Below are 103,383 nucleotides of genomic sequence, written 5' to 3' on the forward strand. Positions count from 1 at the left end.
TCATTTCTAAAAGGAAATGTTATGAGAATTAATTGTTTATTGGTTATCTAGTCCAGTATATTACTTTATTACAAAAAATGTATACAGATTTTCGCTTATTCTGGAATATGACAGTAATAGTATTAATTTTAATCCATGAAATTCATCAGAAGTGTATCATAATTGCATTTTATAAATGCATCTGTTGGAGGTATCAAAATGATACTGGTATATATTTCTATAGCGTGCAACAGACGCATGTAAGCAGTACTGCCAGTGATTCTATCCACGGTACATAGCAATAACCTAACTCACTGGTGGCTGACGATGTCAAACCGCGAGCCGTTTCGTTACGAAGACAGGTAATGGTTTCGTTGTGAGTATTTGTTTACATCTAGCGTGGCATGCCTATGCGGTTCACAAATTTTAATATATTTTGCTTTTTTTCGGTGTGGATCTTTGGATCGTTATTACAGAGAAATGGTGAGTTAATGTGTATGTTATGTTTGTGTATGCGTATATGCGACATTTTGTTTTTTCTTAAATATTTTTGTGTTTATTAGTGTTCAATTACTATGTGTTACATAAAAATCCTTGTTTATTTGCAAAACGGTATAAAAGTAAGATAAAATAATCAAAGAAAGAGTCACTTGTCGAGATATCAGTGAATATTTGTTCCTGCTACAATAAGATGTCTCTGTTATTACGTAAACATTATTAAAATCGGCAATATACATCATTTTTTGTGTCTGTGTTTCGCACAGAGTGTGTCTAGGTTTTCATACGAAGTACAACAAAATAGAATGTGTTTCGTTACAAAGTCGATTTTTTTTTTCAGAATCTTATGTGCAGCTATTGTGACTCTACATTTGAGAACATAAAAGACACAGTGTGTCATTGTGTTGAGGATCTCCCGGCAGAAAAGGTGTCCTACATGTGGAAGTCGATTGATGGGAGGAGTAATCTCCAAAGGACATACAATGTATTGGGGTCTAATGTTACCGGCAAAGAAATCAGTTTTGATCCCCAATCTGGGAAAATGATAGTACCTACCAAATCTTTAGCCAGCGACAGCCCAGTTCGAAAACTACACAAAATCAACACACCATCAAAATCAGTTCATCGTCAATTATATTCACAATTAGAAGTCGACCAAGAACATGTCGAAAACTTATCTTCAACTGAGGCAACTGATTCAGTTGCTGATTTATCGGAACTGTTGGACACCACAGTGTTATATTCGGATTCAGAGCCCGACATTGAGGAGTATGAACTAATGGAAAATGCAAATGACATCCCTGATGACGTAATGGCGGACACACAAACTGTACAAATGGTAGTTCAGCAACTTAAAACGTTATTGCCGTCTGTTACCACTCATTTAGCTGATTGTGGTCGTTTACATGAATGGATGAATTTCTTTCATTTGATTGACTCTGGAGATTTGAGTGTAAAGCACATTGCGGCCCAGTTGTTTCTAGATGTCATAAAGTTTTCAAGCCTAGAAGATGTGCGGCTAATGAGATACACTCCTGAAGTGAGACAGTTTTGGACAGTCGGACAGGCGCTGTTTAAATCTAAGTTTCTGCGATTCATGGGAGGATACAAGGTGTTTTCAGGAGCAATTGAGCATGGAGACAGTGACAATAAATCAATGACAAAGTCTGATATTAACATGATAAATTTTGTTTGTCCAAACAAGGATGTATTAAAGGAAGAGAGAAAGAATTACGCGCTGGACTGCAGCACCCCAGGGATTATACATTCAAATATACAGGCTGTATAAAACCTAGACATATTCTGTTGATGTCTTCAATAGAAAACACATACACCTTCAGTTGAAAACCCATACCTAATGCAGTGACTTCGAGAGAAAACTCATACTCATTTCTTATAAACACGACCGAGTATTAAAGGCATTTTTTTTGTAGGAATAGAGGCATAAAATCAAATGAAAAACATGTACAGTCGAAAAATATGTTGAACTCGTTTTCAAAAGCTGAAAGTTTAAGCACAATAATTACATTTAATAACGGATGCTTGTGCTTATCATGAATTTGCTGTATAAAACCACACATTCAAAAAGAAACTGTCTGATTTTATTCAACACACGATCAAACAACTGCAAATTAGTCATATGTTTGCTTTGCTAACAATTGATAAAGATTTACAGCTAACGTTTCACACAAATACTCTTACCTTTATATGCACAGTTATGAATTCCAGTAACACAGGGGTGTGTGAGGCGTGTATGTAAACAAATACTCACAACGAAACCATTACCTGTCTTCGTAACGAAACGGCTCGCGGTTTGACATCGTCAGCCACCAGTGTAACTGCAATCGTGTGAACGAGGATCTCACATTTTTCGCTGAACTTACATGATATGGACCTTTAAAAATAAGATGTGAGTAGGCTACTTAGTGACCAGCCATCTCGGACAGAGCTTACAGCTTGCAGTGATCGAGGACGTTGCAAGCAATTAAACGGATGCAGTGTTAATATCAACCGGTGGGCATAGTTTTTATCTCCCTTTAGTTTTTACACAAAGAAATAAGATAGAACGGATTGTAACTCACGCCAGGATATTAACGCTCAAAACATCAGCGTTTTAAATTGACATTCACACTGCATATTGATAGAATGAACATAAGATTAAGTTTTTTTCACCAACTGGAAATCATCGCAAATATTGTGCAGATGCTGTACCTCAATCATTTCTTGTTATAAAGAAATCGGCAACAGTAAAATTCTGTTATCAAAGAAGCCTAAAATGTAGCAATATATACAAAGATCTTTTCTTTGCTTTTTGTTTGTACAATCTTGCGTTGTATGTCTTTCGTGTGCACCCTTCCAATTTTCGTTAAAATAGGGTGTGTATAGTTGATAGGTTTTGAAAACAGATACCTTTCACTACTGTGTCAATTTACGGTGTTTTGCTGTTTATGGCTATGGTATTTGAAGATATATTTTCACTACTGCGTCAATTTACGGTGCTTTGCTGTTTATGGCTATGGTATTTGAAGATATATTTTCACTACTGCGTCAATTTACGGTGCTTTGCTGCTTATGGCTATGGTATTTGAAGATATATTTTCACTAATGTGTCAATTTACGGTGCTTTGCTGCTTATGGCTATGGTATTTGAAGATATATTTTCACTACTGTGTCAATTTACGGTGCTTTGCTGTTTATGGCTATGGTATCTGAAGATATATTTTCACTACTGTGTCAATTTACGGTGCTTTGCTGTTTATGGCTATGGTATCTGAAGATATATTTTCACTACTGTGTCAATTTACGGTGCTTTGCTGTTTATGGCTATGGTATCTGAAGATATATTTTCACTACTGTGTCAATTTACAGTGTTTTCTGTGTGTGCTTATGTTATTTGAAGATCTCTTTCCTTTCCTGTGTCAATTTACGGTGCTTTGCTATTCATGGCTATGGTATTTGAAGATATATTTTCACTACTGTGTCAATTTAGTGTTTTCTGTGTGTGAAGATCTCTTTCCTTTCCTGTGTCAAATTTCGGTGCTTTGCCGTATGCCGCTCTAGTTGCGTTTGCTTTGCGCATTAATTTTCAAAGTTTCTACTCTTGCCTTTTGTATTGCACTAGTTACTATAAATCGTGAAGTTGTACGAAGAATTTCTTTATACACTTGAAGAAGGAACTGGAGGCAAATAAAAGTCTTACACGATTATATAAAATAAATGATTTGACATGAAACAGTTACCTGTGCGGTATGTATAAAGCGAGCAATGAACTACAAAACATCTGTCTATAAAACCACGGTTGACATTTATCAGTTTTCTCATTTTTTATTATTTTGTAGTCGATATTTTAATGTACATTGCAATCATACGAAGTTCATAAAAAGAAGATAACCATCGGCCGACGTTAACCAAATATTGAGAGAAACTGTTGTAGATTTATATTGTTTGTATATTTATTCGTAGCTATTAAAACATGTGTGTAATAAAAAGATATGAGCCTCTGCTCTGTTCATATATAAACACAAAGTGAATGTTGTGAAAGCTTAAAAAACATTCTTTTTTCTCGAAAACGTACATAAATCCTTTTTATATTTTAATAAATATTAGCACATCATTAACAAGAAATATCTTTAAAAATGATGGTCGGCGAATTGTAATAAGGAAAGAAGTTTATGAATTTTTCATCTAACATTCATCTTTCATCTAACATTTTTCAAATTGCAAAACTAAACACCGCACTTTAACAATTTACATGGTTCTCTTTTAATTTTTCGCAAAGGTTTCGTAGGGTTGCAATTTTGTTTCGTTTATCCTTAGACGAATAATTACAGCAGTAGTTTGATGAAGATTCATGAAGCGGTTCATGAGAAGAGGTCATTAAACGTGTTTATATTTTTAGCTAAATTTGTCTCTATCCCCATTTGTAACAAAATAGCAGGAGACCTTACGATATTGTTACACATCGAGTTTGATAAAAATCCATTACATTTTAGTGGTTAATGCGAAGAAAGGTATATCTACTTTTAGCTGTAGTGGTTCCTAATATGGCCCAAGTTCCTATATAAATAAATTTGGAAGAGGACCTTATAATGATGCTCCAGACCAAGTATGACAAAGATCCACCAAGCTGTTCATGAGACGCTGTATAAAGGCATTTCTAGTTTTAGCTCTAGCAGCCCCTAAAAGAGGTCCAATGTCCCAGCTGAACAAAGTTGTCTGCGGGCCTAATAAAGATGCTACAAATCAAGTTTGATTAGAATACATGAGAAAAAATCAATTAAAGGATTTTTTTTATTTATTATTTTTATTTATTTCTAAAATAGGCCAACTGATCCCGCTTTAACAAATGCATATTCGCTATTCATTAATCTTTGGACAATGACGTCACACCTATAAAAAAGTGAAGGTCAAGCAAAACATACAACTGTAATTATTTCAATATTTTTGTTTCATAAGCATAGTTTGACCGTAGTCATATCACATAGATAAACTGTATGCAGTGTACCTTCATTTCAGTGTAATGAGATTCAGTCATTATATAGCATATATATAATAAAACAGATTTCAACTGAGTTCAATATTTGCATACCATACTTAAGAAAAATATTCATATATAATAAATCAGTTAAAAATTTTATAACAAATATATCAAAGCAAACAAGTACTCATTTTAATATGCAATCTGAATAAGTCACAAAAGCAAGAAACCTTTTCATATACAGACGACAACTGTAACAAGGGAAATCTTTTAAAAAGCACTTCTCTACATAAAAGACTCTTATCACACCCTTATTCATGCGATACGCAGACAGTATTCAGCTCTTTCTTTAATTTGATATATGTTGGTATTTGAACAGGTTTTTATCATATTTATTAAACTTACTTATCATTTTGAGATATATCAATATTCTTGCTAAATATACTGAGCCAAAGTTAGCTTTAAAACTGTGAACAGCGTCGTTTAGGATAAACGCTTTGTCTACATTTCACTCAGCGTAGCACAATCAACAGAGTGAAAGAAATTGACACTCTCGTCCAATCAGGCAGAGTGTTGCATAAATCTTCCATTTTGATAAATTATCTATAATGCGTCATCAAGTAGTTTGATTTGCAAACTGAAGTCACGTGGCATAAGTAACGAAAACGAATTTAGACGGCGTTCGCCGAAAAATATCCTCTTTGAAGCCAGCATTACGATCCGTTAAGAGCCAGTGAATAATTCTAGCTGATTAGATTTATATCGAGAGACATTACCACCAATGCCGTCAGATGTGTGACAGACGTCTTACGTAGTTTTGCGCCAGCTTAGACCAAGACAAACTCATGGTTGTTGAACGGCAAAACGATATTACTTCAGTACATCTCTTGAACATACTATTTCTTAAAATAAAAACTCAATATGTTATTATTTGTTTTGTTGAAGTTTATGCTTCCAAAATATGCTTCTTGCGAATCTTCGCAGGCACAACCGCCTGAATCTCCTCTCTGCAGTATTTGCAGTGTTAATGAATGCCAGTTTGCTCTGGTGCCCAACATGTCCGTGAACAGTTGTGCAATGGTGTTGCAGGGAAAACATCCTGTGCATGTAGCTGCAATGACAGTAACCCCAAACTGTGTATCCTGCCTCTCTGCACTGCAAGGCAGATCTTCAAATTGTTTTCTCTCGTGCTCTAGCCGAGGAACTAACTGTCTAGCCTCATCATCACATAATATGAAATTTAGTTTAATGTTTTGCGGAATATAACGTGTAACTTCTTTTTCACTTCATCATTTGTTTGAATATAAAGTTAATTAAGTGACTAAACATCTAAGTGCATCTGACAGTAAAGTATTTAAATTGTAATATTTCAGAAAGTGATGGAAGATGAACTGTACATTACTCATTCGTATTATCGGGCCAACAAATACATCAACTTGCAATGCTTTTGGACTGTATAAACGTTTAATTCATTTTGTTTAAAAGTGACATCTATCAGGATTAATTCAAATAATGAAATTAAAAGATGTAGAAATTTTGTATGTATAAAAACATCGAAGCTTACTGCAATGATTCATAAGAAAATAAGCTTTACTTTTCAATGCAACAAGGACGGTTACTGTAGAAATTTTGTACTTTAGTTCGTCGAGTACTGGAGTATACTTCATACTGAAGGTAGAACCAATTGCAGGTAACTATAGTTTTCTTAATGGGCCTCCGTGGCCGAGTGGTTAAGGTCGCTGACTTTAAATCACTGGCCCCTCATCGATGTAGGTTCGAGCCTCACTCTGGGCGTTGAATTCTTCATGTGAGGAAGCCATCCAGCTGGCTAACGGAAGGTCGGTGGTTCTACCCAGGTGCCCGCTCGTTATGAAATAATGCACGGAGGGGCACCTGGGGTCTTCCTCTACCACTAAAGCTGGAAAGTCGCAATATGTCCTATCATGTGTCGGTGCGACGTTAAATCCATAAAAAAGTTTTTTTAGGTTTTAAGTCACATAGGCGCAAGTTAGGTCATATGCTAACTTTGCTTTTTATTGCATTTAAAGTAAATGGTAATTTTTATAACATGCTGAATTTGTAACAAAACATATTCATTGTTTGAGATATGTGCTCAGTGTGTTTTAAAATACAAAAAAATATTGGCTGATATTTGGCGGGGGCGGAGAGGGGAGGGGGCTTGACCTCCAAGTGTCTGTGGCAGCACTAGGATGTGTGCGGTTCACAGCAAATGCCATGGCACGTTCATATGTCCGCTTTATACCTTTAAACTGAATATAAATACGTAAGTACATTAATGTATATTAGTATCGGTGATTGTTTTCAATGTTATCATCAATAAACACAACTAACAGTACGGAGGTTCAAACACAAGGACAAGTTTATCAAAATACGATATATCATGAGTATTTAGTCATGTTCTGATTTTTGCTTTCGTTACATGATGTCAAAACGGCGGCCGTATGGACGAATTATCTTTGATCACCCCTGGACTTATTGGACTCAACTGCCACATTATCAAAGTTTATTAGTACATGTATGTACTAGAGTTACATTATTGCCCACGCATTATAACGTATCTTTAAACTGAAGCTTTATTAGCTCTATTTTCTTCTTTTCAGAGCAAGAAAGAAATAATACAACCCCTTCGAGTTGAAATTCTTCAAAACAACTGCGGCATGGTTATGTGTATCTGCTTGATTAATGGATCTTTTATGAAAACGTTCATATTTATTTTAGATTTGTAACGTAACTTTTATGAAAATTATTAAAGTGTTACTGGTTATTTAAAGAAAAATGTTTTTAGAAGAACAGAACGCAACCAGGCAAACTAATAGCTGACACGGTCTGATTGACATAATGTCGTATATGTGATGGAATTATCATGAAGATCAATGGCATGAGACCGTCCGTCCTCAAGGGTCACAGTGGCTGTGTTGCTAAACTGTTTTGTTATGAACATTGTTCAGTAAGTTCTAGTTAAATTCTATTTTCAATAATGATTTTAGTCGTATACAAGTATTTGCCAAAAACATTGAATACTTGATTAGCATTGTAGAAGTATTGTAGAATCCATTGTTTTTTTTACTAATTCTCTATATGGCTGCAGCTGTGTAAAGTCATAAGCAACATTAAAAGTATCGTTTTTCTATTCTCTGACATCTGCTTTATCTGTTTTAACATAAAAGCCGCAGGTAACTTTAATGTTGTTTAGGTTCACTATCTTTTATCGCTTTATACATAAAATAATATCCATCATTTTACTTTATTTTATTTCTTAAAAAAATAATTGTTCAAAACAACATACCAGTTTAAAACATATTCTTTCATTCTTTGTATTTACATATAACCAGATTCACCTATATCTATAGCAACGAACGCACAAGTTGTTATAGTTTCAGTGAAATCAGAATTTGTTCACAACATTGTTGTTTATAACAAATTCTTCATAAACTGGTTAATGTAAATCGTCAATAAAGGAATATGCTTCATGGGGGTTGTTGATTTTGATTATCTACAATTTATACAATACATGTTAAAACATTGTATTAATAAGAGTTTAAATGTACATAGTTTGAGTAAGTCATGAAAAGCAGTCCTTTAATAAGATTCTCCTTCAACGGAAACGTCTTCAGGTAGGTAGTACTCCACCTCGTTTGTGTTTTCTTCTGTTTCTTCTGAATCATTCACGGTTTCTTGTTCCGTATCAACTGGAATTTCATTACTGTAAATAGATATAACAAAATAATATGTCAAACTTTTAACATTGCGTTACATAGTCCTGTCATTTGGTTAATTAACCTTTAGCCTGCTGGCGGCAATTAATTCTACCTTTGTGAGCAGTGCAGACAAAGATCAGCAGGTCGATAAACGTTAAAGATTTCGTTCGATAAGAAAACAACAAATGAAAAGATGGAAGTATATAATAAAAGTAGCTAGAGCTAGGACTTCGCATTTGTTGCATTCTTTGCGCGCCACGTGTGACCCGACCTGGCAAAATCATTTCGAGCCAAATACAGCATCCCAGATAAAGCTACTATTATAATAGACCTAAGTTGTATTACACTTAAAAAGCAACAGTATAGAATCAGAGTTTAAAAGAAATGTGAAGATGTACATTATTATAGTGATCATCAAACAATTACAAAAAGAGAAATTTGGTGTAAGCCAAATCGTGTAATATTTTAATTCATGTAATTTTCTAGGGGAAAGGTACACATTTAAAACAACGTTAAACTGCGATGGAACGATGAGTTTTATATATTCTGACATTCATACCGTATAGAATTACTAATATTTGCACAATTATTAACATTTTATACATTTAAACTATTTGTTGCGGTTGTTATTTAATTTGATACGAGTATAATCATATTACACATTCTTATACCTTTCTACAATTGGTTTTTCAATTGCTGGATTGGATTCATTGGATTCATTCTGTTGAAGAAGTTGTTTGATGTCGAATTCTATGTCATCGATGGGAGCATCAGGACTGTATCTATACAGAGGCATGCCATTCTTGTTGATCAGAAACACTTCGAAGTTCCAGCGCACGTCACTCACGCGCTTTGGCTCGTAGTAGAGCATTGAAGAGTCTTCAAATGTGTCACTGGTCGGGCCACACATCGACTGAATAATTGAAAATAGCTGTTCTATTTGTTGCGTATGCAAATGAATTAGAAAGAGCTTCTATAAAATATTCTTAAAATATGTCTATTTTTAGACTGAATTGCTTAATACTTTAAAGTACTGATGATTTCGTAAACCTTCGGTATTTCGTATTTAGACAATGCCAGTACATTCACGTGAAAAAAAATTAGAAAGGAAACAAATGGACAAGGCAAAAAAAAAACACCAACAAATGGATAAATGGATAAGGTACGGAAACTAATGGATAAGGCAAAGAAACAAATGGATAAATGAATAAAGTATACGGAAACAAATGGAGTGAGTGAGTGAGTTGGGTTTAACGGCGAATCGACACAAAATGGTCGTATATCGCCGGGAAACAAATGGATAAGGCAAAGAAACAAATTGATAAATGGATAAGTACGGAACCTAATGGATAAGGCAAAGAAAGAAATGGATAAATGAATAAAGTACGGAATCAAATGGATAAGGCAAAGAAACAAATGGATAAATGAATAAAGTATACGGAAACAAATGGAGTGAGTGAGAGGGAGTTGGGTTTAACGGCGAATCGACACAAAATGGTCGTATATCGCCGGGAAACGAATGGATAAGGCAAAGAAACAGATGGAATAAAAATGGATAAGTACGGAATCAATGGCAATAAGGATAAAGAAAAGAAAGGAAATAATGAATAATAAGTACGGAATCAAATGGATAAGGTAAAGAACAAAATAGATAAGGTACACAAACAAAAGGATAGGGAATAGAAACAAATGGATAATGTATAGAAAGATATAGATAAGTAAAAAAAGCACCAAAAAAAAAATAAAAATGAAAGAGTATAGAAACAAATGGATAAGGTACAGACTTACCTTAAGATATGTATACAATGGAAGTTCGTTTTTTCCATTGACATCTATTTTCTTAAACATTTGAAAGTTGGGAACAAATCCCCCTCCTGGTCTCACATACTTGATACCATTAAGGATCTCAGTGTAGTTACCACCAGGTTCTTGCTGAAATTGATTGAATTTATCATAATAAGTTATCACGTTTTTTTCCAAACTCCGCTCCCATGTCTAAGTTACTTGACTCTGGCCATGCAAGGTCAAAGTAACCGCTAAATTCTGACTGAAATAGTATGATTACTTTGATATAGCTTACAGCAAACCTGAAAATACAATTATTCGATTCTAAGAAACACTTACCTTGCCGAAATTATTACAAGGGAATCCAAGCACATTAAAGTCAGCGCTCGAGAATTCCATGCTTAGTGCGTTCAAGCCCAAGTATTTTTGGGTGAGCCCTCAGTATGTCGCCAAATTTACAACGACCAGCACGCTGTCTTTGTATCGAGAGAAAGATATTGTTTCATTTTCGTAAATGTTGTCAGCTTGAAAATTGTATACAGTATTGTTACTAGATTTGTTTGTGTTACACGTAACCCTTAATCCACAAACACATGTAAAGAACCAGAAAAGGTTCGCAAACAAATAGTGTCCTTTCATTCTTGTATAAATTCTGCAAATGACAAATCATGCCACGTTACACTGCACTTAATCAGCGGAAAAGCTAACTTGATATTTACATTGAATAATTGTGTTCAATCCACGTAATTAATGTAATGCGGCAGCTGTTTCCGTGTGTAATTACAGATTATTAGAGTACTAATAGTATTACCACTTTGATATGATCTTGTATCTGACAGCAATTAGGATAAACTATATTCAAGTGTGCGTGCGCTGTTAACAAGAAATTGTTCAGATTACTGTTTGACGGGTTCCCCCATTGTTATATAATTATTACACGACTGTCGCGCTGAAATGACCATACGACCAATAGCAACAACTATCAAATGATACATATATTATATATAAATTTTGGTGATAAACTTATATCTACCATATCATGTATAGGCATGAACTAGACTTTCGACATATTTTCCGACTGAATTAAATTATTCTAATACTTCAAACAAGCTTAATGTCTAAACAAGAACTGTCGGAAGACAGCAACGGTCGAATATTTGACAGCCCTGTCAACTGAAAAAATGTAAGTAAAAAGGGGGCATAATTTTGTAAAAATACAAAACAGAGTTATGGATCCTGTATATTGCATGTCAAATCATCACAATGCACAAGTGTGTAAAGTTTCAATCCATTAAGTTTCCATAAGTGGGTACTGAGATACCAGCTTACATACTTAACAAAAAATTGAGTCGAAAAAAGGGCATAATTTTGTAAATATGCAAAGTAGAGTAATGAAACCTGTGGAGCGGCGAACAAGTGTGCGAAGTTTCAATCCATTCCCATGAGTTGGTATTGAGATACCAGCTTACATACAAAAACTTAACAAAAATTGCTAACTCGAGAAATGGGCATAATTTTAAAAGTATTATGCATGAGTTATGGAACCTGTATGTTAGTCCAGTTTTTCACAGTAAATAAGTATGTGAAGTTTCAATACATTCCCACAAGTGGTTACTGAGACAGCAGCTTACATATCTCACTGAACAGAGTGTGTTTTTGGTGATTGTTTTATAAAAGCAATTGTCGGTTGCTGTGCATTTTAATGTGTTAAATTAACGATAATGCCGCATAAGTATTTGAAGTTGATGCTTTAGAAATAAAGAAATCTGACTAATGAAATAATAGTTTTTTTCTTCAATCTACGTAGTGATCTCCCTTACCTATAGCACCGTGTCCAACGTACTAGTATACGTCGCATTTACGGCGGATACGCTACATACACGGTATATTGTACGTTCCATTACCGGCATTTCCTGTTGATTTTGTCAACATCCTGTATGGTGAGGTTAGAAAAACTACTTATTTTCATTGCAGTTCAACGAGTTTAAAGAAGCGGTATATTCAGTACGAGCTGCAGATCATTAATTCACTCTCCCCATGGTAATGTGGTTTTGGCCAGTAATTCTCTAGTTTCTTCAAACATTCGAGTAAACTGACGTGTGAAGTCGGTTTCAAACTCGGACGCTCACTTTCAGGTTCATTTTCTGTCTCTCAAAATCATTCTGTTGACTGTTCACCTGTTTAACGCGAGAATAGTACAAGATTTAGCTTACCAAAAGGTTCCTTCTAGCGCACATTAAATATTCTTTTTAAGGGATCTTTAATAAAATAATTATGAACTATGTTTTTTGCTAGTTTACGTGCATTCTTATCTATTTATTTTAATAATACTTAAAGTTATTTCACACAAACATTTATTTAACTTAAAATAATAAACAAACACCTTCAGATGAGCGATACCAAAATATTATTAGCGGACAATAAATACCATCACTCTGTCAAAATTTGGGGAACCATTGTCGACACCTGTCCTAGTGGCACAGATCAGAATTTGGTCGTATGTTTGCCTAATTGTAATTAGCAATACAATGGAAAAAAAGTTCTGCCATATGCCAGTAATTGCATTGCATGGATACTTACAGCTCCAGAACGACTAAACCAGGAGAAAAAAGGCTTTTATATAAGTCGGCACCAACAAACTGATGGATTTGAAAAAAGTGCGTACAAAAAGTTCACAATTTGACAATTACAAAACAATTAATCAAAAGGTAACAAATTACCAAGTTCGAAATATTTATAGCTAAGTAAAGTGAATAAATGCATTATACAGTTCTAGATAAAAACAAGGGAAGTAATTGAAATGTTGTTATCCGGTGACGTTAGATCTACGTATCGTGCAATAGCATTCACAGACAAGTAAAAAATCTCAAATAACTTAATTAGTACAGTATGGATGGTTATACTTAAAATGTTAAAATATTAAAGTTGGTATGAAATAAAATCGTAAAAAGAACTCGAATGAAACCGAGAAGAATAATAGTAGACGATATTTTTAGGCCGGAGTCTATATTTAGATGATGAATATTGATTTAGTTAATCTCGATTCTACAATATGACATGTAAGATTTAGGAGTTAGATAGTTTAAACTAAATTATTGTTTTTGTAGGTCTGTTTATTACGTAGTTGTATTTCACTAAAGATTGACTTAAAGATGCGTAAAACACATTGGCAAATAGGCTATTTGTAATGAATATGCATGAGTACAAAATGGCGGCGCCTACTGGAATTCGGATGCCTTTGATGATATCCTTGTATCCATTACCTGCTCAGTCAAGTGTGACATGTTCACCATAAGTGTTCCTTCTAATGAGAAGGAACAATAACAAGTTACAAATAAACATATATATCATGGCGTAAATTCATGTTTTAGGGGAACTTTATGCCAAAATTAGCGATTTACGCCCCATAAAACGGCGCGTCAACAGAAGTACGCCACATAAAAAGGCCGTTATCTTATGCCATTCAGTTAGTACTTAGTGTATTTTTCATTTGAGAGCCGGTTTAATAAAGTATTTTTGACTTTGTGATACATGTTTTGTATAGATCACTCATATATGATAAACAATGGCATAAGATTTTCATGTTAAGTGTTAGGTCACAGCAAATTGATTACTTGGTCAATGGATTTCCCGCTCCATTTTTTTCCAAAATAAAAGAATTTTTTTTTTTTAAATCAGCTTCCGCTCGCTTCGGTTTTTGCAGACTGATTTCAAAATTTCAAAGCGGGCCTTTTATTTCACTGTTTAGGTGCTTTTTTTCTATGTGAAGCGACATGAACTAATAAGCCGATATGACAGTTAGATTGTGTAAATAACTCTGGGAAAAGTCATATTTAGAACAGTGTCATCTAATAATCATTGATGATAAGAATAAAAGTTTTGCTGCGAACAGTCAACAGAATGATTTTGAGAGACAGAAAATGAACCTGAAAGTGAGCGTCCGAGTTTGAAACCGACTTCACACGTCAGTTTACTCGAATGTTTGAAGAAACTAGAGAATTACTGGCCAAAACCACATTACCATGGGGAGCGTGAATGATCTGCAGCTCGTACTGAATATACGGCTTCTTTAAACTCGTTGAACTTCAATGAAAATAAGAAGTTTTTCTAACCTCACCATACAGGATGTTAACAAAATCAACAGGAAATGTGACGTAAACGTTGGACACGGTGTATAGGTTAAAGAGAAGCAACTTCTGCGTGCAGTTCGACTTTTCTTAAAAAGGCTGTCTCAGTTAAATGAAGAAAAGTCATATATGGAAAGTTATTATTTCTTACTGGTAACAGGAAGATATTGTTATATTGGGTTAAAAGCTATAATTTCCTCCACCCTTTTTACACATACATATCTATTTCAGCTGGATTTTTACTTTAAAAAATGCGCATAATTCCACTAAATCGGAACGTCGACGCCAACAAATAGGTGAGACAAATAACTCTATCTAGTCTTCGAATAGTCGAGCTTAAAACGGCACCATCTTCAACTACAAAGAACGACAGTCGACCAAGAGAACAAATGAAAGTAAATAAATAAAATACTACTCACCAAGTTGAAGTTATTGCATGGGAATCCGAGCACGTGAAAAGGCATGCTCAAGAATTCCGTAGTAAGTGCGTTCATACCCACGTAATGTGGGCGATTCAGACCTCAGTACGTCGCTAGGTTGATAATAGCAAGTATGCTGCCTTTATACCGAGATAATGATATTGTCTCATTCTCATATATGTTCACAGCGCTATAATCATACACAGATTTTGTTGCAGGCGCGACATTGTCGCACGTGACCCTCGTGGCGCTGGCAAAAGCCAGACAACCCAAGAGGGAGGCAGCAAGAAGCTGCCCTTTAGGTATCACCATCACTACTGAACTGTAAATCCCCTATGATAACATGTGACTGTCTGTACGTCGTTTTATAAGTTTGAGGATTCACTATCGCGATAACGCGTGATAATATCCTCACTATCGCCGGGCAGGTTTCATCTTGATTTAGTGTTCTATTTTTTTGTTAAAGCTTGTCTGAAGCTTCCTTAACAAAACTAGTGACGTTCTGCATAAAGGCATAAACTAGTGATGTGCGGCAGAAAGTAGTAATGCGCGGCATAAGCTAGTGATGTGCGGCATAAACTAGCGATGTAAGGGCAGAAAGTAGTGATGTGCGGTATAAACTAGCGATGATCCGATGAGGGGTAGAAAGTAGTGATGTGCGGCATAAACTATTGATCTGCGGCATAAACTAGCGATGTGCGGGCAGAAAGTAGTGATGTGCGGCATAAACTAGCGATGTGCGGCAGAAAGTAGTGATGTGCGGCATAAACCAGCGATGTGCGGCAAAACGTAGTGATGTGCGGCATAAACTATTGATCTGCGGCATAAACTAGCGACACGCCATGTACCCGGATAATCTTAACTCTGTTCAGCGACCCTAACTCAGTGCCAACATGGCGGATGTAAAGCCGATACAACTTTGTTTTCTGTGTAATTACGATGTATAAAGGAATGTTTCTGTTGTTATATCTATCTCCATTGATCAAGTGTATATTTATTTCAAAATGCATCATGTTAAATATATCAACCATTGTGTTTTCAGGTGGGAAAACGACGAACAAGGCAATTTTTTCAATGAAAACTTTTACAAAAAATCTTTAAAAATACTTCTATGCTTTGGATGTCCCAGTATTTTGTTGTTGAAAGCAAAGATATATGCATTATAGGCCCGTTACACAATGGTGTTAAAACCCACTACATGTCGACTACAAGACATTTACTACAAATGATACGACAGCGACGAAAAATAAAGTAATAACTTATAAATATAAACCGAATGAAGTTATTCATGGGAATGGCATAAAAACAAATTACCGTAGTAATTTGTCGTATGGCGGATAACCTAACGTCTAGTATTGCAATAGGGATAAGAAATGAGTTGTTCATTCTCAATTGTTGCGCTTATTGTAAACATTACTTTGTTAGGCGGAATTTATCCTCGTGGACGTGGAAAAAGAAAAGGAGGAGAAGAATCTTCATTAATTAATATATGAACTGTAATCCTATGACAAACAGTGACTTCTGTACGTCGTTTCATAAGTTTTAATTTATGCAATAACGCATGATAAATCTGACTAATCGCGGCGTTTCATATAATATTCAGTTTCTATTAATTGTTAAATTGTTAATTCTTAAAAAATATATTCTAAAACCATACTAGTGTTGGGCAAGTTGTATGCCCAAAGCTAGTGATTCGCTAACTAGCATGTATCGAAGTAGTATGTCTTCTGCTGACCCGATGTGTGTGTGTGTCGCTAACTCTCCCCTCTGTCTCGCATAAACTACATGTCGCAACAAGTCGCAAAACACGATGTGTCAGAAGATATGTGGATAAATGCGTTTCCAAAACTTGTATATCGTACAGTGTAAGAGCTTTTTATAGAGGTGCTAATGGAATATTTTTGAAATTGTTTAAATGGGATTAGATTTATGATTAATTATTAAATATGATATTTTTCAGACGGTAAATAGGGAAAAAAGTGTGTGTGCGGTGTGATGTGGTGGGGTGGGGGAGTAATGCATGGACTGACGGGACAGGGGTGTGGGTATCCTTACATTTTTCACTTGTCCACGGAACTTAAAAATCCACTTGTCCATAGTCAAATTTCACTTGCTCTGATTTGTAATATCAAACCTTCATGAAAGCGCAAATAGACTGTAGATCGACTTCTTTATTTAGGACAATGAAAAGAAAAGCATATCACAGTAACTGTGGTAAAAAATAAGCTGTTGAAATATTTGCCTTTAAATGTTTATAAAAGTCTGAAATCACGTTAGCAGTGTTCGGGATCTTTTGAGGTCATGCCCGAAACACTGCCTACGCAATGGTGCAAAGCCAGATGAATTCAGAGAAAGACACTTAAAACGTTCCGACTTGTCTTAGTCATACTTGCGATCTCTGTGTGCTTTTGATTTTAATTTGGCTGACTACTGGCTCCAATATTTCCTTTGACAGTGACTTATTGTCTCAGCAGTTGGAATTCTACTTACAAACTTGTCATAATACTTTTTAAGTTTTTACGTTTCTGATGTCTTTAAATGTCCTTTTAGTTCTCTGTGTGTAACCCTTGTTTTCCTTTTTTAGTTTTAGTTACAGAATGCTATATGTTGATGATGAAAATATTTTTCTTCAGCTACTTTAAGTAGTTCTTACGTTCCCTTTAGCATGTATGATTTCTTCTTTTATGTTTTTTTTTAAATGCATGTTGTAAAATGTGACTCTTCTTATTTTTGTGTAGTGTCAGCTAATCTTTTTTTTATGTTGCTTTAAATGTGCTAAATCTGTATGTGGTAAATTACTTTTTCCTTTTATTTGCTAGTACCTCTGTGCTATTTTGTTTTAATGCGCTGTAACATGTATATGATAATTTGTGATTTGTTTCTTATCTACTTAGAGTCAGATGCTTTATTTGCTTTATTGTGCTTTAACATATTTGCATTTTATTACAGCTGATTTACTTATGTCGAGCTTATTTACATGTGTTTGCCGGAAAATAGCTTTAAGCTAGTGTTATATGTTTATACTTATCCGACGTTAAATAAATCTTCTTGTGTCTAAATCTTCTCTGATATTTTATCATAGTCACCGAGTTACAGTGTGCGCGAGACATAGTCAAAGAACCCATTATCTTTATCACCTCCATACACTTAAAGCAACACACAAACTAAATGATATTTTATGTTTTCTCATTTTATACCTGAAAAAAGTATGCTTGTCCGCGGACACACAGAATGAAAAATGCACTTGTCCGCCTGCAAAAAAAAATCACGAGTCGGATAAGTTGGACATAGGAATCCCACATCCCTGCAGGGGTGGGTAGATTAAAGAACTTCGAGCATCAACAGTCCATAAAAAAGCACAGACGAACAGCCGTTTTTGTTTGGTTAGGTGTTTATCCATTCTAAGTTCGTATTTATCCAGCACTGTTTCCTATACCAGTTAGGAATTATCCGCAAATTTAAACCCACCTCATAATCAATATAATTTTTAAGCTATGAAATCAATTTCAAACTATGATACTGTTAAACATTGTCAAAGAGATATTTATGGAACTAATACATTTAATAAGTAAGGTCTTACTGCAATATCTGGTACTTTAAAACAGTTAGAAACATAAAACATGTTCATTTTGAAGACTTTTTGGAGTACATTTAATGAATTCCAACCACATAATGTGACATTTCGATTGAAATATTTAGTACACAAAACATGTTATCAATACAGGATATTATGACTATCAAAAGTTTTAAGCTAACATTGCATACTCACATAAAACATGAAAAAAAAGACAAGGACATTAACTACATACATCGTCTTTCTGTCAGCCATGTTGGCACTGAGTTACGGTCGCTGAACAGAGTTAGGATTATCCGGGTACATGGCGTGAGCGATGTGCGGGCAGAAAGTAGTGATGTGCGGCATAAACTATTGATCTGCGGCATAAACTAGCGATGTGCGGGCAGAAAGTAGTGATGTGCGGCATAAACTATTCATGAGCGATATAAACGTCACCGCCAGATTGAATGACCGCTTCCGCTGTACACACAATGAATGAACCTAAGTTAAATTTAACGTATCCGATCCACAAATAAGCAAAATTTCTATTAAAATATATAAAATTTTGATACCTGGTAAGCTCATATAATTTTGGTATCATTAGAAGGTGTATTGTCTACTGAAAAAGAAAATATAAATTAGATATCAAAATATGTTATAGAATTTTTATTTTTATTACTTTACATTCTTCAATGATACTTCAACAGAAATCCAGTTATTACAGTGTAAAATTTATCATTTTGCAGTCAAAAGGCATGACTTTAATGATTCTTGCATATTATTTATGGTCATCGTATTTACTAATTGTTGTGCAGCAGAAAACGATACAAAAAATATGGGGTTACCAGGCATCGAAATTTTATTTGTGGATCGGATACCTTCATAACATAAACTTACCTTAATAAGATTCGTTAATTTGCTTAGTTTAGTTCACATGGTAATTAAAGTATTCTAATACGTGGTAATATGCATGTATACTAGAGGTAATTTAAATCTGCAAAAAGTATACAGTTACATGAAAACATTAAAGCAAATCACACAATTTCTCTTCAGTCATGAGATTGTATGGTTAAGTTGAACTTTTGCTTTATTTCACACAAACCATATTTATCTGAAAGGATAACAAGTAGAAAGCAATTGCAATTAAAACAGGAAATTATGATGATATTAATAAGCCTATATTGTTCTATTCCCGCATTAATGTTAGTGAATCGATTATATCAGTCATGTGACATAGCCGGGGTGGTTTTGTCTGTTAGTAAGGGTTTTCTGCGACGTCAGCCTAGCGGTCACACAACAAGACCGTACAATCATCCGAGTCTTACTAAAGTTGTGACTGATTGAGCGAATTGTATTGCATTGTCGTTCGACTGTTCGAAAATCATATCAGTGTAAGACAACACAATTGAAGACCTACCTAAAACCAGCTACGACTAGTTTTTTTTCCACATTATCGCAGACCTACCTACGACTGAATTTATACATGTGTCAAACTAATACTACCCAGACATTGTGGCAGGACTTTTCTACGATTCCTTGCATTTTCCAGATATGACCGGTAGTAATATGTTATGTTGTCTTACTTCTCAGTGTGTCTGGAAGAAAAGTATTCATGACCTCGGAGTTTTGTTTATTAATGTGCGAGTGGTTACCGGTTCGTATAAAAAGTAACTGGTATCTATTTTTCAAAATTCAGCTTTCTACCTCTTTTGCAATATGGTGAAATTTTTTATATTTAAAACTGTATTTGGCCTTGCGGCGTTAACGATTTTGTCGGATTGTTATTATCCGAAGTGTGGTCTAGTTGATATGTGTAGACATTTCCGCTTGAGTCAATCAGAGCGTAGTTCTTTTTCGGCTCGTTTCCGTATCCGGTGGCAGCCACAATATCTGTTGGAATGTCACTCCATGGGTTCATGTCAAATCCGTTCATATCGGGCACTTGTTCTGTTTTATTAAAATATCTGGTCCCGTGCTGTATAATAATTAGAACAAATTTACTGGTCCCGTGCTATATGATAATTAAAACATTTTATTTGTCCCGTGCTATATGATAATTAGAACATGTTTAAAAATGATTATCTACACAACTATAGAGTGCAATATGGTGACATTATCTTATTCAGATTACAACAAATCATATCAGATAACATAGTCATAAATCGATGCATTTGAACATATTAACCGTTATATATAACCCTAACCCGCCTTCTATTATTTTGCAAATACCTTGAAAAATACTGAAATTACGTTTTTTTCTTCTTCAAATTTAGGGTTTTAAGTACGCTCAGAACTAACTGAAATTGAGTTTTTTTTTCAAAGTTAGGGTTTAAGGTACGCTCAGAACTATATGTTGTTTCTCACAAGCATTTTTTCCAAAATGAAAAAGTGGTCATCATATTAATTTACTCGTTTTAAGGTCATACCATTTTCGAAAACGCGATAAAACAAAATATCATAAAACGTCTGGAATTTACAAACTAGTGAAAAATATTTTGAAGAAAAGAAAATGACAAGTCGTTGTCGTGCCTAATCGACAAAGGGTATTTATTAGTTGGGTGGTATTTAACAATTTCCAGTAAAAAACTCTGTATCCTTTTTACTGATATTAACACGCTTTCTAAAAACAAAAACAACTTCTGCACACAAGAAGAGCACAGCAGAATCAGTTTTTGTGATACTCAGTGCATGAACCTTGTCACATGTGCACGTAAAGCTCTCGTTGTAACGGATGTAACTACGGCCCGTGAAACTCGTGTTCAGCTCAATTTTGTAAGAATATCGCATCTCTGTTAAAGTGTTGGCACTGTTAAATAATTAATGAATTGACCATGATGTATAATTCTGAGAAACTTAAGTTGTCTTTATGTAATAAACTGCTTTCGTGTACGATATGTGACGGTGACCTGATTGAAAACGTTGACATGTTGATGTCACACGTATGTCCTATATCGCAATCTGTCAGGCACGAGTTTGTAAATAAAAGCTTTGGATTTACATGAATTACAACACGAGTTCCACGTGTACAGGTGACAAATGTCATCCTTAGAGTATCACAAAAAAGCTTACAATTTAGATCGGATTTAATGAATAATAATAAATGTATCTCAAAATATCTGCATACAAGTTGCAACAATGAAATATATGCCATGATTGGATGTTGTATTTTTCTTTTTCTTGAGTCCATCCCTGTATTTTTATGACTTGTGGCAGTAAAATGAATAAATCTGTGTATCTGCGTTGTTAGATATTTTTGAACTTTTGATATATATCCTTAGTACAAGAGGGGCAAGATGGCCCTAGATCGCTCACCTGAATAACACACCATAACAGTGTAAACATGTTTTACCTAGTGATTTTATGGAGACAAATATTCTGACCAATTTTCATTAAGACTGGACCAAAAACGTGGCCTCTTGAGTGTAAACAAGCATTTTCTTTGATTTGACCTAGTTTTTACCCCACATGACCCAGATTCGAACTTGTCTAAGACTTCAAAATAACAAACATTCTGACAAAGCTTTTTGAAGATAGAATAAAAAATGTGCCCCCCCCCCCAGGGTGTAAACAAGCTTATTCTTTGATTTGGCCTGGTGACCTAGTTTTTTACCCACATGACCCAGATAAAAATTTATTAGACATTTCATGCAGACAAACATTCTGACCAAGTTTCATGCACATCAACTGAACAAGAGTGTTAACAAGCTTTTCCTTTGATTTGACCGGGTGACCTAGTTTCTAATCCCATATGACCCAGTTTCAAATTTGGCCTATGAATCATCAAGATAAACATTCTGACCAAGTTTCATGAAGATAGGAACATAAATGTGGCCTCAATAGTTTTAACAAGCTTTTCTTTTGATTTGACCGGGTGACCTAGTTTTTGACCCCACATAATCCAGTTTTTAACTTGGCCTAGAAATCACTAAGATAGTCATTCTGACCAAGTTTCAAGAAGATTGGGTCATAAATGTGGCCTCTAAGTTGTTAACAGCTTTTCTTTTGATTTGACCTGATGACCTAGTTTTTGACCCGACATGACCTAGTTTCAATCCAAGCCTAGAGATCATCAAGATAAACATTTTCTGTAAGTTTGTATCAAATCAAAGCATAAATGAAACCTCTAGATGGCTGAAAGGACCAAATAGAAAATTTTGCCCCTTTCAGGGGCAGTTACTCTAGAACCCATGAGGAATCTAGCCGGTTTTCGAAAGGACTCGAGATCTTGTTGTGACTTAACTTGTGTGTAAGTGTAGTTAAAATCAAATATAAAATGTCACTTCTATCGTGTTCACAAGGTAAAAATTAACACATTTTTGGCTCTTTCAGGGGTCAATCAGGGGCCGTAACTCCATAACCTATGATTGGATCTGACAGATTCATCATGGAATCCAAGATTTATTGCTGTTAAAAGATATTTTGCTAGTTTGTATCAAATCAAACCATAAATGAAGTCTCTATATGGCTGCAAAAGCCAAAATAGCAAATTTTGGCCCTTTAAGGGGCCATAACTCAGGAACCCATAATGGGATCTGGCCAGTGTTCGAAAGAACTGAGATATTATGCCAATACAAGTTGTGTGCAAGTTTGATTAAAGTTGATTGCAATAATTATGTGGTCTCTATTGTGTTCACAAGCCAAAAATAGCAAATAGCATAACTCTAGAACCCATGATGGGATCTGGCCAGTTTTCGAAAGGAACCGAGATATTATGCCAATACAAGTTGTTTGCAAGCTTGATTAAAGTTGATTGCAAAATGTGGTTTCTATCGTGTTCACAAGCCAAAAATAGCATTTTGGCCCTCAACGGGGCCATAACTCTGGAACCCATGATGGGATCTGGCAAGTCCGAGATATTATGCCAATACAAGTTCTGTGCAAGTTTGATTAAAGTTGATTGCAAAATGTGGTCTCTTTCGTGTTCACAAGAAATTGTGGACGGACGGACGGACGACGGACGAAGCTCATCCTGTCACTACATGACATGTGAGTTAATAAAAAAGTACATCCAATAATTTTTATGGTTTTGACAAATTAGCTGATATTGGATAAGCTGTTTAATTCAATGTGTTAACTTAATTTAGTCGTTGCTCATGAACTTCACTGCCAGTATAATGTCTCATAAAGCTGTACATAACTGACGCCGGAGAGTTTGAATCTGCATACCAAGTATCAGTAATATCTGTCAAGAGTCGTTGAAATTTAATGCATTTATTTTAACTTCTGTATCAGTTTGTGCTTTTTCTACCAGTTAAATCTGTTGCCGTTACGTGAAACTTTAGTTAGTCAAACAATGAAAGCTAAATACTAGTACCTCGAGAGTGGTTCAAATAATAATAATAATAATAATAATAATAATAACTTTATTTTCTGAAGGTGACATACTAAGTGTACAAATACAGATATTTTACAACTTATTTCCAGTATAGTACAAAATTCCTAATCGGTCAGTTTATATTTGTATTACTGATATACATTCACACATGCACACAATCATACAGTCAATTTATAATTTAACATTTATACAAAAATACACATATCAGAATTACTTAAATTTTCTCGACAAACACGTCTCAAATTAAAGAAGTCTTAAATAAACGTAATGTAACAATAACTATGTTTTAAAAGAATTACCATGCGTCACAAAGATTATACATGACAATTAAGATACATACAAAAAAAAAAAAATGTTTGTCCCATAAGATAATAAATAGTTCCAGATTTGAATAATAAGATAGTATGAATATTATTATTATTGGAAACGAATACAGTAACATCAATTCAACAAAATTCTTGTAATTACAAGTAATTAATTGCTAAAAACTATTGTAACAAGAGAAAATTCTTTAAATTATGCTTGAAAGCAGTTATATTATTTTTATGAAGTTTAATGTAAGAAGGAAGTGAATTCCATATGTGTGCAGCTTTGTAGCTAAATGTTTGTTTCAGGTAGTTTGTTTTAGGTTTAACAATAGAAAGATCCATGTTTTCGATTGAGCACAGACTGAACAAAATGTAGTAAATCTGAAATGTATATAGGACAATCTCCTGTTTTACTTTTGTACACTAATAATGAAATATGGTATTTGCACCGGTTCTCAAAAGACAGAAGTTTTGAATTTTTAATACTTTATCAAAATTGCTACACTTTGATTTTGTGATTATTTTTATAGCGCGTCTCTGCAAAGATGTAATTTTATCAGTGTCCGATTTGTGACAAAGTCCCCAGACATTGCAACAATACTCCATGGTTGACATAATATATGCATTGTAATACAATAGTTTCATCTCATCTGTTAAGAAAAATGCAATTCTTCTAAGTAGAGCAATTTTTGAGTTTAGTTTATTGGCCACGGTACTAACGTGGGATTGCCAAGACAGAGTTTCATAAGCTTGAAGCTTTCATCACAATCGAGCTAAAACAAATTAGTATAAACTAAATACTAGTACCTGGCTAGATTTTAAGAAGAACGAATCTCCACCAAGATAAAAGTGTCTCTCAGCTGAGGAACCGAGCCTGTGGGCTGCCCAAATAAAGTCAATATTATTCAGTTCTGCCGTTCCAAGATGGTTTAAGTAGGACTGAGAACCCAGGACGCTGTTGAGCTGGCCTGATTCTACCTGCCATTTATACACAGTGCCGTCTGAAAACGAACAAACAGGCAAACAGAATAAGATATGGAAGACATCGAAAATATGCCAGGACCAAATCATACCGTTCTAATATTGCATCCGTAACAGGCTTCTTTACGAATTTCTTCTTTATAAATGTATATGAGTTTTTAATTAAAAAAAGTGATGTTGCTTTGTGCTGACAGATATTCTGAAAGTTTCATATGTATCAAGCCATAACGGAATCAGCGTCTGAAAGGATCCGGATTTTTAACGGAGGAAATTAATTAGTACGAACTTGATGTGTTTTCAGATCCTTTGCACCAATTTGACTGTAAACTTGATACATGCGATTTACACTCAACAAAATTCCTAATCGGTCAGTTTATATTTGTATTACTATTTTGTTGATAATGCATGTATTTACACGAAATTCCACATGCTGACATTTGAATATGTAGATCTACTGCAGCTAATTATCCATTTATTTTTGGCGGCTCATGGCCAAAGTAACCGTGTTAGGCCATTTGCCTAATATTGAATATTTTGCACGTGCAGGGCATGTGCATCATCATGCACGTATTTGTTTACATTTTTGGCACTACTGAAGGAAGTCCAACTAAAACAATACATATCATGGTGAAATTGAAACAAGAGCAACGCGATCGAGCTGTCGGAATGTTGCTAGCTGGAACACATATACGACATGTGTGTAATTATTCTTGCAATTTCATAAAAAATTTGATGTAATTTGCTTGTAGCTGTTACTTTGATGGTAATTTCAATTTGTAACCTTATTTCTACCATCCGCAATCTTTTGGCGAAATTTAACCAAAGGACAATTCCTTGAAGTGACCGATTTTGAATTTTGTTGTATAATTTTGACAGCCCGGGCGCGTTGCTCTTGTGTCAATTTCACCATGTTATATGTGTTTTTCAAGTATGATTTTTGTCAGTAATGTCAAAAGTGTTCATTAACACGTGCATATTGTTGCACATGTCCTGCACGTGCAAAATATGCTAAATTGGTCAAAACGCCTAATGCGGTTACTTTGGCGTTGAGTCGGTCAAGAATAAATTAATAATTAGCTGCAGTTGTTTTTAAATGTCGGTATGTGAAATTTCGTGTAAATACATGCATTTTTAACAAAATAGTAATACAATAAAAACTGACCGATTAGGAATTTTGTTGAGTGTATATACATGCCACTGATACGGTGTTCCGTTTGGACAATCGTGACTTTTTATTTATTACTAAACCGCGATGCACGATGGTACGATGACGAAAACGCGATGGCGTGATGGCACGATGGTGAAAACGCGATGACACGATGATGAAATCGCGATGGTGCGATGGTACGATGGTGAAATGTCGATGTAATATCCCGTTTTCATCATCGTACCGTCGCGTTTTCACCATCGTATCATCGCGTTTTCATCATCGTACCATCGCGTTTTCACCATCGTATCATCGCGTTTTCATCATCGTACCATCGCGTTTTCACTATCGTGTCATCGCGTTTTCACCATCGTACCATCGCATTTTCACCATCGTACCATCGCCTTCCGGTGGTCATGCGCAGTGGTACAGTATATGTGTCAGTAAAATACAGGCTTGATACAATCTCATTTTCACATTGCACTATGTACCTTCTACATCCTAACAAGAATAACAAGAATAAGCTGAGTATAAATAATACCATGTGACTATTACACACAGCTTTTTATTTACTTTCATGCATACATAAGATACAAAGGACGTGGCCTTGAAGATTTTACAGTTTTAATGAACTGAGCACTGAACATTCAGTAAAACATTTTGCAAAACAGTAGAATCTAAATGGTAAATTTCGTCTCACAAAATACACCGAGATACATTCATCTATTGTTGACAAAAATAACAAGTGTACGGGACTACGCATTTCTAACCGGAAGGCGATGGTACGATGGTGAAAACGCGATGGTACGATGGTGAAAATGCGATGGAACGGTGGTGAAACCACGATGGTACGATGATGATAACGCGATGGAACGATGGTGAAAACGCGATGGTATGATGGTGAAAACGCGATGGTACGATGGTGAAACCAAGATGGTACGATGATGATAACGCGATGGCACGATGGTACGATGATGAAAACGCGATGGCACGATGGTGAAAACGTGATGGTACGATGATGAAAACGCGATATTACATCGACATTTCACCATCGTACCATCGCACCTTCGCGTTTTCATCATCGTGCCATCGCGTTTTCACCATCGTACCATCGTTGTTTCACCATCGTGCCATTGCGCCATCGCGTTTTCGTCATCGTACCATCGTGCATCGCGGTTTAGTGTTATATGAAAAGTCACGATTGTCCAAACGGAACACCGTACACTGATGTACGATAATAACTGTTTTAAAGTACGAAGCGACATTTTTGCGACCGCACTACATTGGCTAGTTTTTTTTCCCGGAAAGTTAGATTAATAAGAAGACATCATTTGGGAAAGTGGCTTCAATTACTATACACTTGATTGGTAACAATCCAAAACAAAATCTGCAATAGCATTTTTAAAAAAAAATCAAAAACAAAAGAAATACAAACACGGTTATATTACCTGCATACAACTCTACATTTGACGTTTGGTAGATGAGAATGCCACTGACCATGTCAATGGCTGGCATTGACGGGTAGTCCTTGAATATTGACGTAAATGCTTTCGGTCCATCACAGGGTGCAGACGTCAAATCGTCTATTTCATCATACACATAGACTCGCCAGGTGTCAGTACAAGAAAGTCTTGGCTTGTAGAACCTGCAGGGCACATATCCTTCGGGCCATACACTATATCTATTACCTATAATGAGAAAGAAGTAAAGAGTGTGGAAAACACAAATAATAGGGCAAGTAAAATGTCAATTGCCATAAAACAGTTATTTTAACCATATGTACATGTATATGACTGTTTCCAGACATGATCATCCCTAAATAGCTAAATGTGAGAAAGTTTTGAGGGTATGGTGGAGAGCAAAGTTGTATTTTCAATTTTCACAGACCTCTCAAACATTTCCGACGGTCTCTCTTTTCGGTCTTTGTCCATGGCAAACCGACGTTCCAGTAAAGTCACTTTATCCTACCTTCATGCGTTCAGTAAAGGGAAAAATCTATAAATTTTGCCTTATTGGATCATTTACGAATTATTTTTTTTTTCAAAACGACGCCATCTTGTTTTAGGAACAACTTCTTTGCACATATTTATGCAACGAGTTTTATAAACGAGCTTTTCTTTGGCATTTGATACCGCCACGAAATGCAGATGTTTTATAACGGAAGCTGACTCAACCATAGTTTCGTGCAAGATTTTATACTTCTGCACTTAAATCAAGGAATATTGCATCAGGAAAGGAATTTAACTGAACAAGATTGTCGATGAAACGGTTATCTTTTTTCTGTCAAGTGGCGTTATGGCCTGTATAAATAACATTTGTTTGGTAAGAATGGGTATCCGACTTGCAACTGAACTTTGGGTAAAACTTCACTTGGCAGCAAATTAAAATCATTTAATCATGTTCAGCGGTACACAGAAGTCGGGTACAAAACATAAGGCTAGTGTTAGTTTCTCCCATTTCACTTCATATGTTAGGGATTTTAACCTTTAACCTGCTGGGGGCAAGTAATTCTACCTTTGCGACCAGTGCAACCAAGATCAACCTGCACATCCGTGTCTGATCATGGTCTGCACTGCTATTCAGTCAGTAAATTTTCAGTGAACACCCTTTCGAATAATAAATGGTAATGGTTAAAGTGTTATTTCAATTCAAAAAGGCTGATACATTAGTGACGTTTAATTTTAAACAATTGTTTAAGGCATACACAGACCTAGCTGGCTGGGTATTTTGGTTGAAAAATGATGTAGAATAAAAAGAACATTAGGTCACTGTCTTAAATTCAAATTTAATATTTTCGCCTACAAAGAAATTAAAGTCTCGGATAAAAGCCTAGTCTTTTCTATTTTCTTCGACTTAACTAACAAATTTAATTTATACGACAATATAAACAATATATTCTCTATCTCTTATGCTAACCACAGATCATAACCCATATGCCCTCCTATCAAACAGACGCGTGCTAGAAATCATATTTATATTTAATGCCTCTATGCTTACGTTGGCACGTAAAAGTATAAAACATGTATTAGTAATAAGTGCTACGTGCGGATATATTACTGAATACGTGTGCAGATTTTTTCATACTAATACGTGCGCACGTAGAAACCAGTACGTGCGCACGGACTACTAATGTATGCGTTAGCTATCAAGACTGGCAGAAAATATTGTAACAAAGTAAGGCAATGCTTTATACGCCAGCCTAAGTACGACACGCAATGCTTTTATACGCCCAGCCTAAATACGACAAGCAATGCCTTAAACGCCAGCCTAAATACGACACGCAATGCTTTATACGCCAGCCTAAATACGACACACAATGCTTTATACGCCAGCCTACTGCAAGTAATTGTCAAATGGTTATCATACCGGTGTTCCACTAGCGGTTGTACTTGATGCAGTCGTGGTGGTTGTCGCACTCGTTGCTACAGTTGTTGTAGATGCAGCTGTTGTAGTTGCAGGCATTCCAAACAGATCCGCCCTTTGAACGTAGCACATGCTACTGGCCACAAGTTCAAGGTCACTTGAAACTGAAGTATTTTGTTGGTGGCAAATTTGTTTGGCCGAAGAAAGTTCAAAACAGTTGACGAAGAATGACTTACACAACACATTCGCTGAGCACATTGAGGCACAGTCTACCTGTAAAGTAACGAACGAATGGACATTTGTAAACTGCTAAAGTAAATTGGGAGAGAAAATACCTAGGTCTCCAGCGGGCTCGAACCTCATGCCTAATGATCCGTAGGCGGACGCTCCAACCACGTCGTTAAAGGGTTAAACCACCAGCAAGGCTGTTAGAAGTTGCCTATAAGTGTTCTATCACTACACAAGGAAGATGTCTTTGACATCTGAGCTTCTATCACAACACTGCAGAGTTATCTTTGACCTCTGGCCTCTATCACTAAACTACGTAGTCTTTGACCTTTGACCTTCTAAAGATGTATTTGACCTCTGACTTTATATCAGTACACTAGGAAGCTGTCTTTGACCTCTGACCTCTATCACTTCACTACGAATATGTCTTTGACCTCTCAAGTATTTTGGGATTTAATGAGTAAATCCTGTAATCAAGTAATATTGCACTGACCGTCATGCAAGCGTCTCCTTTACCTCGGGTTTTTACGGAATCCTGTTGGGCCATTTATAATGTCGCCGTCACGTTTGTGGGTCGACACACGACAACGCGAAGTGACATAGCGACATTACGAAGTGACACCCGACAATCGCAAACGACGGCGACAATCCCAAACGACAATGTCGCGATATTCACTTTGAAAATGTCGCCATTCAAATCGATATATCGCGATGTCACTTCGCGTTGTCGAGCGTCGTATCGCATTGTCGCTAAAGTCACTTCGTAATGTCGCGATGTCACTTCGCGTTGTCGTGTGTCGACCCTGTAAACGCGACGGCGACATTATCAAACGCCATGCGATAATCACAAACGACGCTCGACAACGCGAAGTGACATTTTCCAAATGTCGTATCGTATGTCGCGTGTCGCGGGTTCTGGTGAGGGTCGACGCGCGACAATTCCAAACGATACACGACACGCGAAGTGACACTCGACAATACGAAGCGACATTTTCATAATGTTGTATCGCATGTCGCCCGTCTACCGGTGAAAGGGTAAGATAAAAAGCTGTATTTCCGTACTTTTCCGTACGTAAAATGTCCATGTTTTTCATTAACTTCAAATAATTGTAGAATGTTCCAAACAAGATATTTTAATGAAATAACATTTATAAATTAAATTCAAACATTGTCTAAACGGATATGTAACTTGTATAATTTTACCGCCGACGGTTTCGTGAAAATATGCATACTTCAGAGCAGTCAAGACAGTCCTGAAAACCCAAGCACTACCTTCACTGAAACCAGCTCTGAAGTATGCATATTTTCACGAAACCGTCGGCGGAAAAATTATACAAGTTACATCGCGTTTTCATCATCGTGCCATCGCGTTTTCACCATCGTACCATCGTTGTTTCACCATCGTGCCATTGCGCCATCGCGTTTTCGTCATCGTACCATCGTGCATCGCGGTTTAGTGTTATATGAAAAGTCACGATTGTCCAAACGGAACACCGTACACTGATGTACGATAATAACTGTTTAAAGTACGAAGCGACATTTTTGCGACCGTCACTACATTGGCTAGTTGTTATTCCGGAAAGTTAGATTAATAAGAAGACATTCATTTGGGAAAGTGGCTTCAATTACTATACACTTTGATTGGTAACAATCCTAAACAAAATCTGCAATAGCATTTTTAAAAAAAAATCAAAAACAAAAGAAATACAAACACGGTTATATTACCTGCATACAACTCTACATTTGACGTTTGGTAGATGAGAATGCCACTGACCATGTCAATGGCTGGCATTGACGGGTAGTCCTTGAATATTGACGTAAATGCTTTCGGTCCATCACAGGGTGCAGACGTCAAATCGTCTATTTCATCATACACATAGACTCCGCCAGGTGTCAGTACAAGAAAGTCTTGGCTTGTAGAACCTGCAGGGCACATATCCTTCGGGCCATACACTATATCTATTACCTATAATGAGAAAGAAGTAAAGAGTGTGGAAAACACAAATAATATGGCAAGTAAAAATGTCAATTGCCATAAAACAGTTATTTTACCCTATGTACATGTATATGACTGTTTCCAGACATGATCATCCCTAAATAGCTAAATGTGAGAAGTTTTGAGGGTATGGTGGAGAGCAAAGTTGTATTTTCAATTTTCACAGACCTCTCAAACATTTCCGACGGTCTCTCTTTTCGGTCTTTGTCATGGCAAACCGACGTTCCAGTAAAGTCACTTTATCCTACCTTCATGCGTTCAGTAAAGGGAAAAATCTATAAATTTTGCCTTATTGGATCATTTACGAATTATTTTTTTTTTCAAAACGACGCCATCTTGTTTTAGGAACAACTTCTTCGCACATATTTATGCAACGAGTTTTATAAACGAGCTTTTCTTTGGCATTTGATACCGCCACGAAATGCAGATGTTTTATAACGGAAGCTGACTCAACCATAGTTTCGTGCAAGATTTTATACTTCTGCACTTAAATCAAGGAATATTGCATCAGGAAAGGAATTTAACTGAACAAGATTGTCGATGAAACGGTTATCTTTTTTTCTGTCAAGTGGCGTTATGGCCTGTATAAATAACATTTGTTTGGTAAGAATGGGTATCCGACTTGCAACTGAACTTTGGGTAAAACTTCACTTGGCAGCAAATTAAAATCATTTAATCATGTTCAGCGGTACACAGAAGTCGGGTACAAAACATAAGGCTAGTGTTAGTTTCTCCCATTTCACTTCATATGTTAGGGATTTTAACCTTTAACCTGCTGGGGGCAAGTAATTCTACCTTTGCGACCAGTGCAGACCAAGATCAACCTGCACATCCGTGTCTGATCATGGTCTGCACTGCTATTCAGTCAGTAAATTTTCAGTGAACACCCTTTCGAATAATAAATGGTAATGGTTAAAGTGTTATTTCAATTCAAAAAGGCTGATACATTAGTGACGTTTAAATTTTAAACAATTGTTTAAGGCATACACAGACCTAGCTGGCTGGGTATTTTGGTTGAAAAATGATGTAGAATAAAAAGAACATTAGGTCACTGTCTTAAATTCAAATTTAATATTTTCGCCTACAAAGAAATTAAAGTCTCGGATAAAAGCCTAGTCTTTTCTATTTTCTTCGACTTAACTAACAAATTTAATTTATACGACAATATAAACAATATATTCTCTATCTCTTATGACTAGACCACAGATCATAACCCATATGCCCTCCTATCAAACAGACGCTGTGCTAGAAATCATATTTATATTTAATGCCTCTATGCTTACGTTGGCACGTAAAAGTATAAAACATGTATTAGTAATAAGTGCTACGTGCGGATATATTACTGAATACGTGTGCAGATTTTTTCATACTAATACGTGCGCACGTAGAAACCAGTACGTGCGCACGGACTACTAATGTATGCGTTAGCTATCAAGACTGGCAGAAATATTGTAACAAAGTAAGGCAATGCTTTATACGCCAGCCTAAGTACGACACGCAATGCTTTATACGCCAGCCTAAATACGACAAGCAATGCCTTAAACGCCAGCCTAAATACGACACGCAATGCTTTATACGCCAGCCTAAATACGACACACAATGCTTTATACGCCAGCCTACTGCAAGTAATTGTCAAATGGTTATCATACCGGTGTTCCACTAGCGGTTGTACTTGATGCAGTCGTGGTGGTTGTCGCACTCGTTGCTACAGTTGTTGTAGATGCAGCTGTTGTAGTTGCAGGCATTCCAAACAGATCCGCCCTTTGAACGTAGCACATGTCACTGGCCACAAGTTCAAGGTCACTTGAAACTGAAGTATTTTGTTGGTGGCAAATTTGTTTGGCCGAAGAAAGTTCAAAACAGTTGACGAAGAATGACTTACACAACACATTCGCTGAGCACATTGAGGCACAGTCTACCTGTAAAGTAACGAACGAATGGACATTTGTAAACTGCTAAAGTAAATTGGGAGAGAAAATACCTAGGTCTCCAGCGGGCTCGAACCTCATGCCTAATGATCCGTAGGCGGACGCTCCAACCACGTCGTTAAAGGGTTAAGCCACCAGCAAGGCTGTTAGAAGTTGCCTATAAGTGTTCTATCACTACACAAGGAAGATGTCTTTGACATCTGAGCTTCTATCACAACACTGCAGAGTTATCTTTGACCTCTGGCCTCTATCACTAAACTACGTAGTCTTTGACCTTTGACCTTCTAAAGATGTATTTGACCTCTGACTTTATATCAGTACACTAGGAAGCTGTCTTTGACCTCTGACCTCTATCACTTCACTACGAATATGTCTTTGACCTCTCAAGTATTTTGGGATTTAATGAGTAAATCCTGTAATCAAGTAATATTGCACTGACCGTCATGCAAGCGTCTCCTTTTACCTCGGCTTTTTACGGAATCCTGTTGGGGCCATTTATAATGTCGCCGTCACGTTTGTGGGGTCGACACACGACAACGCGAAGTGACATAGCGACATTACGAAGTGACACCCGACAATCGCAAACGACGGCGACAATCCCAAACGACAATGTCGCGATATTCACTTTGAAATGTCGCCATTCAAATCGATATATCGCGATGTCACTTCGCGTTGTCGAGCGTCGTATCGCATTGTCGCTATGTCACTTCGTAATGTCGCGATGTCACTTCGCGTTGTCGTGTGTCGACCCTGTAAACGCGACGGCGACATTATCAAACGCCATGCGATAATCACAAACGACGCTCGACAACGCGAAGTGACATTTTCCAAATGTCGTATCGTATGTCGCGTGTCGCGGGTTCTGGTGAGGGTCGACGCGCGACAATTCCAAACGATACACGACACGCGAAGTGACACTCGACAATACGAAGCGACATTTTCATAATGTTGTATCGCATGTCGCCCGTCTACCGGTGAAAGGGTAAGATAAAAAGCTGTATTTCCGTACTTTTCCGTACGTAAAATGTCCATGTTTTTCATTAACTTCAAATAATTGTAGAATGTTCCAAACAAGATATTTTAATGAAATAACATTTATAAATTAAATTCAAACATTGTCTAAACGGATATGTAACTTGTATAATTTTACCGCCGACGGTTTCGTGAAAATATGCATACTTCAGAGCAGTCAAGACAGTCCTGAAAACCCAAGCACTACCTTCACTGAACCCAGCTCTGAAGTATGCATATTTTCACGAAACCGTCGGCGGTAAAATTATACAAGTTACATATCCGTTTAGACAATGTTTGAATTTAATTTATAAATGTTATTTCATTAAAATATCTTGTTTGGAACATTCTACAATTATTTGAAGTTAATGAAAAACATGGACATTTTACGTACGGAAAAGTACGGAAATACAGCTTTTTATCTTACCCTTTCACCGGTAGACGGGCGACATGCGATACGACATTATGAAAATGTCGCTTCGTATTGTCAAGTGTTACTTCGCGTGTCGTGTATCGTTTGGAATTGTCGCGCGTCGTCTCTCACCAGAACCCGCGACATGCGACATACGATACGACATTTGGAAAATGTCGCTTCGCGTTGTCGAGCGTCGTTTGTAATTATCGCATGTCGTTTGATAATGTCGCCGTCGCGTTTGCAGGGTCGACACACGACAACGCGAAGTGACATCGCGACATAACGAAGTGACATAGCGACAATGCGATACGACGCTCGACAATGCGAAGTGACATTGCGATATATCGAGCTTTTGAAAGGCGACATTTTAAAGTGGATATCGCGACATTGTCGTTTGGGATTGTCGCCGTCGTTTGCGATTGTCGGGTGTCACTTCGCAATGTCGCTATGTCACTTCGCGTTGTCGTGTGTCGACCCCACAAACGCGACGGCGACATTATAAATGGCCCCAACAGGATTCCGTAGCTTTTAGTACTTCGACCTGGTGTACACATAAACACAGGAGTATGTAGCTTATATTTAACAAATGGAAAATCTATTCTAAAAAGTAACTGTGCGGTAAACTTACCATGTGTACGACTAGACTAGGCGGTAAACTTACAACTCTGACGACTCGAAACTTACCAAACTGGCACTCGATTAGGCGGTGACTCGACTAGGTGGTAAAGATACAATGCTCACGACTCGACTAGGCGGTGAACTTACAACGCTGACGAGCCGATTCTAAAGGTGGTAAACTTACCAAACTGACGACTTCTGCAGACTCGATCACAGCAGGTGCCACAGGTGATTTATTCTGGAAGATTTGGAAATGTGACGTCATTGTTACACTCCCTGCTCCTCCCGTCCACGAGGTAAAAGTGATCAACGTCAACCAGACGTAATTTGTCGCAATAGAAGTAGAAAACAATGTTTTCAGCATTTTATTTAGATCTCTTCTGTCCTAATCACAGATTAATTAAAATTAGTATGATACAAGTAACATGGACTTGTCCTATAACAATTTAAACAGCCTATGAAATATGAAAATCACTTCCTATCGACTGTCTCCATGTGAATATGAAAGCACAATATACTGGCCTGTGTCCCAGACATTACTTTGCGGACGAACAAATATTGCAAATGAGTTTGTTGTCCCACAAGATTTCCGGTATAAGAAGCGTTATAGTCCAAGTACTATTTATTTTCTAAGCGAAACCTCCGTAATAAATGTACCATTGTACGCATGTCACGACTTTTATTTGATTTCCCAGCAATAGCACTTTGTCAATATTGGTGACAAATAAATGATACAGTAGAGATACAATTAGTGTTCAACGCCACTGAGAGCAAACAGGAAATAAACAACCAGGCACATCGTGAGAGCAAATAGGAAATAAATAAGCAGGTACATCGGTAAACAATGCGTCTTTCGATCTCATCAATAGACTTTAATTCTTTGTACAGATATAAAATACCACAGTATCTGAGTTCTAATCACTTTTGCATGTTTCAACTGGCGTTTTTAGCACAGAATTAGATATTTTCAAAGCATCTTTTAATTGTTCTATCATTGATAGCACTAATGGAATGGAACTACCGGGTGTACGTTAATTGAAAAAAAAGTAATAACGATCACGGCCTTTATCCCGAGCAGTTGGTGATATATAAAACATCTCGATATTAAAACGCCTGACGTTTGCGGTCTGTACTCTACGGGACATTCATATGCTTCATTGTGTCTGAAAGGACGGATTGGCTGTAATTAAACACTGACTGACACCTGATGTTTTTTCACTATTAATTCTAACACGACTCGATTAATTTCACACTCAAAGAACACATCCTATCATCCAATGTTCTCTATGCAGAGTGAATATGTTTCCCTAAGAGTTTCTAAATCACTACCGGTGAGTAGTGGTACACTTTTTCATTTCCTCTTCCAATTATGATGCTTCCATACTGGTCTACGGGGCCAGCAGATTCTTTTCAGTTTTTTTTAGAATATTGCATTAATCATTGAAACACTTCATATTCAAACAGCTACTTTAAAAGACAGAGCCCGTCTATAGAATTATTCGGGTCCGTTTCTCAAATGGTCCGGAAATCTAACGCAACGCGGTTCCGCATTTGTCGCTATGCATTTGGACTTTTTGTGAGAAATAAAGCTCAACAAGTAAGAAAGAGAATGAAATCCACTCCACTGTTGCGTAGCAACCCACTGGGAAACTGCGTTGCGTTTGGTCTTCAGAGACAACCCCGAATAATACGCAAACCTTGTCTTAAGAGGTAGCCATTTGTGTGATTTGAATATGAAGTGTTTAAATAATTACTTGATCCCGATAAGCACTGGTATACGATGTGATATTCTCAAAAACTATCCTTCCCCTGTTGGACGGTACACAGTGTTTGAGGAAAAGGCACAAACCTCAGATAAATGAACACATGTGCTAAGAAGTGGGCTCATTTGCGCTCCATCATGTTGAATGATCGTGTAACAATTTCCGCATTGTGTTTAGATTAGACAATACCTTTACTTACACGTGCAAAAAAAAAACGATATGAAAACTTGTCTATATGCTTACAATTTATTCCCTTAATATTTTGTAATCCGATCATGCATTGCACAGTTTTTGGTCTGGCAAAAACACGCATATCAATGCATAGCATAGGCTGACGAACACACACACACACAGATCACAAAGCAACACATTATGACTATATGTCCCCTTTTAATTTTTTAATGTCTGGGACATAAAACTGACACCAAGCAGAATCTGACCACTGAGATGCAGAGCAGAATACATCAGTAACAACTCAACCTACTTGCAGAAATACAAAAGGCCGAATTGGACCTAAGTTGCTCACCTGAAGACGACCTTGATATTTCTACCTAGTTTCTGATCAAGTTTGGTTAACATCCTTTTAGCAGTTCTTTAAAAGTTTCACGGCCAAGGCTGCTACAGTTCAAGTTTGGCGAAGGTCCGAGAAATGGTTCAAAACAAGTTTTTTTTTTTTTATAGATTTTCAATTTTTAGCTCTTGAGGCCCCTGAACTGGACCAAATGAAACCGAAACAGGATGTTCACGAAAGGACGATATTGGCCAACGATTCATGAAGCAATTCGTGACAAGAAGTTGTTTCAAGGTTTTTTTCCGATTTTTAGCTCTCAAGGGTCCCAAAAATCTACCAAGCATAACCATTTCAATAAGTTAGACAGAGGTATATGCCAGGATACTACAGACTAAGTTTAGAGTTTTTTTAGAAGAGACAAGACCTGTCTCCATAGGATGACATATGCCCCCAATGGCACTTTGAATGAGTAGTTATGGCCGATGTTAGAGTTTAGGACCTTTGACCTACGGAGCTGGGTCTTGCGCGTGACACGTCGTCTTACTGTGTCACACATTCATGCATAGTTATTTTAAAATCTATGCATGAATGACAAAGATATGGACCAGACACGCCCATCAATGCACTATCATGAAAAATGACCTTTAACGTCTAAGTGTGATCTTGACCTTTGAGCTACGGTCCTGGGTCTTGCGCGCGACACGTCGTCTTACTGTGGTACACATTCATGCCAAGTTATTTGAAAATCCATCCATCGTTGACAAAGATATGGACCGGACACGCCCATCAATGCAATATCCTTTAATGTCCAAGTGTGACCTTGACCTTTGAGCTACGGACCTGGGTCTTGCGCGCGACACGTCGTCTTACTGTGGTACATATTCATGCCAAGTTATTTGAAAATCCATCCATCAATGACAAAGATATGGACCGGACACGCCCATTAATGCACTATCCTTTAATGTCCAAGTGTGACCTTGACCTTTGAGCTACGGACCTGGGTCTTGCGCGCGACACGTCGTCTTACTGTGGTACACATTCATGCCAAGTTATTTGAAAATCCATCCATCGATGACAAAGATATGGACCGGACACGAAAATTGCGGACAGACTGACAGACCGACAGACTGACAGACGGTTCAAAAACTATATGCCTCCCTTCGGGGGCATCAAAATGTTTAAGTAACGAGAGCTGTCCGTAAGCCAGCCAGTGCTCGACTATTCGAATCGTTGTCACAGAAGCAGGAATATTAATCTAATGTTGAAATATCAATAGTTTCAACCAAAATTTTAACCAAAAGTTTCCTAAGTCCAAAAAGTGGCATAATTTGCCCAAAATACAAGTCAGAGTTATGAGACTTGTTGCAATCAACTAGTTTTATAACCCCGAAGACACATGTGAAGTTTCAATTTAATATCTGCATTTGTTTTGCAGACGCAAAACTTTAACCAGAATTTTCTAAGTCCAAAAGAGGCATAATTTGCCCAAAACACATGTCAGAGTTATTGGACTTGACCAAGTGAGGTTGGTAATTGATCTAGAAAAAGAAATAATAAATTTCAAATCTATATGCCTTTAAGTAATAGCTATATGTATTTGCATGCAAAACTTTAACCATGTCAGAATTATGGGACTTGATGCTATCACCTAGTTTCATAACCCCGAAGACACATGTGAAGTTTCAATTCAGTATCAATTTTGGAGATAGCAACTTGCATGTAAAACATCAATAAGAATTTTCTAAGTCCAGAAGGGGGCATAATTTGCCCAAAATACATGTTAGAGTTATGGGACTTGACCCAGTGAGGCTGGTAATTGACCTAGAAAAAGAAAAAATACTTTTCAAAGCTATATGCTTTTAAATGATAGCCATATGTACTTGCACGCAAAACTTTAACCAAGGTGTGATGCCAGGGTGAGTAGAATAACTAGACTGTTATTCAAATAGTTGAGCTAAAAATGTTGAAACTGAATGCAGGCCATTGAATGTCAGACAATCCACCTATAACAATGATCAGGTGAACTAACAAGAGCTGTCGGAGGACAGCAACGCTCGACTATTCAACAGCCTTGTCAATTGAATGAATACGAGTCAAAAAGGGGCATAATTTTGTAAAAATGGGAAAAAGGGTTATGGAACCTGCACAGTGCTTATTAGCTCATGACAGTGAACAAGTGTGTGAAGTTTGAATCCATTCCCATTAGTGGGTACTGAGATACCAGCTTACATACAATGGGTACTGAGATACCAGCTTACATACAAAAACTTAACCAAAAACTGTTAAGTCAGAAAGGGGGCATAATTTTGAAAAAATTCAAAGTAGAGTATGGGAACTGCTTACTGCATGTCAGATGATGGCAGTGCAACCTGTGCAATGCAATGTAAGTCAGTTTATCACAGTGAATAAGTGTGTGAAGTTTCAATCCTACCCACAAGTAGTTACTGAGATACCAGCTTACATACAAAAACTTAACCAAATCGGGACGCAGACGCCGACACACGGGCAAGTCCAATAGCTTTACTATTCTTTGAATAGTCCAGCTAAAAACTGTCCAGATAAAACAATAACACAGCGGTATGTTTATCAATTTAATAACATATAGAAAGTATACAGCATGACATGTTATATGATAACAGATGAGATTTATGAGTATTTGCATGATTAAAAAATTTAGTAACTAGGGTCAGAGGTGTAGACATTTCAGATCCTGTGATTTTTAATTGCTCTCATAGCTCACAATCAACCTATGGAACTAAACAGAATGTAGAAATTCAATATTGTTCTTTATTCAAATTTGGAACTAGATCTATGCAAAGTTTAAACAAGATTCACTGAAAGAGAAATATTGTTATTAGGTATTTTTTTGTGTCACTTTAGTTTGCCTTTTGATAAAAAAGAGGACCATGATGGTCCTGAATCGCTCACCTCTTCCCATATGACCCAGTTTTGAGTATGACATCGTTTTTTTCTATCATTTGACATAGTGACCTAGTTTTTGAGCTCATGTGACCCAGTTTTGAACTTGACCTAGATATCATCAAGATAAAAATTCTGACCAATTTTAATGAAGATCTCATGAAAAATATGGCCTCTAGAGAGGTCACAAGGTTTTTCTATTTTTATACCTACTGGCCTAGTTTTTGACCGCACGTGACCCAGTTTTGAAACTGACCTAGATATCATCAAGGTGAACATTCAGACCAATTTTCATGAAGATCCATTGAAAAATATGGCCTCTAGAGAGGTCAAAAGATTTTTCTAATTTTAGACATACTGACCTAGTTTTTGACCGCAGTTGACCAAGTTTCAAACTTGACCTAGATATCACCAAGATGAACATTCAGACTGACTTTCATACAGATCCCATGAAAAGTATGGCCTCTAGAGAGGTCACAAGGTTTTTTTTATTATTTGACCTACTGACCTAGTTTTTGAAGGCATGTGACCCAGTTTCAAACTTGATCTAGATATCATCAAGGTGAACATTCTGACCAATTTTCATGAAGATCCATTCAAGGGTATGGCCTCTAGAGAGGTCACAAGGTTTTTCTATTTTAAGACCTACTGACCTAGTTTTTGACCGCAGTTGACCCAGTTTCAAACTTGACCTATACATCATCAAGATGAACATTCAGACCAACTTTCATACAGATCCCATGAAAAATATGGCCTCTAGAGAGGTCAAAATGTTTTTTTCATTATTTGACCTTCTGACCTAATTTTTGAAGGCACGTGACCCACTTTCGAACTTGACCTAGATATCATCAAGATGAACATTCTGACCAATTTTTATGAAGATCCATTCACAAGTATCGCCTCTAGAGGTCACAAGGTTTTTTCTATTTTTGGACCTACTGACCTAGTTTTTGACCGCACATGACCCAGTTTTGAACCTGACCTAGATATCATTAAGATGTACATTCAGACCAACTTTCATACAGATCCCATGAAAAATATGGCCTTTAGAGAGGTCACAAGGTTTTTCTGTTATTTGACCTACTGACCTAGTTTTTGAAGGCACGTGACCCACTTTCGAAACTGACCTAGATATCATCAAGGTGAACATTCTGACCAATTTTCATGAAGATCTTGTGAAATATATTGGCTCTAGAGAGGTCACAAGGTTTTTCTATTTTTAGACCTACTGACCTAGCTTTTGATCGCACGTGACCCAATTTCGAACTTGATCTAGATATCATCAAGGTGAACATTCTGACCAATTTTCATAAAGACCCTATGAAAAATGTGACCTCTAGAGTGGTCACAAACTAAAGTTTACGCACGCACGGACGATGGACGCTGCGCAATCACAAAAGCTCACCTTGTCACAGGTGAGCTAAAACAAGAGCACCGCCTTGCGGGTGCTGACGCTCATCTGATTTTTTTTGTGTAATAGAAATATTGTCCTACCCATGATTTTCTAAGTCTAAAAAGGGCCATCATTCTTGCAAAAAGCAGGATAGAGTTATGTTTCTTGATGTTCAGTGTCCACTTATGATGGTGAAAAACTGTTGCAAGTTTTAAACCAATAGCTTTGATAGTTTATGAGAAAAGTTGACTTAAACATAATACTCAACCAAGAAAATGATTTTCTAAGTCCAAAAGGGGCAATAATTATTGCAAAAAGCCGGATGGAGTTATGTTGCTTGCTGTACAGGGTTAGCTTATGATGGTCAACAAGTGTTGCAAGTTTCAAAGCAATAGCTTTGATAGTTTAAGAGAAAAAGTTGACCTAAACATAAAACTTAACCAAGAAATCTGATATTTTCTAAGTCCAAAAGGGGCCATAAATCTTGCAAAAAGCAGGATGGAGTTATGTTTCTTGCTGTACAGGGTCAACTTATGATGGTGAACAAGTGTTGCAAGTTTTAAAGCAATAGCTTTGATAGTTTAGGATAAAAGCTGACCTAAACATAAAACTTAACCAAGAAAACTGATTTTCTAAGTCCAAAAGGGGCAATAAATCTTGCAAAAAGCAAGATGGAGTTATGTTTCTTGATGTACAGGGTCTGCTTATGATGGTGAACAAGAATTCCAAGTTTCAAAGCAATAGCTTTGATAGTTTAGGAGAAAAGTTGACCTAAACATAAAACTTAACCAAGAAATCTGATATTTTCTAAGTACAAAAGGGGCCATAAATCTTGCAAAAAGCAAGTTGGAGTTATGTTTCTTGATGTACAGGGTCTGCTTATGATGGTGAACAAGTATTCCAAGTTTCAAAGCAATAGCTTTGATAGTTTAGGAGAAAAGTTGACCTAAACATAAAACTTAACCAAGAAATCTGATATTTTCTAAGTACAAAAGGGGCCATAAATCTTGCAAAAAGCAAGATGGAGTTACGTTTCTTGCTATACAGGGTCAGCTTATGATGGTGAACAAGTATTCCAAGTTTCAAAGCAATAGCTTTGATAGTTTAGGAGAAAAGCTGACCTAAACATAAAACTTAACCAGGCAACGCCGACGCAGACGCCGACGCCGACGCCGACAACCGCTCAAGTGATGACAATAACTCATCATTTTTTTTCAAAAAATCAGATGAGCTAAAAACAACAACACAGATATTAGCATTGTACAGAAGTTGTCACTCCTGATGGTTTATTCTTCTGGAGATGATAATTCTTAATATTCACAAGTGTTTTAAATTCACTCTGTATTAGTGGAAATAAAAAGAAATGTACAAGCAGCTTATTCTGACCATTGGAATAGTACTGATATTGCTGAAAGGATGATGGAAATACTACTGTGATATTATTGCAATAACTGGTGGAATAAAGAGATGTTCCACCTGTATACTGATAATCAAATTTTACACTTGCTCAAGAAATACTTTTAAGAAACTACTGGAAATAAAGTCCTTCTTAACAATAGGTGAATCAATGAATCAATTTATGAAAATATTTTAAAAAAGACCTCACACAGTAGAATGCCTGGAAAAATTTACGAACCCATTTTATTTAAAAAATGCCATGCATTAACATGGGCTATTGAAGAGGAGAGAATTTCCAGTAATAGTAATTGTATTGATATATCACAACACCCCTAGTATACATGTACAACCCAATCCACAGGTATCCATGGCCTGTATTCATCAATGTGTAATATCTGAAATTTAGACATTTAGACATTGCAACTACAAATAATCAATTTTTGTTCTAGATTTTACATTGCACCAAACAGGTCTAAAATGTTTGGTTTCAAATCTCATTAGTTGCTCGTATACCATACTACAAGCATAAGGACTTCCAATTCTTTTCATACACAAGTTGTCCCAAAAACACAGGGGACCCAAATATTTTAACATGAGTAGAACTTCATTATAAACCAATCATGCTACTGGAATGTTTCTAAGACACATGTAGCTGTCGTACATTCATGCAAAACTTCACTGCAATTGAAGCTTACCTGACTGTGACAAAGTAAAAACAAAATTTAGCATTTAACTAAAAGTCTATGTCTAAATTCCACATTTAAAATGTTGATGAACACTGGCCCATGTACTCCTCTGAGCCTTATTGAGTAATGTCAACCTTTACCTCACATACATTCAATGTAGATATAGTTCTTATATAAAAATATACAATGTCATTATTCATTGTGTGGCAGCTAATTATGGTCAAATGTGTAGGTAAATACTGTAAACAAGTAAATGAAGTACTGTATGTAATATCAAGTCCCCTACTGGAAGGTGACTATAATTATCTCAACTGCAATATAACAGATTGATCTGATACCTGTAATTGACTCATATACACCTGTATACAATATTGTGCTATATATACAATACTGTTACAATGCTCAATGTTTGGATTAAAATTTGCATACATAAAAATCTACAGTCGTTAATTGTCTTTAATATCTATTAATACGAAAAAATATTTCAGTAACATTTCATTTTTAAATTGGTGTTTAAGTAAGAAAAACCAGAGGGCCAAGATGGCCCTAGGTCACTCACCTGAGAAACGAACCATAACAGTGTAAACATTTTTGACTTAGTGATTTCATGGAAACAAATATTTTGACCAATTTTCATTAAGATTGGACCAAAAATGTGGTCTATTAAGTGTAAACAATTATTTTTTTCAATTTGACTTAGTGACCTAGTTTTTTTTTAGCCAAGATGACCTACATCTGAACTTGACCTTGATTTGATCAAGGCAATCATTCTGACCGAATTTCATGAACCTCAACTGAAAAATACAGCCTCTATCACATACAAAATGTTTTTCTTTGATTTGTCCTAGCGACCTAGTTTTTGAAATCAGATGACCCATTTGACCTTAATTTCATCAAGGCTATCATTCTGACCGAATTCTTGAAGATCAATTGAAAAATACAGTCTCTACCGCATACATGAGGTTTTTCTTTGATTTGTCCTAGCAACCTAGTTTTTGACACCAGATGACCCATATTCAAACTTGACCTTAATTTCATCAAGGTAATCATTCTGATCTGACTAGAATTCATGAAGATCAATTGAAAAATACAGCCTCTATTGCATACACAAGGTTTTTCTTTGATTTGACCTAGTGACCTAGTTTTTGACCCCAGATGACCCATTTTCGAACTTGGCCTAGATATTATCAAGGTAATCATTCTGACAAAATTTCATGAAGATCAGTTGAAAAATACAGCCTCTATCGCATACACAAGCTAAATGTTGACAGACGATAGACAGACAGACGACGGACATCAGGTGAGCTAAAAATATAATGAAATACTTCATCATATTAAAGGAAAGTTACTCTGCAGAAAACACACCAACATTTTTAAATTAGGTCCATATAAGACAGGTGCTTGTTACAAGTGTTTAATATTTATACATGGTTATTTAAATATCCATACAAGGACAAAAAAGTTACAGATGGGGCATGAAAAGGGACCTAAAATATTTTACAATCAATGTTGACTTTTGACCTCCATGTCCTTCACCTTTGAGCTAGGGATCCCAATGTTGTGCATGACACATTGTTTCATTATAAAAAACATCTGTGCCAAGTAAATTAAAATCTCTTAATGCAATACAGTGGTATGGACCAGACAGGAAAAAAACAACACTAATATTTGACCTCCAAGTGTGACCTTGACCTTTGTCTGAGGAAACCAATTGTGCCTACAACATGCCATCTCATTATGGGGAACATTTGTACCTAAGTTATGTGTGTATGTGTGTTCAGGTTTAGCTTCTTTTTTCAGTTTTCAATATATACGACAGTGTTTACTTGTAACAGGGAGCATAATGCCCAACACAATGCTGCCTCTTTGGAATATCATGCTGTAGACATGTGACATGATACCCAGCCGCATTATACTGACACCAGGCTGACCGTTTGTATTTGTAGTACTATCCTCTTAATGCCGAGGGTCTAGTGATGAAGCTACTAGTACCATTTTTCGCGTCTACGAAACCAAACAAACTTTCACACTCAAAGCATCCTAAGCTACCGAGGCATTAGAAGTAATATTATAATTCCTTCACAGATGACAGAGTTAGGGACCAGATAGTTAAAAAGAAAACCCTATTGACATTTGCTTCAGAGTGTGACTTTTGATCTTCGAGCTAGAGGACTACTCTGGATTTGCCCAAGACATGTGATCTGGTTAAGGAGAATATTGTGCCAAGTAATATTAAAATCCCTTTATGGGTGATAGAGTAATGGACTGGACAGGTAAAAAACCTTACTCATATTTGAATCTGACATATGACCTTGACCTTTAAGCTTTGCCATGAGACATCGTCTTGTACCAAGTACATTTTGTAATATCAAAATGCCTTGATGGACGAGTTAAATACCGGACACTAAAATGTGGATGGACAGACAAATGGAAAAGCACAATCCTAGTCCCTGAAACTGGTTTTCAACCAGTAGAGAAATGGTTAAGTGATTACATATACTGAACAATAAAGTTTTAATTAACAATATAAATTTTAAACAATGCATTACGACATTATTTTTTCTTAATTATCAACCTTATCATTATCTTGTTATAACAAGAGGGCCATGATGGCACTATATCGCTCATCTGAGTTTAACTGCTTGCTTGAACAAATTTCTTTGCTAAAGCTTCAAAAAAAAAAAAAAAAAAAAAAAAAAACTAGGTGAAAAGGTCATGGTAAAGATTCTTTAAGATAAGTACTAAAATCTGTTAAATTTTTTTACAGGTGGTCCAAATCTCTTTCCTGTAGCTTCAAAAACAAGAAAGTAGGTCAGTAGGTCAGGGTTAATAATATTTAAGATGAGTATTGAAATCCGTATCAAAAGTTTTACATGTGGTCCAAATTTCTATGCTCTGTCTTTAAAAACAAGAAAGTAGGTCAGTAGGTCAGGATAAAGACTATTTAAGATGAGTATTGAGATCTGTATCAAACATTATACATGTGGTCCAAATCATTTTGCTGTGGCTTCAAAAACAAGAAAGTAGCTCAGTAGGTCACAATAAGAACATTAAAGATGAGTATTTAAATCTTTATCATAAGTCATTGATGTGGTCCAAATTTCTATGCCATTAAGATCGGTGTGCAAAACTGTATGTCATCCAAATTTCAAGGCTGTATCTTAAAAAACAAAAACGTAGGTCATTAGGTCAAGGTCACAGCCAAGTGACCCCTAGTTACTTGGGGTCATCAGGTAATTATAATTAAACAGACTAGGAAATATGATCAGATAATTTTTTAATTATATTTTCCTATATAATTCATAAAGTGACCCCCGGGGTGGGGCCTCTTTTCATCCCAAGGGCATAATTTGAACAATTTTGTTAGAGAACCACTAAGCAATGCTACATACCAAATATCAAAGGCTTAAGCCTTGAACTTTCAGACAAGAAGATTTTTAAAAATTTTCCTATGTAAGTCTATGTAAAACTTGATACCCCGGAGCAGGGCCTTTTTCACCCCAGGGGCATAATATGAACAATTATGGTAGATGACCACTAGGCAATGCAACATACCAAATATCAAAAGCCTTAACCTTGCACTTTCAGGCAAGAAGATTTTTAAAGTTTTTTTCTATATATGTCTATGTAAAACTTGGGACCCCCTGGGTGGGGCCTCTTTTCACCTCAGGAGCATAATTTTAAATAATGTTGGTAAAGGACCACTTGGCAATGCTACATACCAAATATCAAAAGTATAAGCCTTGCAGTTTCAGACAAAAAGATTTTTAAAGTTTTTCCTATACAAGTCTATGTAAAACTTAGTACCCCCGGGGCAGGGCCTCTTTTCACCCTAGGGACATAATCTGAACAATCTTAGTAGAGGACCATAAGACAATGCTACATAACAAATATCAAAGGCCTAGGTCTTGTGGTTTCAGACAAGAAGTTTTTAAAGTTTTTTCCTATATAAGTCTATATAAACCATGTGACCCCCGGGGCGGGGCCATATTTCACCCTAGGGGAATAATTTGAACAATCTTGGAAGAGAACTACTATACCATGCTACATACCAAATATCAAAGCCCTAGGCCCTGTGGTTTTGGACAAGAAGAGTTTTTAAGTTTTCCTTTTGGTTGCCGTGGCAACCAGAATTCTGCTTGGAATTTAATTCTTTGAACAATTTTGAAAGGGGACCACCCAAGGATCATTCTTGTGTAGTTTGGTGTAATTCTGCCCAGTGGTTTTCAAGAAGAAGATTTTTTTAGGAATTGTTGACGGACACACAAAGGACAACGCACGACATACTACGCACGACGGACATTGAGCGGTCACAAAAGCTCACCATGAGCCTTTGGCTCAGGTGAGCTAAAATTAACTATCAGATACAAGTATATAAATTTTGTAAATGTTTTTAACCCGTGCAAAGTAAATTCAGATCTTCCACAACTAACTTTTTTTACAGAAAACTATAATATCTTATTACACAACTGTTTTCTCCGCTGTCTTTATTTTTGCACTAATCTGCCCCGAGGCTGCCCCCCTCTCATGTTCTCATTTGGGATACTTCTGCTGGTTTTCACTAATCTGCCCCGAGGCTGCCCCCATCTCATGTTCTCATTTGGGATACTTCTGCTGGTTTTCACTAATCTGCCCCGAGGCTGCCCCCCTCTCATGTTCTCATTTGGGATACTTCTGCTGGTTTTCACTAATCTGCCCCGAGGCTGCCCCCCTCTCATGTTCTCATTTGGGATACTTCTGCTGGTTTTCACTAATCTGCCCCGAGGCTGCCCCCCTCTCATGTTCTCATTTGGGATACTTCTGCTGGTTTTCCTATTCTAAAGTCTGCACAGCTAAGAAGAACATTAACAAGTCCTCTGACTTGGAAAATGAAACTGGCTTCAATACATGCTTTGAATAACAGGTGTTAACCCTTACTATGCTAAATTTCTATAATGAACTTGTTCACGTTTCAATTTGGACAATACTATTAAGTGTTTAAAGGGGTGTTTACCAAAAAGATACTGGCTGAATAGCGAACAGTGCAGATCATGATCAGACTGCACAGATGTGCAGGCTGGTCATAATCTATACTGGTCACAAAGGCAGAACCAATCGTGTCCAGCATGGTAAGGGTTAAAATGACAGTTTTACCAGATTTACAAAACTATCACAGTCAGGAGAATCAACCTATAACACATGTAGATTTAGACTTTATTTACCTCACTTTTCATGCTTGTCTGGCAAATATATTACGCATTGTTAAATTCAAATTAAGATTTCCTTTTCGTAAGATGGAGATAAATCATATTTATAATTGTTTCAAAAACTAGCAAAGTTATACATATATTACATTATCTATATAACAATTAAAACATAATTATGGATAAGGCAGCAGCATGATTAAAAATTTAAACAAGAGGACCATGATGGTCCTGAATCGCTCACCTATCCCCACATGACCCAGTGTTGAACTGAGTATGACGTCGTTATTTCTATTATTTGACAAAGTGACCCAATTTTTGAGCACATGTGACCTAGATATCATCAAGATAAAAAATTCTGACCAATTTTCATGAAGATCCATTGAAAAATATTACCTCTAGAGAGGTCACAAGGTTTTTCTATTATTTGACCTTATGACCTAGTTTTTGAAGGCACATGACCCACTTTTGAAACTGACCTAGATATCATCAAGGTGAACATTCTCACCAACTTTCATGAAGATCTCATGAAAAATATGGCCTCTAGAGAGGTCACAAGGTTTTTCTATTTTTCGACCTAATGACCTAGTTTTTGACCGCACGTGACCCAGTTTCGAACCTGACCTAGATATCATCAAGGTGAACATTCTGACCAATTTTCATGAAGATACATTGAGAAATATGGCCTCTAGAGAGGTCACAAGGTTTTTCTGTTTGTAGACCTACTGACCTAGTTTTTGACCCCATGTGACCCAGTTTCAAACTTGACCTAGATATCATCAAGGTGAACATTCTGACCAATTTTCATGAAGATCTCATGAAAAATATGGCCTCTAGAGAGGTCACAAGGTTTTTCTATTTTTAGACCTACTGACTTAGTTTTTGACCGCATGTAACCCAGTTTCGAACTTGACCTAGATATCATCAAGATGAACATTCTGACCAACTTTCATAAAGATCCCATGAAAAATGTGACCTCTAAAGTGGTCACAAGCAAAAGTTTACGCACGGACGGACATACAACGGATGCCACGCGATCACAAAAGCTCACCTTGTCACTTTGTGACAGGTGAGCTAAAAAACCAAAACAACAACAGATCCTTATATCCACATAAAATCATACACTGGCCACAATTCAGGCTTTCTGACCACGGTACAGGTTGAAATATTGAATATCAGCATTTATATACAACTGAGAACTAGCAAAATCAACATTCAAAGTTAGAAAAAGAAGTGAAAACTAGAGTTAAACATTTACATTACCAGTAATGTAGAATTTGACTCAAAACTTCAGAACATACTTAGAAAATTTGTCAAATACATAAGATAAGGTTGTGTGTCTGATTTGAACAAGAAGGTCAAAGTGGCCCTCAGTCGCTCACCTGAAACTGACAATTTGACCTTGAATATATGTAAGACACACTGAATTATGAATTAACAACCGTGTTTAGTATAAATAGTTTTTCTATTTGCAGCCCCTTAAATCATTCAAGCAGAACCATTTGAGAAGCTACAAACCAAGTTTGGTAATGATCCATCAAGCAGTCCAAGAGGAGATTGTTTGAAGTTTTTTTTTTCTATTTTTACTTCTGGTTGTCCCAAATATCAGTTAAACAGAACCACTTGAACCAAACTGAAAGAGGACCTTACAAGCATGTTACAGACCAAGTTTGGTAAAAATTCTTCAAGCAGTTCATGAAAAGAAGTTTAGTTTTTTTTTAATTTTTAGTTCTAGTTGCCCCTAAAATCATTCAAGTGGAACTATTGTACAAATTCAGAGGACCTAACAAGAATGCTACAGACCAAGACTGGTGATGATTCATCAAGCTGTTCATAAGAAAAAGTTGTTTAAAAGTTTTCCTATTTTTATAGCTCTGGCTGCCCCTAAAATAGGTCAAGCAGAACAATTTGAACAGTATTGCGAGATGACCTCACAAGGAAACTACAGACCAAGTTTGGTGATGATCCATCAAGCAGTTGCTCTTAAGAGGTTATTAGGTTTTTCTATTTCTAGCTCTTGTGGCCCCTAAAATCAGTCAAGCAGAACCATTTGAACAAGAGAGGACCTTACAAGGATTCTACACACAAAGTTTTGTGATGAGAAGCTGTACAAGGCTAAAACTTAACCCCAGACAACAGGAGACTGACACAAGCTTATCACAATAGCCCACCTTTGGGTCAAATGAGCTAACAATATCAACCTCACACAGGTTTTCATAATGGAAAATTATACTTTAAATAACATTTTTGTGAACAGACATTTTTCTACGATGTAGATTTTCATGAAACTTCTCACAGGCATTTTTGAAATATATGCTAAAATAAATCCACACATTTCAAACTGACTGTAAGGCATAATTTAGAATTATTTAACATGTCAAACATTTTAACCCTTACCTTGCTAAAATTCTATAATGAACTTGTCCATCTTTCAATTTGGACAGTACCATTAACTGTTAAAAGGGGTGCTTACCAAAAAGATACTGACTGAATGGCAAACAGTCAAGATCATGATCTCCACTGGTCGCAAAGGCAGAATCAGTCATTTTTAGCATGATAAGGGTTAATATTATATTTCATCTTTAGAAAGGTAGTAATGTTGCTGTATAATAAATCTAAAATTTAGCAGATAAATGACAATGCATATTTATTTCCAATTTAACAAACATGCAGAACTACCTTAATAAATGTAGAATGCTACTTTTGCGGATCATTTCAATCCAAAATATGTTAAATGTTTTATTCTTTTCAAAACATCATTTTTTTAACTTCACACTGCCTATACTTCACACTGCCTATACCTCACACTGCTTATACTTCACACTGCCTATACCTCACACTGCCTATACTTCACACTGCCTATACCTCACACTGCCTATACCTCACACTGCCTATACTTCACACTGCCTATACCTCACACTGCCTATACTTCACACTGCCTATACCTCACACTGCCTATACTTCACACTGACAATGCAAAACATACTGTAACAAAGGCTGCTTTTCCAAATAAAATTAACAAATTTTGGGAGGACACTTTAACCTTGTAGAGAGTAAGTCCCTTTAAGCCATTTTGATTAAATTACAAGTTTATATACAGTCAACCTTGATTTCACTATGCGGTTACGAATATAATTGGTAAAGTCAATTGTGGTATAATTGATACACAGACACTAATTAAACAAGAATGGTGTTCTAAATACTGGTCATTATCTCCTGAAGAAAACAATACTAACAAAGTATTCACATACAAACTTTTGGGAAAAAGTAACAGTGATCTGAAAAGAAAATTCGATTTTTTACTTCAGTGATAATGCAAAATATATTTTGCTTAACAGCCACAATGCAAAAGAAATTTGTTGATTTCACAGCTACTTTATCTCATTTTGCTTGAATCACAAATTTATATACGACTACTCTTGTGGTAAAATTGTGTCACAACGTAACTGATGTACTGAATTAAAATTGAACTATTACAACATTTATATAAATTTGTCATGATTTCCTGAATAAAATAAAATGAAGATTATTAACACAATAAATTCCTGAATAAAAAGTGATAGCCAAAATATATTGTGATATTATACCGAGATATTTAAATGAGACTTAGAACAGAAAAAAGACAACCCTGGCTTATGAACATGTTTGATTTAGACACTGGAAGGTCTTCTCTAAAATGACATCAAATGTTCAAGCATGAATTTACTCAGCAAGATCCAATGGTGTTTCATCTTCTCTATAATAACTCAGTTACCATAGCAACATCTTTAATTTCATCAAGTGTGTAGAAATATCACATCAGTCTGTATAATCGGCTGTCAATGATTAATAATTTTAATTGCTACATTAGTACAATTTTTTCTATGAATGACTAATTGGTTGTGAAATAAGTTTGGTATGCAACAACGAAAATAGGTTTAATCTGGCTGAAATGATTGGGAAAAAAACCCCAACAACATTATGGAGAAAGAAAATATCTTGCACTTGTGATCTCCAGAACATTTTCACTAGCCGCAAATATTGCATCTGGTTTTCTATTTTGATTTTACATTTAATAAATACTTTCTATATATATCCACTGTCACAAACCAAAATATGGTATAACGAAATTTATAAATACACTGGGACCCTGTTATAAAGCTGTCGTCTGGGTCCAAGGTTCCAGACCCGCGGATCTAGCGGGGTTAAATTTATAACGCGGGTTGGCCGTATAATAGAGATATTAAATTTTAAATTTAGAAATCTTCATTGTCTTCTACTGTACTAAAATAAATTTATGCTTCAACATTTACTTAAAACAATGACTTAACAGCAAAAATAGCTCAAATTAGATTCTTCATTTTCTTTCAAATGTTCAAAGGTATTTACTTATGCTAATTTCTTGATCTCTCTCTCACTATTTACATCTCAAAATTCTGTAATGGTATATATCGAACACCTAATTTTTGTTGCCTATAGCTTGGCTTTACAAGAGGGACAGCAACATGTGGGACAATTTACAGGTGATTCTAAATACATTATCTTGATATACAGAACCGCTGTCAAATTTAAAAAAAATTCTAACAATTTCTTTGTAATCGAATAGGCTTCTCACAATACATGTACTTCAATATTTCATAATGACAAAATGAAAGAAAATGTGCTGAAAATAGGCTAAATTTCAAAGAAATATAAAAAATATAGAATTACTATCTGTTATAAATAACATAATCACAGAAAGACATAATAAAACATTCCTTGAAAAAAACTTGCATAATGTATGTCAGAGGCCAAAAACGTTTGACCATAAAAATAGTTTACAAATTTTGTGTACGAGCATACAGTGATTTGTTTTATCTAGAAAACTAGCCAAACATATTTTGATAAAAGCAACAATAAGACTAGATGTGGGAAGATGTGTGATAGCTTCTAGGTGGAAAGACAAAGTGATAGGTTCAACATCACAAAATGAAATCTACGCAAAAATCTACAACAATAGACATAAATCCTTACCCTAAAATAATAACTTATATCCCTACAACCTTACAACTTATCTGTAAATGAATTCACACATACTAATCTAAGAAATGGAAGAGATATTCAAAGTTGTCCAGCAACCAGTACAAAAATTTTGTAGTTTTCACAAAAATACAAGGCCGTCATTGGCCGGCTGAAGAGCTAGGGGACATAATTTATATCAGTAATAGACAAGAAGCACACTTGAGTTGTCTCCCTGGATGATGAGATATATACTGTACTAATATCCTGGAGTAGTTCTACCCGACATCAACATGATTGACAATCCTCTCGACAACAGACACGACACTGATGATGCTTGAAAACACTCCAAACGCAATAATGAGAATGTCCTTGACTTTGATGAACACGCCGATTTCATGCCAGCACAGACGTAAATGGAACAAACACGGCAAGATAAAGGCTAACACAGAACTTCCAACAGCACCTGTGAAAATACAGAATATTAACATTTTGCACACTGTGTATACCAAGCACCAAGCATAGGAAATGACTCACAGACAATATGAAACAATGTTTTGTTTTCTATTTCTATAGTATCATTCACTTACAGCCTTTACTTTAATGGGGCCAAAGAGAATTTATTCACCTTGGAAAAGTAATGCTGACCGCTTTTCCTTGTCAAAAAATATTCTAATATCCGCCAAGCTTTAAAGGTAACCTTTGTTAAATTTTCAAATATAACAACTTGTACATTGTTAGCGAAAACAGATATCCAATCCAAACATTTTGTACATGTCTTTGTTATATGCTAGACTGAGGGACTGCTGACAGACAAGGTTAAAAAACTGAAATTAATTTGTTCTCTAGTACACCTGATTTTAAGAAATATATTTCATTTTTAAATAAGACTTCTTACCTACAAAAGCACCAACATAAGCAAAATTATCTTTCAGTATAACAGCCAGTCCAGCTGCCACGACAACAATAGATATGCGTAGCATATTCCTCTTCCATGCTGGTACCTGAAGTACACAGAACATATGTCAATTTCAAGCTTTAAAGATTAATGTGGACTTCCCACTCCATAAAAATGATAATGCATGGGCGTGTATATACAATATGCCAATCAGTTAAGTCACTGGAACTGTATCTATACATATCAAAATCATGTAACTTCACACACGTATTCTTTGAATGTAACTTCACACATGTATTCTTTGAATGTAAGTTCACACATGTATTCTTTGAATGTAACTTCACACATGTGTTCTTTAAATGTAACTTCACACATGTATTCTTTAAATGTAACTTCACACATGATTGTATTCTTTGAATGTAACTTAACACATGTATTCTTTAAATGTAACTTCACACATGTATTCTTTGAATGTAACTTCACACATATATTTTTTATACCTTGAATAGTCAAGGTAATAATGGTTTATTTCTGAGATTGTGAAAGAAATATTTTTTCCATCTCAAGATTAAGCTCCCTGAGTTATGTGTTAATTAAGGAACAACACATCAAAAACGGTGATTTATCATCGGATAAAATTACTAATTGGAGTTCAGATGCAAAAAATATATATCTAAAGTGATAAAATAATGTACATCTGAACAACTATGATTTTATTCAAGATCAACAGTTTGAGATATTCCATTTCTATTCTAACACAATATATGGGTTATTATGTTACATCTTTGATGATATCTACCAAATATCTGCCTGTTTTGTGTGCTTTTCTTTTCAAACACACAGCTATGATTCTTGACATAATGACGGAATAAAAAACACACAATTTAAGTTTTGTTTAAAAGTGAAATAAATCAGATCCTGTTTGACAGCATATAGTACGAGAGTTAAGGAAGGTTTTTTTTTCTCCTGCTAATTAAATTATGTATGCTGTAAACAGAATATCAAGTTCATGTAATTGCAGTAATCAATGGAATTTGTAAAAATACTGATTCACCTCTAAATTAAATATGTACTTAGATCATAGAACATTGAATAATGTATTTTCTTGATATCTATAATTATAATACATACACTGTCAGGTACATGTGCAACAAGGTCTTTGTGATCCAGTAAAGGTTTCTTATCTTGCGGCATCAATGCTTCATCCTCCCCTTCTTCCTCTGCTCTTGGAAGCTTCTGCTTGCTTGGACCACATATTCTACCTGTATATAAATTTGATTTCAACTCTTTTGGACATATACATTCAAATTACTTGTTTCCTATACATATTACATTCTGTGGTTTTGGCCCTAACCCATACTTTGTGAAGAAAGCAAACACACTGCCTTCTGTTACATAGGCTGGAACTTTATCATTATCTTTCGCATATTTTCCTTTTTTACTTCAAAAACAGTATCTGTAAAGTACAGAAACATGTTTCAACTAGATGTGAGCCACATCATGGGAAAACCAACATAGTGGCTTTGCGACCAGCATGGATCCAGACCAGCCTGCGCATCCACGCAGTCTGGTCAGGATCCATGCTGTTCGCTAATGGTTTCTCTAATTGCAATAGGCTTTGAAAGCGAACAGCATGGATCCTGACCAGACTGCGCGGATGCGCAGGCTGGTCCGGATCCATGCTGGTCGCAAACCCACTATATTGGTTTTCTCATGGCATGGCTCATGTGTGTTCATAGGACACAGGTTCCCCCCACCACTGACTGTCACTGTACAAAGAACAAGAGGTGCACAACTTTACATGCTATATAACAATCCGCTAATGTTTTATGCCTCTAAGTCAAATACTTTTTGAGATACGTGTGACACAAACATTCATGCCATTTATGCATACAGTTTTCCCTCTCTACAACAACACCCTTTGGGAAATGGAAAATTTGGTTGTTGTTCGGAGAGATAAAGAACAATTAGCAAATTTTGGAGTCAGTAGCAAGTGTTGTTGCAAGGAGGGAATTGTTGTTCAGAGGGCCACTGCAGAGAGGGAGCACTGTATTTTTGATTTAATCAAGGCCATAACTCTGCTCTGACGAAGAGAAATCTCAAACAAAACCCAAGGTGCACAACTTCACATGCTGAATAATATTCCTATCACGTTTCACAAAACACATTTTAAGACACAAATGGCACAATTTTTTTTAGTAATTTTATGCAGATATTTTACTCGTTCAAGAGCCATAACTCTGGTCTGGTCGAACGAAATCTCTAACCCTAACCCTAGGTGCACAACTTCACAAGTTGAAAGATATTCTTATATTATGTTTCATAATCCTAGGTCCCAGGTTATTTTTTTTAGGCCATTATGAAGACTATTTATGACTAACTCAAGGGCCTTAACTCTGGTCTGGCTAGGTGAGATCTCAATCACAACACCACGTGTACAACTTCACATGCTGAATAACAATTCTGTGATGTCAGATGACTCTTTGTTCTTGAAATATATGTATCTTACCTTCACTGAACTGGTAATTTGCCACGATCTCTCTAACCGGATATATCTGTATCTTACCTTCACTGAAATGGTAATTTGCCATGATATCTATAACTGGATATATCTGTATCTTACCTTCACTGAACAGGTATTTCTCTATGATCTCTCTAACTGGATATATCTGTATCTTACCTTTACTGAACAGGTATTTCTCTATGATCTCTCTAACTGAATATATATCTGTATCTTACCTTCACTGAACAGGTATTTTTCTATGATCTCTCTAACTGGATATATCTGTATCTTACCTTCACTGAACAGGTATTTCTCTATGATCTCTCTAACTGAATATATATCTGTATCTTACCTTCACTGAACAGGTATTTCTCTATGATCTCTCTAACTGAATATATATCTGTATCTTACCTTCACTGAACAGTTATTTCTCTATGATCTCTCTAACTGTACATATCTGTATCTTACCTTCACTGAACAGGTATTTCTCTACGATCTCTCTAACTGAATATATATCTGTATTTTACCTTCACTGAACAGGTATTTCTCTATGATCTCTCTAACTGGATATATCTGTATCTTACCTTCACCGAACAGGTATTTCTCTACGATCTCTCTAACTGAATATATATCTGTATCTTACCTTCACTGAACAGGTATTTTTCTATGATCTCTATAACTGGATATATCTGTATCTTACCTTCACTGAACAGGTATTTCTCTATGATCTCTCTAACTGAATATATATCTGTATCTTACCTTCACTGAACAGGTATTTCTCTACGATCTCTCTAACTGAATATATATCTGTATCTTACCTTCACTGAACAGGTATTTCTCTATGATCTCTCTAACTGAATATATATCTGTATCTTACCTTCACTGAACAGGTATTTCTCTATGATCTCTCTAACTGGATATATCTGTATCTTACCTTCACCGAACAGGTATTTCTCTACGATCTCTTTAACTGGATATATCTGTATCTTACTTTCACCAAACAGGTATTTCTCTATGATCTCTCTAACTGTATATATCTGTATCTTACATTTACTGAACAGGTAATTCTCCATAATCTCTATAACCAGATATATCTGTATCTTACCTTCACTGAACAGGTATTTCTCTATGATCTCTATAACTGGATATATCTGTAGCGGGAACGTAAGGAGAATTCCGAGACAAATACCAATATTGACTGCCATGGAAACAGGATTTCCAGGGGGAATGTTTGTATTCAACATCTGATGAACATCTTTACCATACTTGAGGTAGCCCAGTATACCAAAACACCCTAGCACCGCAGTAAGGAAGAGGATTGCACCATGGAGGAATGCAGAGAATAAATGTCTGTTACCAACCATGCTTGACTCCACTGGTATCACCTGTTTCATATCAATTAAGAAGCAAACTTATTTTTAAAAGAGTTCATAGCCTGAAAAAATACATTTCAATGATACTGTGTCAAAAATAAAGTCACTCACATAAAATATCAGCATTAAATACACTGGCCTCAAGATCGTACAACAACAACAAAAAAAACAAAGAATATTTTTTTTAGGTACCTGGAAATTAATGCTATATTTTTTAAGAAAGCTTTGAAACTTAAATACTGGCATATGATTATATGTTATGGAAACACATGAGAATTAGTTCTTTTTACTAACATTTTGCAATGAAAATTTAAAAGCTTTTGTAACGCATTACTTGAGGTAAACTGCATAAATTATAAATATCTATATTGAACACGTTAGATATGTAATCCTTCATGGCAGTATTGGTAAAGACAGCAGAAAAGTTTTTATTGCTGCAGCAGCCCGGGTTCAATTCCCAACGCGGGCATCTTTTTTCTTTCTTGATTTGGCATTTTTAAGATAACAAAAATCTCATATTCTAATGTTCATAATATGAATATATGACCAAACTTTCATTTTAAAGAAAGATCACTTTTAGCCAAAATCTGGAGGTCAGTGCCTTTAAAAGCAAAATTATCCATTACAATTTGTAAATCACTGTTCAGTTTTCTTAAAAAGCTTCATGTGCTATTTTCCTGAATGGTTTAACTGCTCAAGTCAAATCAACAGCAAGAGACTAGTGCATGTAGTGGCTTTCCAAAAATCAGAGACAGACAACATCTAGGAACAACCCCAAATTTTAAACAAAATCTGTCACGGAAGAAAAAGAGTCAACTACTTCATGCTTCATAGATATGCTGCTGAGAAAAATAGAGCTATCTGGAACATAGCATTATCTTCACCAAAATGCCTTTATTATGTAATCATGATAATTAAATATATTTCATATTCATAGGGAAAAATGACATGTTTCTTGACTAACAAGAGGACAATGATGGTCCTGAATCACTCACCTCTTCCCACATGACCCAGTTTTGAGTATGACGTCGTTTTTTCTATTATCTGACATAGTGACCTAGTTTTTGAGCTCATGTGACCCAGTTTTGAACTTGACCTAAATATTATCAAGATAAAATTCTGACCAATTTTCAAGAAGATCCATTGAAAAATATGGTCTCTAGAGAGGTCACAAGGTTTTTCTATTATTTGACCTATTGACCTAGTTTTCAAAGGTACGTGACCCTGTTTTGAATTTTATCTAGATATCATCAAGGTGAACATTCTCACTAATTTTCATGAAGATCTCATGAAAAATATGGCCTCTATAGAGGTCACAAGGTTTTTCTATTTTTATACCTACTGGCCTAGTTTTTGACCGCACATGACCCAGTTTCGAAACTGACCTAGATATCATCAAGGTGAACATTCAGATCAATTTTCATGAAGATCCATTGAAAAATATGGCCTCTAGAGAGGTCAAAAGATTTTGATAATTTTAGACCTATTGACCTAGTTTTTGACTGCAGTTGACCCAGTTTCAAACTTGACCTAGATATCATCAAGATTAACATTCAGACAAACTTTCATACAGATCCCATGAAAAGTATGGCTTCTAGAGAGGTCACAAGGTTTTTTTTATTATTTGATCTACTGACCTAGTTTTTTAAGGCACGTGACCCAGTTTCAAACTTGACCTAGATATCATCAAGATGAACATTCTGACAAATTTTTATGGAGATCCATTTACAAGTATGGCCTCTAGAGAGGTCACAAGGTTTTTCTATTTTTAGACCTACTGACCTAGTTTTTGACCGCACATGACCCTGTTTCGAACTTGACCTAGATATCATCAAGATGAACATTCAGACCAACTTTCATACAGATCCCATGAAAAATATGGCCTTTAGAGAGGTCACAAGGTTTTTCTATTATTTGACCTACTGACCTAGTTTTTGGCGGCACGTGACCCACTTTCAAAACTGACCTAGATATCATCAAGATGAACATTCAGACCAACTTTCATACAGATCCCATGAAAAATATGGTCTCTAGAGAGGTCACAAGGTTTTTCTATTATTTGACCTACTGACCTAGTTTTTGAAGGCACGTGACCCACTTTTTAACTTGACCTAGATATCATCAAGGTGAACATTCTGACCAATTTTCATGAAGATCTCGTGAAATATATGGCCTCTAGAGAGGTCACAAGGTTTTTCTATTTTTAGACCTACTGACCTAGTTTTTGACTGCAGTTGACCCAGTTTCAAACTTGACCTAAATATCATCAAGATGAACATTCAGACCAACTTTCATACAGATCCCATGAAAAATGTGACCTCTAGAGTGGTCACAAGCAAAAGTTTACGGACGGACGACGGACACCGCATGATCACAAAAGCTCACCTTGTCACTTTGTGACAGGTGAGCTAATAAAAATAATTTGAACAATTGTAGAATGTCACACAAGGACAATTTGTGTGAAATTATTCAAAAATCAGGCCAGCAGTTTCATACAAGAAGACTTTTAAAGTTTCTGCTATATACAAATAGGAAAAAGTGACCATGGCTCATGGTGGCCATGTTTTTGACAAATTGGAATAATTTGAACTGTGGGCCAGCAGTTTCATACAAGAAGATTTTTATAGTTTCTGTATATACTTGCAAAAAAACAAAACGACCATAGCCCCTGGTGGCCATGTTTTTAGACGAACAGAAATAATTTTACTAATCTTGGTAGTGGGTCACACAAGGACAATTTGTGTGAAATTATTTCAAAATCTGGACAGCAATTTCATAGAAATAGTTTTTTTTAAGTTTACACTACATACATATAGGTAAAAGTGACCACGCCTTCTAGCAGCCATGTTTTTAGATGAAGTGGAATAGTTTGAACATACTTGATAGAGGGTCCCCCATGGACAATTTGGGTGAAATTATTTCAAAATCGGACAAGTGGTTTAGGAGATGTTGTTTGAAGATTTTTCTATTTTTAGCTCTGGTGGCCCCTATAAGCAACTAAGTTACTAAGTGAAACAGTTTAAACAATTTTGGAAGAAGACCACCAAAGAAACATCCAGGCCAAGTTTCATCAACTTCCGCCACATGGTTTTAGACGGTCAATCAGACCAGATGTCGTTGAAGATAGTGTAGATGGATGCTCACCGTACAATGAGCGCTCACAATTGCTCATCCCAAGCACTGTGCTCAGGTGAGCTGAAAAGGGCCATAAATCTAGAAACATTGCTGCTAGAGCTATCGATCTTAAGTCAATATGATGTTGATGGTGATGCGGGATATCTGCTTTAAGTCTGAATTAAAACCATTCAGTATAACAGAGATAGAGTGAAAGTACAAAGAGGGGGCATAATTGGTGAAAAGTTGGTGCGAGAGTTATGGCCCTTGTGTCATATGATGTGGGTCACCGTGACAATGAAGATTAACTGTTTTAAGTTTTAAGTTTCAAGCAAATCCATCTTGAAAGTAATATTGTAGATAAATGGAAAGTGTATGAAAACTTGATACAAACATTCAAACAAGAATTTGTAACAGAGTTACCAACATCATCTGCCTACAAACATTTTTCACAAAACATAATGCATGCCAATACAACCTTTCTTCTAAGTTTAGTATGTAGATCATAACTATATATCATTTAATTCATGAAGAAGTTAAAGTAGTTTGAAAATGTCTGGAAATCTGTAACTGGTAAATGATTTCAAAAGTTAATATCTGTATTTTAATGATTTGATTTTTTGAAAAAGGCGGGGGACAATAAATACATACAAATGGGTTGGGCAAAAAGCTACTCCCACATTATCTAGTGTCAATGCAAGACAAGACAGACTTTAAGTACCCGTCCCTAGATTTGCCACCTAATGCCACTCTTTGCCACTTATTTCCATGAAAAAAGGGTGGCAGTTGGTGGAAATAGGTGGCATTAGTTGGCGTTTGGTGTAATTCAGCTCTTTTTTCACCTAAGTGGTAAATTTCCCACCAAAAGCCACTTTATTTTGGTGGCATTTAGGTGGCATTAGGTGTAAATTTGAACATAGTTTTTCTTTATGGTGGTAGAAAGGTGTAAATTGGTGGAAAGTAGAACATAGTTTTTTTTCATGGTGGAAATCGAGTGGCGTTTAGTGGAAAATAGGGACTTAGCAAATTTTCTTGGTGGCGAATAGGTGGAAAAAAACTTAGAAATTTTTGTGATGTTTGATTTAAAAGAGAACTGTAAGACATTGGATTACCCTGTACAAAAATCTTCACATGGACTCGGGTTGGAATCAAGGTATAATGGACACTATACTTCAAACTTCAGGCCTAATTGACACGGAACCTGACTTTGCTAAAACTGCACATTGACAACAGCTCGTAGAACACAAAATGCTCCCCACCCCCACTTGATGTATTCAGTAACTGTACAAGAAACAAAAATCATTTGGTCACTGTGCACTGGATGTTTGATGTACTACCATTAAATCAATAATTATGGGCCATTTACCAGTCATAAGTGACTTCTGTATCAAATGTGATCTTAGACCAAAGCGTTCTCTAGTTATTGGGCAAAAAACGTTCTAGTGTTCTGGGTCAATGTGACCTAGACCTTTGACCATTGAGTTATCATCTGGAAACTGTTTAACTGTTCCAGGTCGCTGTGATTTTGACCTTTGACCTACTGGCCTCCAAGTCAATATGGGTCACTGCTGGTCATGACCAACCTACATATAAAGTTTCATGATCTTAGGCCCAAGCATTCTTGAGTTATCATCCGGAAACCAATTGGTCAACATACCAAATGACCGACAGACTGACCAACATCTGCAAAATAGCCTATACCCAGGCTCCTTCTTCAAAGGGTTTCATTAAAATGAGAATAAGTCTATGCTGACTCTAGCTGGACAAAAATAATATTCAGAATGGTATACAGAAAAATTGAATTTTTGTTCTTTTGTGAGACAGAATATTTATTGCTTATTATAGCTTTGCATTCTATTCAATGAAAGACAGAAAAGTACGAAAATAGGTGGCAACTAGTGGAAATTGGCTGTACTAGCTGAATCTGAAAAGATCATTTTGAAATGTGTCTGCAGTGTATTATTTCTGCATGAGTGAAAATTGGTTAAAGATAAGATTAATGATAGATCAAGTTACAGGCTCCCACACAAATGTATAGAAACAACCCCAGGTGGAATTTGGGTCAGTTAAGATTTATATATGCAGGCAAACATCAGGTCAGATGCAAAGAAATAGTTCTTGCCTATTCTCTTCATTAATTGAACAAAAAGAAGTGTTTATAAAAAGGATGTTTTTACAATAGCTTTTCAACTTGAGGATTTGACACCTTCTTTAGCTGACCAAGAAAGTGTATGTGTGGAATCAATTTATCTGTGTAGTAATACCAAATTTTGAAATCTGGCATTTGGTGAGTCAGCCTGGGAGAAACTGGAAAAACATTGTGAGAGGTAACAAGTTTATACTGTTTATTTTTTTTTTAATTATTACTGTCTTTAACATTGTCTTAACTACTTACACTTAACAAATACTTGAATTTGAAACAACATTTACCAAACTGCTTTGAATTAAAGTCAACACATCTCCTTTTATGTCTTAGGAAGTTTGGCAGATGGATAAATCCCAGATATATTTTCTGGAATATAGCTCAATCTGATGACATGTTTATAACACTGTTTGTAAAATTGTATCATTTTGTAATTATTTACATTATTGATTAGCACTTGGGATACAATATGTACTTTAAACTGTTCATACCAGGTACCTTCTGTGAAAAAAGTGCAACTTTGTGACATGATATGCCTGCCTGACGGTATATCCCTGAGCAGCATACAGCTTATTACTGCATAAAAGAAACATATCAAGATAATTTTGAATCAGGTAAATATTATATGTTTTTATAAAAGCTAATATTAAATAACCCTTAATTTTTAAAGAAATACACCAATTAATAGAAATTCCTGGCATATTATGTGATAAATATTAATTATAAATGTGATGAAAAACCCAAGTGTCAAAGGCGGAGGGATATTATTTTTGGCGTTGTCCTTTCTTTTTTATCTGTCCATCGGATTAACTGAAAATGCTTGTAATTGGAAAAATATTTTTATAGCTTTGTCTATATAATCACTAAACCTCATGTAATTATTATAAGCTCATTAACACTGCTTAACACTGCTCAATTATTGACCTAGTAAAAGAAGTATTTCCCCTTGATTCGGTAAAAAATAGGGATTTTTCCTGCATCTATTGATGGACTTTACAAAAATGTAGATCACTACAGGACAGCACTGCTTGTTCAATTTCCATCAGGATCACTTCAGTAACCAAAGTTATTGCCCTTTAATTGTTTTTCAATCCATAAATTCCTACATAACAATTAATCCATTGATAAATATTCATGAAATCTGACACAAGTGTAAATACACTTAGAGCAATGGTGCTTCCACATCTTTCATCAATTCTCAAATTCTTGTTATTGATTCAAGATGCATATATTTCCACAAAACAATGTAACCGTTTGAGTGAATAGAATTTTTTCTACAATGTAGATTTTGATGAAACTTCTCACAGTTATAATAAAGATGTTGCATATTACTGTGAAATCATTTTTATTTGTGTAGGATGAATTTTCGCGTATTTCGCGCTAGAACCGATGCGTGAATTTAAGACCGCGCTGTTATTATTTTTTAATTTATAAATTGAAAATGTGCGAATTAAAGCCCGCGCGAAACCGTCCTTTTTACGTTTGCTTGAAATTTCATGCCAGCGAATTTAAATGATTTCACAGTATTTGACATAGATTAAGTTTGTAGAGTTCTTTGTTATGTCAGTGAGTTACAGTTTAGTCTTTGGATTTCATATATTTTCTAGAAGAAATTTACAATTTTCTGCAAAATTATTCAGAATGTTAGAAAAATATATCTATTAATAGATGACATTGTATGGTTTGCTGTTACAGATTGTGTGCTGGAAAAATGGCCTTACATCCAAAGGAGTGAAATTTGGAGAGTCATTCGCCATCTACTTAAGCCATCATGGAATATGAAAAAATAAGACTGCATTGACAACATCCTGATTCTGTGTTCAGATCTTTTGTGATTTCTTGTGAAGAGTCTTTGATTTTTCATAAAAATAAAAATATATTAATATAATTTGACTTTTGCTTACTACTGAGTTTTTCAGATTCAGCAGGTGCAGCCGATCGTATTTTCCTACTATAGCCAGCTATTTGGTGGCATTTAGTGGAAAATAGGACAGCCACCATAGTGGCGTTTTGGTGAAATTTTGTCTGCTTACTGCCACCTGTTAGGTGGCAATTGGTGGAAGTAAGTGGCGTTTAGTGGAAAATATTTTTACACCATAATGGTGGCATTTTAGTGGTAATTTGTCTAAATACTCCACTTACTGCCACCATGAAGGTGGCTATTGGTGGAATTAAGTGGCAAACAAATTTTCCACCATAATGGTGGCATATTGGTGTTAAACTGTCTAAATACTCCACTTATTGCCACCTAAAGGTGTACACAAGTGGAAAGAGGTGGAATTTAGTGGAAAACAGGTTTGCCACTGTCCTTTTCATTTTTTCACCATTTTGGTGGCATTTTACGTGGCATTTTGGTGGAAAATTGTCTAAATACTCCACCATTGAAAAGGGTGGCATTATAGTGGCAAATCTAGGGACGGGTAGCTCAAAAGTAATGTATCACAATCGTGTAGTTGGTTGTATAAGTTTAATATTTCAATAATTAAAAGATTTGTCAATGTATGAATATGTATACATGTATTTGAAAGAGGTCAAAGAGTTATTCTGTAAAATACTGACAGAACGTACTACAAAGAAGGAAAGGATAAAAAAAATAAAGAAACAGACAATTGTACCATTGTTCAGTTGCTGCTTGCCCTAATAAATTAAAAATTTATATCAACAGAAATAAGTCATAAACACGTAGAAAACAATTGAAACTTTCTAATTATACTTTCAAGATTTCTTCATACATACATATGAGCTGTGCCATGGGAAAACCAACATAGTGGGTGTGCGACCAGCATGGATCCAGACCAGCCTGCGCATCCGCGCTGTCTGGTCAGGCTCCATGCTGTTCGCTTTTAAAGCCTATTGGAATTGGAGAAACTGTTAGCGAACAGCATGGATCCTGACCAGACTGCACGGATGCGCAGGCTGGTCTGGATCCATGCTGGTCGCACAACCACTATGTTGGTTTTCACATGGCACGGCTCATATGATGAACCAAGGGAGAAATCAATTCAGTTGTACATACACCTAGTGATTAAATCCCCTCAAGTTAAATTTTACATTCAATGACAATAAAATGCCTGAAGCCAGTCTATTAAAATTAAACATGTTAGTAAACATAATTTTATACAATTCTATACTGGGCATACAATTAACAGACACGATATAACAACATAAAATGAGAAAGTAACAGTTGTTTACCAGTCCAATTCCTTCAAACGCCCCTGTAACCATACCAAAGAAGACGGGAAAACCTTCTATACGAAACTTCACGATACTCTCACTTATCTTGAAATCTGTAAACCAGATAACAAAATTACAGAAATTCAATCAAATCAAATTAGGAACATACTAACTTGGTAATTTTCATTGTAGTATACTGTGTAAACAGCACTTTAGTTTATACTAATTTATATTCGGTCAATTGTGAAGCAAGTTCTACAACTTATATTAATCACTCTTGACACCTCATTCCTGATGGAATCCATCACCACGAGGGTATGAGAGAAGAGGCAAGTTTCCTTTTAATGCTGAATGCCAAACAAGGGAGCCACTGGTACCATTTTTCAAGTCTTTGGTACGACGCGGACGGGGATCGAACCCACAACCTCCCCCACTCAAAGCGGACGCTCTACCACTAGGCTTTCGAGGCACTTTAATTTAGCATGAAGCCCAAAAACTTGAGACCTCAACACATACTTTGATTTCGCTTTAAAAAACCTGTTAAATAGCTGTTACCTGAAAATATCTTAAACAAATTTACATTTGGTACAAATCCCAAATATCAAACGAAACTGAAAGAATTGAGTTAACATGCAAGAAGTTTATCAAAATAGTAAATATTATAACTTTCAAACATTTTCAGGAAGACACAGAAGAAACAAGAAGCTGCGTTCAATAAACGCTTGATGCCCCCGGTGGCATCCTTGTCGATACAAAGCAACCTAAGTCCAAAACGAGGTCAAGTTCAAGGTCAAACTGAGGTGAGGTGATGTCTGAAGATAAGGAATGGTCACAGGTTACATCTGCATTAGTATCAAGTCATTCTAGTAAGAGGTACTGATGCTAGACGAAACGGTCCCATTTGGTGAACCAAGAGATGGCCCATATAAAGCAACCTAAGTCCAAAATGAGGTCAAGGTCAAGGTCAAACTGATGTCAGGTGATGTCTGAAGATGAGGAATGGTCACAGGTTACATCTGCATTAGTATCAAGTCATTCTAGTAAGGGGTATTGATGCTAGACGAAACGGTCCCATTTGGTTAACCGCGTACGGATAGACGAACGAACGGACAGGACAATCACTATATGCCTCCCGCATCAGTAGATGCCGGGGGGCATAAAAAGGTTTTCAGTGAACAGATATATAAAATAAATTATCATTCATCTTTATAATTAAATATCTTAACCAAACATTTCTTGTATACAATCTGAATCAAACTACAAATGTATCTGCAAGATTTTTCATATTTTTCAAAGGCAAGAAATCTCATATAAACTAGTCTGAAAGCACTCACAAGCGTTTTACAAAAATTACACAAACCAATAGCAAATAAACATCATAAAAACACACTGAAGTATGAAATAACAACTTGTGTACTGATGAATATTTACAGTAAGTATACTTACCAATTATGATGAAGACTAAGACTGACACACAGCCAAACAAGATGGAAAGATTTGCAACCATGCTGATCACACCAAGGTAGCGAACATTACGTATCAACGCAAACAGAATGAACACGATCAGGGGACTAACTACCAGAATCTTCAAGTCCGGGGCTGTGTAAACTAACTCGGGAATCAATGTCCATGGTGTTGTTGCATTAGTAACTGGAGCTGAAGTTGTTGTGTTTGGCAATAATGTAGTTACATTTGGTAATAACGTTGTAATGTTTGGAACTGCAGTGGTGATGTTTGGAACTACAGTGGTGATGTTTGGAACTACAGTTGGTAATACAGTAGTCACATTTGGTAAGACAGTTGTTATATTTGGTAAAACTGTTGTCACAACTGTTTCTAACGTTGAACTGAGGCTGTCCTGAGGTGAATCAGCGGAGTAAATGTCAACAGAATTATCATGTGGTAAGAACGCTGACTTTGACCATGAGAAATTTCCATATTTCACATCAGTCTCGTGTATATCCTTACACAATCTTTCGTTAGTTTCATTATAATTATAACATAAATGTACAGGGAATAAGGAATGTAAAGTGTTTCCAATGAATATAAAATAATTCACACAAAATCCAAACTGTGTTAGCCCAATACAAAAATTGACTATTCCAACACCAATGCTTCCATATGCCAAGTTCCCAACATCACCGTAACTCATATTTTTTGTTATGTGTTCATGAACATCTGCGTGATTAACGACTTCATAGTCACTGTTGTCCTCACTGTCGGACTGCTGTATACACGGCGATGCCTCATCATCATCTACTCCGGAGTCTCGTGGAGTACCATTACAGACAGCGTAGTTTCGTTGCCTAGCGCCAACATCAGGTGTTGCACTTCTATGGTTTTTCATCATTCCTTTGATGCCATGGTGCTTTGTCTTCACAATTAGGTGACAACAATGGTCTGTGAGAAATGCTATAAGGAACATTCCTACTATACCAAGCTGAAATTATACAGAAATAAATTTATTATAATGCTGTCTTATTGCAGATAACTGGAGGCATTAACAACAGTATGTGTAATGGTACTATGACTATACATAAATTAAACAACTTCTAAAAGCATTGCTGCACAAATTATCAATTACCAGTTATATTTTCTATTCTTTTACATGTCCTTTTTATGTCAAGAAAATTATGAGTTGATTTTATAAATTATCTTGATGCAAAAAAAAAAAAAAAACTAACAAATTTTATGTACCCCTTTCTTGGGCTCTTAATGGAACATATCCATTTTCTTCACCTTTAGCCTGCTGGTTGCAAATTATTCTGCCTTTGCAAGCAGTGAAGACCAAGAACAACTTGTCCATGCAGACTGATCTTGGTCTGCACTGTTCACTATTTAGTCAGTAAGTTTTCAGTGAACATCCCTTCAAAAAATAAATGGCATTGCTCAAATTGAATGATGGACCATTGCATGAACATTTTGGTAAAATTCTAAGACAACCATAATCTAGGAGTTGTTTTTTAATGAAAAACTTTCATCTTCCACCACTTACAATGCAGAAATTGTAAAAACCACAAATTAATGGCTACAAGTCCAGGCATAACATTCCAATGATATACACCACTAGGCTTGACAGTGGTAACTCCTGCGAAGTTTGGTGGAATACCAACCACTGGCATGAGAAGTAGCACAGATCAAAGAATTTGACAAATCAAGGGTCAAGACCCCATTAAAAACATGATGATAACTAGAGCTATCACTAAAGGTGATGAATGTACCCACCCCCTCCCCCATGCACTGACACAGTACATTGCATAATTATGTGGACTGTATGTATATAGACTGTATGTATACAGTACAGTAACAAAATACAAAGTCCCATAACTTTGCAGAATATTCATCTAAAAGAACGTAACATGCACCATGCACAACTAGGGTTGGTACTGATCACTTGTGTGAAGTTTCATTGAATTGTGTACAAGGATTTGGAAGATTAGGCATGCACAAGATTGCATATGCAGACTGTATGTACATAGTATGTTAACAAGAAACAAAGTCCCATAACTCTGCAATTTTTGTTGTTGATAGAGCCTAACATGCCCCATGCACAACTACTGTTGGTACTGATCACTTGTGTGAAGTTTCATTAAATTGTGTCAAGGGGATGAGGAGAGATGGTGTGCACAAGATTGTGTCTATGTATATAGTATAGTAACAAACAAGAGGACCATGATGGTCCTGAATCGCTCACCTCTTCCCACATGACCCAGTTTTGAGTATGATGTCGTTTTTACTATTATTTGACATAGTGATCTAGTTTTTGAGCTCATGTGACCCAGTTTTGAACTTGACCTAGATATTGTCAAGATAAAAATTCTGTCCAATTTTCATGACGATCCATTGAAAAATATGGTCTCTAGAGAGGTCACAAGGTTTTTCTATTATTTGACCAATTGACCTAGTTTTCAAAGGTACGTGACCCTGTTTTAAACTTTATCTAGATATCATCAAGGTGAACATTCTCACTAATTTTCATGAAGATCTCATGAAAAATATGGCCTCCAGAGAGGTCACAAGGTTTTTCTATTTTTATACCTACTGGCCTAGTTTTTGACCGCACGTGACCCAGTTTCGAATCTGACCTAGATATCATCAAGGTGAACATTCAGATCAATTTTCATGAAGATCCATTGAAAAATATGGCCTCTAGAGAGGTCAAAAGATTTTTCTAATTTTAGACCTACTGACCTAGTTTTTGACCGCAGTTGACCCAGTTTCAAACTTGACCTAGATATCATCAAGATGAACATTCAGACCAACTTTTATACAGATCCCATGAAAAGTATGACCTCTAGAGAGGTCACAAGGCTTTTTTATTATTTGACCTACTGACCTAGTTTTTTATGGCACGTGACCCAGTTTCAAACTTGACCTAGATATCATCAAGGTGAACATTCTGACCAATTTTCATGAAGATCCATTCAAAGGTATGGCCTCTAGAGAGGTCACAAGGTTTTTCTATTTCAAGACCTACTGACCTTGTTTTTGATCGCAGTTGACCCAGTTTCAAACTTGACCTATGTATCATCAAGATAAACATTCAGACCAACTTTCATACACATCCCATGAAAAATATGGCCTCTAGAGAGGTCACAACGTTTTTTCATTATTTGACCTACTGACCTACTTTTTGACGGCACGTGACCCACTTTCGAATTTGACCTAGATATCATCAAGATGAACATTCCCACCAATTTTTATGGAGATCCATTCACAAGTATGGCCTCTAGAAAGGTCACAAGGTTTTTCTATTTGTAGACCTACTGACCTAGTTTTTGAACGCACATGACCCTGTTTTGAACTTGATCTAGATATCATCAAGATGAACATTCAAACCAACTTTCATATAGATCCCATGAAAAATATGGCCTTAAGAGAGGTCACAAGGTTTTTATATTATCTGACCTACTGACCTAGTTTTTGAAGGCACATGACCCAGTTTCAAACTTGATCTAGATATCATCAAGGTGAACATTCTGACCAATTTTCATGAAGATCTCATGAAATATATGGCCTCTAGAGAGGTCACAACGTTTTTCTATTTTTAGACCTACTGACCTAGTTTTTGACCACACGTAACCCAGTTTCGAAATTGATCTAGATATCATCAAGATGAACATTCAGATCAACTTTCATACAGATCCCATGAAAAATATGGCCTTTAGAGAGGTCACAAGGTTTTTCTATTATTTGACCTACTGACCTAATTTTTGAAGGCACATGATCCAGTTTCAAACTTGACCTAGATATCATCAAGGTGAACGTTCTGACCAATTTTCCTGAAGATCTTGTGAAATATATGGCCTCTAGAGAGGTCACAAGGTTTTTCTATTTTTAGACCTACTGGCCTAGTTTTTGATGGCACGTGACGCAGTTTCCAACTTGACCTAGATATCATCAAGGTGAATATTCTGACCAACTTTCATAAAGATCCCATGAAAAATGTGACCTCTAGAGTGGTCACAAGCAAAAGTTTACGGACGGACGCACGGACGGACGGACGCCGCGCGATCACAAAAGCTCACCTTGTCACTTTGTGACAGGTGAGCTAAAAACAAAGTCCTGTAACTCTGCAAATTTTTTTTCTGAAAGAACCTAACATGCCCCATGCACAACTACTGTTGTTTCTGATCATTTGTGTAAAGTTTCATTAAATTGTGTCAAGGGGATGAGGAGAGATGGTGCCCACAAGATTGTCTCTATGTATATAGTATAGTAACAAAAAACAAAGTCCCGTAACTCTGCAAATTTTATTTCTGAAAGAACCTAACATGCACAACTACTGTTGTTACTGATCACTTGTGTGAAGTTTCATTAAATTGTGTCAAAGGGATGAGGAGAGATGGTGCACACAAGATTGTGTCTACAGACGGACAGACAGACAGACAGACAGACAGACAACCTCAAACCAGTATACCCCCTCCCACCCCTTACAACTTTGTTGTCGGGGGGGTACAATAAGCACAAATATGCTTGTGAGTTTTGGTGAGACTCAGCCCAATTGTATTAGTAGTGCTTACAGTGTAAAACAAGAGCTGTCTCTTTTTGAAGGCACATGCCCCCGATGGCACTTTGAATGAATAGTTATGGCCGATGTTAGAGTTTAGGACCTTTGACCTATGGACCTGGGTCTTGCGCGCGACACATTGTCTTACTGTGGTACACATTCATGCCAAGTTATTTGAAAATCCATCCATGGATGACAAAGATATGAACCGGACACGCCCATCAATGCACTATCCTTTAACGTCTAAGTGTGACCTTGACCTTTGAGCTACGGACCTGGGTCTTGCACGCGACACGTCGTCTTACTGTGGTACACATTCATGCCAAGTTATTTGAAAATCCATCCATGGATGACAAAGATATGGACCAGACACGCCCATCAATGCACTATCCTTTAACGTCTAAGTGTGACCTTGACCTTTGAGCTACGGACCTGGGTCTTACGCGCGATACGTCGTCTTACTGTGGTACACATTCATGCCAAGTTATTTGACAATCCATCCATCGATGACAAAGATATGGACCGGACACGCCCATCAATGCACTATCCTTTAACGTCTAAGTGTGACCTTGACCTCTGAGCTACGGACCTGGGTCTTGCGCACAACACGTCGTCTTACTGTGGTACACATTCATGCCAAGTTATTTGAAAATCCATCCATCGATGACAAAGATATGGACCGGACAGGAAAATTGCGGACAGACTGACAGACGGTTCAAAAACTATATGCCTCCCTTCGGGGGCATAAAAATGACAAATTAAGGGTCATAACTCCACCGAAGATCAATAAAGCAGGACATGCCCATAATATGCATAATAAGACTTGGCACTGATCACTCTTGTAATGTTTGGCAAAATTCCGTAGAATAATAATAAATAGAAGTCGCTGAAACATGATAAAACTTTATGAATCAGGGTCCATAACTCTGCTGATAATCATCAAAATGGAAAACACCAAGAATACGCAGAACTAGGCTTGGCAATGATCACTCCTGTAAAGTTTGGTGTAAATCTGCAAAGTGGTGTCAAAGGTGTTGCTTGGGCAAACTTTGTGACAGACAGATAGATTGACAGATGGACTGCCTGACAGCGCTAAATCAATATGTCTCTTCCACTACATTTGGGAGACATAACAATAAATCAAAGGCCTGAATGGTCTGAGTCGGCTAATGATTGATGTACTGACAGTATAGTCTACCAGTTTCAGTTTGTTTTTAGTTTTTTTCTTAAAATTTCATAACACAGCTCGATATTTACCCAAAATATTATATCCGGATACGATTACACTTTTCTCCAGTTTGAACAATATATTTTACAAATTGTGATGATACGAAGACATTTAGCAGCAATTGGCAGTATCTGACATTGAAGTTTACGGTTAAATTACCTCTTATTTAAATCTTTTCAGATCTACTTTCGATTTCAAAAACTACAAGAAAATACAATTTAATGTTTCGCCGATTTGTTAATTTCTCGAAAAATAAGAATTAAAATCATTTTTAATATCAGTAGTAACTAAACAAACCAGTAAGAGCTTCTTCTTCCGATAATTTATCCGTTTACTGACTGCAAAATTCAACCCACGCAAAGTTTATAGAAATCATACGATGCGTGTTTACGTTCAATGTGGGAGAATTAAGGCTGATCGGCTATGTTACCTAACGCATCCAGACGATTCAGATTTGTTTTTAAAAAGCATTGTGTGCGTTTCTGTAATTTATATACGTTTTTATACGCTTAGAAATTATTAGACATGCGAATTGCATTATTTCTATACGTAATTTACGCTAATACGCATCTTATCTGGAGCCCTGCTGAACTATTTTTTGTCTTTCGCTGGATGTTACCCAAGCTTTGTAAGCCTGCGCAATTCTTAAAATGCACATTTATGCTTAATGAGTTACATTCGAGAATTGCACAATTACAAGTCATAAATATGACAGATTACATCGTATATTGGTCATAGCAAAGGGAATTGACACAACTTAACTTCATTCATGCAGTGAACTGTTTGAAGTTTGAGAAATCTAATGGAACTACATCCCTTCACTGTGTTATTTGGTCCATTTAGAGAATCGTTGGATAGCAAGGACTCGTCAAAAGGCTTTCAGCCTTTAGCCGACTCAAAAATCAGAAAGATATGAGCAAATGTTACAAGTGTGCCTATTTTCTGCTCATAGTTACGAAAGATTTATATACATTTACTTGACAAAAATATAAACTGCTCTAGATAATCTGTATCTGACTGATTGCATCTATTCTACAACTGGCAAAAGTACTTACAGTTAAGGTATAGGTCCACGTTTTGGAGAAAAAAGTTCGAACGTCATCAAATCATAGAAAGAAAACATTGTTTTACTTGAAAATTTAACAGCGTATACAACATTTATATTATTCTACAAAACCATTGTCAATTTAGGCCAGAGTTTTTTTATTTTTCGTTTTACGGGAGCGCCGGTCCTAAATATTGCAAAAGTGGAATAAAATTAAAATTCATTTTCCCGAGTTTTATTTTATTTTTTCCGCCGGTCGGTTGTTTACAGCCCCAAAGAAAATAAAATTAGTGTATTTTCACCTGGACGTAATTTCACAGGAAGGGAGTTTAACGCGTGCAAAATATCGTGTTTTGCCGTACATTTATCGGCATTAACAGGGTGTAAAATTCCACTCGCCTGCTCGCATTGGCCGAGTGGACCTCGCTGTGTACTCGACCGATCGGGCGAGTGGTTTTTTTACGTCCTTACTTTACCAAAATTCAGAAATTACATCTACAAAACGTCAACAAACTTTAAGATGGTTCAGTCGCTACCTGGATTGACTGGAATTTACCCGCCAATCGTAAAGATATCAAAACGTCATGCCGGTATTTTCCATTCCACAAGCACGTGTGACTAATCGTAACATCTAATTTACATCGACACGTACACAAAAACCGTGCGTAGTGCATTCATTTTTTAATATTTTCACTTCAAGTTTTCAACACCCCTTGAGAAATAATACTTTTTGAATTCTATAATGATTTTAATAAGATATCGACAGAAATGTAGGCAAAATTCTATAGAAACGGTCGAATTTTCATATAATCATTTGTAAAAATTCAAACAGCGCGATCTTAGTTACTTATTTCTTTCTAAAAGTAAATAAATGATGAATACTATGGGCTTAAAATTCAGACTTTTGACCAGAAAGTACAAAAAACAGAATAAAAAAAGCTTAAATAATGAAAAAGCGGCTGCGATTAGTAATAGTTATAGTATGTGTGAGAGTGTGTTACCAGGATATATCAGAGCTAGGGGTACATCGAGGGTATTTTTCTCTGCACATATCGTCGAGGCCGGTAGGCCGAGACAGAATGATATGTGAAGAGAAAAATAACGAGATGTACCCCTAGCTCTCATATATCCTGGTAACACACGAGCACTACATATTATAACTGTTTTATCGCATAGTTTATCATTAAAATTTATATATCATTTTCATTTAAATTTGTTTATTATTATTTTTACTATTTTGATTCCCTTTCTGCGCCTCGCTGACTGAAACACTAAAACTTCTGTTTTAGAAAATGTGTTCCCCAGATAAAAGTACCCAACAAATTTCTGCATTGGTTTTAAATCTTTGCATTTCATTGGCCAGACATATTGTAAAGCTTGTTGTTTTGTTTGTAAAAAAAATCAAAGAAAAAGAAACATTTGAGAAATCTCAGAATTTCATATATTTCATGTATTTCTGAATTTGGCAATAACTATCAAGTTTTTGAAATATTCTAGTTTATTTATTCTTTTACTTTATAAATGTAGGTGTTTGTGACAATTCTTTCTCTGTGAACTGTAAATTGGAGCTAAAATCATCTTTTCTTTGAAAGGAAAAAATTATACTCCCTTGATAGGACCTCAATAGAGAAAAAGTGTTCCGATATATATCGGAACAGTTTTACTGTGCTGATATATATCGGAACACTTTTTTTCTTATGAAACTCCATAGAGATTTCCGTGTTGATATATATCGCAACAGTTTTGTAAGATATCAGCACAGTTTTGTAGTAATAATGTGTGTTACTATGTATAACATGCGGCAAAGATCAAAGGAAAATTGCCGCACTATGCGATAAGAATACATGGAGTAAGACGATTTTTGGCAAACAGATTTCTGTTAGTGCGGCAGAATAAGTTACGTGACCTCGTGAACGTAAATAGAAATGCGATTTTAAAATAAAGCAATGTGATGTCACTGCGGTTTTTAATAAGTTTTAAATGAACCTTTGTACATGTATTTTTTGACCAACAATTCAAAAGTTTTTCTTGTCAAACAATAATGTAAATTCCTTGAGGGCAAATAGGTCACAGAGGTAGGATATCCACTACAGTAACTATCGTTTGAGACATTTACCTTTTATACGGGATAAAGCACATACGCTTTTGATAACAAATTAAAGAAGAATTTTTTTATTGATTTCTATTTCTCAGCAATTTTAAGAACCGATGCGGTACGATCAGACAGTGATATGTCACATGGCGCGAAAACATGACGTAATGCCATGACAATCTCGAGTAAAAATACCACTTTGATCTCCGCTTCAGATGTCAAGATTCTGACACACTTCTTTTAGCTCTTAGAGGGGGTGTAAATTGATCATGAAAACAAGGTCACCATTACTTAGTTTATCACTGAATAATTACCGATAATCTTTAACGTTTCTTTTCTCTCTTTCTACACGGGTGGATGGACGATGATTGTGTCCAAATATTTTTAGACACTTTTCAAAATATATATTTTTCGGGAAATAATACTATTGTACATAATACTCCTTTCATAAAAGTGACAGTATTAAAAGTATTAAATTGTCTAAAGATGTCTTACTCACATTTTGTTTTCAATAGATTTAACTTACAAGTTTGCCATAGAAAGGTAATACAATATCAAAGGTGCTTTGACATTAAATTTTATTCAAAACATTAGTTGTTTGCAGAACAAATAAATGTTTGTAACAGCAGATTTTTTTACATTTTTATTTCAATGTTGACCCCTCACACTTTACACAGGCTTGGGACTGTCTGGCATAAAGCAGCTGGTAGTGTTGGCAAAATCTCAGACAGATGGTCCATTTCCTTTGTAACTTCAATAGAATTCATAAGTGTATAAAGAATAATAAAGAATACTTTTTATTGGAGACAATATTTTGACAAAAAGTGATGCAACTTCAGTACTTGAACTTAGTGTAGTATAAAAAGGTGCAAATTACAGAAGCAACTTCAGTACTTGAACTAAGTGTATTATAAAAAGGTGCAGAGTTAAATGAGGTAATTTTTCAGATTACTTTTTGCTAGATTATCTTTCGTTTTTCCTCACTGAAAAAAAAATCTTGCCCTCTGCACTGTAACTGTTATTCAAAGTTATTAAATACTTTATTTTGCTGATAAAATCCAGTATATTATGAGCTGGCATAAACTGTAAAGTTAGCTCGTTAAAGATGATATTGGTGAAAGATACAATAAGTAAATATTATGTATAAAAAGCAGAGGTTACACAGCAGAAGATGCAAGCAAACCAAACCACCAAAACTACTACACTACTAAGCCACTTTATACCAGACGTGTTTAGTCTCTACTTGCTGTCACTGAAATTTACTGTGGCTGTTGTAACAGATAAAATAATTTTTGTCTTCCACTTAAATTAAGTAAAACAAGCTTTCTGAATTTTAAAGACTTGCCAGTGTGAGTTACAGTGCCTGAAGCAGTTTATTCACAAGCATGCATGAAAATTTTATTCAATGTCCATCCTGTATAAATGGCTTTTATAGTCTTAAAACATAACAATACATCACAATATTAAATACTGGACACAAACACAAGTAAACAAAACTTGAAACGAAAGTTCATCAAAATAAAAAAAATCCTAAAAAATTCTATTTTATTTTTATTTTTTTCCGAGATGCTCACTTTCAAGCTTTTTATTTTTATTTTTATTCCCTCCTCCCCCTGCTCATTTTTCAAAAATCTCCCGTAAAACGAAAGATAAAAAAACTCTGGCCTTACTGATATATGTATTGAATTCCGGAAAGGGACTGCATGAAGGGGCCACACTTCTGGACAGTTCAGCGCCTTTAAAAGCTGTTACACGTCTTCGTTTTGATTCATTTGCAGCATCGTGCGAGTGTTTAAACTTTACATAACTAGGTAAAACATTGTTTTTGACAATTGTTTACATTTATTTCTTTACAAATGGCATTTTTATTTAAAGGGGGACAACTCATTAAGAATATTTTAAGTATCCAACTCTGTGGGACAGAACAGTAAAACATTTATTGGACAGGTAAGTTGTGTGTCAAGATGCTGTTCATTCGTTAAAAAAATATGTTGTTTTGTGATATACTGCTAAACCTTAAGGTACTAACTAAGGAAAAGGTTGGCAATGTAAAAGGATGGAAACTGGTCTGTATACTTGATACTTTCTCAAGTCTGTTACACTGTTACTACTGTGTGACTGTGGTAAAAGATGGTTTATATGATTATTTTTCTAAACTAAGACAGTGATATAATATTCAGTCACTATAGTACATAGTACATCAGATTCTATGCATTTTTTTAACCAAAGATTTTATCTTTAATTTAAATTTAAAAAGTACAAACATGTTTCACACATCTAATATGTAACAGTTCACTGCTATCAAGCACAGGTAAAACATGCTATGGAATGTAATAATTATATCTGTGCAGGGATATTTTTTTTGATAATATACCCAATGGCCATGTCAGTGATGATGTGGCCACTGGTGTAGGACACAAAGCTGAAACTATACAAGTTTTATATGCAACTATGAAAAGTACATGTTAAAAAAAACTTGTTAACACACATAAATTTGCAGATAACAACCACTTTATTGGTCAGACTACAAGCTTTTGTTTAAAATGCATACTTAAAAATGTGTTTCAACTAGCTTGTGTTTAAATTGCTCCGGGTCATCATAATTGGTTTTTGTAATTGATAAAATAACTATTTAGTAGACATCTATTTAGTCAGCTCACATATATAATTTACCAGTTGTATGCTTGTTTGTCATAAAGCTTAAACAAGAGCTGTCAATAAGACAGCCAATGCTTGACTACATGAATTGTTGTCCCAGAAGCAGGAATATTACCCTAAATGTTAAAATATCTATAGAGTTTCAATCCAGTATCTGCATAATTTGGCCAAATACATCTCAGAGTTATGGGACCCAGTGAGAATGGTAATAGAAATGACAAATTTTAAAACTATATGCCTTTAAATGATAGTGATACCTAATTGCATGCAAAACTTTAATCAAGGTATGACGCCCAAACCAGGGCGAGTAGAATAGCTCGGACTAGCTAAAAACAGAAGGCTAGTTCATAATTCACATTCTAAATTAATCTAGTATTTAACCCTTAGCCTGCTGGCGGCGAGTGGTTTTGCCTTTGCGACCAGTGCAGACCAAGAGGATGTGCAGGCTGATCATGGTCTGCACTGTTCGCTATTCAGTTAGTAAATTTTCAGTGAACACCTCTTCGCATAATAAATGGTATTGCCGAAACTGAATGATGGAACAGTCCATTTTAGAAATTTAGCAGGCTAAGGGTTAAGTGTATCACATGAGAAACAATTGGTCATATATTTGATGTACATGATAACTGTTAACTATTGTTCATACTGTATATTAGCATTATATATTGTACTTAGATGACAATGCACTATGACACAATATTATAAGTATAAAACACTTAAAAGTCCACACCACTTAGCATTTACTAACAGAAAGAGAAAACAGGGAGAGCTGATTGTTCTTTAACCTTTCTTTTCAATTATGTGAAGTACCAACACTTGTGTGATAATCTGAACTCAAGTATAGCTATTCATTTTGACATAACTTACAATGAAAATTACTCATGAAATGTCAATCGAAGTGAGCTTCACCATGAACTATTGCTGTTCATGCAGAAAAGAAACAACTGCTGTCACTGTCAGTGCAATATTTCATGTAAGTTGTTCTTTGGGTTGGGGAACTCACTAGGGACACAGCTTTTAACCCTTAGAGAATACTGCAATACTGGGTTGTTTGGTCAAGTATCCAAGTTCATGTTTATGTGATTTAAGAACACAACTTCAAGTCCAGTGTAAATTTCTATTTCTTTTTAATTTTTCTTGTTATGGTATTACATTATCAGATGAACACACCAAAAGGCTAACACTTAAGATATTTCCTTAATTTCATAAAGAACTACTTTCTGATGTTTACTGTTAGAATGCCAAGATATGACTGGCCAAAAATTTACAATAATTCTAAATCCCATCGAAAGGGTCTGTGGTGAGGAATGGCAAAAAAAATATATCCGCCAAAAAGTTAAGGATGTTAATAAGAAGCAAATAATTTCATAAGTCAAAATCAATTTAACAGAAAACAAATGTTTAATTAGAGTACATAATAAATGTTTGATACTTTGATCCTGACTAAAGAATTTATTTTGAATGGGATATGCTTACTGTAATAAGCTTAGCTTTTAAAATTAAATGCAGTTAACTGAAAGGCGAGGCGGGGGAATAGTACAACTTGCATGTTGATAAGTATTCAAGGAAGGTTTGAAAAAAAATCTAAAATAAGGCATGAAAAAAAAAATTTTTTTTTAGAGGGGGGAGGGGGGTTGGGAGGGGGAGGGGGTGTGACCAAGGCAAGTTGGTGACCAGGTGTGGGTGAAGAACTTCACATGTTAATAATAAATGTTTAGGGAAAAGAAATGAAAGAAATTTAATAAAATTCTGCCTAAAGGTAAGTTTGTTATATACAAATATGTGGATTTTTAGACAATTAAAGGGTAATATCTCTGAAGTAACAAAAGAAATCCCTATGGAACTATGTGTGCACAACCACATTATAGTGCTCTAAATTCTGTTTAAGTTTCATAGTTCTAGGTCAAATATATCAAAAGTTATGATGCAGAAATTGCCATATTTATAGTACCCTATATAGTTAACACTAGAAACTTCTAAGGGCCATAATTCTGGTGTTACTTGAGCAATCTGACTGAAACTTGATGGCCCCATAACCTAATTGTGGTTAACATGTATATGACAATTGTTTGAAAAAAATCTAAAATAAGGAATAATTTTTTGGCGGGGGGGGGGGGGGGGGGGGGGGGGGGGGGGGGAGGGGGATGTGATCAAGGTAAGGGGGTGACCAGGTGTGGGTACACAACTTCACATGTTTACAATAAAAGTTCATGGAAAAGAATGAAAGAAATTTAATGAAATTCTACCAAATGGTAAGTATGTACAAATATGTGGATTTTTATACAATTACGGGGCAACAACTCTTAATTTACAAAATAAATCTGAACGAAATTGTGTGTACACAACCACATTATGGTGATCTAAAGTCTGTAAGTTTCATAGTTCTAGGTCAAATGTATCAAAAGTTATGATGCAGAAATTGCCATATTTATAGTACCCTATATAGTGAACACTAGAAACTTCTAAGGGCCATAACTTTGGTGTTACTTGGGCAATCTGACTGAAACTTGATGGGCCCCATAACCTAACAGTGGTGAACATGTATATGACATTTGTTTGAAAAAAATCAAAAATAAGGAATAATTAATTTTTTTAAATTTTTTTTTGGTGGGGAGGGGGGTCGGGAGGGGGAGGGGGTGTGATCAAGGTAAGGGGGTGACCAGGTGTGGGTTCACAACTTCACATGTTTACAATAAATGTTCATGGAAAAGAATGAAAGAAATTTAATGAAATTCTGCCAAATGGTAAGTATGTACAAATATGTGGATTTTTATACAATTAAAGGGCAATAACTCTTAATTTACAAAATAAATCTGAACGAAATTGTGTGTACACAACCACATTATGGTGATCTAAAGTCTGTTTAAGTTTCATAGTTCTAGGTCAAATATATCAAAAGTTATGATGCAGAAATTGCCATATTTATAGTACCCTATATAGTTAACATTAGAAACTTCTAAGGCCATAACTCTGGTGTTACTAGGGCAATCTGACTGAAACTTGGCAGGCCGCAAAAACTCATAGTGGTGAACATGTGTATGAAGTAATATATAAATATTCCCAACCATTTCCTAGATATGGCTCCGGACGGACAACACTAAAGCTATATCCCTCCGACTTTCGTTGGGGGATAAAAAGTGCTTAAATTATTAATCTGACACTGTAAATTACCGTATTGGATTTTTTTGTAATTCAGGGGTCATAACTCTCAAGACTGACTATCTAGTTGGTTATTTATCTTGTCAGAGATATTATGCTCATTGACATTGTGACTTAAGTTTAGTGAATATTCGATAAAAAAAACAACATCCTGGTGAAGGTCATTATATGACCGAAACCGGTAGATCTTATTAAATTAGTTAACCACACCCGGTGTTTGATGTGTTGTTCCTCTTAACTCTCTTTTATTACCAGTTTAAAAAAAACAACAGTATGTCATTTCGTAATGGTAGTATGACTGTAACATTATAAAACAACTTTTAAATGCATTGTGCTTTTGTTATTTGTTTTTGCATTTAAAGTACATTTGTATTCAGCTGTAGAATATAGATTTTAGAAAACTGGATGATATACAGATAAATTACTGGTATTTATTCAGTATAATGTAGATGTTTGCAGTTTGTCTTGTCGTACATTTCAGGAAGTAAAGTATAAATTACTGCAATTAGAGAACTGAAAGTCTCTTTATTTTACTTTACCAGAACATTAACTCAATTTCCTAAGGAGTGAATCAGAATTTTTAATCTAACCATATTATGATAAAGTAATAAAAAAGATAAGAAGATCCTTTGGAATCATAGGATGCAACCAAGCAAAACAAGCTGTTTGTAAGACAGCCATTGCTCAACTATTCGAACTATTGTCCCAGAAGCAGGAAAATATTACCCTAAATGATAAAATATCTACAGAGTTTCAATCCAGTATCTGCATCAGTTTTGGAGATAGTAACTTGTATGCAAAACTTTAACAAGAAGTTTTAAGTTCAAAAGGGGACATAATTTGACCAAAATGCATGTCAGAGTTATGGGACTTGATGCAATCAACTAGTTTTATGACCCCGAAAACACATGTGAAGTTTCAATTTCATATCTGCATTTGTTCTGCAGATAGTAACTTGCATGCAAAACTTTAACCAGAATTTTCTAAGTCCAAAAGGGGGCATAATTTGCCCAAAATACATGTCACAGTTATGGGACTCGACCCAGTGAGGTTGGTAATTGACCTAGAAAAAGAAAAAGTAAGTTTCAAAGCTAAATGCCTTTAAATGATAGCCATATGTACCTGCATGCAAAACTTTAACCAAGGTGTCATGCCGACGCCAGGGTGAGTCAGGCTAACAAGAGGGCCAAGATGGCCCTGTATCGCTCACCTGAGTACCAATGCTCAAAATGATATGATCAAGTTTTGACACAGAGCACATAGGCATATACATTTAAACAAAATTTGAACAAATTTTGTAGAGGTCCACTAGGCAATGCTACATGTCAAATATCTAAGATCTAGGCCTTCTGGTTTATTTTAAGAAAATTTTGAAGATTTTTCTATCTACAATCAAGTAACCCCATGGACGGGTCATGATTTGAATAAATTTTGTAGAAGTCTACTAGGCAATGCTACATGTCAAATATCTAAGATCTAGGCCTTCTGGTTTATTTTTAGAAATTTTTTGAAGATTTTCCTATGTAAAATCAAGTGACCCCTGGGGCGGGGGTCAAGATTTGAACAAATTTTGTAGAGGTCCACTAGGCAATGCTACATGTCAAATATCTAAGCTCTAGGCCTTCTGGTTTATTTTTAGAAATTTTTTGAAGATTTTCCGATGTAAAATCAAGTGACCCCTGGGGCGGGGTCAATTTTGACTCCGGGGGGTCATGATTTGAACAAATTTTGTAGAGGTCCACTACGCAATGCTTCATGTCAAATACCTAAGCTCTAGGCCTTCTGGTTTATTTTTAGAAAAATTTTGAAGATTTCCTATGTAAAATCAAGTGACCCCTGGGGCAGGGTCATGATTTGAACAACTTCAGTAGAGGTCCACTAGGCAATGCTACATGTCAAATATCTTAGCTCTAGGGCTTCTGGTTTTTGAGAAGAAGATTTTTTAAGATTTTCCTATGTAAAATCAAGTGACTCCTGTGGCGGGGTCAATTTTGACCCCGGGGTCATGATTTGAACAAATTTGGTAGAGGTCCACTAGGCAATGCTTCACATCAAATATCTAAGCTCTAGGGCTTCTGGTTTTTGAGAAGAAGATTTTTAAAGTTTTTCCTTTCGGTTGCCATGGCAACCAGAGTTCTGCATGGAATTCAATTCTTTGAACAATTTTGAAAGGGGGCCACCCAAGGATCATTCCTGTGAAGTTTGGTGTAATTCTGTCCAGTGGTTTTCAAGAAGAAGATTTTTTTTAGAAATTGTTGACGGACGACGGACTACGCACGACGGACATCAAGCGGTCACAATAGCTCACCTTGTCACTTCGTGACAGGTGAGCTAACAAGACCTGTCACAGGAGACAGCGCGCTCTACTATTTCGATGCTGGATAGTGAAACTGGGCACATCTGAGGAAACTAGAGCTGTCAATGGAATGTTTAATGACTCCAATTGTGGACGAAGATATTGCACAATAGCCTGAGTCTATGTCAAAAATATCAACTTAAAGTAATAAGAGAGGTAAAGATAAAATGTATCAAAACACTATATAAGTATATCCTAAGCAAAAAGGGACATAATTCATTAAATATTGGTGCCAGAGTTATACAGTTTGTGTCATATTGTGTAGGTGATGATGTTGAACAACTATTTTAAGTTTGAATCAAATCCATTCAGTAATAACAGAGACAGAGTGAAAGTGCATCAAAACTTTAACCTAAAATTCTAAGTAAAAAGGGGGAATAATTAATGAATCAAAGGCCTGAATGGCCTGAGTCGGCTAATGATTGATCAGTGCTCCAGCTAGGATTAAAAAAGGGCAGGGTGCTGGCACTGAAAAGGGCACTACTGGGGGGGTGGGGGGGGGGGGGGGGGTGTCATTCCGGGACCATGCTCCCAAGGGAAAAAAATATAACTGGTCCATGCATTCAGTGCATTTTAACATACTTTAGACATGGAATTTAGCATAATTTAGGCATGTTTTTTGGGCACACTTTAGGCATGGTATAAGGCATACTTTGTCTTTTAATAGGCTATGTCTGTCATCTCTAATACCCCTATTTATTAACTAAAAATTCTGCTGTTTGTATTTTACTTGGCACTGGTTACCAACTTGTAACATTTCTTTGTAATTGCATACTGAATAACAATATCTATGTGTTTAGGCCTATTTTACTTGTTATAATTTCAGTACACATCTTCTCGATGTACTTGATATTTATAAATTTATACATGCAACATATATACAGAAAATAAAGTTTAAACTTCCACTTAAATAAATGAAATCAGGCAAAGTTTTTAACTTCCAACAGTCTAAAAGCAAGTTTAGCACTTGTAATAGAACGTATTCTGGGTATCCAAAATTTTATATCCGGGTATGGTTACACTTTTTTCTAAAAGTCGTCTAATGTCCAGTTTAAACAATATTTTTGAAAAATTATTATGATGCAAAGACAGTTTAACAGCATTTTACAGTATCTGAATTAAAGTGTACCCTGGTAGACTATACTGTCAGTACATCAATCATGTACTGACAGTATAGTCTACCAGTTTCAGTTTGTTTTTAGTTTTTTTCTTAAAATTTCATAATATAGCTCAATATTTACCCAAAATATTATATCCGAATACGATTACACTTTTCTCCAGTTTGAACAATATATTTTACAAATTGTGATGATACGAAGACATTTAGCAGCAATTGGCAGTATCTGACATTGAAGTTTCAGTTAAATTACCTCTTATTTAAATCTTTTCATAAAAAAGTTGTTTCGTTTCCTGAAAGCAGCCAAACATAGACGATCTACTTTCGATTTCAAAAACTACAAGAAAATACAATTTAATGTTTCGCCAATTTGTTTATTTCTCAAAAAATAAGAATTAAAATCATTTTTAATATCAGTAGTAACTAAACAAACCAGTAAGAGCTTCTTCTTCCAATAATTTATCTGTTTACTGACTGCAAAATTCAACCCACGCAAAGTTTATAGAAATCATACGATGCGTGTTTACGTTCAATGTGGGAGAATTAAGGCTGATCGGCTATGTTACCTAACGCATCCAGACGATTCAGATTTTGTTTTTAAAAAAGCATTGTGTGCGTTTCTGTAATTTTATATACGTTTTTATACGCTTAGAAATTATTAGACATGCGTATTTGCATTATTTCTATACGTAATTTACGCTAATACGCATCTTATCTGGAGCCCTGTGGAACTATTTTTTGTCTTTCGCTGGATGTTACCCAAGCTTTGTAAGCCTGCCCAATTCTTAAAATGCACATTTATGCTTAATGAGTTACATTCGAGTATTGCACAATTACAAGTCATAAATATGACAGATTACATCGTATATTGGTCATAGCAAAGGGAACTGACACAACTTAACTTCATTCATGCAGTGAACTGTTTGAAGTTTGAGAAATCTTATGGAACTACATCCCTTCACTGTGTTATTTGGTCCATTTAGAGAATCGTTGGATAGCAAGGACTCGTCAAAAGGCTTTCAGCCTTTAGCCGACTCAAAAACTGGTGCCAGAGTTATGCACCTTGCGTCATATGGTGTGGGTGATAATGTTGAACAACTATTTTAAGTTTGAATCAAATCCATTCAGTAATAACAGAGACAGAGTGAAAGTGCATCAAAACTTTAACCTAAAATTCTAAGTGAAAAGGGGAAATAATTCATGAAAAACTGGTCCCAGAGTTATGCACCTTGTGTCATATGATAAGGGTAATGATGTTGAACAATTGTTTAAGTTTGAATCAGATCCATTCAGTATTAACAGAGATAGAGTGAAAGTGCATAAAAGTTTAACATGAAATTCTAAGTAAAAAGGGGAATAATTCAAGAAAAATTGTGCCAGAGTTATGCATCTTGTGTCATATGATGTGGGTGATGATGCTGAACAACTGTTTTAAGTTTGAATCAAATCCATTCAGTAATAACAGAGGTAGAGTGAAAATGCACCAAAACTTTAACCTGAAATTCTAAGTAAAAAGGGGAAATAATTCATGAAAAAATGGTGCCAGAGTTATGCACCTTGTGTCATATGATGTGGGTGATGATGTTGAACAACTATTTTAAGTTTGAATCAAATCCATTCTGTAATAACAGAGATAGAGTGAAAGTGCATCAAAACTTTAACCTGAAAATCTAAGTAAAAAGGGGGGATAATTCATGAAATATTGGTGCCAGAGTTATGGCCTTCATGTCAGATGATGTGGATGATGATGAGGAATAAGTATTTCAAGTTTGAATCAAATCCATCAAGTTATTACAGAGATAAGTTGAAAAAAGAGAAAGTGCACCAAAACTTTAACCAAGGTGGGGACGCGGAAAGACGCCGACGCCGGGGCGAGTAGGATAGCTCTCCTTATACTTCGTATAGTCGAGCTAAAAATGAGCAGGCTTGGTCCGCTCAAGTCTATTCATGAGAGATAATGAAATGTGTAACATCCATAACACCCACTAGCACTGCCTTTAAGGACAAGAAAATGCTGATCTCATGTTTCTTTTGTTTGCCAGGTCTCCTTAAATAATTTAAGACAGTGAAAGAATTTTCAAATTCTGTTTTGAAGTAAGAAAGTTATAAACATTTCAATACGGTATAACTTACCCACAATCCACTCTGAGAGAAAGCAAATGCCACATACAGGTAGTTAGAGCCAATAAAGGCCTTCACCATGTTCGCAAAGTCTGCAAAATTCACATACCATCTTGGCTTTGCCCTGAAAACAGAAATAACTAGAGTTGCTTTTGAGAAAAGACCATGTCTCCCACAACTGCCTAATCATCTAAACAATCCAAAGTCAGTCTTTTTATACTGTTCAATCACAACAAAAATACCTTTGAAGAGTAAAATGGCTGATTTTCAGTAATTCAAGGGCCATAATTCTGAAGTGCCTATGCCAATTTTGCTAGTTATCGAACCTGGGAGAGGACTTATGGTCACACACATTTTGTTCAAGTCTGGTGAAGATTGGATGAGAAATACTCGACTTAGAGTACAGACAAGTGTAAAAAGGCTGATTTTTGGTAATTCAATGGCCATATTTCCTAAGTGCCTGAGTTGATTTCGCTAGTTATCGAACTTGGCCGAGAACTTATGGTCAAACACATTTTGTTCAAGTTTGGTGAAGATCGCATGAGAAATGTTTGACTTAGAGTGCGGACAAGATGAATGGTTTTTGGTGCATGTTTGAGAATGATTACTTCAGCATTTTAAGCTCACCTGTCACATAGTGACAAGATGAGCTTTTGTGATCACCCTTCGTCCGTCGTGTGTCCGTGCGTCTGTCAACAATTTCTTGTCTGCACGATAGTGGTTTCATTTATGATTTTATTTTAACCAAGCTTGCACACAACTTGTATCATCATAAGATCCCAGTTCCTTTCTTGAACTGGTCAGATCCCATTATGGGTTCCAGAGTTATGGCCCCTGAAAGGGCCAAAATCAGCTATTTTGACCTTGTCTGCATAATAGCAGCTTTATTTATGATTTAATTTTTACCAAACTGGCACACAACTTGTATCACCATAAGATCTTGGTTCCTTTCTTGAACTGGCCAGATTCCATTATGGATTCCAGAGTTATGGCCCCTGAAAGGGCCAGAATTCGCTATTTTGCCCTTGTCTGCACAATAGTAGCTTCATTTATGATTTGAATTTAATCAAACTTGCACAAAACTTGTGTTGCCATAAGATCTCAGTTCCTTTATTGAACCAGCTAGATCCCCTAATGGGTTCCAGAGTTATGGCCCCTGAAAGGGCCAAAATTAGCTATTTTGACCTTGTCTGCACAATAGCAACTTCATTTATGATTTGATTTTAACCAAACTTGCACACAACTTGTATCACCACAAGATCTTGGTTCCTTTTCTTAAACTGGCCAGATTCCATCATGGGTTCCAGAGTTATGGCCCCTTAAATGTCCAAAATTGGCTATTTTGGCTTTTGCAGCCATATAGAGATTTCTTTTATGGTTTTATTCGATACAAACTTCCAAAATATCTTCAACAACAATAAATCTTGGATTCCATGACAAATAAGATCCAATCGTAGTTTCCAGAGTTATTTTATATCTGATTACCTCCCCTGATTGTAGTCAAAATGGATTTATATCCAAGTACTTACAGGACTTATTTGAAATTTCATTATTGTCATTAGTTGGACCGAGCCAATCAGGGTAGATAACTATGGACTGATTTTATGTCAAATTACCTCCCTTTATTTCAAATTAAAATGGGTATATCTCCGTAACTAATGAAGATGCTGATCTGAAATTTCATTTATGTCAACAGATTTATTTGGCAGATCCTTTTGCTAACTTACAATAATTTTCTTTTGAATTACTTCCATTTTACTTTACTATAAATAGCCTATTTTTGGTAACTTTTTTATTATTGGCCGTAGGGAAAAACCGAGACCACTTTTCAGTGGTATAACATGGATGGTACCTCCAATTTTTAGGTGTATTTTGACATATCTGTACCTTGCAAGAATTTTGCTTTTCATTTTGGTTAAATTTCTTTCCTTTGTTGTTCCTCTCCTTTGGACTGAGATATTTTTTCTGAGGACCTTCTTGTCCTCAAGTGCAATGATAACAGGTGAGCGATATAGGGCCATCATGGCCCTCTTGTTATGAGTCTAGGTGATTCATTAATTATTGTCAAGGGCCATAATTCCAAAGACCCTGGGCCGATTTGGCTAGTTATCGAACTTGGCCAAGGTCTTATTGGCAAACACATTTTGTTCAAGTTTGGTGAAGATCGGATGAGAAATATTCGACTTAGAGTGCGGACAAGCTTTGTGACAGACACACAGACTGGAGTAAATCGATATGTTTCCCACACCACTCTGTGGTGGGTGACATAATAAGTACATGTAATCATGGTAATAAGTTGAATTCACGTATCATCATGTCTTGGTTTCTGTCTGATAAAAAGCAACAAAAGTCCCCTACTGGAAGGATGCTGCCAAACAAAAACCAATTTTATTATTCACGGATTGTACGGATCCAGCTTATTTTCTCAGAGGGGGTCCTCCTCCCACTCCCCCCCCCAGGACAATTTTGAAATTTAGCACTTCATTTTCTACATTCTGGGGCATTTTAGGAGCATTTAAGAACATCTTTCCACTGCAGTTTTATATACAGTATACCCCTTATTTTCACAGTTTTATGTGCTAACCTGTTAAATTTGGGGAAAATGATAAAATGAAGTTTTCTTCAAGATAGAATTCTTAGTTTCTTTTAGATAATTAATATAAATATGAATTATGTCGGGGTTGTATGAAGCAGCAGCCGCATATACTTTGAATGCGGTCCTAATATTGCCTTTTTCAAAAAAACATTTCCTTTCCTTCTTCTCTTCTTTCCTTTTTGAAGGATTTTCCAGATGGGGTCCGGACCCCCCACCCCTCTAGATCTGCGCATGCACTTCTTATGCAGTAAATGAGCTGTGAATTTCAATTGCTGTCTACTGCGATCTATAATAACCAATGATAGTTTGACTGCTAACAGATCAATGTATTTTTCAGAACGCTTTTTCATCCACCTAGTACTTCAGCTTATTTTTGACTGTTTTAACACGTACTTAATACATCATCGACCGAGGACATAGCACTCCGAGAAGTACCGTTCCTTCCATCTCTGGTGATATATTATACGATACTCAGGGAAGAAGAGGGCATTTCTTCGTTCTGCTTTTTAGAAAACCACAAATTTTGTTTGTTGTGGCTATATACCTATAAAAGAAAAAGTTCTTTGTTTCATATAAAATTCAGCTACTTCAGATCAATTTTGATAGTTTTTAGATTTTTACTCTGTCCTGGAAGGTCTAATACCGGGAGTAGAAACTCCGTATAAATCAGTACATTTATCTGTACTATGCTGTCGTCCATACCTGTAAATATCGACCAATCGTTAGCGATCGATATTTTGTTTTCGCCACTATCGATTAGCGCGTAATTAGCATATTACCTCAAATTAATCATGGAGCTATAACACTTATTGTTCAAAGGGTTTACCAGTCACATGTTAAGTGGCGATAATTAGATGATCAGAGATTGATCTAAAGGGATTCTGAAGCAAAAACAGCATGCGACTGCATGTGGTGATATGCTTAATTATTATGAATTAACTCGAGCTCACTTCCCTGAAGAAATATTTTACCACGTAACTTCAAACCTTTATCAAAGGGCCGATTTTTGTTGGATTTGAATAAAAAAAAAATGGAAAAATAACAGAAAGCTGACACTTTTCTTAATCTTGTAGAGCAATAATTATAATTATTGTTTATAATGTCAGATTTCTACATACAGAAACAAACATTCTTCTTGAACGTAGGGAATGTTTCAAACGAAATTGTTGTTTAAACTCCAAAAATTAGTTCAATAAATTTAATCTTAAAACTGATGTGTGAAAAATACAATGTATTTAAATTAAAATAACAATATTTTTTTTAAAAAGGCCGACAACGAAGTTACATTTAGTATTCCGAACTTTTAGATAAAACTGCAGAAAATCATCTAGGTTTAACACGCATTTAAATGGTGAAGAACAGAGCAATATCATAAACAAATATTTTCAGGCAACAGTTTACAGTTTTGACTTGCTATTTTCATTAAAATATGTCCTAATTTTTTTATTCTAAATACTCTGAATCAACAAGGCAAATATCATGTAAAAAACAACATCTTTCTCTCTGGGTAAGACAAGTCTAGATTTAACCATTTTCACAGGGCGAAAAGTAACATTAATGTAGATATTTTCCATTTAAAAACAGATGCAGGCAATAATTTCATGGCAGAACTTTTGTTTTCAACAAAAAATTCAACAAATGCTTTCCCAGATTTTCACTGAAAGAACGAGTTAAACTGAAAGGTGTAAGTGTTTGAGTAATAGCAGAATAACCTACGGCATACGCTTCGATTGGACGACAGCATCAGATAAGATAAATGCCTGTTTCCAGTCCCCGTATCAGTTGTTCCAGCTCTGTCGTAGACCTATTTTCCAGTATTGACGATATTAACCACTTCAGGAAGTACTGACAGGGGCGGTTTTTAAAACCACAGGTTAAAAATAGGGTGGTTTTAACTGCTGAACATTGTTTTCTTTTGATCTGACATAAAATAAGTCATGTTCTGTAACACAATCTAAAGATTAGTTATACTAACAAATTTCAAACTGCTGTCTGCAATATTTTGCAGTTGTAACGTGACCAAAAAGCACTTCATTTTGCTTGCTAACTTGTTTTGGGTTTAAGGTTTCGATGGAGGCCTTGAGAAACAAAAATCAAACAACACCAAATCATAGAAAGAAAGAGTTGTTTGACATGAAAATTGAACAGCATGTAAAACATGTATATTACTTTACGAAACAAGTGTCAGTATAACGATATAAACATTGAATTCCGGAAAAGGGCTGCCTAAAGGTACTCCACTTCCGGACAGTTAAATGCTTTTAAAAACTCACCATTTTCAAAGAACTGTTACACATGTTTGTTTTGATGCATTTGCAATAGCGTGCGAGTGGTGAAATTTCGCGTAACAAGGTGGAACATAGTTTTCAGCAATTGTTTATCTTTTTTTCTTTACAAATGGCATTCATTTTCAAAGGGAGACAACTTTTTCTCAAAGATTACTTAAAATAATCGGAAAAAGTTGTTTCCCTTTGAAAATGAATGCCATTTGTACTTAAAATAATCGGGAACAGTTGTCTCCCTTTGAAAATGAATGCCATTTGTAAAGAAATAAAGATAAACAATTGCTGAAAACTCTGTTCCACCTTGTTATGCGAAATTTCACCACTCGCATGCTATTGCAAATGCATCAAAACGAACATGTGTAACTGTTCTTTGAAAATGGTGAGTTTTTAAAAGCGTTTAACTGTCCGGAAGTGGAGCCCCTTTAGGCAGCCCTTTTCCGGAATTCAATGTTTATATCAGTATACTGACACTTGTTTCGTAAAGTAATATACATGTTTTACATGCTGTTCAATTTTCATGTCAAACAACTCTTTCTTTCTATGATTTGGTGTTGTTTGATTTTTGTTTCTCAAGGCCTCCATCGAAACCTTAACACCATTTTTCAACAGTACTTCAGTTATGTAATGGGGGCAGTAAACCTAACCAATGTACCGGGATATTGTAACCTGTCTTCTGCAAGTAACTGCCAACTTCCCAGCTTGAATCAGCTTTATTTAATGAATCTTTAGCATCGTGATTAGAGTGTCCACCTACAGATCACAAGGTCTATCTATCTATCTTCCGTTGACGTCAAACCCCTTGCTGGAACGTAGACGTTTTGCGTGCAAATCAAAAAGAGAAAAAATATGGTGATAAAAATTTAGAGTGGAAGAAACTAAAAATAACTTTGGTGATATAAAAAGGTTAAAACTTAAGTTTGCAGGATAACTAGGGCGAGGCATGTTCACTGGGGGGGGGGGGGGGGGGGGGGGGGGGGGGGAATTGGTTCCAATGGTACACTGTTCTCAGAAAAAAAAGAAAACTTGTAATAGTCAGTGGTTGCAGTAATTAACCTATAACTTAGGGAGTGGCCATAGCAGACAAATCGGGTCATTGTGGTCAGGTAATCTACGACTGGGATAGCAACCAGATCATGATGAATCTTGTAGAAGAGTGATAACCTAGAATCTATATGCCTTAAATCCAGTCGACAAAGGTTTAGGGAGTGTAGCATATCTGTTACACTCGAAGTACAGATAACTCGCCAATAGCGGGTCACTATCAACACTTTTAACATGTGGTGAAGAATGTTTAGACTTTCATGATATCTAAACTTACTAACACTCAAAACTATTGCTCACATTCATTTGAATGTTTGATTTATTTGAATCTATCTTTATGTCTGAAGTTATGATGAAATATTTAAACCTGTCCGATTCACCAATAGGGGGTCACTTTTGCCAATAGGGGGTCACCTAGTTTATCCTATTTTCTATCCATTAAAATGGTCTTTTTTTCTGACAAAACATGACTGTGGTATTGGAAATAAACATTTCAAGGCAGAATATAATGAGAATCAGTATGTTTACATTTCAAAAGGGAGATACTAGGTAAAAGGAATATAGCGTTAGTTTTTACAGTTGTAATTCTAAGCATAATTAGCATCAACTATATCTAAAACTAAAATCAAAATATTGATGCACAGAACCTTATTCATTTATCTAAATTTGCCGGTTCAAACCATTATTACATCAAATCAACCATTGATTTGTATTTTTAAGCAGAATAAATAATCTTTTGATTATCCCTGATATGGGTGACCCTTTATTGGCTAAATGGCTGCCTCTGCTTGATGGCACTTTTTTGCGTCAAAGTCAGTCTAAAATTCATAATCATATTATTCCTATGAAAGTGTGTGTTTCACTCTTCAAAATGGTTCCAAATTATGTGGTTTTATCTAACAAACTGTGAGGTATGCTAAAAAATATTCTACTTTGAAGAATTCAAGAGTGCTAAAATCCAACTCCAAGTAAAGAAACATGGTTGCAAGAGTTATCTACTCATGGAACTCAAACTCATTAGATTAGATCCATCTTCTTTTGTGCAGTAATTGCTAAGTGATAAGTTTATATTACTGGATACTTAAACATTGTATACTCTGATATGTATAAGAGAGATTCACATTTTATTTTCAAGTGACCCGCTATTGGCAGTGATTCTCTATTGGCGAGTTGACTGTACAGCCGGAGTCGGTCTTGATTCTGAAAAAAATAAAATATGTAAACAAATATCAAATACATTTGATTCTTAAAAACAAGTTTAGATGCCTCACCTTTCAATTTCTATATTCACTCGCGGTTCACCCATTTTTCACCAGGAAAAAAAACAAAAAAAAAATATGTTGACATCACAGTCCTTAACGAGAATGTTAGACAAAATATGATTCGCTGAAAATGATTCTGTTGTAACCAATCAACAACGAGATAATTAACAGCATTGAACTCAGCTAAATTCTGATACACCGGAAACGAAAACAATCCGGCACAAAAAGCGAGTATTAGTGCATATCAAAGAGCTATAAAAATAAATTGTATTTTATACTTCTTTGTGGCATATGTATAATGCAATTAATGACTTACATACACTTTTTAAAAAAAAAAAATTGAAAAGAAACCGGGGATATTGTTCACTGAAAATCTACAGTTTGTTAAGGATATCATTGTTAATAAATGAAGCAGCAACTCATTTAGGTAGTTTTACACGTTTGTATTCAATATTTTTCTACCATGTAGAATTTGATTTCAAAGTTTCAAAGTTTTCAATGTTTTTATTTTCATTAAACCAGACGGTCATAGACCCATGTGGTACATGGTACGCTATATATACATGGCAACAGTGAACATTTAATTCATAACACAATAAACAAATGATTCGTATAACAATTGGCAACATCTTCAACAATTCATGTATATTTATGCTTCAATCTGACAAGTCAAAGAGATTCATCAAAGATTTAAATGTTTCCGTATTAACGTATAAAGGCTATCTAACAGTAACTATACTAGATTGTGATATATATATAACGGTAAAATGATCTTGATTGAAAACAAAAAGAAAACGAAATATCAAGATCATTTTCCTTTCAATACACTACATAATTTATAATATGAATGAATACATGACTAAAGCTATATTTGTATTCCACGGATGACCGTTCTTGTAAGCAAGAAAGCGAAAGGGCATTACAAGAACCGGCTTGTGGAAACTTCGCCGAAATTGGCAAAACCATTGTAATAACACATTTGTAAAAAATTTGATTCAAATAATGATATTAATACAATGTAGTAATAATAGCGACAATTATAAGTGACAAGCACTTGCATCATTCCTACATTTCAGAAATAAAAATGGTCACTTACATTTTGCTTTAACTTGTCAATTTTATAAGTACACAATAACTGTACCAAAACGTTTGATGACCTTTTCTATATGGATATTTATCGGCTATACAAAAGATTTGTTCTTGTTGTAAATGCTTTTTCGATATAATTAGATAAATTCTTTACAATGCGTGGATTTTCTGAATTTACAAGTTCAATAAATTTATACATGCTAGGGCGTCTCCAAAAGTATGGTGGTATCAATCGTTTCCTTAAATCAATATACATGTTACATTGTATTACGAAATGATATTCATCCTCTAACAAGTTACAAACATTACATATTCTTTCATTTATAGGTGTACTTACAGGCTGATTCCATCTACCAGTTTCGATACAAAGGCGATGAGATGATAAACGTAAACGTGATAAACTAACACAAAATTTCTTAATATCTACTATATCTAAATATGGCTGAAACCTAAAATTACATATTTGTCTATAGAATAGGGCTCTGCTGGAATCGTTTAATCTTTCATTCCAATTTTGTAGAAACTGATCTTTTATCCTTTGTTTAACAATCGTTAAAAACATACTGGTATCACCTACTGTTTGAAAAATCCATGCTTCATGAAAACCCAACAAACACAGTAAATTTTTTATCAAAGAACACCAGTTTTTTTCTATAAGGATAATTTAAAGTATCTTGATATAACATAGTGTACACTTTTCTTATATATTTTTTACAATCCGTATGTAATATTTTAATCCAAAATTTAATAATATTATAATATCTCATATTTTGCAGAGGCATCCGACCTAATTCACCATAAATAAAATCATTTTGTGTACTTCTTTTGACACCTAATAGGCGTTTACAGAATTGCAAATGAATTCTTTCTAATGATTTACCGGCATGAAATCCCCATACTTCGCTGCCATAATTGAGAATAGGTAATATCAGCTTGTCAAAAAGTTCTAATTTATGTTTTACAGATATGTTGGTAAACTTATACAGACATCTGTTCATTTTAAAGATCGCTTTCAGTGCTTGTCCAGATAAGGTATTTTGAGCTTCCGTGAAAGACCCAGCTTTTGAAAAGACAATTCCAAGATACACAAATTTATTGACTATTTCAAGGTCGCATTCACCATAATGAAAATTAATATTTAACGGTAAACGACCACCTTTTCTAAAAATCATAACTTTTGTTTTGCCAGAATTTACTAATAACCCCCATTTATTACAATAATTATACAACAGATCTAAGCTAGATTGTAATTCATCCTTAGTATTTGCAAATATTACAATGTCATCGGCATACAGAATCAAAAATATTTTAAACATATCAACATCAATACCATCTAAGCCGCTTGCTACATACATATCCTCGATATCATTTAAAAACATGGAAAAAAGAAAGGGAGATAAGCACTCACCCTGTCTAACGCCTAACTGACATTCAAAACTATTACTTAACTGACTCATATGTTTCACTCTTGATTTTACACCAGTATACATAGAGCGCATGATATTTAAAATATTACCTCTTATTCCTAATTTGATTAATTTCATCCATAAATTATCTCGATTAACATAATCAAAAGCCTTACTAAAATCTATAAAAGCACAATATAATTGTTTGCCATTGTTAATAATATGATTTATAAGCCTATGTAACACAAAAATATTATCTGTAGTACCCATTTTTGCTCTAAAACCTGCCTGGGCTTCAATGTATACACTATAATTTTCAGCCCAGTCATACAAACGATTATTTAGAACTCTTGTAAACAGTTTGCCAAGTGTACTAAGAAGTGTAATACCTCTATAATTATTTATGTCATTGAGACTGCCTTTCTTATGCAAAGGTACGACAAAACCTTCAGACCATATCTCTGGAAAATAACCTACTTCGAAAATCTTATTAAACAAACTAAGTATATAAGGAGAAAGAACATTTTTACCGTGTATGAAAAATTCATTCAAATATAAGTCTGGACCACCACTTTTGTTTCATTTTAGTTGATTAATAGACCTCAACAATTCGTCTTGTGTAAACGGTGAATTTAATTCACCAAACATAATATTAAATTCATCATGTTCATACCGCTCAATAAAATATAATACATCTTCATCAGTAGAAAAGAAAGCATCATCTGAATTATTAACTGATTTAAAATATTGCTCAAAAACACTAAGAGGTATATTAGTTTCTTTTATACCAGCACATTTTTTCAACATTTTCCAATATAGCTTTGCATTCTTCTGTCGTGCTTCTACTAATTTATATGTTTCTTTTCTATCATACTCTAATCTCTTGATTAAACGCGGAGTTTTCAAAACTTCAGAATATACTTAGGAAATTCAGCAAATGAAAAAGATAGGATCGTGTGCTTGATTTTTTTGCTAGACTGATTTGAAAAAAATTTGACCTCACGCCAATTTTCATAATGGGAATATATGGGAAAATCATAACTTTCATAACATTTTCGCGAATAGAAATTTCTCTACAATAGATTTTAATGAAACTTCTCAAGGTTGTTAATAAACATATGGCTTATAATGTGGTGAAATAAAATGTATAGGTCCGTGTGCTTATTTTTGTTATATTTGACCATGATTAAAATGAATCGTACATTTCACGCTATTTTCAAGACATTATTTTAAATTATTTAACGTGTAAGATGTTTTAATATCATATTTTAACTTTAGAAAGATAGTAGCGGTGCCATTACCATAAATTTACTCACAGGCTGTAATTAATTAATAAAATGATTTTCATTTCCGTATGCCGAATCCAGGCTTTATTCACATTTTCCTGAAAAATGACGTTATGCCATCACTTCCGGTTTATCATCTTAATTTGGTTTAATGCTTATTTTATACATTTGTTTACATTCAATGTTTATTTTATACATTTGTTTTTATTCAATGGTGTACACTAATTTTTAATACCAAAAATATCATTACGATACATTTGATAATCACTTAACACAGTAACAATATTACGTGAAAAGTGTTTATAAATCTAAATAATCCCTAAAGGAAAAGAGCAAAAGTATACCTGACATAGATCAGCAACCCTCAATTCCTGAAACAATGCACAAAATCTCTATAAAATAATATGTTTTCAGATTATTCTTAAAATGTTTAAGTCTAGTATTTAGACTGCCTACACGCAAAGGCCATACAGTAATAAAACTTCTGTCTTTAAAATACCAATGCAGGTCATCTGGCTTAGAGCTGTCAAAGAGCTCTAAGCCAAACTTTCTACGGTTTAAAACAAGGTTTGCTCAAATATTTTGAATATGTTGCATTTTGCTTCTTGCAGTCTCTGCTATACCAGCGTAACATTACAATAGTCCAAATGCGAAATAACTAGTGACAAAATAAGTATTTATGTAGCATCCTTTGATAGATATTTTCGAATAGTCTTAATTCTTATGTAGTTCAACATAGCTGTACGACATTTCGTTTTAAAATGTTATTTAGAATTCAACGTTTTATTCACAAAAAAAAACAACAAGCTAACAAAAAACACCCAGATACTCAGTTACACTACTTTGAAATTAGATCTTATTACCAGTAATATTAATCTCCTTGGTACAACATCATTCAGCTGTGCTCTACGGCTAAACATAATCAACTTAAGTTTGTTCTCGTTCATGCAGCCTTGTTAATCGTACTCGCGCAATGTTCAAATTCTTCAATCAGATGTAATTCGTTTATTTGCAACACGATCATTCGCAAACCCACGGACACGGACAGAGATGCATGGCGGGATAATACTAAATGATGTTCCTGCATAAGTAAGACAGAGTCAAGGGCCCAAACACCTGCCTTGGCGATCTTCTTGACGTTCACTGCGCCATCACAACCCGACGTGGCGATGATAAGAACATCAAGAAGTGTATCATGGTCTATAGTGTAAAAAAAAACTGAACTAAGATCAGTTGCGATCTGAGCACACATCTCTTTCAATTCAGTCCAGCAAGTCAGGTTATTGGGAAGGAGATTATTGTCATTCACATGAAAGTTAACAAATAGGCTAATAGGACCAGAAAAAAATGAAGCTTATATACTTGCAAAAATTTGTTTTCTGACGCTGTACATACAAGTCTTTAATCAGTTTATATCTAGAATATGAATTTAATGTATTATCCTGTTACAAAAATAAAAATAAAATAAAAAATGAAAATAAACAAGTTCACGAAAATACACAGTACACCACCTACCTACCTACAGCCACGTACATACTTACCTGTCTGTCTATACAGTCTAACCCTTCGCCTTTCCGTGCGTCAAGCCACAAATATTATTTTTAGAAAATTTATAAAGAGAAAATCCCGTGAAATAAAAAGAAAAAGGAAAATGCGTTAGCGATTAAAGCACGAAAATAGAGGTGTATGGCAAGATTATAGTAAAACAGTTCAATATTTCTAACAACAACGTTGACCTGCTCAAGTGACGGAAGGAAAGAAATGTTAGGCGGGAAACTATTCTGTATAGTCCTAAGAAAAAAAAATGTATTACAGTCAGTGGTTGCAGAGATTAGCCATTAGGACAACAGATGGTAATGGCGTGATTTCCTTGTTAGAGCGAATGAGACAATGTTTTCAGAGAAAGTCGGGAGATCTAACATGCTCCATTTAAGACCTTCGTGAACGACGCAGGTCCCTATGGGGTCCCAGCTGTTCTCACTTAACGTCAAGGCAATGATTACCGTGGTTTTTTGTTATGATTTCACACATATTTACACGGCTGATACCGATTACTGACTGTTCAATACATTTTCGCGCCAAAATCAAAACCAAGTGCGCGAATTGAAAGATGGGTCTTGCGATTGCAGGGATATAGATTATAAGTATACAGTGCGCCATGTCCTATGCCGCGAGAACATTTCAGATTGTCTGAGTAGATTACTGAAGATAAAAGAAAAACGGATGATGATCATCATCCAGGTGTAAATCGTGTCACGGGTGTCTCTCTCCGGCGCCTCCGGAACCGTTAAAACCGACGGAACTACCTCGAGTGGACCATGGGAATGGACTGATAATGCAAGTTATTTACAAACATTGCAAAATTATAGGTCATGACTTTTTCTTTTTCAGTTGTACTGGGTAAATCATTAAACTTTTAAAAGGAGATTATGACAAGACTACTTTAGAAACACTACATGTTTTTACAGTTTCCGTCACCCCACCCCACTTTGACTGTGCCTGATAGAAGGGGTGGAAAACTAAATTTATGATAGGTAGGTAACAAAAGCTAACTGGAACTGAAACGCTTTTGATATTTGTCTGTTGGCCTGTTTCTTTTGACCTGTCGTTGCTCTGCTCGTTACAAAGAGGTATTTAGTGCATTCGTATATGGTTCATTAAGCTCTTTGATGTGCAGGCTCCATGATTTCAGGTCTCTTTAAACTCC

General features: G+C 35.6%; 5 protein-coding genes across 10 annotated transcripts; 1 reads left to right on the forward strand and 4 right to left on the reverse strand.

Annotated features, from left to right (window-relative positions):
- The first annotated feature begins 290 nt into the window (after positions 1–290).
- On the forward strand, positions 291–2,779 carry LOC123550003 (uncharacterized). The gene is made up of 2 exons (XM_053523272.1): positions 291–355; positions 818–2,779. Exon 2 carries the CDS (start codon positions 824–826, stop codon positions 1,763–1,765), a length of 942 nt encoding a protein of 313 aa, XP_053379247.1. The 5' UTR covers positions 291–355; positions 818–823; the 3' UTR covers positions 1,766–2,779.
- A 5,430-nt stretch (positions 2,780–8,209) lies between these two features.
- Positions 8,210–15,343, reverse strand: LOC123563757 (glutathione peroxidase-like). Of its 2 annotated transcripts, none has more exons than XM_045356762.2 (4): positions 15,005–15,343; positions 10,462–10,605; positions 9,345–9,586; positions 8,210–8,678 (listed from the first exon to the last, which is right to left on the reverse strand). In XM_045356762.2, exons 1-4 carry the CDS (start codon positions 15,314–15,316, stop codon positions 8,555–8,557), a joined length of 822 nt encoding a protein of 273 aa, XP_045212697.2. In that variant the 5' UTR covers positions 15,317–15,343; the 3' UTR covers positions 8,210–8,554. The 2 variants fall into 2 exon arrangements, with proteins under 2 accessions (XP_045212697.2, XP_045212699.2); XM_045356764.2 differs by lacking the exon at positions 15,005–15,343 and adding an exon at positions 10,798–11,124.
- Positions 15,344–19,517: 4,174 nt separating this feature from the next.
- Positions 19,518–29,876, reverse strand: LOC123562678 (uncharacterized). Its single transcript, XM_045355290.2, has 4 exons — positions 29,698–29,876; positions 27,780–28,019; positions 25,011–25,204; positions 19,518–20,535 (listed from the first exon to the last, which is right to left on the reverse strand). Exons 2-4 carry the CDS (start codon positions 27,844–27,846, stop codon positions 20,296–20,298), a joined length of 501 nt encoding a protein of 166 aa, XP_045211225.2. The 5' UTR covers positions 27,847–28,019; positions 29,698–29,876; the 3' UTR covers positions 19,518–20,295.
- A 1,488-nt stretch (positions 29,877–31,364) lies between these two features.
- Positions 31,365–36,519, reverse strand: LOC128548452 (uncharacterized). The gene is made up of 3 exons (XM_053523283.1): positions 36,075–36,519; positions 33,568–33,837; positions 31,365–31,888 (listed from the first exon to the last, which is right to left on the reverse strand). Exons 1-3 carry the CDS (start codon positions 36,252–36,254, stop codon positions 31,601–31,603), a joined length of 738 nt encoding a protein of 245 aa, XP_053379258.1. The 5' UTR covers positions 36,255–36,519; the 3' UTR covers positions 31,365–31,600.
- A 4,223-nt stretch (positions 36,520–40,742) lies between these two features.
- Positions 40,743–97,066, reverse strand: LOC123563758 (uncharacterized). 5 transcript variants are annotated; one of them, XR_008369571.1, is made up of 9 exons: positions 96,905–97,066; positions 89,724–89,835; positions 69,372–70,365; positions 67,944–68,038; positions 59,227–59,506; positions 56,750–56,880; positions 55,619–55,724; positions 52,705–55,186; positions 40,743–52,544 (listed from the first exon to the last, which is right to left on the reverse strand). XR_008369571.1 is itself a non-coding variant. In XM_053535577.1 (9 exons), the coding sequence occupies exons 3-9, from the start codon at positions 89,790–89,792 to the stop codon at positions 54,999–55,001; spliced, it is 1,863 nt and encodes a 620-aa protein (XP_053391552.1). In that variant the 5' UTR covers positions 89,793–89,835; positions 92,701–92,851; positions 95,245–95,435; the 3' UTR covers positions 40,743–54,998. The 5 variants fall into 5 exon arrangements, 3 of the variants coding, with proteins under 3 accessions (XP_053391552.1, XP_045212700.2, XP_053391558.1); XR_008369572.1 differs by having other exon boundaries at positions 52,689–55,186; XM_053535577.1 differs by lacking the exon at positions 96,905–97,066 and adding exons at positions 92,701–92,851; positions 95,245–95,435 and having other exon boundaries at positions 40,743–55,186.
- Positions 97,067–103,383: the final 6,317 nt, after the last annotated feature.

Source organism: Mercenaria mercenaria, chromosome 2 (genome assembly GCF_021730395.1).
Source record: "Mercenaria mercenaria strain notata chromosome 2, MADL_Memer_1, whole genome shotgun sequence".
Classification (NCBI taxonomy): domain Eukaryota; kingdom Metazoa; phylum Mollusca; class Bivalvia; order Venerida; family Veneridae; genus Mercenaria; species Mercenaria mercenaria.

What these genes read in the sequence shown, in the direction of transcription:
- LOC123550003 (XM_053523272.1), top strand. Translation starts at nt 824, where the DNA reads ATGTGCAGCTATTGTGACTCTACATTTGAGAACATAAAAGACACAGTG.
- LOC123562678 (XM_045355290.2), bottom strand. Translation starts at nt 27,846, where the DNA reads ATGCCAGCCATTGACATGGTCAGTGGCATTCTCATCTACCAAACGTCA. An exon ending in AAATGTAGAGTTGTATGCAG is followed by an intron (nt 25,205 to 27,779) that starts GTAATATAACCG and finishes GTTCGTTTTCAG; the next exon opens with ACGGCACTGTGTATAAATGG. An exon ending in TCTTCTTAAAATCTAGCCAG is followed by an intron (nt 20,536 to 25,010) that starts GTACTAGTATTT and finishes ATTATTATACAG; the next exon opens with CACGGGACCAGATATTTTAA.
- LOC128548452 (XM_053523283.1), bottom strand. Translation starts at nt 36,254, where the DNA reads ATGCTGAAAACATTGTTTTCTACTTCTATTGCGACAAATTACGTCTGG. An exon ending in CTGCAGAAGTCGTCAGTTTG is followed by an intron (nt 33,838 to 36,074) that starts GTAAGTTTACCA and finishes GTTACTTTACAG; the next exon opens with GTAGACTGTGCCTCAATGTG. An exon ending in CAACCGCTAGTGGAACACCG is followed by an intron (nt 31,889 to 33,567) that starts GTATGATAACCA and finishes TTCTCATTATAG; the next exon opens with GTAATAGATATAGTGTATGG.
- LOC123563758 (XM_045356765.2), bottom strand. Translation starts at nt 96,939, where the DNA reads ATGGGTGAACCGCGAGTGAATATAGAAATTGAAAG. An exon ending in TCTCTCAGAGTGGATTGTGG is followed by an intron (nt 70,366 to 89,723) that starts GTAAGTTATACC and finishes GTATAATTTCAG; the next exon opens with CTTGGTATAGTAGGAATGTT. An exon ending in CTTAGTCTTCATCATAATTG is followed by an intron (nt 68,039 to 69,371) that starts GTAAGTATACTT and finishes TCTGGTTTACAG; the next exon opens with ATTTCAAGATAAGTGAGAGT.